Consider the following 144,179-nt stretch of genomic DNA (forward strand, 5'->3'; position numbering starts at 1 on the left):
AACGGGGCCACATGCATGTGCTCACTTCGCTCGCGCTCTTCTGCGCATGCGCAGAAGCATTTTCATGACATCAGGGTCAGTGGGCGGAACCTACCACCGGTTTTACTACCAGTTCTATAGAACCGGCGCGAACTGGGGGCAACCCACCAGTGGGCAGGACCTGCAATGTAATACAGCTTTCATCCCTCCTGCCTCCTTCAATGAATGCGACTGAACAGTTCATTCTATACAGCAGAGAACAAAGAGTCAAGAAAATTAAATGGAGGTTAAACACTGAGAGAAAATTCAAAAGCTGTTCAATAATATTAAATTCTGTTATAGGACGTGCTGAAGCATGGGAACCTGTAAGATTGCTGCTGTTGCATTCTGTACTGTAGATTCGGTTTTTGACAGGTGGTTGGTCTCTAAGACAATTATTTGCATCTAGTGACAAGTGTATCATGAGTGAAATGAAGAAGGATCCTTTGTGCGATCCAGCTCCTGAAGTCTATGGAAGTTAAGGGAACAGCAAAGAAGAAAGTTGGAGGTATCTCTAGATGTATATGCAGAGGCAGTCAGGCTTATTCAATGTTGCAACAGAATGGAGAATTTAATTTACTTGTTCCTGAGATTCTAGTCAGGAAATGAAACCACAGACTTCTCACTGAGAAATAAGACTAATTGTGGTATTTCTCATACAATTTATTCCTTTGTGTTTTAATGTTAGTGAAATAAAAATTATTGTCAGAAGTATTATTGCAAATTTTATAAGCTTACTATAACCAATAAATATAATATTGGATATAAATTACAATAATACGTAAAGATTCTTGAGGGAAAATGTGTTTTCTTTCTATCTTGGTCGAATCTGGGCTCTTTTACATAGGTCGGGAATCTCTGGACTAGATATGCTCAATGTTCTCTTTCAGTGCTCTTTTTCTGTTCTATAACTTGTTGTCCCTTAAAGGGTAATTGTACATTCCTGTCAAGAAAGACAATTATTCTTTGCAGATTTATAATATGTAGTTGGGTTAGTGTTAAACTAAATAGCACAATAAAGATACTGTTCTGTTAGGCTCATTTTTTCAGTACTCTTTTGTTTGCTAGTAAAACATGGACTATTTCTAGCTAATGAAGGAATGTATTTCTCATTTCGCTCTGGCTAAATAAGAACATGACCCTCTTTATTAGATTCCTTTAATTAAAAATAAAATGAAAATGTGCATATGTCAAAGCAAAGTAATATTGCATTTACTCATGTATTAACTTAATTATATCACTAGCTATTGAGATTCACAGAGGTCCCAAATGAAATTCACGGAGGGACGGAAACTGTGATTGATTGCACCAACTGCTTGCAGAGCTCCCCAAAACCCACAAAGCGGGAGAGTTAGAAAGCAATCTTAATCATTAGTTTTGCATATGTTGGCATTTTGAACTGGCCACATATTCCCTAACAGCCATTTCGGAAAAGAGTAATTTTGTGACAGCATTTAAAGCAGGCTTCCAAAATTCCAAGATGGGCAACATATCTATAAGCTTTTGAACAAATATTTTACATAATTCATTTTTTTGCTATTTGCATGTTAATTGTTGTTGTTTTTTTTTGCAAAAAAGTTTTTTTATTTTTTAAACAAAAACAGCATAAAAACATCATCCTTCCAAACAATTACAGACAGTGTTTCGATCGGTTAACATCAAAATTTTCAAAATCTCATTATATGACAAATGTTCTTTCCTCTAACAAAAAACAAGTGTTTAAACGTTTTATCCAAATTTCATTTCATATATAATATTTCATCTCCATGCTTTATTATCTATCTATTGATAAAATAGCTCCCATATCAAATAATATTCTTTATCTTCCTGTTCTCTTATTTCAAATGTCAATCTACTCATTTCAGCACAATCCAACATTTTCTTAATAATTTCTTCATCAGTAATTATCTTCTCTCCTTTCCAATTTTTTGCAAATACAATTCTAGCGCTGTTAAGACCCGGGTACCTTCGAGACCGTCTTCTGCCACCAATAGCCTCCCACCGACCAGTCCGCTCCCACAGAGAGGGTCTCCTCAGGGTGCCATCAGCCAAGTTATGTCGGCTGGCGACACCCAGGGGGAGGGCCTTCTCTGTGGGAGCCCCAGCCCTGTGGAATGAACTGCCTCCGGAAATACGCAAGATCTCCGACCTCCGGGTGTTTCGTTGCGCATTGAAGACTCTGTTGTTCCGCCAGGCCGGGCTATCAACTTAATAATTTTAAATTGGGGTATTTTAAATTTTTGGGGTTTTAAATCGGCCAAATCTATTTAATTATTTTAATTTTTAATTATTGTTGTGTCTTGTGTTTTTAAATTGGCTGTACACCACCCTGAGTCCTTCGGGAGAAGGGCGGTATAGAAATAAAATTATTATTATTATTATTATTATTATTATTATTATTATTATTATTATTATTATTATTATTATTATTATTGTTATTATTCACAATTAAATATTGCAATTCTTTATTAAATGTCTCTGATATGATCCCTAATAAAAATGTCTCTGGTTTACAGTCAATATGTTTCTTTGTCATTTTTTGCAACCACGTGTGTATCTTAGTCCAAAATCTCCTTGCTTCTCCGCATGTCCATCACATATGGTAATAAGTTCCTGGGGTCTGATTACACTTCCAACACTTCTCTGATTTATTCTTGAACATTCTGGCTATCCTCATCAGAGGTAGATGCCACCTGTAAAACATCTTATACAAATTGTCCTTATATGCTGTAGACATTGTCATTTTATATTTATGTGACCACAATTTTTGCCATTTCTCTAAATCAATACCATAACCAAAAATTTTCCCCCATGCTGCGTGTTAATTGTTTTAACTATTTTTTCCGCCATTTTTTTTCTTTTTGTAGTCATCCTTACTTAGTAATTTAATAAGTCTGAATTTATTAGCTTTTTACTCATGGTTCATGATTGATTTATTTTAACACAAATTTACTGATTTTAAAAACAGTAGAAAATTAAAATATAAGCAAAGAAAAAAAATTGAAAAAAGAGGTCAGAGGAAAAAAAATAACAGTACAAGAAGGAGAAAAGAAAAAAGGAGAAAAATAGAAAAAGACTTTTGACTTTCTTTGGTAGAAATATACAGTAGATAAAAAATACATCAAACCCTTACTCTAATATTAATGTTTGTCTACATTATTTCTATAGTCACATATAATTTTATCCATCAAATCCCCAAATCAACTTTTTATTTCTTTTTGGTTTCTCACAAAAAATCAAAAAATGATTTCACCCTTTCCGCCAATTCCACCAGCTTCACCACCCATTCTTGCATTGTAGATATTTAAAAATTCATCCACCTTTGAGCATATAAATTTGATGATGGCAGCAAGCTTTTATATGCTCAAAGGTGGGAGTCTTACAAATACATTGCATTATAATTTTAAAGAGCACTTTTATAAAATTACGTATTGTTGGCACATGGGAACTTCAAATATTTGTTGAAAATGTAATCAAACTGAAGGAACACTTTTTTATTATTATTTTGGGTGGATGTGCGACAAAGATAGAAAATATTGGGTTCAAATATTTTTTATCCAGAGGATTTTAAAGATGAATGTACTATTTAAACCAGGGTTTCTTTTGGGCTTAATGGATAAACAAATGGAAAATTCTTACGGAATTTCCTGCAGCCATCGACCACCAAGTATTTCTGTAATATTTCATTTAGTCTCCTAAAAGTTGTGGATTTTCTCTTAAATATCAAACTGACAGGGGCTGTGGCCACAAAAAGTTTTAAATAAAACCTCTATCACAGTAATCTTATTTGCAAGATTTTTAGAAATTAATATCATATCAATTCTTGAAAAGCATCTAGGTCTTTCTGAAAAGTAAGTATATTTCCTAGAAGTACCATACTTCTGTATCCAAGGGGTCAACGTTTATCACATATATTACCAAGAATGACAGTGGTATCTAAACCACCATTTTCCTCACCAGAAGTTTTATGATTGATCATTCAATTGAATATGCCACCCATCTCGCAATTCAAGGTGATTCTAGAAGATGATACTGATCTTCAATTAAAAAGGAAAAGTGGGATATAAATATTTAAAGTAAAATAATTCTAAATTTTCATTACAAAAGCCTGGCTCAGGAATGAAATCTTGGAAAGCATGAGTGCTATTGCTATGTAATGATTTCTCTTACTTGCCTTTTTATAGTATTTTTCTATTAAAGAGTAGAAAAATAACACAATTAGCCCCTTGATCATGTTCAACCATAGAATAAATTAAGTTCATATAGCTCAAAAATATTCAAAGATACCACAAACACATCTATTTTCTTCCTGACACTGATAATTGTCACAGCTGACCTACATACAAATTGCTAGAAGCTCAGTCTTTCCAGCATAGAAATAGAGAAATTAAAATACTGGATAGTGTTCAGTGGGTTGAATCTGGATAAATGCTTAACTGTAGTCTGAATCAGCTATCAAAATGACTGTTCATATTCAATATGAAATGCAAATTTTAACAAATCAATCATTTTGTTCCAAATTCCTTTTTCTTCCTTAATAAATTTTAAATAAAATGATTGATTTAATCACCTGGTACTATTTTTCAAATAAAAAAATAAATAAAGTGCTGCTCAGAAAATGAAAAACATATTTTGCTTGCAAATTCCAGAGCAGCAATAGCAGAAGCTTAGCAGAGATATTTGAGCCTTATTTCCAGATGGTAGGTACATAGCAGCTAGAAAAAGCTTCATTTCCTTCTCTATTTTTTTTTTTTATATTTAATACCATAATATAAGGGACAATTATTTTGGTTCCCTCACTTAATTTTTTTCAAATGTTAAATATGTAATTATGATATGGAAAACTATAGGTACATAAGCATGATTTGACATAAAAAAATTGTTTTCTAGAAAGAATGCCAGTTGATGGGACCTGGGAAATGTGCCTTTTCTTTAGTGGCTCCTGACCTTTGAAATGATTTCCCTCAAACTTTTTCATACTTGGTCTTCAAAAAGGCTTTAAAATTTTTGCTATTGTTCTAGGGATTGGATGGAGTAGAAATATGGGCCACATTGCTGATTTTGGGGAATTTTTTTTGTTGCACTTTTCAAGTTGGGCAGCCAAATAAAATGGTTATAGAAGAATGATGTGATAGAGTTGGAGAGCTTTAAACATGTGCCCAAATTCTGATTAAATTAGATGAATTTGAAACTTGGAACTTGGGTCCTTTTAGGCTTGCAAATCTTCTTCCAATATTACTCTTTATGTTTTTAGTTTTTACCATTTTAAATTTCTGGCTGTATATGAATGTCCTTGATTTGCTTGGAGCAGAAAAAAAAGGATAGGCAGTGGGATTGGGGGTGGGGGGTGGGGAAGGAGACTTGCTTTAAGCCTTGCAATTTAGCCGATGAAGATTTCTCTTGTTCACCTGCCAAAGCTCTTTATCCCTGAATTTCCAGAACTAAAGTTAATTTTCTTGGATTTTCTCCATTGTCCTTTGGCAAAGCACCGATTGGGATCTAAGAAAATGATAAAGGTATTCATTTGTCCTTCATATTTAGTTGTTTACCTTAGTTATTTACTGTCTTATTTCTGTTGTGCAAAATTTCTTCCAAATTTCACCTACCCAGCACACCAGAACCTATTTGTGTTCCCCTTCTGAAGCTACCATTATATGCCTGATTTTCTACTGAGCGGATGAAGCATTAATCATGGTTTATCCCAATATATTTTAGGGTGGAAGGACACATAAGAAAGTTGTTCGGGAGCATTTTAGAGGCAAAGGCATCCATTCCCAACTATGGTAACACTGAAATGATGAAATGTGCATGAAAAGAAGAGCTCTACTCTTTTATTCTTGTATTATGATATCATATGCAAATACATAAACAATTGAGTTTGCATTGTGATGGATATTTCATCGCTTGACCCCTCCTCCTATGGTGCCTAAGTCTTTGAATGTGTAAGTAGGTACTTTAGAGGCTTGAGGAAATGAATATGGAATGAATAGGAAGAAAAACTGGGGTGTTAACAAGCATAACTTTTCACTCAATTATACCAACTTATGAAAATACAATACAAATCCTGATATATGATATCGAACTACCCGTGTTTCCCCGAAAATAAGATCCTGTCTTATTTTTTTTTGAACCCCGAAATAAGCACTTGGCCTTATTTTTGGGGAGGTCTTATTATTTTGGGGCATGTGGAGCAAGATGGGGCTCTTTTTGCTGTCTTACCTAATTTCCAGCTCTGTCTCCCTAACCCTAACCAGAGGAAATGACAGGCTGCGCATGCATGTTAATATTTTCGGGGAGGGCTTATTTTTGGGAAGGGCTTATTTGCGGGTGAGGGGGCTTATTTTAGTGCATGCACTCAAAAGCCCAATTGGGCTTATTATCCAGAAAGGTCTTATTTTCAGGGAAACAGGGTATGTCATTAGCAAGCATTACTTGACATTGGGATCATACTATTTAATATTTGCTAAACTCAAGTAATTGTAAATTCAATACACACATATATTAAGTTGAATATAATAATCCTATATTACATCCAATATGGTGGTGTTTTATATGGAAATATTAAAACACAGTCTGTTCGGTTATCTTAAATATATCCTATCTTTCACTTAGCAGCTCAAGGCAGCATACATTGTATGAAATGAGTTAGTGTGGGTCAAAAAGAGTTCAGTGATTTGCCTTTAAAGTTTGGCAGCCTGTGATGTAAACACTTTAATCTGTGTATTGAGAGTACTAAATTCTCATGAACTTCGCCCACTTCATTTGGAAATGATAAACCATCTATAAATGAATATACTTAATTCGCAATATATGGTTTGAGTATTGCTGATATATTAATTATTCTTGATCTATGACTTGAAAATTCCATATTGATTAGAAACATGGAACACATTGGAATTAATACACTATAGTAAAAATGTGCTAGTGGTAGTTTTTGATATTGCTGTCTTCATTTTCATATAAGCAGTAAAGTCATCAGAAAAGGGACAGCTAAGGCTCAAATCCCATAGCAAAGTATTTCCATAGTGAAATACTTTCTAACATTACACATTCAAAAACAATGAGCTATACGTGATACTATTAAGACTTATGTAAAGATTAGAAAGAGCACTTATTTTATTCATGGTTGCCTTTTCCAGCATTATCAGACTTCCCATTTTTTCTTTGGTTTAGTCATTGTTTGCTGCAAGCAGGAACAAAGCATGAAGTAAAAAATTATGTAACCAAAATGAAAAAAGTTGAGAATCTTGAGAAACTTCATCTGGAAAGTCTATCTCACCCCTAGAACTGGAGTCTTAAAACAATCTAGTTTATAATTCTTATGTTCCCCAGCCAATATGATGCATCCTGATGGAATGATATGTGTTGCTTAAGATTTCTGTATTGTGCTGGTTGGAGCAGTTACCTGGCCTTGGCTTATTGAAAAAGTTCAACCCCCTGAGAAGACCATTAGAGAACCTGAGGGCAAAATTGGAAAGTGAAAAAATAATGGTGGAAGAACATAGTGTATTAAACTAAAGGTATTAAGCACTGTAGTGCTTTCAGTTTTATCAAAATATTGGTGAGTAGGAATTGGATAGTGGTGTATATTTATTTACCATGGTGTACGGTTCAACTTTATATTCTTATGTAATATGCATGATACAGAATTAAGCAAGCATTTATTTTAGTTACCAGAGGGTTATATTTGGGTATATTTTGTTTTGCCCTATCCTTGGTGGGACACCTGTGTAAAATAGGATGATCTGTCTCATTGTCAATCAAAAACTTTGGCAAACCTTTTAACATTGACATGGTCTCATCATCACCTAGTATAAACAAAAGCTTCTTAATTTTGATGGCCTCATTCTTGACCGCATTAGATAAAGCATTTCAAGCATTTGATAAGATGGACTCCTCTTTGATAAATTCCATTTAGATGAGACCATCAGAAGCAGGTGTGATTAATAGTGGTTCACCGCCTATATAGGAATGCAGTTTCAATGTATACCTAACAAGGAAAGGTGCTGCAACCTTTTTCCTCTTCCACTTTCTCAGAGTCTGTTATACATTCCATCACAGCTTTTGACATTGGCAGGGATGAGATATATCCAGCTACTATTGGCTGCTTTGGGCTGGTGTAAGTTATCTTTCCATTTGATAATCGACTGAAAGTAAGAGCTAAAAGGTGGGTTATGTGATGTCAGGAGACATGACTTTTCAAAGTCATATTCTTCTCTTCCAGATCCCCTTCATGGTATGCTCACTAGTATAGCAGCTGTTGTGGAATGGTAGTAGCACTGGCGTACGTGCTTCCAACCCATGTGTAAACTGCTGATATGGGTCTCAACCAGGGGTGAAATGCTGTCGGTTCGGACTGGATCACTCGATCCGGTAGCAATGGTGGTGGGTGGTTCGGAGAACCGGTAGCAAAAATCCCTGCTCCCCCTGTGCCCAGCTGAGCCGTGCGATCATCAGAGGCTTTTTTTTAAAAAAATTTAAAAGCATTTTTTCTGCAACCTCTTCGGCTGAAAAAATGCTTTTAAAAGTAAAAAAAAACCAGCCTCTGATGATTGCACGGCTCAGCTGGGATCATCAGAGGCTTTTAAAAGCATTTTTTCTACAACTTGTTGGGCCAAAGTTGTAGAAAAAATGCTTTTAAAAGCCTCTGACCATCCCAGCTGAGTTGCCTGATTGTTAGAGGCTTTTAAAAGCATTTTTTTTACAACTTCTTTGGCCAAAGAGGTTGTAGAAATTTTTTTTTAAAGAAAAAAAAGCCTCTGATGATCAGGCAACTCAGCTGGGATCGTCAGAGGCTTTTAAAAGCAATTTTTTTTACAACCTCTTTGGCTGAAATTGTAGAAAAAACACTTTTAAAAGGCTCTGATAATCCCAGCTGGGTTGCCTGATCGTCAGAGGCTTTTAAAAGCATTTTTTTTTTACAACCTCTTCGGCTGAAAAATTTAGAACCGAAAAATGGTTCTAAAAGTAAAAAAAAGAAAAAGTTGGCCATGCCCTCTCAGTCACATTACCCCCACTACCACCAAGTCACGCCCACAGAACCGGTAGTAACAAATTTTACATGTCACCACTGGTCTCAACACACCACAAAGCGATGACTCAGGTAGAAGGAAAATAATTCTCCTGCTCCAGTTAGTGCCACATTCCTGGAGCAGGTTGGCAGGTTGCACAGGGCAATAGGGAGAAAAGAGGTTGATTGAAATGCAGTATATTGGCAGGTCCTATTGGATGCTAGGCTGCTAAAACCAGGAAAGTCCTGCAACTTCTATTAGTGCTGCCTCCCTATGATTTTCCCACACAGCTGCTGACATGTCATCCAGGAGAGATCATATGTATGGTATCTGTATCAGCAGATCAATGGTGTTGGCACTAGCTGAATCTTTTTGCTTTATCCAATGCTACTACTCCTGGTGGCGCAGCATACTAAAGCACTGTTATTAACAGTGTTATTAACACCAGCTGCCTGCAATTACTGCAAGTTTCAAATCTCACCAGGCTCAAGGTTGACTCAGCCTTCCATCCTTTCTAAGGTAGGTAAATTGAGGACCCAGTTTGTGGGGGCAATAAGCTGACTTTGTATAAATATACAAAAGTATGAAGGCTATTGCTTAACACATTGTAAGCCACCCTGAGTCTCTGGAGAAGGGCGGCATATAAATCAAATAAAAAAAAAATACTCCATGCATACAATCTGGCAGTATACTGCACTGGAGTTCTTGAGGGAGAAACATGAGAATATTGGAGGTGGGTAGGGGCTTTCCAATATAGAGGAAAAGAGAGTATGTTCTGCTTTACTGAAGCCTCCTTCAAGTGCTTGATCCATGAAAGAGTGCTACATAGCTATAAGACCAAGAAACTAAGAATGACATGCATTTTAAGAAAGCAACTTTAATACTGGCTGTATCCTGAAAACTGTAATAATTTATTATCGTATTTACACTGAGTTAACTAAGGCAGAGTCTCTTTTAAACTTTTTTTTTCATATCTTTTTTTTTATTATTATTTTTAATTTGATTTATATGCCACCATTCTCCGGAGACTCAGGGCGGCTTACAATGTGCTCAGCAATAGCCTTCATCCTTTTGTATATTTATACAAAGTCAGCTTATTGCCCCCACAACTGGATCCTCAATTTACCTACCTTAGAAAGGATGGAAGGCTGAGTCAACCTTGAGCCTTGGAGAGATTCGAACTTGCAGTAATTGCAGGCAGCTGGTCTTAATAACCAGCTTAATAACAGGGTGCCTTAGACCACTGTACTACCAAGGCTCTTTGGTAGTACAGTATATCTTCAGCAGTTCCCTCTTCCAAGATAAATATTAAAACACCTGGTTCTTCACTCTCCCACAGTATCTCACAGGAATCATTTGACAGAGCTGCACCCTTCATGATTTTATTGCCATGGATCAGGTGCCATAGTTGATCTCTGGGGCAGATAAGGCCTTCGTAGCAAAGCAGACAGGATTTAACCATCCAGCATCCCTGCTCTCATCTTTGGCCAAACCCATATCCTCTCCCAGTCACCTTCTGTTAAGGAGGGGGATTGGTGGACGCTTTCCTCTCTGGCAGGGAAATCCACCAGTAACTTGTTCCAAAGTAAATCTACCCTAACTTGCTTTACAGTAATTTGTTAGGACCATGTTACATACCAGTCTTGTTAATGAGGCAAAGTAAAGACCGGCTATGTTGATGGAGGAAATTCTTGTCAGCATACTTGGTTCTCCTTCATGCAGTGGAAGACAGCATGTTAAACTAACTGACTGTATGCTATGCAACGACGAGAACATATGGAATAGATGTGGCATGTGTATCCCTGCCATTACTATTTCTCAGAAGCTGTAGCACAGAAAAGCAGGGGATGCTTTCTATGTGTGGTGATTAGTATTAATAGAAAAGACAAGGGTGTGCTATTTGTATTAATATAGATTATTTTTTTCCTCAATTCTGTTTCAAATGAATGACCTGAAGAAATCAGGAAAAAGATACACATATAAACTGTTTAGCTAGACTTGAGCTTTAGCTAGAAATCCCCATGTAAACTATATAGCAAGGTAGAGAAGGGGAAAAAAGAAAAAAAAAATCAGTGATACTTTACTTAGCTGTAAATGAGAACAAATTACTCTATGTGAAATATATCTAATTTTTGCCAAGATCGGTCTTCAGATATTTTAATACCACTGGTAATACAAGGTTGGATAAATGAAATGATGAAAGCTTCCTTAAAGTAGGTGATGCTGCTACAATCTTGAAATACTTGTTATGTCCCATCCTCAAAAAGCAATTACTCGACCTAGCTGTTCTAGATAATCACTCTTCTATCTCCAACCTTTCTTTATAGGCAAGATTGTAGACAAGGTTACCCCAGCATTTAAAGAGCATTCTGGATGAAGTAAATTATCTAGATCCCTGGATCCAGTCAGGGTTCAGGCTTGGGAATGGATTGGAAAGCTCCTTACTCTTTTTTGTGGATGATCTGTGGCAGGACTCATGTGGTCCCCCTCAACGCCCAAGAAACTAGAGATTCTTAGCAGCACTCAAAATCATTGACCATGGTGTCCTTTTTGACCATCTGCAAAGATTGGGCATCTTGGTCACTATTCTACAGAAGCTTTCTTGCTTCTGGAGAGATTCTATTCTTCATTGGTGTAGGAAGGGAAGCTGAGGCCTTCATCGTTTGGCCCTTTTCACTATTCTTTTTCTTTATCTATAAATTCACAGGAAGAGATCATCACTCTCTTAGGATAAGTTATTTTTTCTATATTGATGAAAGCCAGTAATATATATCCATCTCAGGTTGACTAGATGATGTGGTGGAAATCTTGATCTAGTACCTGCAAGTTGTGTGAGTCTAGACAGTCTAAACAAACTCAGACTGAATTCCAGCAAAATGGAGTTAATCTTGATATAAAACTGTTAATAATAGAAGTTATATGTTAGTTGGATTCAAAGAGCATCTATAAATTATTCTGGGAAAAACAGGTTCATGATTCTGCTTGGAGGTGGTCCAAAGAAGTAGAAACTGTTTGAAACTGATGATTTCTCCTACCCACCCCAGCAATATTTCTGATGTGCTGTACAGTCAGTTCCATGGGAAACACACTTTGACTTACACCTCTTTGCAAAATTCATGTCTTCACGTCTGTCACGAACTTCTTTTGTGACTCACCCAGGGAAAAACAAAAGTTGGTATGCACAATTTTATTTGAGGAGGATTTTGGGCCATAATGCAAGGGCATTGCAGGAGAATGTGCAGTTGTTGTTTTTTCATCCTGCCACCACCAAGTTTCCTCACCAGAGGTCCAACAGTGGGAGATGACTTCTGCGAAAATATTTCCCTGAAAACATGTTTCTTCACTTTCTGACTTTGCTTTCTGGCCTCTCAAGTTGTGGTGGTGATCTAATAGCATTTTTCTCTCTGCATATTTTGGCAGCGCCCCACCTCCTGGCAGACCAAATTGTCTGAGGAAAGTGAAATGCCTGCATATTGTTAACCCTAGACGGCGAGAAGCGTGCCGATTGCAGAAAGAGACTCCTAAATACCCAGAGTGGCGCTCGGTTGCTGTTTGTCTTCTTTGGGTTTCTCCCGACCGGGAGAAATAAGGCTGGAAAAAAAGATGGAAAACCAGAGAGGAAGAGGAACGACCGGGCTTGCACGTTTCCAATGGCATTACGTGAACAAATAAGAGAATCCGTCTGCCAGAATGGGCTTGTGTAACTTTGCAAATGTGCCAGAAACTTTGAAATCCCTCATCTCCTCCCCCTTTCCGCCCTTCCTCCAATTCTCTCCCACTGCTTCATTCCAGACTTCAGCGAAAGCGAGGACGAGGCGAAGGCTGCTCCTCCTCCCCAATCCCATCTCGCTGCAAAAGAAAGCACTGGGAGGAAAAGAAAGAGAACGAGGTGGGCTCGCTCGCTTTGCGCAAAATAAGTCGGAGGTCTGCAGCTGGGAAAAGAGAAGAGGAAAGCCGCCAACTGCTCCTTTTGACCTAACAGAATAAGAGTGTTGGGAGGGACCTTGGAGCGCGCTCCCCTTCCCTAGTCCTGCAGTGTCGTCGAGTGGAGTTCCCGCTCGCTTGTGAGAGACCCACGCCGTCGCCATGCGCCTCCATTCCCGGACTCCGCTTCTCCTGGGCCTTGCCCAGCTGCAAGCGTGTTTCTATTGGAGTTGCCTGCTGTGGCTGCCGGCGGACGGGATGCCACCGAGGAATCCGCCGCCCCCTCCTCCCGCCGTCTGGAGGCAGCGGATTCAATGGGAGAACAACGGGCAGGTGTACAGCCTCCTCAGCGTCGGCTCCCAGTATCAACCCGCGCGTCGTAGGGTCAGCCAGGAGCCCGCGCAAGGAGGCCACGTTTTGCTCCTCAGGGGCAACGACACTTCTCCTCGCAGGGCGCCGGGAAGCGCCGCAGGCAGAGGCGCCACTGCCACCCGAAAACCGGAGGCGCAGTACTGGTTCCAAGCCGGCTACGAGCAACCGTCCGACAGAAATGGCACGGACGGGGGCCGAGGCGGAGCGCAAGGGAGCCCCGCGGAGCGCGCCCCCGCCAGGACGGGCAATGAGACTGGCTTTACTCTAAGCAATCTCCGGCAGCCGCCCCGCGGAGACGTCATGGTGGGGGACGACCCGTACAACCCGTACAAGTACACGGACGACAACCCTTATTATAACTACCATGATACCTATGAGCAGCCCCGACAGAGAGGCCGCTACCGACCGGGGTACGGCACCGGCTATTTTCAATACGGTAAGGGCGCGCATTTCAAGCAGTCACACCCAGGCGGCGGGACAGGCTTGCTTAAAAGGAACAAGGTGAAGAATTGCACGTCTATTCTAAGGAAGTTTTTAAATATCTGCCCGCAGATACCGAATTAGCCGTTTGAGTCTGTAACGGTGTCCCTCCAAAAAGCGAGCTCCCACCCCCACCCCCAGATCCAACCCAGCCGCGTGGCAAGTCCCTCCCTTCTCGGCAGCCTGCGGGATTTCACCTCGGCCAGCCCCACATCCGCTGATCACCATCTGGTCCCAAGTCTCCCCCTCGCCCGGTAGTCGGTCGGGATCTTGCGCTAAAAAATAAGATGTTGAGAGTTAAAGTAATGCAAAACACCACGATGCTGGGAGCTACGAGGAGAGAGGACCCTCATTCTAATAGAACAGCAACCATTAGGAAGTGGCATTTATAAGGGGGGGGAGTGTTAATGGTTCATTTTCTTAGATGGATTCCAGTCCCTTTTGCATATAAGTTTATTAGAACTTCATCAGCTTGCCCTTGACTTTAGATGTGACTATAACATGGCAAGGAGAAAGCTTTGTAGGTGTGCTGGTCAAGGTTACTTGTATTATTTCAAGTGCTGCTATCCGGAAGGTTCAGCACTGGGACTGAACCAAACTTGAAAAGTAGAAATGTAAGTCTCCTAGATAACACTCAAATTCAAGATAGGCTGTTGTTGGCTTTATTTTGAGGCTCATGTTTGGTTGTAATTTAATATAGCCTACTTAATGGATGTTCACAGCCTTTTTGAGAATATCTATTGTTGTCTTAAGACAACAAGCATAATTTATTGTTCTAGACACAGTTTTGGTATCTGGCAAACTTATTGTTTTCCTCAGCTGGTGGCCTTATGAGGAAAATGCCTTTAAGATACATAAGAAAACTATTTTACAGGATCATGTGGTATAATAGTTCCAATCTGGAAGACACATTGTATTTTAATGTTTCTTTTGATCTTCTGAAAAGTGATTTGTGGTCTTACTAAATGACTGTGTACAGTATAGGGTTCCCATTTGTCACACTATGACTAGAAACTGCAACTTTGTCTGCCTTTTTCAAGAGTAAAATTTGTAGATGTTTTCTGGGCCTGATCTATTTTCTGTATATTTGTGTGTGATTTGATGCACTGCAGGGTTGCCAGATTTAGTGCCAGATCCTTATTACATTCAAGCAGCCACTTATGTCCAAAAGACGTCTATGTACAACCTGAGGTGTGCTGCTGAAGAGAATTGTCTAGCTAGGTAAGTACAGGGATGACTTTGATTTCATATCCTCATAAAATACCTGTTGAATAGAAAGATTATTGAATAAGTTTCAGTCTTTTCCTAAAGATTTTGGGGGAGTACAACTCCCAGTATCTCAATCTTTCCCCATGTTGACTGGGAATTCTAGTAACCCTTACATTTTTGGAGAACACTAGATTGAAGAAGGCCAAACTATAGAATACAGGTTTATAAAAGAATTAACTTTTTGAGGCACATATTGTTTGAACATTATTGTTTTGTGCCCAGGATACATTATCAAAGATTTTGAATTGCACTGGTAACTTAACAAGAGGGAAATAGACATGATTTCAGTAGAATTTAAGCAGTGGAGAAAATTCCTTTACTATTCCAATTCATAAAACATACTGTTTTTATTAATGTCTGCTGAAAGCTTGATGACCAAGCTACATAAGGTTTCCATGCTTTGATTGTTTAGGAATTACTTTCTTACCAGGATCTGTTTTTCATTAACCCAGAGCTTTATTAATTTTTGAAAAGAAAGCCTTTATTGAGCACATTGCTTTGTACACAACAGAATAAAGTAATTTTTAAATTGCTGTTTGATTGTAATGTGCAGTTATTTCTCAGCTATCTCCCTACTCTAATCTATTTTTAACTCACTGCATTTCAGCATCTAGATTAATTGATAATCAGATACCAAATCATAATCAGTGCAGTTCATTTCATAATGAAGCTGTAATCGAATGCGTACATGCGGAAGTAAGTTACATTAAATGCAGTGGGGCTTTCATAAACATGCATTAGGATAAAGCTATGATAATACATGATAGTAGGGGTCAGCAAAGCTCTCAGAAATCCTTCAAACCAAAGCATTTCTTAGGAATGAAGATAAATATATGTGTCCCAGGATAATGTTGCAGGATCCAATCTAAGTCAGTCACCAGGACCGACTTACTCTTCCAAGTTGACAAGGGGCTATTGACTTCCCAGGCTTCAATCGTTTCACTGGCTATTTTTGTCCCTGTTCACCCAATATTCATATTAGCTGGGAAATTAAATGCATGTCCTTGCTCACTGCAGTGTGAGGCTATCAATGAGTTCAGGTCTCGTTGGTAGCCTCACTTCTCAATGAACAATGAACATTCAATTTTGCAGGTATTATGATTATTGGGTGAGCAGGGACAAAAATAACCAGAGAAATGATTGAAGCCTGAGAAACGGGCCCCTTGTCAGTCAATAGAAGTGCTGATCTACCACCAGTCTATCAGGTACATAGGAGCCGAGGGTGCAGTGGCACAAAGAAACAAAAATGATTTAATAGCCAGACATAAACACCCCAATTAAGTAAAAGCTACACATAATCAGGAACCATATAAATACAATGCATAGGATACCGCAGTGCACATATTCTGGAGAGAAAGAAGTACCTTGATGACAGGCTCCAGCAGGAGCCCAAAAACTTGGAAGAATAAGTGTTTGGTCCCAGTGGCCAATGTAGATTGGATCCTGCAAAGCACCTCTCTCTGAAACTTAAAAGTAGCTGGGCCCTATACAAGGTTTGTACTGCTAGTTTGAAAGCTGTATCTAGTTGTTTGCCCATTAATCTGCATGTATACACGACGTCTATAGCAAAGGTAATGTGTCTGTAGACAGCTACAGTTCCTAGGCACACATGTGAAACACCAAGGACAGTTTCCAAAGGAGACATCAAGGTTTGAAAGGTTGTCACTGCTTAAATGCTAAAAAGTTTTAATTTGTGAAGCACTGCTTTGAATCCTTGGCAAATCTTTGGCTTAATAATAAACAGACAGACGAGATATTTGAAATTAAGCCCAATTGAACTGAATGAGACTTGGTTCCAGTAGAGATGTTGCAATCTAATTTATGAACAGAGCTCTGACAACCTACACATATTTGATTTGTTTGACCATAGCAATTGTAAAAAAATGCCCAATAACATTTAGAGCTAAGTTTCAAATGGATTTTTATAACTCAAGCTGATTCAAAGCAATGTTAGTCTAGATTTCATTAATATGCTTGAGGCAGGTACTTTTTCTTGGATATAGTTGTAAATCTATATGGATTTTCTTTTTAATGGAAATGGAATTAAACTGCAGATGAAACTAGGAATATCATACGATTCCAGCTATATTTTTCTGTTCAGTTTTTCTTTTAATCAGAAAAATTGATAAAACAAATGAATTCTGCTGAAATTGATGGGGAAGAAAAAAGTGAAGAATCAAGGGGGCAGTCAACAACAGAAATAATAGGAAGAAACAAATCTAGAAAAATTGGACTGGCTGCCTAGTCTCTTAAAAACCTTCAGTACTGGAGCAATCACAAGTACTGGAGGCAAGTCGTTCCACTGATTAATTGTTCTAACTGTCAGAAAATTTCTCCTTAGTTCTTAATTCCATAAATTCTGAAAGAAACAGGAAACCTGAGTTGCTCAGTGACTTTATTCAAAGGAAGAATATTAATTAGAAAAAAGTGTTCAAAAGAATCTGGCTACCAATAGCGTTTGGCTGTATTTTATGTAGACTTAAATAAAAATGGAAATATTTTATGGTCTTAACTTTATTTTGAAGTTATGAATACTGATATCGAAGAGATTGTTATACTGCTGAGGGCAGTTCCACGTTTCCTGTAAATGAAAGTGATTCAACTAAAAAAATATCCATGTCTCTTATCAAGAAAGAATGAGAAACATCAATTATATTGCACAATATTTTTCTAATGTAGACATTCCATAAAAATTGTTTAGCAGCTTTAGAATCTTAAAAACAGTGGATTTTCACTGGGTTGAATCCTTGTTAGTCATGCTTAAGATGGACCATTGCAATTTATGTTAGTCCTGATTAACTTAACTCCCCGTTGTTTTCACTGATGAAAGCTGCATTAAGCCTGATAAATTCCAAGAGGATGTATTCAATTACACAATATAAATATGACATTTTAAATTAAGACCTACTTGTTAAACAATTTCACTCTTTTCATATGCATATTCTTGCAGCTCAGCTTACAGATCAGATGTTAGAGACTATGATAACCGAGTACTTCTGAGATTTCCACAGAGAGTGAAAAATCAAGGTACATCAGATTTCTTACCAAGCCGACCACGATACTCATGGGAATGGCACAGCTGTCATCAGTGAGTGAAATGTTCAATGTGGCACTTTTAAATTATATTCCTTTGTTATTTACTGTTTTTGTCTGTTCCACTCTTCTTGTTGCTGTTGTGTGGAAAACATTAAGATAACTTGCAGCAAACATGAGCCTGTGTATCACATTTGTTGGGCAGCTTCTTTTGTCTTTTCCTGGGTTGCACTGTGTAAATTCAGGAAATTCCTGAAGAAATTGTCAATAGACTGGAATCTTCTCTGAATAACCATTTTCCTTTGATTTATAGCTCAGTAAAGGAGTATTTTAGATATCAAAATGAATTGCTGAGTTTAATATATAAAATAGTGCCTAATTTGAGTGTAAACACGGTAATACTAGAATACTAAAAATAAGTGCGTGGCACCAATCATCTTAATTTGTTTGTATAAACATTAATACCAATCAAATTTAATTGACAAGAAAGGATAAATTACATTTAAATATTGTAATGGAGGCATTACTGGGTAAAGGTATCTAATGTGGAGTCCTTTTCCTTCTGTGTAAATATTTATTTATTTATTTATTATTTATTTATTATATTTCTATACCGCCTTTCTCCCGTAGGACTCAAGGCGGTGTACAGTCAAGAAAAATATATAGAATTATATAAAAAAAATATAAAATATGAATTATCTACATGTAAAAATACTGCAAAGATAATGGTTAACGTTATTTTTTATTATGAAAACACTAGCAAAAATTGGAATATAACTTTTGATCCTTACCTGTTGGCTGTCTTTATGACTTTAGATCATAAAGGTGAAATTCATTTTGAAGTGTGTGTGATTTCATTTTCTATTCAATATCTCAGGGTTCTCAAACTGTATGCTTTTTAGATACATCAGAACTAGTAAGAATTTGCAGCCAGAGTAAGGAGAAAATATGTGGCCTCGGATTTCTAGGATTTGCAATTCCAAAATGCCTAGGAGATAATCTGGTTAAGGAAGTCTGAGATTTGGGCCACCATACCTGGGCTGCCAAAATCCAGGTGACAATTAGAGGCCAGTAAAATATATATTGCTAACCAGATTTTTGCAGCTTAATGCAATGGCCATAAACAGCAATAATATTGTTAATAGAAAATGGTCGACACACTTCCCCTGATATATAAAATGACAATAGAACTGCAATATGCAAACAAACAAACAAACCTATCTGCATATATGTAGAACTAGAAGACGACCTGAGACCTTAATTTTAATTTATTTTGCATATTTTACTAGATCCATTTAAAAAAAGGAAGCATTTCATAAAGAGAAGGATCTTGAATTTATGAGAGTAACACAAATAATTTTAGTCAGATAATATTGTTAAAACAAGACTAATACTGCATATAGACTAATAGTGAAAGCCTTAGTAGGGCTTTCGGCTAATAGCGCCGAAAGCCCTACTAAGCAGGTATATACAAAAGTATGAAGGCTATTGCTTAACACATTGTAAGCCGCCCTGAGTCTCCGGAGAAGGGCGGCATATAAATCGAACCAATAAATAAATAAAATAAATGAATCTACTTTCCATATTTACTTCCTTACGTAATCTAATAGGAAATTTGAAAATAGCAGTTGCCTATGGTTTAAACAAACAACATATAACAACATTCTTAAAGGCTATATTTTATTATAATCATTGGAATTATAATATGTAGACAGTAGTATCACTGGACTTCAAAGTATTTGCCTAATAGAACTGAATATAACTGCAATATTTAAAATTTGGGAAAATATTATTTTGACTATTGCCTTGTTGACAATTGCCTTGTTTGCCAAATTATTATTAAGATGTTGATTCCTGGTGCAATAAGTTAAAGTAATATTGTTTGTTAATTTATTAACAGACATTACCATAGCATGGATGAATTCAGTCATTATGACTTACTTGAAGCAAGCTCACACAGTAGAGTAGCTGAAGGACACAAAGCAAGTTTTTGTCTTGAAGACACTTCTTGTGACTATGGATACTATAGGCGATTTGCATGTACAGCCCATACACAGGTAATGTATAATTATTAATACTGCTATTCTTTAGATAGAATTTAGATTAATATCAGCTATCAATTTCTATAAACTATGAAACTATGAAACTTTGCATTACAAAGAAGTATATAATGAACAGTTTCACATCTTTAGATTTAAAGTGCTTAATCTACCAGAAAATAGTTAGGAATAGAATGAATGAAAACTGATGTTTAAATTTCTTTAGGAATGGTGAGTAACATCTTTCTAATCTATTGCCAGGTAGAATGAGTTAGTGTAAAATAAAGATAGTCCTCACTTTATGACTAGTTGTTTTATAACTGAAATTATGACAGCCAAGAAATTTGTGCTTGATGGGCTGTAAATCACTCTGGCTGTCATAAATGCTGTTGCCCCCAGGGTCACATGAGTATATGTTGGGTGGGTCAGCATTATGATTGGCCACAACATTCTGCAATCACATGACTGGGATTCGCAACATTGTTTGCTGGTTTCTGACATTATTTGCGGTTTCCGGCAAAAATCTCCTATTAAGATGAATGAATTAATAATTGGCTACCAGCTACATTTGCTTAATGACCACTGTATTTGCTGAACAAAGTCCACAAAAAAGACTGGAAAATTACTTCCAGTCATATGAGTGCCCCAATTTATGACTACAATAATTTACAACCATCATTCTAGGCTTAATTACAGTAATACTGTAAGTCAAGGAGTACCAGTATCCTTAATAGAATAGTACAAAGAATTATATCTATGAAGAGTTGCTCTGGGGATCTTAGTTTAAGTTTTCTTAAAAATGGGCACCAGTTTCTGATAATCTTCCCTCCAAATAAAGAATGAAAATAAAAATCATAGGACTGCATAATTTTGAACCTAATCTTGATTATCCTATTGCCTTTTGGAATACAGCTGTCCTTTAGTAAATAGCAAGAGTTTGTAAATGAATTGTTTTACTCACTTGAAATATGTAATGCAAACCAAGGTAAATGTTTCTTGAAGTTTTCTTTAAGTAAATTTCATTTCCAGAATGCTATTAATTTTCATTGATTAACCATCAGATTAAATTGAGTATAATCATGTTCAAGTTTAGCAATTTGTCTTTCCTTAAACAATTTTCATTTTCAATTTAATATTGACATATATCAGCAACTAGATCCCTTTCAAAGGTTTATTGCATTTTAAAGCTTGGTACAGAGAATTACTTAGCTGAGTGTGTTTCAACCTCGGCAACTTAAGATGGGTGAACTTGAACTCCCAGAATTCCCCAGCCAGCATTAAAGTTGCTGAAATTGAGAAATACTGACTTAGCTAGTAGACAGAGATAGTTGATGATGGGTTGTTCATATTTTGAAAATGATATGAAAGAAGTGCATTGTACTCTGCACAAGAGCAGCTTTCTTTGTTTTTGCGATTTGTTTAAGCAGCTCAATTTTTTGAAACTTCTACATAAGCCTGAAAAAAAACCTGCAGCTGTTAAGAGTTGCTTTAATTTTAATGAGTAGATTTGCTAATATCAACTTCGAGTTTGTAATAGTTTGCTCAATTCTCTTGGTGCATTGGCTTAAAGGAAATATCAACATTATCATCAGTTTAGGCTTGGATCTTTCTGCCCTTAGTATTATGAATTATTTACTTACAGTATATAATACTATCTAGCAGTGTTTCATGAACAGTATTTTTATTAAATATTAATTTAAATAATCAAATAATAATATATAACGTACTACAAATAAGTATTACAGGACCAGTTTGGTGTAGTAATGAAGGCATTAAGGTAGAAACCAGGAGACAATAAATTCTAGTTTTGCCTTAGGCACAAAGCCAGTCACAAACTGACCTTGGGCCAGTCACTTAATCTTAGTCCTAAGAAGTAAGCAATGGCAAACCACTTCCAAAATCTTGCCAAGAAAACTGTAAAGGGCTGAATGGAAGAAACAGCAAAGACCATATTTTTATATAATCTACATCAAACTAGATCTATGTTTGCAAAAATCTAATAATTATGCTTCAATATTACCTAAAATTTAAAAGTAATAGCATTAATAGTGAAGGTAATAGACCATAGATGAAATCTTGATTCAGATTTCTTGTGTTAGGGTCCTGTTCAGGTGAAAATTACTTACATTCTCTCTTTTATTTTGACTTGCTATAAACATATCCTCCTGTTCCTCTATACGTTTTTCAGCAGCATTACTTCAGTTTTCTCATAGCTGATAGAACTGTATTGCATCATAATAAATTGCAACAATGTTCTTGACTATATTTTGATTGACACCACTTACAAGCATATTACGTCTGATGCAACCGGCAATAATTAGTCTCTACAGCATGTATCTCACAATTACAAATAAGTAACCAACTATATCAAGCCTTATAGTATCATATTTTGAAGAATTTAAGGAATTTATCTCCATCTCATTTTAACATGATCATTTTAATAGCTTCATTTTATGAAGCATTTTCCTCAGCAATTACTGAAGACTGCAGTCTGATTCCAAATCTAAAAAACATATTCAGCTGCCAGCATTCTATATACCCATGACCTTCCTTTCCGTAGCCAAGACTGTTCTTGCCAAGTGACACAAAGTCTGTGACTAAACATTATACTTTCCCTAGAAACAGTCAAGATATCACTTAGAATAATTTCATGGTAGAGAAAGGGATGGACCTTGTATATCGGAAATTGTGAAGACTATATATGTAGCTTAAATGGAGCTATCCATTCAGGGTATTCAAGCATGATAGCAGTTAGAGGATAGCAGCATAAGCATCTGTTTTACTAGCTTATTCCAATGGATGTCACTGTTTGCTTTTAGACCAGCCATGTATCTCAAGTATTAGACATAAAATACTTGAAGAAGAAAAATCTGCTGGTATTTGAAGACTGTTGAAGGCTCCAGATATGGCAAAAATAAACCAATAATCTTTACAGAAGAAAAGTGACTATTTCTTTATTCTACAAGTAATATATGCTTATTATACTGTATTTTAAAATGGTTATTCTCTCAATTTTTTAAAAAATCAGCATTACATTTCTAGGGGCTGAGTCCTGGTTGTTACGATACCTACAATGCTGATATAGACTGCCAGTGGATTGATATTACAGATGTTAAACCTGGAAATTACATTTTAAAGGTAATCACATTTCATTAATTAGAAAACCCAAGCTTATTTAGTATTATATGAAACCTGTAAAGTATAGCATGTATTTCTTTTGTAGGTTAGTGTCAACCCTAGTTACTTGGTACCGGAATCAGACTATTCCAACAACATTGTACGTTGTGATATCCGTTACACAGGCCATCATGCATATGCCTCTGGATGTACAATCTCCCCGTAAGTTCTTTCTTGTTTCTCTCTAGTATTTTGCAGTAGTACTAGTAAAATGTAGCATGAAGATAGAAGTGCATTATAATGACAGGAAGTATATGAAGTACTTTTTTTTAATGAAATTGTCAGACACAATGTTCAATTAAAGTTATGTGCTATACTTCTATAAGGGATTTATGTACTCTTTTTCTTTGCCATACTATGGCTACTCTTTTAAGTAGAATTCAACATTAATCTTAATATAAATTTTCACATAATCCGGGAGCCTACTTTTTTTGAGCTAGCTATGGTTCAAATTATCCTTCCTTAACCAATTGCTTCATAAAATACTTTGTAAATGAAATTGTCATCTAGTATCTGGAGGATGCCAGGTTGGGAATAACAACTTTCTAGTCAAAGCCCCCCCCCCCCCAAAGTTCAGGTATGATAGGAAATTACACTCATTTTTAAAAGTAAAACATTTATTGTCCCCAAAAAGGTGGAAGTTGTTTTAGGAAGGAGCTTAAAGGCATGGCGTATTGGGGCTGTACAGCATTGAGAGTTAACTTATACAGGAGACGTATCTGCTTTCAGGGATATGACTTGGATCGAACCTGGAAACAGATAAAGTTGTTTTAAAAGGTTGCTACATTTGCAAGCCATATTTATGGAACCAAATCCCTACAAAGTAGGACTGTGTAGTACTTCAGATTCAGTTCCAAAAAGGTTCTCCAGAGTACATGGGACTTGTCTGCAACTTTTTAAAGCAGCTGGATGTTTTCCATCCAACTGCTGTTGCAGAAATACATGCAATCCTGGGAAAAGGCATGGCTGCTTTAGAGTTGCAGATAGGTGTTGCATTCTGGGCCCCTACATGCTTTGGAGTGCCAGGCAGTGTTATTATGATTTCACATACCTGGAACTGGGCCTATGTCTGCCTGTATTTTATACTTGTTTTGGTTTCATGTGATTCATTCCATTATAAAAATGAAATTGCCAAACTTTCATTTCCTCCCCCCCCCAAATCTGTCTTAATTGAGTCGCCTAGAATGAACCTAGAATAATGCCAGACTCAATTTTGTTTGCCAAAGCATGATACTCAGATTGGATTGTTTGTGAAATGTAGAAATCCTGTTTTGAACCTTTAAAGGGATCGGTACTTCCCTACTGCTACATGAATTTTACAAACAGCTGCTTTTATTTCTAGCTCACATTGACAAATCCCTAACAGTAGCTATCTATTAAAAATATAGACCATAGTCATAATTATGACCCGCTTTGACTTCTCCACTCAAAATCATGTAATTATACATGATCTTACAGAAGAACACCCATGTAGATGTTAGAAAGTTGAGTATTTTCCATTTTCCAACATGTCTATATCTGAAAACTTTGTATTGTTTCTGTGTGAATATTTAAGTAGTTGCCTAAACATGGCATTTGTACATATCAGATTTAGTATTAATCTTCCAGTAACTAAAATTATTTATAATAATGTAACATTTGCCTTAATCTCTCTACAGCCAATTTCCATACTGTTTCCCTTTAATCTTTAATTTGCATTCAATAATTTAGCATTTGGCATCTATCACTATTGCTGCTACATGCTATTTATCAAATAACAAACTGAAAAAAATCACTATCCATTTGAAGTAGTGGTTGGTTTACAGAACCAATGGAGGGACCATCCTTTTTTTGCTGCAGCTTGTTAATGACTTTAAATGTCACCAGTTCTATTAGCAGAATTTGACATTTTTGAAATCTCAGAATTAAAGTTTAAACACTGGAAATTATTTTGAAAGAAACTAAACTTCTTTTAGAGTCAGGTTTTTTTTAAATGGAAAGAGTAAATGTCTTCTCAGACTACTTAGATTAGTTACCAAAGATTTACATGAATGGATATTAAGTATGGGAAAAGCATTCAAAAATGCTTGGTGAAGCACATTAGCACAAACCTAGAAGTGTTTAAATAGCTGCATTCTTTAGGTTTGTTTCACTTTCAAAGGCTGTCCCTGTCTGTGCTGTTGGTCCCAGTAGAATGTACAGGTAGTCCTCGACTTACAGCAGTTCACTTACTGACCATTCAAAGTTACAACAGGTCTGAAAAAAATGACTTATGACAACCATTGCAGCATCCTCACGGTCAAGCAATCAAATGTCAGATGCTTGGCAACTGACTCATAGCCAGATTCACTTAACAACTGTGATACTAACTTAACAACTGCAGTGATTCACTTAACAACTATGGCAAGCAAGGTTGTAAAATGGGGTAAAACTCTAATGTCTTACTTAGCAACAGAAATGTTGGGCTCAATTGTGGTTGTAAGTCGAGGACTACCTCTATATAGATGTACAGATGAGCAAGGATAGCTTTTAAAGCAGCTCTGAAAGGCTCCTAAAAGATGCTACTACATTACTACTCCTTGCTTTTAGGAAGGATGTTTCATTCGTGCCAATGCAGATAGTGAACCATCTGTCTAGTGCTTCTGTCTGCAGTGTTCATAAAAATAATTTAAGCAAAAGACAATTACCTAACAATGGTAGGCAAATTAACTGAAATCCAGTTCAGATTAATAATCCAGTTTGAATTTTTGAGTTGACTCATCAGTTTTAATTGGAATAATGTGTATATAATCAGAATCATTTGAATCCTCAAATTGAATTGTCTTGATTAAAAAGAAAATTGATGACTCAATCAAATCTCATCCAAACTGAATTTCTAAATTGAAATTTACCATATTCTAATATTTAATAAAAATTCCTAATAAAAATATTTATTGCATTTTTAAAATTGTTATTTGTAATTTTCTGTGCAGCATTCTGTTCCTAATAATAAACTTGTTTTTTTTCCTGTAGATATTAGGATGAAAGAAAATTGGTTTACTGATACCCAAGGTTTGGAGATGCATTTATTTTATAAACTGAATAGGATGTAAACACTTTTGAAAAATGAGAAGAAGGACCAGAAAATATATTCAAAGAATTTTAATCTGACTCTGAAGCATTAAGAACTTCTTCAAAATGAAATGCTTGTTTGATTCAGCTATTCAGCTTTTGAAGCCAGTGAGACAATGGTACTCTATAGAAAGAATAATGAATTCTAAAGGAAGTTAACCTACTTATATAAATATCTTTTCCATTGACTACTGGAAATCAGTATAATATTTGAAAGTGCTTCTTAGAAATATAAAGGGTGCTAGCATAAGCAGATATCCAAAGAGCTGCTTTCAATTTCATTGGATGGTTGAGGCACGTCTAATGGGAGTTTAAACATTTATGTTTAAATAACAGTAGGCCCATTGCTACATAGTATCATGAAAATCTTCTAAAATCTTTTTGCAATATTTTTTGTTACCAACAGCCAATGGTACTAGTGTCCAAATCCTCTGGGATTATAGAGTAATTTCATAATTCTTTGATATGCAGTCGTATAATACTGATTGTGAAAAGTATAGGAAGGAACTCTAGTTGTGGAACAAATTGGTAGGGAAGATGAAGCTTCCACAAATACCAAAGCTTTGTTTTTTTGTCTAATAGATACAAAAGTAGGCTTCATTTTAAAGGAAAGATTTATGCTTAAAATCCAATTACATATAAAATGATTCTATTTTTAAAGCATTAGCAGGCAAATAATCTTAACCCAAAAAGTATATCAGTATTTTAATACATTACTTAGAATATTAAAACACCAGATTTGCCTATTTCCAGTGCTTCTTGCAGTCTGCTTTGCATTTTCTCTCCCCCCACCTTCCCTCAACTGGAAAGAGTTTCAATTACAGATGTTGGAAAGATTTTGAATTACAGATGTTTAGAAACCACTTCCCATGAATTGGACTTGGATAAGATTGAAAATGATATATTTTTACCAGGAAAAAAAAAAAAGACTGAGCTCATAAGCTTTATGTTATGCTTTATGTTGTGTTCCATTATAAAATCTACAGTTTCTAGCTACATAAAAAAACAAACAAAAAACCATTCAGGTGAAGTCATAAAATGAGCCTTACCCAGATTTGTCTCTGTACCTCATGAACATATAAGAAAATGTTCTTCTAAAATATTCGTTTAGAAAATCAAAATGAATTATTTTATACATACGCAAAAGCACAGATGTGCTCATATGAACATATACTCAAGCTTGTAAGCACCTGCATCAGTCAGGTATTATACAAACTTGGAAATAAAGTTGTAGTTCAAATTTCTACTTGGGATATTACATAGAGCAAACCAAATTTGAACCACGGTTAATTGTACTAAGGAATAGTAGTTCAACTTACTGATAAAAGAGGTTGAAATTTTTCCTCAGAATGGATATATAAATCCTCGTTCACTGAATCATCTTGACATAGAATTCTTAAATTGCAATATACATGCTATTATATGACATGTAACATTTGGAATATATGAAATAATTTTTTGTGGAAAGATTTTAGAGTTTGAATCCCAAACATTTGGGTGTTTTTTAACTCATTGTCCAGTTTCTGTGACGAGATTCCATTCTAGAGCAAATTTCCCTAAATCTGCTCTGGAACACCTATGACTGCATTGTAAAAAATTAGCAATTTACCGTCATCCAATGAGCACTATAATTTGTTCCATCCATTTAGATTAAGCATTTATTCTATCATTCAAGCAACATGCCCACAAGTCTGGACAAAATCACAGCACTGGATCCTTCCTATCAGTAGTGGGTTTCAAAAATTTTTACTGGTTCTGTGGGTGTGGCATGGCTTGGTGGGCATGGCAGGGGAAAGATACTGTAAAATCTCCATTCCCACCCCACTCCAGGGGAAGGATACTGTAAAATCTCCATTCGGCTCCATGAGCTGAGGTGGCGCAGTGGTTAGAGTGCAGTACTGCAGCTACTTCAGCTGACTGCTAGTTCAGCAGATCAGCGGATCAAATCTCATTGGCTCAAGGTTGACTCAGCCTTCCATCCTTCCGAGGTGGGTAAAATGAGGACCCAGATTGTTGGGGGCAATATGCTATTTAGTGTCTTTGGTGTAAGCCGCCAAGAATCCTCGGAGAGTGGGTGGCATAGAAATATGAATAATAAAAATAAATAAATAATAAATTCCCACCCCAATCCAGGGGAAGGTTACTGCAAAATCCTCATTTCCTCCCAATCAGCTGGGACTTCGGAGACAGAGAATAGATGGGGGCGGGACCAGTCAGAATTTTTAGTACCGTTCTCCGAACTACTCAAAATTTCCACTATCGGTTCTCCAGAACTGCTGAAACCCACCTCTGCTTCCTATCCACTTGTCAAGGCCGCCTCATCTTTTTGATAGATGTTGAACTGCCAGTCCTGATCATATTCTCAACCATACATAAACATATGTTGCACTATTATGTCAACCACTTGAATACCTAAACTCCAGTTTAAAAAAAAAACCCAGACTTTTGTAGCAAGGAACTGTAACTGGTATTGTGACACTAGTAACTACTTAGAGGACACTCCCTCAGGAAAGTTGCTGATCTTCTCTCTAGTAAAGTAAAAGATAGTTGGCCTGACAATTGAGTAACTTTGCCATATAGGATCACAATGTATAAGATGCATTTTTCTTATGATAAAACCATATTTTCATGTATAAACATAGAGTATCTGTTATTTATTATGTGAACAGAAGGTCTGTGTAGAATCCAGAAAAAGGCCTGAATAGAAAAGGATACTATTTTGTGAAGGATGGGATGCTGTGATTTAAGAATTTTTGTTGACCCTAAATCATTTTTCTTATCAACTTGGCCACTCAACTGGAAGAAACGTTGAATGTGGCAAAGGTCACAGGAGTGTTCCACATTGTGAGGTTGACCCATCTATGTGACTCACTAAAAACAAAACCTTTGCTGTGCCAAATACTTCATAATGCACTACATTAAAATATTTTTTTAAATAACAAACTAATAATGGAAATTTCTATACATTCCTATCATTTCAAGCTGGATATAACAGGTTTTATACTCATTTCATTAAAAGTGGTCTATCCTGTGATTTTCAACACATTTTCACACTCTACAAATTACAAAGGTGCTTATGTATTTAACTTGAACTGAAAAAAGTAAATCTTATTTTCCCAAAAACTTTAAAATCTAAACATCTTTCTATGAAGTAATTTATAATTAATCATACACTAACATTGTATTCTTCACAGAACTTCCATATTCTTGTACTGTTTGCAAATTTATGTGAAAATGACATAAATAAAAATGTTTCAAATGCTCAAGGTCTCCTCTAGATTCAACCAAAATGCAGTCTAAATCTTTAATAAGGAATTATTAAATTCTGGGAATTTGGGGTAGAACACAGGACTCCAGAATGCGGAATAGAAAACAAGTCCATGTTCCCCAAAAGAACTCTTCATAATGGTGGTAAAATAGCTACAGCTCAGATACAAGCAAGGAGCTGGACGCTGAATTGTGGGAGTGCTGTTTCAGAGGAGAGTTCAGTGCTGGCCCTCAGGGGACGCTGGTGTGGGTCCACAGAGGATCGGGGAGTGACCACCCATTGCCAGTAGAATGGCTCCCAGGCAGGTGGCTGATACCCGGGAGGGGATCACCCGGCCTCCAGTGAAATGTTTCCGGTGCGGCCAGCCAGGCCGTCGTGTGGCTGAATGTCCGGCTTCTACCCCCTCAGGCCGATCCTCCCCGGTTAAGCTAGATGAAGAAGACGCCACTGAAGACTCCCGAAAAGTCCAGAGTGGTAACCCTGGCAGCGGTACCGTCATCCCCAACCCGGGCAGGAGATGACATACCGGCGGACAAGTACAAAAACCCTATGTCAGCGATGATAATGGGGAACTGATGGTGAGTGAACTCATGGCTTTGGCGGGCGCAGCAGAGGCAGAGGCTGCAGCGGAGCTCAGCTGCAAGGCGCGGAGATGTGGCCAAACAAGGAACAAATGTGGCCAAACAACTGTTCTGGCCCAACAATCAGCTGGGCTGGAGCTTCAGCCCATGACAACCACCAGGGCGAGACCAGCGCAGAGAAGAAGCATGGCTCGTTTATTTAAGGATGCTGAGAGGCAGATGCTCCCAGCGCTGACAGATTTTACGAACTGCTGTTTTGCTGCTGAATGAACTCACTGTGTACCAGAGTCCGGCTGAATAAACCCAGTTTGTATTCAAGCATGTGGCATTTTTCCTACTGGTGTCGGTTCAGACCCCTGAGAGCCACGCGGGATCCTGCTAGATGGGGCTAAAGGAGCCACTGCTGCGAGACAAGGCAGGTATAGGAGCAGGGGTGGCCTGGCTGCGGAGGCCCTAAAATAAGCTGCTGTGGGATGTGTAGGGCAGCTCCACTCTCTCTGCCTTGCAATGATGGCACTGGTGTGCTACGCGGCCTCCTACCCCTCCACAAGCAAGTAGAAGTGGGCCTTTCGTATATGAAAAAAAATAAGACCCCCCCCCCCAAAAAAAGCCCTAGTGCTTATTTTGAGGTCCAAAAGAAAATATGACTCAGTCTTAATTTCGGGGAAATATAGGTAGCTGCAAAAAATGTAAGCAACAACTGCAGCCTACAGTTCCTTAATCAACTCTAGATAAGTAGAGGTAATATTTTTAAATGCAAATACTTTTATATTCTCAAAATATTGAAAGGCCAAATAAAAGCACTTAGCCGTTGTCATGTTCCATTTCAATTTTCATTTGGAATTTTACCACTATCATGATTTTATATCAACTATATCTGTTTAGAAGAATCCTTTTCTGAATATTCCACAAATATTCTGTCAAGTACACTCTAATTTTAAAGTTTATGGTGCTTAATCAGGCCATCACATCCATTCACTCAGCTTGTTCAGGAAATAGTAACTAAACAAAAAGGCTATATTCCATGCCATAAATAAAGCAATGTGGTATTTTAAATTATAGATTTATTATGGTATAATCTTTCAAAGGCACCAGTCTACTTTCATAAGATTCATCAGAGTTGTTCTGCAGACTACAGACATGTTTGTTTCATATCCATGACCACAGAAAGAAGCAGTTGAGTAGGGGCTAAATGGCAAAAACAAACAAAGAAGCCATAAAATCTACCTTGCAATCAAAATCAACCTTGCAGCTGAATTAGCTGTCAGCGTTCCAGAAAAACCCCCATTCCAAGACAAGACACGGAAGCAAGCATTTTCCAAAGTCCTCTTTACTAAAATAGGCAAACTAGCACATCTGGGAAAACCCGAATCTGAAAAGCCTGGGTTTTCCTTCAGTAAGTCAAAGCTCCCAAAACCATCCTCTTTTCCACCCAGTCGGTCATATGCTCCAATCAACGTTCGTTCCATCCCGATCCAGCCTTCTGACCCCTCCTTCTCCAGATGCGGGATCGCCCTGACCTTGACCAACAGGAAGAATGCTATTATGTCTACTAACCCCCTCTCCTACTTTCCCACACATGAGAAGATGGCAGCATTGGCGCTTCCGGCCTAATATGGCTTCCAAAGCTGACATTAGCTTTTAAATGCTATAATTTAGGTTGAATAAATAAAAACCCATTTACTTCTTAGTTTTAACTTAGCTAGTTGGAGCTTCCTTCTTCCTCTCTTGGTTAATAAGTGTCTTGCAGATCATCAGCAATGGATCTTAGAAGATTCAAAATATTCTCCGTGAAGGAACTCTACATATGTCGACAGACCATAATCAATCCACTGATCTTTTTATGCAAGATCTCTATAAGTAAACAAAAAATATGTTTGCTAAAAATATTTTTGACATTTATCACATCATTTATTCCCTTTTACCTTCCCTAGTCTTTAGCCAATCATAAAGATAAAGCAATAAAGAATGAAAAAATGGGGAATGTAGAAAGTAGAAAGTAAGAGGAACGAAACTGATATGTAAAAAGACACACATATGATGTGTTGATGTTTTGGATGTTGTGTTGTTATAAAATCAATAAAAAATATTTTTTAAAAATATTTTTGACAAAAGTGCCAACATCAAAACAGTAACGTCGTGCAGTGAAAAATTATTTTTCCTCAAAGTAATTTTTTTTAGCTTATACTGCTTCACACACATGCTGCAGAATTGTCAATATGTAACACTGCAAAAAAACCAAAAAACAAAAAAAATCAGCGATGCCATCTTTAAAAATCAAATTCTAATCTTCAAATTTAATTTTCTTCCCTTGGAATGCTGTAATTTGAGATATTTGCTCTCGCATTTTTCTTCTTGCTTCCCATGATGGATGAAGGGGTTGCTGTGGAGGGTTCCTCCCAATTGTATGTTTCACTGCCGAACTTTTAGACATCCGTTTCTGTGGGTGATTTTTTTCAAAAACTGTCCAAAAATTAACAAAGAATAAAGTGTAAGTAACTCAATCAGTTATTTACTCAATCAGTTATGCACTCAACTTAGTTGCATAACAATTCCAAAATTTAGAAGGGTTTTATCCTTGGAGAGATTCAATGTCGTTTCCAACAGGCTTTATTGAAGGGAGATTCTGAAAGATTCCCTTTGAATAGAGACTGTCAATGTGGTAGAGAAATAATCGAGACAATGAAACACATTATTTTATACTGTCCTCCATACACAGACACTCATCAAGTATTATCATCTCCATCCTTTACTTAATACCCTGGCTGTTCAGATTTCTTTTATCTTAAGTTGCTATTGTCAGACAAATCAAATTTTATTTCCTTGATTATGGCTAAGTACAGTTATATAGTTTGTACACTATGCCATATTTTTTTTTCCCTGAGTCGTCTTAGATATTTCAGAACTTTTTTGTTTTTACCCTAATTATGATATTCTTGTTTCATTTGTTGTCTATGACCAAACAAAAATGGATTGACTGAAAGTATAAATAACTTTTCACATATTAGAGATTATACTGTATTATATAAACTGATGGTAAACCACATACATTCATATTTATTAAGCAGAAACAACTTTAATATTGTTAAGCACATCCCAGTTTTTAGACTATTAAACATACCAATACTAAAAAATTCAAAACCTATGATGAATAAAAACATTAACTATACTGTATAATTAATGCAAAGCTAGATTTCATTTTCCGTGAGTCCAAACAAATGCCAAGAATATTACTTTAGTATTCTCACTTACTTGCCCCGTTTCTAATATAATGGCCTCTAATATTCCTAGAATAAAAAATACAAAAAATTAACAGTGAAAAAAGACAATAGTTTCAAGCAAAGAACAACACTGCTAGTGAATTAAAAATTTTTTGAATCTAATGTACATACATAAATGCATAAATTATTTACATAAGTGTGCTTACATGGCCAAGCTAAGTCAAATATGACTTAATTTCTATAATGTTTCCTACAATTAATCTAGATCTTAATCTGTTAATGGGTGCTAATAAGATCCACTTTCTCTGAATAACCTTCAGTATAAAAACTGACTCAATAACTTGGAAGGGATAATGTAAGGCAGACAGTAGGGGAAATAAATACCCTGGCCTAGAGAGTAGATGCAGTTTTACTTTGTTATCGGGGAAAAACATAGAACACCAAAATAAAACTCCAGGCAGAGCTATTTTACCTTAAAATATGCAGCACATAAATTACAGGCATGCATTTAATGATATGTTTCTTTGATAGTAGTTCCTTAATGCTATGTTTATTGGGCCTAACTAGAATCTGTCTTCTCCACTATAATGCTCCTTCTGTTTCCTCTCTGGAGACTCGATACACAAACGCAGTCCCACTGAAAATAAAGGAATTTTACTTTAGTCCCAAGGGCATAATTCGTTTTTGCTACATGCTACTTTGAAGAGATTCTCAAGATTGAGGAGGATACTATTCTCTTCTATTTCATTATCAGAAAAAGTTGTTGTTACACTATTGTTTGAACATTTTAAAACACTGTTTTAATAAATAACTGACCAGATTTTCAGTGCAAAAAAAATGTTCCTACCTTTTCAGAATTATAGGTTCTTGAGCGTCGGACAATACGTGATAAAACACAGTTCCTGGCTTCCCTGCTTTGGAACTCTGGTTGCTGTCTTTTGAATCTGGGTCTAATACTCTGTCACGTTGTGGATCCTTTGTTTTTTTTAGTGGCATAGTTTTAATTTTTTGTTCTGTAGGTTGTGAAGTATTAGCTGCTCTCCTTTTTTTCATTCTCTTTACTTTGCCAATGAAGAAATCATCATTATTGTTACTTTCATCAGTGCCGGAAGACTGATTATAGAACCTCTCTTCTGTACTGTCATCAAAACATTCCTCCTTTCTATTGCCCTCACTTTTATCCACATCTTCATCAGAGTCACCTACCGTCTTGTCATTCAAATATATTTTTTCTTGTGAATATTCGGAGTTTCCAATTTGATCCTGATGAATTAATTTGTCATTTTCTGTGTCAGGCATAGCAGAAGTGTATGAGGGACATTTTTTCATATTATCTGCCATTTTCTGTATTCCACTCTCAAAAATATGTTTTTTCCCCCTATCAGTTTGTGCTTTTTTGATTGCCTTTGTTTTATCTTGAGATTCAGCTTGTTTAACTGTTTCACTACTAACAGAATGCTGGATCTCCTCAGGATACTTATTAAACTGCTCTTCCAGTTGTTGTTCCATTGAAGAAATAGCTCTAGCTGGCTTCTGTCTTGCATTTTTAAAGTCTTTCACCGCAGCTAAGAAAAAGAAACCCAGGTTTGATTAAAAAAAAAAAATGCAACAACTTCTATATAAGCACAGCAATGGTAAAGAAGTTATAAAACAACCCTGCTGGCTACAAGTTTAAGTAGTTTACAGCTCTACAAAATCTTTATTTAATGAACTATATGTCTTTTGTATTATTTGTGTTACTTTCACAGTATTACTAGGGATTTTAGAATCCTTGGTTCTTTTCATTAGTTTTTAGTTTCACAAGGAAGAGTAAAAATATTAATTAAAAGTTTGGTAGGTTATCAATCTTCTACTAGAAGATATACATGCAACATTATGCATGACTTATAACAGCTTTATTTCTACACAAAAAACACTGCAACTATTTGGATAATGTGAAATTGGGGCATCAACTAATTTTCTTGATGATTCTGGAGTTCTTCACCCTTTCCTACAGGTGAACAGAATGAAAACATGTTTAAATTGTATGGCAACCATAAATGTTCTTCGGAGGCTAACAACATATAGACATATTGTTGTATGGTTTAAGATATATTAAAGTAAGAGACTGCAAATTTAGAAAACAATCTTGTACACAGACGAGATGGAGTGAATTCTGCTTACCTTCAATATTAGCAATTTTGGTCTTCAGTAATGGATGAGATATCAATCTAGCAATTGCTCTGTCTCTTGCTGTAGAACTGGGCTATATTAGGAAAATGAAAAATTATGTTGAATGAGAACATAGTAACAAAAGAGAAAAGTACACAAAGAGGTATTTGATTCTGCAAGAATGTTCCTTGAAACAAGGGTGTATTGCGAAGCTCAACATTATGTCCATGAACCTTTCAATCCCAAATTAGAGCTGTCACCTTGCTTAAGAACTGCCTATATGCTATTCAAAATGGTAGAATACCACTTCAACCAAAAGCTGATATTTGCTCCCTAAAGTCCCAGTTTCTCCTAGAGATTTTTGTGGTGGAATGTCTAGTTTCAATAGAGGAAAATGATGTGAATTTGCCTCTGTTAAAACACCTTAAATAATTTCCCCCAAAGCATTCAAGCTACATAGTCTCTTAACACATGTAAATTTAAACACCTAAGAACCTACTGCTTGACATTTTATTGACTAAATAAATTGAAGTGAATTCAATAGACCTTGTTTTTATATGCTTTATCTTTTCAACATCTTAGAATTTAGACAGTCTAAATTTCAATTCTCTGAAAGGATGCTGTAGTTTTTCCAAATCGAATTACAGTAATTGATCTTATATGGATTATGCTCCATATTTGATATATGAAACCAATGTTGCATCATTGGAGAACCCAGCTATTATTTAGGATCTCAACCAGAGATAGAAGAAAATTCCACAAAATCTTAATCTGGGAATTAAATTTCCACCATTCCTTCATTGAGCATGAGTTCTAAGTCCAGAATAACCACAAACTGAGCATCAGTTCTATCCAGAAAAGCGCATTTGCATCAGAACTAAACACAAAGTTCTTAGTACTAGAACAATCAGGAGCAGACAGCCTGATCCTCTCCATCCAGATCTGAACAACTCTTATGTATTTGGACTAGACCTCAATGGAATTGTTGGCTGACCCAAATGCAAGATATACAGCTGGGTATTATTAGTATACAGATGACTTCTGACCTCACCTTGGCCGATGACCTCTTCCAGTGTCTTCATGTTAAACATGAGTGACAAAAGCACTGGCAGCCTACATCCCAATCAACACTGAATACAACTAGTTATGAAGGAAGGAGAATTGTTAGAACACCATGCCTCCCACTCTTAATCTCCAGAATCAATTCAGAAAGAAAACATTATCTATGGTGTCAAAAACCACTGATTTTATTTATTTAAAGTATGGCGGTGTTGTATCAGCCAGGTGATGACAATGCCAATGCAGAGTAGTAGTTTGGCTGCCTAAAACTGCTAGCCATATTTGGCTCATACTTGCATGCATTCCAAGGTGCATTATAGGGGGTGAGCTAGCACTGCACCATTTCCTGAAGTATCATCCGAGGCCCTTTCCCTCCACTGAAACCACATCGCAAATAGGCTTCGCAACCAGGAAGATCCAGCACTAGCTGGATTCTAACCATTCACATGAAGCACCAGTTCGTCTCCCCACTGACATGGTACCTATTTATCTACTCACATGCTTTAACATACTCAAAGCTATAACATGCTTTCTAACTGTTAGGAAGGTAGAAGCTGAGAAGAGTGACAGGAGCTCACACCGCCATGCAGTGCTAGGACTCAAACCACTGGAGCAAACACCATCTCCAGCATCATTAAGCCACTGAGCCACCATCTTTATCCTGGCTCTGTCCGGATGTCAACTACAAATGTGAAGTGTTTTGGTTCTATGTCCCTCCCTGAAACTCAACTGAAAAGAATCCTGACATTTACTCAAGAACATTACCACAACAGACAAAAAAGCTCCATGAAATAATTTCTTTGTATTAGTTATTCTTACTGGGGTCACAAAGATTTTGTCCTGCATGGATTTTGTCCATGTCTGGTGTTAAATAAGTATTTTCTAACCCTATGCATGCATCAAAGAATAATAATTGCTCACAATCCAAGCATTGTCTAATAAGCTCTTGGGTCTCAAGATTATTCTTATAGGCTATAGTAACAGAATCTTGAAAGGCTAATTATGTTTTCTCTTCACTCTCCCTCTTATACCCCAGGGAATTAAGGTGCAATCAATTTGATTTTCTTTCTAATGCCTTCATTTTCTTGGCTTAAAATGTATTCTTGTAACTGTCACTGCAGAGTTTCTTTAAGGCCATCAGCCTTGATGTCCATAGTGCCTGAGCAGGATATATAAAATGGGGAAATTTCTCCTACTTGGGCAAGTTGATGTGGACATCCTGCAGGTTATGGCAAGGGAAATATTCATGCAGCTTCATCAAAAGGTGCAGATGAGATGATCATCAACAGAATTGACACGCTTGGGGAATCTGAGCTTATGATCATAATGAAATTTAAGACTATAAATAAACAATATATTCAAGTTAAGCATTCTTCCATTTAAATAGTAATCCAAGACAGGAATATTTATAACTAACTTTTTCTTGAACTAGTTTTGCTAAAAGATATATTCTTTGGCATGAGAGGAGATATTAATTAGGCAAAAAAAATTCTACTGCTCTGAAAATATTTAAGAGCACAGTTCAAATATACAGATTTTCTGAGGATCAGAAGATTTATTCATGTACCTTACTGGAACAGAATTAGTCATAGCAGGCAAATTTTACACTTCCATGTAACATTCTCTCATCACCAATGTTCCCAAAGTAATCACAGCTATTTCTGTTTAAAGTTCACATCTGTTTGCCATGGAAATTTATCAGGAAACTGTGGTTTTATACATCCACAGTCGTTTCCATTTCAGCCAAGATCAAAGAGCTCTTTTAAATCTGTAAAACTTATCTCTAAAATACTAATTTTGTTGTATTTGTGGAAATAAGAATATTTAGATATTATTACTTTGGCATCCAAGGAACTCTGAGTAGCATTGGGAGCTGGCTGGGAGTCAAAGTCCACACATCTTAAAGTTGACAAGTTTGAAAAACACTAAGATAACCAGCAATGATATTGCCCTAAAGGTGTGCAGAATTAAAAGCACAAGCAAAAAACCAAAACAAAACCAAGTCCCCTAGTGAGAGCTCCACCTTCATACTGCAAGCATTTTAGATGCAAAAATACAAGTAAAGAGCAAAACCCACACCTGTGATAGAATTCCATGTTCATACAATATAAAGTGTATGTACAATATTAAAGATTACATCAATTCTGTAAAAGCTGCTAAGCCAGCTCTTAGTCAAAAGACTTGACTATTTATTTATTTATTTATTTATTTATTTATTTATTTATTTATTTATTTATTTATTTATTTATTTATTTATTTAGTGGCTTCAGGACTACACATGCATTTCTTTTAAAGAAAAGAATGTAAAGAGTTTATTTAAGTAATCATGTGTTTAGTTATTAATGCATTAAGAAATGCCAACATTTTTCAAAGCATTTGAAAAATAACAAAATAACATTTTCAAAGTTAAGAGTCTTAATCCATCAAAACAATACAGGTTTGTGAGACTGCATTCCTACATTTCTGAAATCACTTGACAAACAGCTGTAATGCTCACTGAAAAAGTGCATTAAGATTGAATGCACTGTGACACATTGCTCTGTTTTTAAACAAATGTCCTGATATAGTTGAATCTCATAATTTAATATAAATACCTATTTACCTACATACAAGTATTAAAGCAAGATCTTTAATATGACTGAGCCTGAGTCCTAAATAACTGCAACAATCAATCAATCTCTAAATACAAGATTACCTTTTAGGAAAAAGGAAAATTCTTAATTTTACAGCAATCCAATTGTAATCTTGATGGTGGAAAAGTGACCAAAGACAGTCTTGGTAGCTGTTCAATATAAAAAATGTACCTTCCTGCTAATCCGCACAACTAATTTTCGCTTTTTATATTAAATGTATTCCCAAACCACTCACTCTCAAGAGCTAAAAAAAATTATACTTTCCTTTTAATTGTTTATGCTTCAATAATTAAAAGATGAAATATTTACATATGAAGAGAAATCAGAGTATAAATGTATTGACCAAATCTGGATTTATTGATCTAATCACGACCTTACAAATATGTTCAAAAACAATCATGCAACTTCTTCAATTTTATATTAATAACAAAATTTGTTTGTTATTATGAATGTTATTTGTTATTATAAATGACAACTATTCAATATATCCAAGCTCCCATATTGTTCAATGGAATATATACTGTTGCTTTGCTGGAACTAGGGATTATACCATTGGCTGATACATAGTGCTACGGTCATCCTTACCTTTCTCTTAGACTCACTCACTACATTAAACTGGCTTTGTTTTTGTCTGAATAAAGAAATAAAAAGGAGGAATAACAGAAACATGGAATAAGCAGAAATTTGGAAATCTCAGGATCTCTGATCAAAGACTGAGTTGTGTGCTGATGACACAAAACATAATGAAACAACATAATCGTTACCACTCTTGAGAATAGGTGGATTTTTCAAAACAGTTATTCAGAACAATAAAAAACATATAGTCCTCGCTTACTAATTGCCTCATTTGCCAACCATTCAAAATTATGGTAGTGAAAACAAAAACGTTGTGACCAATCCTCACATTTGTGACATCTTGTCATAAGCATCTTGAGGTCAGGTGATCCCCATTTGATACTTCCCAACTAGCTTGGAACAAACAAAGTTAATGAAGAACACAGAAGTACAATCAAAAGTTGCAGTTTTGTTTAACGAGTAAATGGGAAGTGACATAAACCTGTTGCAACCATATGATTTTCTGCTTAATGACCACAGGATTTACCAACAGAGTTACCAATCCCAACTTTGGTTGCTGTACTTGTATTCAAATGTTTCTGTGCTTTTAATTTAAGTTAAAGACAATTAATTAATTTTTTCCCATTTATCAGCATACAACATCTAAAATAAAAGTAAGGCTGGAGAAAAGTTTAAAAAAACATTGATACTGATTTTTGAAGCAAAAGTGTATGATTATTCCCAATTCTATACGGCCTAGTTTTCCCCATGATCATCAAAAGCTAGAAGCATTGACAACCACTTTGTCAACTGTTATATAAAGAACTACTCTTTGAAACACCTAATTATCCCTTTTTTTATATTTTGCAGAGTGCTGAAAAAATGTAAGAGACTTTTAATTATTATTAGAAACCGTGTCACAGATTCTATCATGCCAAAACTTGCATTTGGAACTAGAAAGCCAGAACATTCAAGAACAACAGTACTAAGAAGACTCTGTATTGACATCTACACACACGATATGACATGTTGCCAATGACATATGCAGGGATGGTCAATGACAACAAAAGCAACTTAGATGATCAAAACCTTGCATTGCATGGTTGCGTGCATGAACACACACATAAAATAAAAAGGTGCCAAGATTTTGATCACCTGACAATGCCTACCAACGCCTACCATTTTGACACTGCTATATGCCTCTGGAGATGTTCCATATGATGCATTACACTGGGAAGCTTCATCTATTACTTAAGAGGGATGTAAACATTTCTGCTTGTGTTAATATATCGATGGTAGAAAGAGACTTTCCAAACAAAAATACAACTTTTAAGAAAAGTTGAAAGCATCATACCTTTTTACAGATAATCCCAAAGTCAATTTCTCTCCCAAGTGCTGATTTGGTAACCTGATCAAGTTTTATTTCCTAGAAAATATAACAGAACTGGTTATTTCCTCTGTGTATTTCAGTGAGCAGTTCAGTGCAAGAAACAAGCAACAAGCAACACAGATGTTAGGGTTTTTTCTGTTCAGGGGCAGCAGTCAATAGAGTAATTAGTTAAACATAAGTACGGACACAAAAAAATGAAGTAAAAATAATTACAGCAAAAGAAAAACCCACAAAAAAGCAAAAATATAATTATTTGTTAAAATTATTTATATCCTACATTTCAAACTAACAACCCTCAGAAATTCAAGCAATGCAATTTATTGCAAATAAAATAGATATTACACTCAAAAAATCTGAGGCCCTTTCTTGTGGAATGATAATGGCCAGAGAAGTAAATAGAAACAGGATTCAAGAATAGATCCTGTCTAGTTTAGTGCAACTAGTTAAAGTAAACACATAATTGTGCTTGCTTACAAAGTAAAGCTTACATTCTAGACCAGGTGCTGAAATGCTAACCAGTGCAGCTTTGCTCCATCACCTTTAGCTACTCCTGATGACCTGTAACAGTTACTGGGGTGGTGGATAGCAGAAATGCCAGGTAGGAGTTAGGCATGCTGACACAAAGGCATGAGACCACAGATGCAAGGAACAATAATTTCTAAACAACAGAACCACACACACACAAAATAGACAGTGTCTTCTGCTAGTTCTTTTGACCAGGGGTCCCTAGCCCCCAGGCTGTGGTCTATTTAGAATTGGGCTGCCTGAGAGGAGGGCCAGCGCATACACGCAGCTCTACTCACATAGCTCCCTTGCATGAGCGGCGCGCCAAAGGCTTTTCTCTTGAGTGGAATTGTGCATGTGACCTGCTCCTGATGCTCCAAAAGTGGAACGGTGAGAGCAGAGGCTGAGTGTGACAAGTTCACCCTGCTCAGCTTTGCTAATTCACCGAGGCTGCCTGCGCAGGACACCTGATCCGACACCTGATTTGGAGCATTGGGCAGCCTCAGTGAGTCTGAAGCAGTGGTGGGTTGCACCCGGTTCACACCAGTTCTATAGAACCAGTAGTAAAACCAGCAGAAGGCTCTGCCCACTGACCCTGATGTCATCAAAACACTTCTGCGCATGTACAGAAGAGCGCGTGCATGGCCCCATTGCAAACCAGTAGTAAAGTTAAATGGAACCCAACCCTGGTCTGAAGGCACATGAGACCGTGCCCCGAAAAGCTTTTCTTCTCCACACCAAAAGGTTTTGCAAATGGACAAAAGGCTTTGGGGGAGCAATTTCGCACTGCTTCAGGCCTCAGCTTTTGGTGCGGAGAAGCCTGAAGGAATGTGAAACCATGCTCCAAAGGCTTCTCTTCTCTTGTGTGAGTGGAACTATATGTACACACACATGTCCACTAGTCCACCTCAAACAGCCAGGTTCCCTTCTTAACCCCCAGGCAGGCCGCCAAACTGCAAAGGTTGAGGACCGCTGCTTTTGACTACCTTTCTATAGTATCTCCATTTATAGTTTTACATTCGGCTCTCAATAGTATTTTTTTTATGGGAAAACTAATTCTGTGATAATTATGAATTGTATTCAAAAAGGTTTTACAAAACTGTAATAGTTGCCTTTACAGCTTTGTGAACAACAAATTTTTCCCCAGGCTAACAGTTTTCCATAAAGTATTTAACATATCTTGTGGCACATAACTAGAAGTAGGCATTAAGGTTACTTAGTAAAAAATAATCTCCTAGGTTGTCTTCTGTGTTACAGTGCTCCATCTACAGCTGCTCTTAAATATTCTAGCAGCATGCCATTTGACTTGCAATGTCAGCTTTCTCTTCCATGGAATTTTTGAGGCAGTAGAATTATTAAATCTATATGGAGGACACCCACTATGACAGTGATGGTGAATCTTTTTGCCGTCACGTGCCAAAAGTGGGTGGAGCATGGGAGGGGGGGTCGTGCGTGTGTGTGCCCACACCCATAATTCAATGAGCACTACCCCCCACGCAAATGGGCCATTTCTGGCCACCGGAGGTCCTCTGAGGGAGTGAGGAAGGCCTTTTTCACCCTCCTCATGCTCCTAGAAAGCCTCTGGAGCCTGGGGAGAGCGTAAAATGGGCCTTCCCCACCCCCCCCGGAGGCCCTCCGGAGGCCAGAAACAGTCTGTTTCCCAACTTCCGGTGGGCCTGGATGGCCCAAAAATCAGCTGGCTGGTGGGCACATGCGCGCCAGAGCTGAACTAGGGCAATGCTCGTGTGCCCACCAATATGGTTCCATGTGCCACCTGTGGCACGCATGCCATAGGTTTGCCATCACGGCACTAGGATCATCCATAACATCTTCCTGTCAATCTGACTAAGGTTTCTTTCTGTACTTTTTCTAAAACTGCATTAAATTGTGTTGCTAAATATTAACACAGACTTCTACTAGTAAAGCGGACATCACTTTCAGCTTAATGGTTTTCACAATTAGCAGTGCTTTTTCCCTGCTATATTAAACTTTCTCAGATGCTTTGACCTGCATTTGGCTATGTCCCATTTTGCCAACAGTTGGAAAATATGTAAAAATATGCAAACAGGGTACTTTCCAAGAATTATAGGCAACATATAACAAGTTTGGAGATGTTGTATTTTAAAGACATTTGCAAAAAAAATATTGACTTGATTCTTAAGAGCTTAGGAGACTTTCAAAATGTAGAACTGTAGACAGGATGAGAATAAATGATTGTGTGATGCCAAATTAGATAAGTGCTGAAAGAGCTCTACTGACTATTGGTTTGCTATGGCCAAACTTAATGATTTTGATATTAAAGTTTCTAAACAGCTTGGGTTTAAGCACTTTTGAGACTTGAATGTCTATGAAAATACTTTCTTCCTTACAGATCGGCCTAGCTGCTATTGTTAGTAGAGCTCTCCCCTCCTTTAGTAACAAGGCAGTTTAAAATACCTTCCATAACTGGCATAAACTTTTTAAATCAAAGAGTTATTGTAATAGGAGCATGGTCAGATATAACAAGAAGGTGAATAGGAGAATCTAAAACATATTCTAAGGGCTATATTGTAAAGCTATTACCTATTTGCCTTGGGATCAGAGCAATGTTTGGAACAATATATACCAGTAAAAGGAGTTTTATTTCCAGGAGTGCCAGCTGTCAGAAATCTTTGGATTATATTGTGGCACAGAACAGTTTTGATGATAATACTCATGAATATTTAATTCTTCAGAAAAAAATATAGTTTTATTTTATAGGGGGTAAAATCTTTTATTGACTAGAAAGGGTGGAAGCTGAGATTATGCCTTTAAACCAATTATCATGTAATGATTATTTTAAGGATTTTTCCTGATTTCAAGTTAAATTTGAGCTTTTAGTTCACAACAGGGTAGCACTTTCAACAAGCATTTTGAATGGCTCAATATGAGTCAGACACTTTGACCACTTCAAAGGCCCAGGAAGCTTTCATATTGAAGTGTATCTATGACAAAATAAACTCCATAACATATTTCCATCAAAAGGGCAGGAGTTTTTTTTAAAGTGAATATTTTGGAGTGATTTAAATATGATCTAAATAATTGGAATCTCCAATAATGCTGTATCAATGGCTCCAACTCTTAAAAATATTAAAATGGAATGAACAGATTTGCGATTAAAGTTAATTCATTAACAGTTTTAATATGAGTTTATTGGACTCCCTAAATAATGAATTCAAAAGGAAGGACATCAATGTTTCCTGCTGGAGGTGTAAAAATGTGATATTGACCCATACAATATGGTTCTTTGATCATTTGTCAACTTTTTTGGAATGTTATTTTAATGCATGTAAGCAGACATATGGGAGAGGCATGGTAACCTAGCAGTTAGACATTAGCTTATCAACCAGAAGGTTAGCAATTCAAGACCCAAGCACCATGTGATGGGGTGAGCTCCTGTCCTTGTTTCAGCTTCTGCCAAGCTAGCAGTTTGAAAGTGTGGAAAAGCAACTAGTTAAATAGCTACCACTTTAGTAGGAAGAAAACAGCACTCCCTGTGCCTCGGTGTACAGTTAGTTGGCACATGACTACTGAAGCGGCTTCAGGCAATGCTAACTCCCTTAGCTAGGAAAAGGAGCATCACCCCTAGAGTTGGCCACACCTAGACAGGGGAACCCTTTCTCTGTTTTCTTTTTTTTAATTTATGCAATCACCTTTAAATGTTAAAGATGTCAATGTAGTATTAAATTATGTACCAAATATTTGGAACTTGTTTATCAAGAATTATGACTCTATCATGCAGAAGGAGTGGTTAAAAGAGTAATGTTGAAAAATTAGAACTGGCATTATTCCAGATACTGAAGAATAGCTTTTGGAAATAATTTCTTATCTGGCCTGGAAAAGGCAGCATTTCCCACTAATCAAAGGTAAATAATAATAAAGGATGAGGCAATATATTCTACTTTGGCAAACTTGTTATGATACATTGCAATAATATTTCTCAATATGCTCAATATTAAATATATCTTTCAAGTCGTTCGCATACTACTTAGGTTAAAATGTCACTTCTTTATAAGGTAATGAATTGATAAATAGGGAAAATCAGCTATATCAACACACCATTTTCAGTTTTTGAAACTCTGCTATACTTTTAATTTTAATGCATTGCAATAAAAAACTAGCTTTTTTTAAAAAAACAATACTTACTGCTGTAAGAAATACTTATTAAAATCCAACAGCAATAAGAATCTAGTTGCAGCCGGTGAATCACAGCAGTTTTCCAAATCTTTTCCAAAAGCAGCAAAGACTAGATCTTGAATGGTTTTTTTACTGAATCATGTGCTGCTTGAATACCTGCCATTTTGCCCAGCATGCCATTCTGCAGCCAGTAATACCAGAGACACGATCCATCTCTAGTGCTATATCAGCAGGCTAGAAAATTTAAAAATAAACCAATAACCCACTTGGAAATAGTGTCCAACATTCACTGAATCTCAGAATTCTCTGGCAACTCCATAAAATTACAGCATACAGCTGTAAAATGTTTCCAACCTTGAAAAGTTTTCAAATCATGTCCTGATCTTGAAACATGGTTGAAATGGTCTGAAATGGTTGTTTCAAAATCAAACTACTTTGAGATAAGTTTGTATGCAATGCCTATACTAAATGCAGTTATTATTATCCATCTAAGAAATCTAACTGAGAACAGGAATCATGTTCATCTGACCACATTTTACAACTTTTATTCAGACCTCTTTGCCAGCACAAATTGAAAAAGGAGATGGTTTCATGAATATTCTTTTGTCTCTCTACATCTCCTAATTAACAATCTCTTAATAGGAAGTGGTGTTGGTAGAGCTTTGCAACTTTGTTCAGGTCAATGACTACAGTTAGCCCCCGAGTGGCATGATGGAGGCTCCACTCCAAAAGTAGTATACCAGTGCAAATTTTAACTGGATAATTTAATGTATCTTTAAAGTTCATTAAAAGTTGCACTGATTAAATGAAATTCATAATCACGCAAAAATTGCAGTTTGATTTTGGAAGAGCTCTAAGGGCTGCAAACCTGTTTTTTCAAGTGACTCTGGATGCAACTCCTCCCTGCTTTGAAGATCATGAGATGCATTGTAAGTTATTGTGGCACCAACAGGGTCAGAAATCTATATAAGTTTTCTCATTCTTAAAGTATCAGAAACATCCAGATATAGTGTTAGTGTAATAATAATAGATTTTATTTTATTTTATTATTTTATTTTATTTATTTATTTATTTGCTGCCTATTTTACCATAGGGTAACTCTGAGTGGCTTACAGTTACATCTTAGTTACAACAAAAAATGTTAAAATGAAACCTTAAAATCAAAGACACATGAGAGGGTGGGGGCGGAGTAAGTGGGAAGTGGGATCTGTTATTACACAATCAACCATCTCCATTGTGCTGATCTCTCACTAGGGCCCCAAGCTGACTGGCACAGCCACTTCTTTAGGCTCTTACGAAAAGATAGGAGGGATGGGGCCAACTTCACATCGGGGGCAAGATGTTCCAGAGGGCAGGAGCAACAGCAAAGGTGGCCATCCTTTCCTCAATCCCGCCAGATGGAATATTCAGACTGATGGGACCCGCAGCATACCTCCTCTGCTGGCATGAGTGGTATGGGCCAATCTTATTGGGGTTAGATGGTCCCTCAAGTAACCTGGACCTATGCCATGAAGGGCTTTAAAGGTGATCACCAACACATTGAATTGTACCCAGAAGCATCAGTGCAGCTCGTAGAGCAGTGGTGTCACAGGGGCCATTTTTGGGGCACCCAAAACTACCCACACTTCCACATTCTGCACCAACTGTAGCTTTTGAATATTCTTCAAGGGTAGCCCCACATAGAGTGCATTACAATAGTCCAGTCATGAGATGACTAGGGACTGAAAGACTAAGTGCAGGGGATCCTGATCCAGGAAAGGCTGCAACTGACACACAACACAAAGTTGTGCAAAGGCTCTCCTAGCCGTGACTGCCACCTGTTCCTTGAATAGAAATCATCTATCTAAAAACAGAAGCTTAAGGGTGCGATGGCTCAGCAACTTGGGAGCACAATGGCTCAGCAGTTAAAGATGCTGAACTTGTCAGATGGAAAGCTGACAGCCCAGGTTCAAGATCCAAGTGCTGCGCAATGGGGTGAATTCCATTACTCCAGCTACTGATCACCTAGCAGTTTGAAAGCATGCAAATGTGACTAAATAGGTACCACTTTGGTGGGAAGGTAACAGCGTTCCATGCACCTCCACATATATTCATGCTGGCCATAGACCATGAAAATCTCTTTAGACAACACTGGCTCTTTCAGCTAAGAAACAGAAATGAGTACCGACCCTTACAAGCGGACATGACTGGTCAGGAGAAACCTTTACCTTTCTTTAAAAACAGAAGAGCGTCTCTGCTGTAAGGTTTAAATATCTGACACTACAATAAATGAAAACTAAACTATATATTGAACTTTCAATTTAATCTTAAGAATAAATTCCACCAAACTCAGTGGGAGCTACACCAGGGGTGAAATCTAAATTTTTTTGCTACCCGTTCTGTGGGTGTGGGTTAATTAGTGGGCGGGGCTTGGTGGTAAGGTGACTGGGTGGGCGTGGCCAAGTCAATGTCACTTCTTTGCCCTTTTTTAACCTACCAAACACAACACAACACAACTGGCTCACCCACAATGTAAAAGCAGCTGTTCTAGACTCAAAATGGCCCTGCAACAAGCAGGAACCTCACACAGCCACAAAAAGCCCAAAAAACCAACTTTCACACTTTACACACACAAAATTCCACATACAGCTTTGTGAGATTTTGTGTGTTTGTGTAGTTAGAGTGAAACACTACAGAAACACACTAAATCTCAGAAAGCTGCACAAATATTATTTTATTTTTATTTATTTTTATTTTTATATAAAAGCAGCTAAATTTAAAACTTCCTAAATTTTAAATGGCTAGGTCTAAAAAAAGAACAACTAAAAAAAACCCCAATTAACTATTTTTTTTAAAGCTCCCAAAGGGGAAAAAAACTTACCCAATAGAACAGGGGTCTCCAACCTTGGCAACTATAAGACTTGTGGACTTCAACTTCCAGAATTCCTCAGCCAGCTTTGCTGGGAGTTGAAGTCCACAAATCTAGGCAGGAAGGCAGGTAGGCAGAAAGAGCTGCTCACCGATGAGCTTGATTGCAGGGAGGGCGATTCAGTTGCTTGCTGATGCATGGATTGCGATCGTCATGTGATCAGCAGCTAAGGTAAGAAAGCTGGAGGCGGGGGGGGGGGGGAGAAAAAAACTTTTTTTTCTTTTACATGGCTCTGGCGATCCCAGCTGAGTTGCCTGCTGGGATGTCAGAACTTGGCTGGTCAGAGCCATTTAAAAGGAAAAAAAGGCTCTGATGATTGCGCGGCTCAGCTGGGCATAGGGGGCAGGGGCAGGGATTTTTGCTACCGGTTCTCCGAACTGCCCACCGCCATCGCTACCTACTCGCCCGAGCCGGTCTGAACCGGGAGCATTTCACCCCTGAGCTACACATAGGATCATACTTCATAAATACTGCAAACGTGCATTAAGGATTTTATGTTGAATACTTAGCATTTAAGAAGTCACCAGGAGAAAATGATGTAATGACTTCAGACTAAACTCTAAACTGGAAATTATGATCTGAGCTTTTTAGACAAAATCACTAAAGGAACTATTTCAAATAGAAGAATTATAATTTAATGTCTTCCCTTTAAGATGCAACCATCAATGAACAAGATAGTAATTTTGTGGTAATGTTAAAAACTACTGTTCTTCAAAATGCTCTTTGCTAGCTACTGCAGGAAAGTAATTTGGCTATCAACTTTAGAAAAACTAAATTATGCAAAAGGAAAAAGCTAGGTCATAACATTATCCAGTAGGGCAACCAAAGAAGCCAAAATTATAATGTTTAAATGTTCTATTTCCTAAAATACTCCCATTTTGAAAGTCAGCATTTACTTGGGATGGTATCTTCTCTTTTGCATTTCAAGTGCTGTCCTTATTATCTCCTTCAAAATCGCAGTTAGGATTCATTTATACCCAGTCCTGGGGAAGCTTTTCCCCAATTGCTATTTTTGCATTTTAGCATTCTTCACAGGACTTAATTTCTTTTTCAATTTTTTTCTTTGGGGGGGAGTATAAGGATCATTTTCATCATAAACTCTTTCACCCAAATAGACTTTTTTTCAATCCATCAATGGTGTCATCTCTTCACTTGATTTATCCTAACTAATTCATTAACCAAAAAATAATTTATGACGGAGACCAATCATATATACCCACTGAAGTGAATATAGTAGTGTCTGTATCTGTGTGTGTATGTGTGTGTGTGTACACACACCCCCTCAATAACCTTGGCTGATCTACTTATTGATGGATTTAAATATTGATTCAATAAAGTGAAAATTATAGGGACCTTATAATAGAACAGAATGTAAAAAAAACAAAAATGCAATATTATAGACGTATAATATATACATAAATACATACAAGTGCTCGAAGAAAAAAAAGAAACAAAAAGTTCAACCAGCAGGTCAGCCACTCCTATACTTAGTACTTGAAGAAAAAAATCCTCAGATCTCTAAAGGCAGGCATGAGTTGGAGTATCCTCCTTCAAAAGACAGGAAGATTTGACAAAGTGTATTTACTACCTTTAATTTATTCCTTTAATTTCCACACCTGACAGCCTAAATCTGGTTGACTTAACCTAACCAATGTTCAGGAGACAAAACCTTATAAAAACAAGTACGGAGAGAGAAGTGGTTGCTACAGCTAAATACGTTCAGGGATAAAAGCAGGGGTGAAATTTACTTACCTTTGCTACTGGTTTGCAAATGTGAGTGTGCACGTGCTATGCTCGCGCACACCTCCACGCATGCACAGCCTTCTGTGCATGCGCAGAGAATCAAAAACGGGACATGATGACGTCCAGGCGGGTGTGCAGAGCCTCCCGCCACCAGCGCTACCAGATCGTGCGATCTGGATAGATCTGGCTGAATTTCACCACTGGATAAAAGGAAAAAAAAAATCTGAAACCTGTGTGAGGTAAAGCTAAAATTAGTAGATAACTTTAAAATAAATATAAGCCTTGATAAGGCAAATAAATATGCCTTACCTGGGGCCAGATCCATGTTATAATGCAGAAGAGACTTAAAATGAATATAAAACTGAAACCTTTTTCTTTTGGTATTATTGGGTGAGGAACTGGAAAAAAGATTTGGAGCTTTGTTATTGTATATGTTAAGTGCAGAAATGGAAAGATACGTCAATCCCCACAACAGAAGAATGGATGGAAAAAGTGATGGAACTAGCAGAGATGGCAAAATTGACTATTTTAATTAGTGAAAGAATATATCCAGCTTTATTTCTACCCGGAAACTTTTTCTGGAGTTTTTGATTTGAGACAGAAAAAGATGATATCTTGACTTTGGATTTTGCTGATTAGTTTGCTGTTATAGAAAAGGCAAGTAATTATTAAGTTGGTAAAGTTGAAGCTGTAATTCTATTTTGTACTTTACTGAGCTGAAAAAAGTTGAAGACAAAAAAAATTGGAAGATAATGAATCACGTAACTTGAACGTGATCACTCCTTGCTGATGCACGAGGTATCTCAGGGTGGGGAAGGCCATGGGGGGCCTAGTGCTTCCGATCACAAATATTTGTAGATCACAAATATTTTTTATCAGTGCAAGTCTGTATTTGCATATCACAGAAGATCGTCCATCTTAAATATAAATCATTGTTTCCAAAATTAGAAATTAATTTGCTCAGAGTTATCCACCCTCCCAAATTACTAGAATATTCATTATTTGGGATGGGTTGGTAGTGGAACTGAACTGTTTGCAGGGCTTTTGCTTAGCTTGACAATTCCAATCTAAATACTGTAAATAACCGGAAGAAGGTAAAGTCAAATACTGGTTGGTTGTTGTTGTTGTTGTTGTTGTTGGTGTGTGTGTGTGTGTGTGTGTGTGTGTGTACACACACACAGAGACAGACATATACATACACACATATATATCTCTTATCCAAAGATCTTTATAGATTTCATCATGTAGTTACTAGAGGTTGAACTTGATTAATAGATTTTATTTTAAAAAATAATGAATCTGCAAGTCTGTAGTATTTACTTAATCTATTTCAAATTTTAACTGAAGACAGTGATTATAAATGTCACTTTTTAACTTTTAAGTACCATTAATCTCAATAGTGGAAAATTCCTTAACCTCAGTTAAAAATAATGAGAGAATATTTATTTCCAGGGGGGATGAGTTCATAGAAAAAATAATTAGTTTTCATTTTCTTAATAGTGTTTAAGAGACAAACAAAAAAGTTTTGTTTTTTTAGGAGTATCATACTCTAGTGTTTAATGTTACATTTTATCTTATGAATATAGTGTGAAATACCATAGTTTAAATGATTATCCATGAAGACTAACTGAGAACATTTAACAGCAAATTCTATTAAAACCATTTTCTAGCAAGGTTCATAATGTTCTTTGTTCCTGGTATTTTAATATAAATGCCTCATACAGTTCTGATGAAATAGTCTGAAGAAACTATAAACACTTTTCTGTTCCAATAGCTTCAAGAACTCCTGCAAACAATTAAACCCAATTTTTCTCATCCACTTAGTTCATATTTATACCATGTTGTTTCCTCACAAACGGGCATTTCTAGGTTTTAAATAAGTAATGCTGAATATTTTAGTTAAAAAATCTTACTAATAGTAGTTATTCTTCCTTAATAAAAACATAAAGGGGAAGAGATCTCTCATACTTTGTTGCAATGCATTTTAAAGAGTAAATCTGATATAGTTAAATATAAACTATATCTTTTGGATAGCAAACTGAGGGTAACACAAATATTCAAGAGGCTAGTATTTATCGATGTGCTTTAAATACAGTAGTGACTATTCAATAGTTCTTCATATTCCATGCTACTTGCAACTGACATCATCTTTTGGTGTGTATCCATGCTTTTAAATGACACTAATTTAAACAATATTAAAAACTGGCATGCTGCAAAACATCAGTTGCTCGGAGCCAATCTGAAATGAGCAGCATGGAATAATAGCAACAGACAGATAAATGTAGGTACTTTTTAATTTAAAAAAAATTATTTGGACTCCATTAGAATTCTGGAGAAGCGTCAATAAAATTAATAGCTAGCAGCATTCTAATATTTCAGGAATTGTTACATCCATTTGTAAATGGGTATTCTCTCTATAGTCTCCTTTTAGTGTTTCTACTTCAAATTTCACTTGTGTCCAATGGTCTAAGATGATCAAGGACTTCCTCTTTATAAAGAATTGTATTTGCACATATCAGAAAGTTAGAATTCATCAAAATTTCATCTTGTAGCAATGAATAGAATGCTGGTGGGTGCTCTAACAGTCCAGCTGGCTTTTTTAAGAAGTGGAAACACTCCCAAATGACTGTCAGCTGATCTGCAATTTATCACACTAAACTTTTTTTCAGAACCAATTTGAGCCAAATAAATTTAATATAATTTGCAATTCTTGCTCTGATAGTTTCACACTATCTCATACAAAATAAAATATACATAAAATAAAGGCAGGATTAAAAATTTGACAATATTTTAGGGTAATCATTTTCTTTCAGCACAACCCATCTCACAAGGTTCTTATTGAGAAAATAGTAGGAAGAACAGTTTGCTGCCTTGAGTTATTTATAAAAATAATAAACGCAGGCCATAAATACTTGCCCAATGAGTAACAATAGTAGAGATATATCTTAAAATTCTCCAGATAACAAAGCATTTTACCAGCAGTCTTTGGTTAATGAGTATTCATTCAATGACTGTTTGAAATTACGACATTGCTGAAGTAATAACACACCTGATCCTCAAAGTTATGACTGTTGCAGTGCCCCTGTGGTCATATAATCAAAATCTAGGCACTTGGCAGCATGCCCAAATTTACAATCACTGGGTATGCTTTAACTCTTCCCATCCACCTATCTTCTTCCCATTTTTGACCCTTTGTGTGCCCTACATTCTGCCACCTCTGCTGTCCTCATCGCCTTGCACTCTGCCCTAGACCCGTGCTCTACTGCCCTGATGGCCTGCACCACCACTATCCTTCACTCCTCTGCCCCTGTCATCCTACAGCCTACCTCCCCCCCGCCCTATTCCTTTGCCTCCACCAGCTGACCTCTGCCATCTTCTTCCTCCTGTTGCTGATCATGTATGCCTAGCTTAGCCTTCCACAAGACTGCTGCTAGCTATATGAGGAATGCTGCATGGCACTTTGAGATGCCCACATGTGGATAGCAGATGCTTTGCAAAGAGCTGGGTGAAACTAAATAGTGGGAAGAAAAAGAGACCAAAGGTCAGATGGTGCAACAACAGTGACATGGATGAAAGGTGGATTCCAACGTGACGTGCAGTGATGCGCAGGACAGCAGGAGTGGTGGAACATAGGGTGGCCAAAAGGGCAGAGACAGGGCAAATTAGATGGGGGGGGGGGGGCGGGGGCGGAAACAGGCAAGCACGACAAGGCAAGAGAAGTATGAGGTCCTAACAGTGGCATGACTGGCACATTCCTGGCTAATGACCACAAGTGAGACAACTGAAACTGCTGTTGCTAAACAATATGATGTTACACCTAATGACCACATTGCTTAGCAATAGCAATTCCAGTCCCAATTAGCTTCCTTAAGCAAGGACTATCTGTATTTACATGTAATAGGTTGAATTGGAGAAAAGGCATCTAAAATGTAAAGACTTGAAGCTCCACTCTATTGCTTTTGCAAAGGTGGGATGGCATTATATACAATTATATAAAAAGGAGATTTCAAGCATGGTAAGTATACAAAGTCCTCAATATGTATTGTTTTGAAGGCTGTCCCACACCATTTTAACTAATTCTATAGGCTACAAACTTGAAGAGACTGTTTTAATCTATTATTAATTAATCCGGTTAAAATTTCTCAGTTTGAAATATTTGCAAGGATTAGTATGAAAAACTAAATTAACATTGCTGTTCTAATTATAACACAAAGTTAAGCATTCATTAATAGGGAAAAAGAACATTCCTGCAGTTTAATCATAAGGGTAAACCTCAAAGATTATTCTTATATTTTGATGTATGATACAAATACATTGTATAATTAACAGTTCACTGCTATAAAAATATTTGCTGAGAGCTTGCCAGACTCTTAATGGCCCATCATGTCTGTGTAAGAGAAATAAAAGACTTGCAGAAACTAATGAATGCCTTAGTTTAGGAGGAAAAAAAATGCTATGGTTTCAATCCACTTTGTCAGTTGCTGCTTTGTGCATTAGAGCAGTGACACCACCACACAAAAATTTAAGGAGTTGGCAAGAAACAGACTAAGAACTATGATGTCAGCCACTGTAATGACCATCCATGCTTTTAAGCAGCAGCCGCGCTTAACGAAACTGTTAACCTCAAGAATGGAGTCTGAGATTCATAGTAAAGTTGGAAAAATGTAATTTTGGAACACTTAAAATCAAACGTGACTATCACCTTGACAATTATACCAATAAACAATAAATACAAATTTACAGTAGTGTCTCATCAAATTTACAGTCTGGTCCTTTCTCAGACATAAATAGACAAACCTGGCATATACAAGAGCTAAAGCCACAAACTCACTTAAATGAAAAAGCTTTGAAAACCAAAAGTTTCAAAACTATATGTAGAATTTAAATTGCATGCAATTTGAGCTGTTTACAATAGGCATGGCACTACCTTCATGGCATGAATTTCTTCTAGTAATCTTTGCGCACGTCTCTGGTTTTTCAGCACTGCATCTTTAGTACCCCTGAAAAAGAAAGGCATGTACTTCATACTGTATTAATGTGTGTACCTACATATGTGATCACAAACATTTATCCTCTATGTCCCCCACCTTTCTTAAATCATTTAGGGAAATGCTTTGCTCACAGCATTACCTTTGAAGATCTGAGAAAGCTGCAATCCTTGTCATGTGGAGTAGTGCTCTGAAAAGCCATCTAATTGGTTTCCAAAACTCTATCATTTATCAATTAACATATTTTACAGGCAATAAAGTAAGTTATGTTTAAAACTGTAAGAATGCTTGATGTTATATACTGTGCATAACATTACAGATAGTTCTTGACTTACTAAGACAAATGAATCCAGAATTTGGGTCATTAAAAGTCACTGAGATTGTTAAACCGGTCACCATGTGATATGGCTCGATTTTACATTTTTACATGGTTGTAAATCAAGCCATTGCAGGCATTAAGCAAATCCAGAATATTCAATGGGCATTTTCAACTATTTGAAGGATGCTTCAACCGATCATAAATGTGAGCTGGTTGCCAGGAGCCTGAAATGTAATCACATAACTGCACAGGAGGGCCCAGTAGTCTTAACTAAGTTGAAATGGTCATTAAGCAACTGATCATAAGACAAGGATCATCTGTATATGATTCACTGATTATATCCGATCAAATTGTTCTCTACTGTTAACAGATACATAGATTTTCCTCTATAGTGATCTGTCTCTAACCTTCAGGTCTTCTTGTGGTAACTGAGTAACTTCAAAAAGACCTAGCTTTTTGAAGTAAAATATTTTATACTCGATCATTTGTGTTTTGAGTAAAAACTCTGGGTGATTTGTTGAACAATCCATTTGATTGTATTCTTGGCTGACTATGGCATTCCCAGGAATCTTCTCCAATACCAAACTTCAAAGGCATCAATACTCTATTTGTTTCTTCGCAATCTAATATATGCTTTTATAGAGTGTTACTTCCATAGAATATCACCAAATTCTGATCTCTGTAAGTAAAGACACATTTTGCATCTCAATATTTTTTCCAAGGTCTTCATGGCTACTCTACCAAGTGCTAGTCTGTGGCTTACTTCTTGACTGCTCATTTATGTTACTGATGATTGATCCTAAAACTCAGAAGATATGTATCACTTTAGTAGTTTTAAAGTCAGTTCTAAGGTTGGCTGTTCTACTATTATATTTATGTTTTTATATTTAAGTTTAGTTCCATTTTTCCACTGTTTTCCAACTTTTATCAATAGAACTTGCAGAGATTTTGTATTATTGGCTATCGCAGTAGTGTCATCAGAATAGTGCAGATTATTGGTATTTCTTTCTCTAATTTTAAAATCATGCTCAGTTTTTTCCCAATCTTGCTTTATTTAATTTATATTCAGCATATAGGTTGGATAAATAAGAGGATAATATGCAGCCTGTTCTTATTTCTTTACCAACCTGGAGTCAGTCTGTTTCATTATGTTCTATTCATACTAGGACTTTCTGTCTATAGACAGGTTTCACCTGTGGACAATGAGATGTTCTGGAATTCCCATTTTGCTAAGACCTAACAGACTAACATCAACAACAGCCTAATATCATCAACATAATCAATGCCCTGTCAGGTTTCTTTATTGCTATTCTTTGGCCTTTTCAATTATTCATTATACATTGGTTATAACATCTTGTGTTTCTTGTCTTCTCCAAAGCTGTTTTGAGAACCTAGTATTTCTTTTTCCATTCAGGACTTTAATCTGTGTTGGATTTTCCTCAGTGTTTATTTTACTAGCATGCAAATGACAGTGCTTGTCAGGTCTGCCCAACTCATAGAGGAGAAATGGCCAGATTGATACCTTAAAAAATAATTACGTGTCACAAAGAATAACTGGCATGCCAATCAGCTGTTTCGCAGCAGCAGAAATAGAGCTGGCAATGTCTGTGAGGCCTGGAGGTGCTCTACAGAGTAGAAGTGGTACAAAAGCTAAGGTGATGGTGATGTCGGGCTGTAATGAATTGGTTACTTCAAAGAACACTGATGGGCTGCACAAGGCTGGTTGGTGTGTGGCATGTGTCTCATGGGCCATATGTTCAGGCCTAGCATGTGTGTGTGTGTATTATTCCAAAAGATGTTATCTTATGCAGGCCTAATGTTGATACATACATTTTTACCGTGAAAAGATGTCTATAACAGTACGTTTAATGATTATGTTTGGGTTCTTTTTAAAGTTATGTAATTGTTTACATGTACTTCTTTGCTAAGTTTTAGATGCTTCTATGACTTTAAGGACCAGTCAATAGTTTTATTTACAATGTTATCAAAAATATCTCCAAATTTAATTGCAACTTTTATATTCCTGATCCTAATTTAGAACTCACCTGCTTGAATAGAATGTTATTTTTTCTGGAAACCTATGAATCTTTTTAACCTTGATGAGATCAATTAACTGCTAGAGATGTGCTTCTCAAAAGACAACCATATTCATATGATGTGGTGTTCTACTATAATGCCTCCCTTTGAAGCAGAAATTATTTCATGTATTAAATTTATTGTGGTTCTTGCTCGGCATGTTCTTTTGAATTACATTCCAAGTGTTTGGAAACTATGAGTTCTACTAAAGTAATAGCCTACTATTCCTTAAAGATTTTCACACTGTACAATGTTTAAAATCAGAGATATGAAGTCTTTTTTTAAATAAATTTTAAAAAATACATGGTTTTATGTAATATCACTTATGGCCATTATAATTTTTTTACATGTTATGCTTTCATATAGACCACCCACCCACTCTTTGTTAGAACAAAATCCATAAAACCAATTCCCTCCAAAAGAATAAAACCAAGTAATTCACAGAAAACACTGTATTACATATACAAAAAGTCATGCAGTCCAATTTTAAAACACATCATTAATCTTTGACCACATAAAGTAATGTTGTATCCTTCCGTTATACCACAAGACTGAAGACAGATCAGAGACTGAAAGTGAACAAATTTCACCGATCCAAAATAAAATCCTACGCTGCCTTTTCAAAAATATAGCAATCTTTTCTTTGCTGTTCTCCATATTTGGTAAATCAATAATTCTTCATACAATGAAATTCTTTGGTATGTAGTTCAAAATTACACTCATTTTTTAAAAATAATTCTGCTCTTTGAAATGTTGTATCAATTTATAGATATTTAACCAGTACAGAGCAAATGTGAAATATGTCCATATCATTAGTGCCTCTGTTCATTTCTTACTTCCAGCCAGGGTGGATTTGATTTAAATCATGATCTAAATCATTAGTAAAAAGGCTTGATTTAATAATAATAATAACATTAACATAGTTGGAAGGTACCTTGGAAGTCATCTAGTCCAACCCCCTGCTCACGCAGGAGATCTATACTAGGGATTTGAACCACCAAACTGCCGACTTTTCTGATCGACAAGCTAAGTTTTAAAGAGCAACTGTCATCTCTGTCCCACAGTGGCTCCTCCTCTGACCTGCTGTTGACTCACCGACAGTGCCAATATTGCATAGCCTCATGCTACATAACTAAGGTCCATTGCACGCTGAATAAACTAAATTGTTAATGTAGCTTAAATAGAAAACTATCTTTAGATAGATTTTTACTCCAAATGCATTTTATTAAAATAAATTTGATAAAAATAAAAAACCCCATTTAAAAAAATCTGTTTTAAATTTTAAAAATCTGGTTTTTTAAAAAAAAAAATCATCAATTTTTATCCACCCTGTTTCCAGCATATTGAGACTGACTGATAGCCAATTCTTTTCAACAACAAAAAATCAAAATACCACAATATTTGACAACTGCTACATTTAATCTAAATTTCATTAAAGATAAACCCATCCACATAGGAAGGAGAAAGATATGACTATCAAACTATCACAAAATAGGGTTTCAGGTATTATAATTTAAATTTTAAAAGCATTCAAAATATGAGGACATGTTTGCCTTGAATTAGCCTTCTTCCACCAAATACAGCAGCCTACATGATCAGAAATCAGACACAATTATATTTGGTCCATTTATTCTACACAAAAATCAAAGTAGTATAAAAAAGAGTTAAACTTACTTTTTTGCCTTCAGTTTAGCAATATGCCTAGTTAGTTTCCGAATTGTTAAAACTCTGATTTTCTTCACTTCTTTTCTCATCTTGACAACCTATGAATGAAAAGGGGAGGAAGAGATGTATTCTCATCAATATACTTTATTCTAAAATACTAGTTTATCACTCCCTAACTTACCAAAATTTTCAGGTAATGTTCTCATTGAAGTCAAAAAGTTTCTCCAAAATTGTCAGACAATTAAGGAATACAGGTAGACCTAACTTAACAACGATAATTGGGAGCAAAATTTTCATTACTAAGTGATGCAGTTGTAAAGCAATGCTACATGACTGCATCACTTATTAATGGCAATCCCAGAAGAATTTGGCTTGGAAAAATGGGTCATTTTTTAACATTTTTTTTACACATTACATTTCATAATTTTCTAATGGATGTAATTGTTTCCAAAAGTATTAGAGTTTCAGTAGTTAGATCTTGTCCATCCAACAAATTACTATATATGTATATTACAAAGTTACCTGAATCAGTATTTAATATTTGATAATAGTATTATCAAGTAAGATAATAGGTAAGCATGATAATATAAGTCCAGATATGAAAAACCAAAATCATCCCGCATTAATTGGTAATTATATTTTCTATAAAGATATTCTTGGAATCAAAGGGTACCACAGAAATTTTCTAAACAAAGGATATGTTTTCTGAAAATATTTTCCATGTATATAAATTTGAATTTCCTCAGAATATAAATTAATCTCTTATTTTGAGAGCATTCATCTTTCCCCAAATTTTAATGAGGAGTTTAATGACTCACATCTATCAATATCTGAAGAATTTTTTTTATTAACTGTTACTGAATTATATCATTTGGTACACATATACCTAAATACATACCTAGATACAGTTGCAAGAAAAAGTATGTGAACCCCTTGGGATTATGTGGAGTTTTGCATGAATTGGTCATAAAATGTGCTCTGAACTTCATCTAAGTCACAACAATAGAAAAACACAGTCTGCTTAAAATAATACTACCCAAACATTAGATGTTGCCATGGTTTAACGGAACATAACATGTAAACATTCACAGTGCAGGGAGGAAAAAGTATGTGAACCTTTGGATTTAATAACTGGTTGACCTTCCTTTGGCAGCAATAACCTCAACCAAACGTTTCCTGTAGTTGCAGATCAGACCTGCACAACGATCTGTAGTAATTTTGGACCACTCCTCTTCACAAAACTGTTTCAGTGTAGCAATATTCTTGGGATGTCTGGTGTGAATCGCTCTCTTAAAGTCATGCCACAGCATTTCAATCGGGTTGAGGTCAGGACTCTGACTGGGCCACTCCAGAAGACGTATTCTGTGCTGTTGAAGCCATTTGTTTGTTGAATTACTTGTATGCTTTGGGTCATTGTCCTGTTGCATCACCCATCCTCTGCGGAGCTTCAATTGGCAGACAGATGGTCGTACGTTTTCCTGCAAAATATCTTGATAAACTCTGGAATTCATTTTCCCATCAATGACAACAATCTGTCCAGGCCCTGAGGCAGCAAAGCAGCCCCAAACCATGATGCTCCCTCCGCCATGTTTTACAGTGGGGATGAGGTTTTGAAGTTGGTGTGCTGTGCCTTTTTTTCTCCACACATAGTGTTGTGTGTTCTTCCCAAACAACTCAATTTTGGTTTCATCTGTCCACAGTATATTTTGCCAGTAGTGCTGTGGAACATCCAGATGCTCTTTTGCAAACTTCAAACGTGCTGCAATATTTTTTTTGGACAGCAATGGCTTCCTCCGTGGTGTCCTCCCATATACTCCATTCTTGTTTAATGTTTTCCTTATTGTAGATGTGTCAACAAAAATGTTAACATGTGCCAGAGATTTCTGTAGGTCTTTAGCTGACACTCTAGAATTCATCTTTACCTCACGAAGCATTCTGCGCTGTGCTCTTGCAGTCATTTTTACAGGACGACCACGCCTAGGGAGAGTAGCAACAGTGCTAAACTTTCTCCATTTGTAGACAGTCTGTCTTACCGTGGTCACATGAATATCAAGGCTTTTGGAGATACTTTTGTAACCCTTTCCAGCTTCATGCAAGTCAACAATTCTTGATCGTAGGTCTTCTGAGAGCTCTTTTCTGCGAAGCATGGTTCACATCAGACAGTGCTTCTTGACACCAGTAAACCCAAAACAGGTGTGTGTTTTTAAAGGGCAGGACAGCTGTCAGCAACATATCCAATATCATCACACTGATTGGAGTCAAGGTTGCCTCACTCCTGGCTCCAATTAGCTCTTGGAGAAGTCATTAGGCTAGGGGCTCACATACTTTTCCTTCCTGCACTGTGAATGTTTACATGTTATGTTCAATTAAACCATGGCAACACCTAATGTTTGTGTAGTATTATTTTAAGCAGACTGTGTTTTTCTATTGTTGTGACTTAGATGAAGTTCAGAGCACATTTTATGACCAATTCATGCAAAACTCCACGTAATCCCAAGGGGTTCACATATTTTTTCTTGCAACTGTATGTAATAGATCCAGTACAAATACAAATTGATATTCCTTAAATGAATGGGTAACCCATTTTTTACCTATTGGTATCAATTTTGATTTGGACCAACTAAGAGACTATCCTGCTATTTTGCTAAATCATCCATCTTTTTCATCAAAACTAAGCAGCATTACTTTAACTTCTATCCTTGATAACCAAACTTTTGAAGGAGTCCCCCATATATAATGGATATAAAAAAATTTGAACTATCATTAGCAAGGGAATGCATAGCTGATATCTGTTAAGTATACTTTTAGAAAAGAGAAGGTAAACTTTTTTAATTTGAAGATGTATGAGTCTATTGAGCCAGCCATCTTGAGCAAGCCAGTAAAGGCTCTATGCCAAACATCTGTGAAATGCCACTCCAAAAATAAGCATTCTTAGCCACGCTCACAGAGAAAATTCACAATTATACAATTGCAGCAATTGAAAAAGCACTAAATTGAGAGGACTCCTATATTTCAGGTACCAGCCTGGAAATGCTATATTTTAGGGGCATGAATTGTATTCCTCATGCTGTTCAGTTTTCAAAAATTGAATTAAATATAGAGAAATGGCACCTCAAGTAAAATTTGATTTTAAAGAGGAAATAAAAATTATAAAAATTCTTAAGAAGTTAACTGCCTGGTAGAAAGGTAGCTTACATCTTCAAAACCATAAGCCATAAATAGAAAATTAGTCCAAGGTGACTATTTCACATTAACCAATACTTTCTTAATATAAACAGGAAGCACTCTTTTTAAAGAAATCCTCTTACAGAGTGCACATTTAAATAAATTATCCCTGCAATAGTAAATACTTGCCTTTAAATATTATTCATGATTATGTTTAAGGAAATACGTTCAAACCCACATAACTTCAATAAATAATCATGTAAAAAGGAAAAATATTTTATTTAGAAGCTTACTTGGCTATTTTAGGTATGGATATGAAAAGTGGAGTTTATTTATAAAAAGTATCTATGATAAATTAAATTGGGGTTCTCATTACAAGTTTTTGGCTAGGCTTTAAAAGCCTTCCATCAAGTATTCTGGTCAACAAGGTTCACCTCCTACCAAGTTTTCTATCATATTTTGCCCACTCATCCATGTTTCTCATCATGCATTAAAACAACCTGGTGCTTCAACTTTTTTAAAGCCATACTTAGCCAAATGTCTCCTGACATTGAATTTTGGCATGGAATCAACAGTTAAACAAGTACAGCTCTTATGCTCACAGAATGTCCATGGCATGAATAGCTGTACCAACTGAATTTCTGCCTAGCATGTAGCTTTTTAAAGACTCAAAGTCACCGTGAATAAAATTTCAAAAGCTTACATCTAGAGGAAAGAAGTACATCAACTATATTGCACAGATGTTTTAGCTGATATGAGTGAAAAGCTCACAAACTATAATAAGTAAAAGTAACAACAACCTGGCATATACAAAAACCTACAATTTAAAGAACAACAGCAGATCATTATGCACTAAAACATATATATTTAACTTTCTATCCAATATTTACTCCTTTCTAGAGCACTATGTAGAGGAAGAGTATATTTTTAGTAACTAATTCAACCAAAAGCAAATTCTGACTGTTGTTCACGAGCTTAAAAATGCCAGCCTAGAGGAATCCAAAGGGCTATTTAGTCTCACACTCTCTTCCCGCTTTGATCAAGCAAGTCACTAAAGCAACAGCACCTTCTTGGTCATGTTCTATACCATCTAATATTCACAGACATTCTGTCTCTAATTACAAAGAGAAGAAGAGAACAATCACCAGCATGTTGGATAGATTCAATTACAGTGACAAAGGATGCAAAACTAGAAGATCTCAAGACCAGGTTGGAGACAGACCACACACCTTTGTGATTTGCAAGTTTTACATTGACTTGATGACACATAATCAATCAATTATAGGTGTAGCAGCATAGGAATTGTCACTATGACATAGCCATAAATCACCTTTTACTCTGTCTATTTTTCAAATTCTTTTTCTAATTCAGTCTGGTGATTTCCACGTATTACATATAACCACTATATTTCAAATTCAAATTCCTCTTATAAAATTTTCTTACTCAGCCAAAAATACATTCTATAAAACTTAAAAAATTCAGTTTCTTGAGAATCAAATATACTTTCCAGTTTCCTCTTGCACACACACTAGAACGACAAGTATTTAATAATTATACTCAGAGCAACCCTACTACATTTTTTCAAATATGTAGGAATTAGATTGAGTTGAATGTCCCTAGGACATTCAACTCAATCTAATAACCTGCAAGAAAATTTAAGGCAAAATAAAAAGGACAGTGGAATATTAACAGAATATATTAAAAATATTTAAAAAGTTGTGAAATTATAAAAAATATATAAAAAATTATATTAAAAAAAGCCTCTCTGAATCACATCCAAATTTTATACATTGTAAAGACCTTGTATGGGGTGGCAAATATTGGAAAGAAATATTGCATTAGAATAAAATGTTATGTTTGGCTGCATTAGGGGCTTGTTTTTAAGTTGAACAGAGAAAAGACATCCAATTTAAGCTAACCCACAGCCAAAAATTTAAGATACTATTGGAAAGTTTGACCAAATGGGGGAAAAGATCTTAAAGGTATAAATAGAGTAAGCCACCATGGAATAAAAATATTACAAGTGTTATCAAGTTATGCCATCTTTCCCAGATCAGAATTTTTGTCTTGAATACCCAGCTAAAATTCCCAAAATCTAAGCAAATTTCACAGTAATATCAATCTAATAGCTATATAATAACACTGAATGTTAGTGTGTCTATAAAACAAAGTAACAGCCTTAAGTGTGATCCTAAGCATCCAATATACATTTGGAAGTCAGTATGTCAATCTTATTATAATCCTGAGAATAAATAGGCAGAAAGTTCAAAATCCCTAGCTGCTGATATTTTGCATGTGGCCTTTCAGGTGCTGCTTTAAATTGTCCAAATTACACTTCCAAGATCACTTATCAACATTATGCAACATCATGCACAAAAATTTAACACATGGCAGCACCTACATATTATTAACTACTTGCAGTCAAAAGGGACGTTGGTCTTACCGTGATACGTTCCTTCTCGTAGTGTAAAATGGGAGGTGCCAGTCTGGGTTATTCCTTGCTCTAGCTCTATGTCCTGAGCTGAAAACTTCTGAAGATCCGCCTCCCTGGTGACGTCTCTTCAGTTTTGCCAGCGAAGCCAAAGCGAATGGTACGCAGTCCAGACCAATGTACGCAGTCTGAAAGATAGAAACAACATGCTCCACCAGGGGAGCCGGTCCAGGCAGCCACAAGCAGGGTGGGGCTGGCACCTCCCATTTTACACTACGAGAAGGAACGTATCACGGTAAGACCAACGTCCCTTCTCCATAGTGTAGAAATGGGAGGTGCCAGTCTGGGATATACCAAAGACTGACCAGCCCTAAGGGTGGGAGCTGTCCTGGGCCGACGACCCCGGATCTTCATGAACCCGCTGCAGTACCCTTCTCCCAAAGGCCGCCTCCGCCGAAGCGAAGGAGTCAAGTCTATAGTGACGGATGAAGGGAGTGGGAAAAGTCCAAATGGTCGCCCTACCAATTTCTTCCACTGACGCCTGAGGAGACCAGGCCGCAGTTGTGGCAGCACTGTGGGTGAAGTGGGCCGTTATCCCGTGAGGCACCTGGAAAGCAGGAAGCTCATATGCCGATGAGAAGCACGTCCTAAGCCGGCGCCCCACCGTAGAAGAGGTCACCCTGTGGCCAAGAGTTGACGGCTGAAAGGAGACAAAGAATGCCACCATCCTTCGGAAAGAAGAGGTCCTAAAATGTAAATACGGAGAGCCCTGCTCACCTCCAGAGCATGCCAGGTCTGCTCCAAGGCGTGCCTGGGCCGAGGACAGAAGACTGGCAGGCCCAACTCCTGTGCTCGGGGAACAAGGAGTTGACCTAGGAAGGAAGGCAGGGTCCAGCCGCAGGACCACCCTGTTGGGGTGAAAAATACACAGGTCTTTCCGCACCGATAAGCTGCCAATTCCGGAATCCGTCGGGCCGACGAGACGGCCACAAGGAAGCTACCTTACACGATAGAAGACGGAGGCTAGCCTCCCTCAATGGTTCGAAAGGAGCCCTTGTTAAAGCTAGAAGAACCTTAGCGAGGTCCCAAGTGGTATAACGGTGGAGGCGGTGGTTTTAAAAATAGCCACTCCACGCAGAGAGATCTTCACCCTCGGAAGGTTAGCGAGGGAGCCCCACTTCCCAAATGTCAAACAGTGCCTAGCGCAGCTACCTGTCGCCGTAGAGTGTTAGTGGAAAGTCCCATGTCCTGTAGGAAACTCCAGAACCTCCACCACCGATGCTGAAGTTGGGCTCAACTGTCTGGAGGCACACCACCCTGCAAACCTGTTCCCCGTTGCCTCATAAATTCGCGTGGTGGAGGGCCGCCTGGCCGCCTGCATAGTCCTGATGACCCTGATCGGGAAGTTCTCCCGCCTCAAGAGGCCCTGCTCAACCTCCAAGCGGCTAACTGCAGACTCTGCGGGTTCGGGTGTTGCACCGGACCCTGACTGCGGGAGACTCGGTCCGGGGGAATCCGCCAGGGCCTGGCGACCGATGGGCCAACCAGGTCGGCGAACCAAGGCCGCCCGGGCCAGTGTGGGGCCACTAAGACCATCTCCGCCCCCTCCAAGAACAACTTTCGAATGAAGACTGGGATCAAGGGGAGGGGAGGGAAGGCGAATAGGAGGCCCCTGGGCCACGGGGTCCGCAGAGCATCCACCCCCGCCGCTCCCAGGGCAGGAAAACGGGAGAAGAAGAGAGGAAGTTGTCTGTTCGCTGAAGAGGTGAAGAGATCCACAACCGGGCAACTGAACCGGTCGACTACCTCTGCCAACAGGCCGGGATGGATCCTTCCTCCGAGGGGTCCACAGTGGCCCGGCTCAGCCAGTCAGCCTCGACATTGTCCGTCCCGGCGATGTGGTCCGCTGTCAGGGACAAAAGGTGAGTCTCTGCCCAAAGACAAAGGGTCTCTGCCACTCGCATTAGAGGCCGGGAACGAGTCCCCCCTTGTCTGTTGAAATGGGCTTTTGTCGATGTATTGTCTGTGAGAAGGAGCACAAGCTGCCCCCTCACCTGCGGAAGAAAGGTCTGGAGAGACAGGCGGGCAGCTCGGAGCTCCAACCAATTGATTTGGTGAGACAGTTCCAGGTGTGACCCACGGCCCTGAGCCACCTGGGGTCCGCAATGGCCTCCCCAGCCCATCAGGCTGGCAACCGACATTACTACCACCCTGTGAGTTCCCTGAAGAAAACACCCCTTCTGGATGGCCTCTGACATCCACCAGATCAAGGAACGGAGAACCCGAGTCGGAACTTGAACTCTGACCTTCGACGAGCTTATCCCTGCCTTCTGAAGGGGAAGCAAGAACCACTGTAGAGGGCTTGCATGGTACCTGGCCCAGGGAACAATGCTAAGACAACCTATCATTTTTTCCAACAGGTGGGGAGTCGGTCTATCTGAACCGTCTGGAACCCCTACAGTGAATGAATCAGTGTTCTTATACTGTCCTGTCTGTCTGGGGACATGAAGACCTGCCCCGCTTGCGTGTCTATCAGTGCCCCTAGGAGAACTAACCTTGTAGGAGTTACCAGATGACACTTTGCCAGATTCACCGAGAACCCATGGTCCCTCAGTACCTGTATCGTAGTGTCAAGTCCTGTTCCGCTCGCCACTGGGAGGACGCCTGTAGGAGCAGATCTTCGAGGTAGCATTGAATTCTGATGGGAAGAGACCTGAGATACGCCGCCAAGACAGAGAGAACCTTGGTAAACGTCCGGGGGGCGGATGTCAGCTCGAACGGCAGGGCAAGATATTGGTAGTGACGGCCTCAATAACAAAACCTCAGGTATTGATGATGCTCTGGCCGAAAAGGAAAGAGGAGGTATGCTTCGGTCAAATCTATGGAGGCTAAAAGTCTCCCTCCCTGATTCCTGCTAAGATGGAATGCAGGGAGTGCATTATGAACCTCCGGTAAATGAAAAACTCGTTCAGACCTTCCAGATTTAGAATTGCCCTCCACCCCCCCCCGAGGCCCTTGGGAAGACAATAGCCTGGAATAGAAACCGCGCCCCCTCTGCCCCAGTGGAACCAGCTGAATGGCCCAAATATCCAGCACTGCTGGATAGCTGATTCCATGAGTCCCCGCCTGGACGGGCCTCCAGAAACAGGGCAAGGGAGGAAAAGCCTCGGAGGAGGTGAAAGGAATTCGAGGGAGAGCCCTGCTCTTACCGTCTCCCTCACCCAACTGACTGTTGGTAGGTCATCCCAGCAGCCCGCAAACAGGGTGAGCCTGCCCCCAATAGGAGCCAGAGACAGACAGTCACTTAGATCTTCTGGCTCCTCTGCCGCCAGAGCCCCTAAAGGGCTTGATGGGCGGCTGATGGCGACCACGGGGAAAGGCTGATCTATCTGCCTGGTAACTAGATCTAGAGAAGTGTAAGGTCCGTTGCTGACGGGGAAGCTTAGCCCGGCTCCCCCCTGGCGGAAGGAGGGCCGTCCATATTGAGGGAACGAACGGAAATCCGCTCGCCTGCCCTGGGATGGAGGAATCTTCCTCTTATCCCTCATCTCAAGAGCAGGGGATCTAAGGCTCGGCCAAAAGGGACCCCCTCCCCAAAGGGAGCGGAAGCCAACTTCCACTTGTTCTTCCCGTCCATTCGCCAATGACGTAGCCAGAGCAAACGTCTAGCTGTTACTGACGAAGCCATGGCCCTGGCAGAGAACCTGGCAGCTGTCAAGGTAGCATCTGCCGTATATGCAGCTGCTGCTAAACTTCTAGAAAGGTCTTGATGGGCCCGAACATCATCTTGTGCCAAAGGCCCTGCCGCTGGTGAAGCCATCTGACCGACGCCCTGGTGAGAAAGGATGTAGCAGAAGAAGCTCTCACAGCCCAGGCAACCGCCTGGTGCGCGCAACGAAGTGCCGTCTCCTCCCGCCTATCTTCAGCCTTCAAGGCGTCCTCTGCATCAGGTGGTAAAACAGAAGAAGAGGTGAGAGCCGCCACCGGAGTGTCAACCTAGGGGACCTCCAACAAGTTAAGCATGTCCACATCAACTGTAAACAACTGATTGTCCAAACCTGAGGCCCTAGAAGGTAGAGCAGGGGCCGTCCACTGTCTACGGATCATGTCCAGAAACATTCCCGGAATAGGGATAGTAACTGCCTCCATGGCCTGCTCAGTGAGAAGGTAATCGTCTTGTTCTCCAGTGACCCCCCGAAACAGAGAGAGCTGGATCGGGACCCAGGCGAGCAGTGGCTCTGGCTTTTGACAGAAGGGGCTTCAAAGGGCTGTATTAAATAAACCCTTGAATGCAGGCCTAGGTGGCTGTCCTGATCCCCATCTGATATCTCTCCTTCCTCCAGGTAGTCCTCTGCATAATCAGCTAATTCAGACGGGGAAGGGGAAATCTACCCTTGGTAATCCTCAGGGAGAGGGATATAACCCTGAGACTCTACCTCTGGTCTAAAGACGTACATTTGGGCAAAAACCTGCGATTGAAGCTGCATACCCTCTGCAATGCCTTGACTGATTGCCTGCTCTACCCAGGTCTTCATGGAATTAGAAACATCTGGTTCCCCCCCTTCACCCTGGCGAAGGCCAGCCGCTGTGGGGGCATATGTAGCTTCAGGGTGTCTACTGGGCCCAGAAGGCCCTGGGGTAGGCTGAGGCTCAGGTTATATCTCTGGAGACCACTGTCTAGATGACCCAGCCACAGCAGGATAATGTACAGTCCGAAGAACTGCAGCTTCCACACCCTGGCCAGAAAGGAGATGAGAAGACACCGAAGGTAGAGGTACTGTAGGTGCATTAATGGCAGCAGCCTTTGTGAATCCTCTGTCCAAGGCACGTTGTCTAACCTGGGTAGACTTATCCTCAGCCTTGGAATGCCCTGAGCGAGCCCTGACCTTGGCCCTGATTTAATTAGCTGCTAGCAAAACATGGCATGGAAGCAGCTCTGCCTCTGATAAGAGGGGGGGGGAACAGAAACCCTCAGCAGAAAAAGATGTTTGTCTGTCAGCATCCCCCATTATTCCCAAGTCAGATAGGCGAAGTCTCTCCCAACCAATGCAGGAAAGGGAATTATACTGGCCTGAAGTGCTGACAAAGTGGCTGTTGGTAACTTTCAAAATGGCCACTTTCAACTGCCACAGTTCAAATAAAGCTGTTTGAGGAGGTAAACAACAGCAGCAGGTCAGGCTGCCAAGCAAACCCGCAGATAAACACAGAAAGGGTGCTGGTCAGAGGTCAGGCTTCGTATGCCAAACGAGGGGCCACCAGCGCTGTGGTCAAGAAAGGCCCGGGAATCAAAGCCGCCCGGGCAAATTGGCGCCAGAAAATGCGCGGGAACGAAGGCCGCCGCGACTTAGAATAAGGGCTGAATGCCTTGCCCAACTCCTCAAATATTGATCCGGCACAGAAATCAAGGAAAGGCAGCGCCCAGGCTGGAACCGGCTGGCGCGACTGCAAACGGCTTGGAAAGTACGAAAATAAGCAAAAAAGGCCGCTCCGACTCCCAGCTGATCAGCGGCGATGAAAGGGACGGCGCGGCAAGCCTAAACGGCGCGCGCGTCCCTCCGGCTCCCAACGCAGCCTCCTGACAGTCTCAATGGTGATCGTGAGGGACCGGGGCGAAAGCCAGCCGGCTAGCCCCCTCAGAGCATTTAAAAGCCGGGGGGGGTTGGGGGGAGAGCGACAGCCACCCCCCCCCACTCAAACCAAGGCGGTGAGACTCCCCCTACCTGATCAAGCCTCAATCACAAGTAGCACAAGGAGAGAGAAAACAAAAAAGAGAAAATAATAAAGTCCAGGGAATATAACTAAATATAGCTAAATATAGCTAAAACCAACTCAAAGCTCAGGAGCTTAAGATTGCAACCATGAGCTGTGCTGAGCTGAAAAAAACTGAAGAGACGTCACCAGGGAGGCGGATCTTCAGAAGTTTTCAGCTCAGGACATAGAGCTAGAGCAAGGAATAACCCAGACTGGCACCTCCCATTTCTACACTATGGAGAAAAACAGCACAGGTATAAAGTAACAAGAATTACTATGATACAAATGACACAATTCTGTTGTTCACACAGATTGCTTTAATTTTTTTTCTAGTATTAAAATGTTGGTATACATGTTAAAAACACATCCAATACAATAAAAACAAAGAGATGTGATAATCTGGGGACCAATACACCTAGGATATTAATAATATTCCAAAGAAGGCTTTCCTAACCCTTGGGAAAAAGCCAGGTCTTCTGAGCCTGTTCAAAGAATGACACTATTGTGGCAATACAAAATTCCATGGGGAAGTTACTCCAGGTGGCAGGCATCCTGGCCTGAGAAGTCATGCTGTCTAACTCCTATCAATGGACACCATTTTAAATATGGAACTTGGAACATGCCTACTCTGTCAAATCTTACTGGACAGGAATTGAAACATTAGAAGAAATCTTATTTCATCAAGGGCTTTATGTGTCACAACCAGCACTTTGAATTGTACCCAGAAGTTTACTGATAACCAAAGGCTCTCAAGTAGTGGAATGAATGTTACATGGGATATTGAACTGTGTCAGTACCTGTCCATTTCACTACACTTTGGTCCAGCTCTAAGTGATCTTTTATTATAATTCCATAAAGAGCACATTGCAATAGTCCAAATGTGAGGTGATTAAGGCATGAATAATTCTAAAAAAGGATTCCTAGTCTAGGAAGGGGTGGAATTCATGCACTAGACATATAAGGGGAAAAGAACCAATGGACTCCTCAAGCAGGAGCTGTGAATCTAGGAGGATCCTAAAATTGCACAACAATTCTTTCTGGGGAAATTATATCTCATTCAAAACTAAAGATAGAAATTTCTCAGGGCTGTGGAGTCGGGAGATAAATGTTCCGACTCTGACTCCTCAGTTTTTGTACTTCCGACTCCGACTCCAGGTACCCAAAATTTCCTCCGACTCCGACTCCTCGACTCCGACTCCACAGCACTGAATTTCATAGCCAAAAACATAGAGCCACTCATTCTTCAGAGTTGAATTTAAGCTTGTTCCTCCCTAACCAGGTCTCAATAACTTTCAGGCATGGGACGTTGGTCAGTCTGGGATTGAGATGTGCAACTATTTTTGCTTCATTGGAATCACTTTGTGATAACTGGAACAAAACCAGTGTGGGCACTGCCCTTAATCTTTCACTTGGTAGACCATACAGCATGGGAAAGGGAATCCCAATTTTACAAAATGACCTTGAGAAAGTTTGGGGAAACTTCATATCCTCTTCATTGTCCTCTTGCTCACTATATCACTACTTTTTAATAAACAAGAGTTATTCCAGATCTTGGAATCAGTCTAAGCCTGTGATGGCAAACCTATGCTACGCGTGCCAGATGTGGCACACAGAGCCTTCTCTGTGGGCACACACGCACGCTGTCGCCCCAGCCCAGCTCCAATCACGTTTCTCCATGAGTTTCACTCAACCAATTCCAACTTCTCGTGAAAGAAAAAGATCTCGCTAAGTTGGAATTGATTGAACTTTTTCACTCGCACACTTCACAATGGGGGAGGTGGGGTCCCGTCCTCCTCCTGAAGCCCATTATGATGCAGAACCACAATGCAACTCATGCAGTTCTTTCACCCCGTTGCTGCGGCTTCCTGTTGCCCTGTCACAGCAGAGGGATGAAACAGCTGATGCCCTGTCGCAGCAGTGACGATAGCCAGAGCCTTAGTGTGGGAGCGGAGCATCCCTGCACTTGCCTTTGTGAGGCAATAGCATTCCGCCTTCATCGAGGTACATTTGGTGTTGCCACCAGCAAAGAGGGCTGGGAGAGAATGGCGGGGTGGAACTTGCAGGGTGGGGGCCATACCCCAAGCCTGGCCTTCATCCTCCCTCCCATAGGCAGGGCCAAGAGAAAGAAGGGGCAGCATGGGGAAGTGCTCCTCTCCCTCAGCCGAGCGCTGAGCACAAAAGCCCAATGGGAGGGGTGGCCCAGCAGAAGTGCCCCCTTTGGCGAATTGGTTGGTGGTCCGGCTCTCGCAGCAAGTTCAGTACCTCTAGACACGAGCTGCCATCTTTGAAATGCGCCATGCCTTTGAGGAGGCAGGCAGCGATGGCTGGGGCCGTTGGGGGGCAGCGGAGGCATCAGGCTCTCCCTCTCCTCAGCAAACCGGGGCTGGAGGAGCGCAGAGTGTTGCGGGCTGAGCGCCAGAGAGTCAGAAGGTGTGCTCCCACATCATCCCAACACACGTTTCCAGAGTACGCTCCTCTGTTTTGAAGTGGGATTGAGTGGGAGTAGGGAGCAGGGGGAATGGTAGGGCGGTTCTAGGAGAAGCCCGTCTGGCTTCCCTTTTGGCATGGGGCAGCTGGAAGACCCAATAAAAATCCAATTTCCCCCAATAAATGGGGAAAGTAAAGGCCCGGTGGTCCAAAGTCCAAAAAGGGGGGCGGGATCTGTTCATCGGAGGATTGGAGAGGAAATCAGTTGAAATCTGGGCAGGAAGCTATTCAGAGAGGGATCTGCCTAGGTCTTTTTCCCCCCCCTCCTGGCTTTCTTCCCTAGCCTCGTTTTAAGGGGAGGGGGAAGCAAGGTGGGGCAATAGTAGCTAAAAGGCCACAATGGAGGAGCGGATAGAGAACCCTCTCCATGGTATTGATCAGCTCTTTGCCTCTCCACCTGCTTCAGAACATTTTCTGTGGGGAAGTGAAGGTCCTTGGTTGGAGGCAACAGGCATAAAAATGGGCAGCAGCAACTCCAGACTGCACCATATTCTCAGACTGGTAGCCCTCTGACCCTCTCTCTCTGCTCCCCCAAGTCCAGAAGCGATTCCCCCCCCTGGGTTTCCTGGTTCATGTTTCTGAATCCTGTTTTTTTTCTGGGTGGGGAGAGGAGAAACACTCCACAAAATGTGTGCTTAAATCTCATGCTGGTGGAAAGTCCTGATTATTAAAGACGTGGATGGGGAAAAGATGCCATTCCTTTCTCAAAAGGCCCAGGGAAACTGGAATAAAAATAGGTGTGGGTGTATGTGTATAAATAACAGCCTGGGATAGCTTCAGCCACAAACAACTGCTGCTGTTATTTTTGCTAGGAGCTTCTAAGCTACACAGCATTCTTTAATGAATACTAACAATAACGAACCATAATATACAGAATTAAAGTAAGGAAGGGGAAATCAGAGGAAGGGGAAAGGGAAAGGAAGGAAGGAAAGAAAGAAGGAAGGAAGGAATAAGGATGTGATGGCCCTCCAGAGGCTACTGCACTACACTCCCATCATTCCTGAGTTGTGCTGTTAAAGAAATCCAGTGCCACCAGGGAGAAGTCAAGTTGTGAAACAGTGATTGAAATTCCTCACAAAACCTCATTATTCAGGTAAAATTGCCATGTTGGCACTTTGTGATAAATAAGTGGGTTTTGGGTTGCAGTTTGGGGACTCGGTCCCTAAAAGGTTCGCCATCACTGGTCTAGGCCATAACTTTTCTGTGCCAAAGTAGAGCCAAGATTGAAAGTGAAATGTCCCCCATCCACCTCCTGGAGATCAGCAGTGAAATTTATCTTGACCTGTATTCTTACCTGAAATGGAATTATCCCTACAGCACCAGATTCATCCATCTGGTACACAGTAATACACATTCCACTTTAGTGTAAGTTTAAAATAGGCTTATTTGTAATTTTCAAAACAATTCAAAAATTTGTTCAAAAAATAGAATCCTACTGTCCCCCAAATGCAATCAAATATTTGCATGAGCAGCTTGTCGAACTCTTAAATGAAAATGATTCTAGTCACCAAAGTATTAGGGTTAGGGACTGATGGTAGTATAGGACATATCTTTGAAATATCAAATTGAGGTTACACAACTGAATTGTAAACTATTATTCCAATATACACAATTAGAATCATCCAAATATTTATATAAATAAAGATGCCTTTTGAGTTTATTTTGACATCTAATGGCTACATTCCTCAGCCACAGTATGGAAGATGTTTGCAATTTCCTTCTTTGCCCTCTGCCTGCCTTCCATCCCAATTTTATGTACCTTGTGTTTTTTTTAATCAAGTACCAACCTGGGCTTAATCCTGTTTAAATTTCAAAATCAAATGGCCGTTTCCATACACTGAACTAAATGCTCAGGCACTGGAAGAAAGTTAAGTGAGAAGATTACATGAATCCCAATAATATTGTTTACATTTAGGAGAAGATTTGGGGCTGAAATATAAAAGTTTATTTATTCCAATTAGAAAACCATGAATTAAGTGTATTTTGAATACTAAACTAATTATTAGTCCAGAGCCCAAAATTAAAGCAAATCAGAACAATCTTTTGGTGGCAAAGAGCCAAATGTAAAGGGAGAGGGAGGTTATAGTAGAAGGAATAATTACACAGAAGAGCTCAGGATTGGTTACACTGAATTAGAGGGATATCTGTGGTGACAGATCTGAATAATAATTACAGATCAACTGTGCCAGATGCCTTTTAAATTCATACTTCAGACACCTGTAGATAAATCAGTACAGAATAAGCATCATTTTCATCACAGCTATGCTAAAAACATTTTAAATATAGTCTACAGCAAGTTCCCATGACCTAGCTTGCATAGTTTGATTCTGCACCGGCCAAGTAAGAAGCCACATGTTTTATTTTTGTCAACTTCTAGCTAGCCTACGTGGCCCAGCCACACACATTTTATACAAGCTGTTCAGAATAGAAGAGTTGGAGAGGGATAATATTCTGCGATACATACTCATTTAACAATTTTAACATATAGCAAATATGCCTACTGTGCTTGCATTTTTAACTTTAAATTAATTTGCTTTTGTTGAAAGCTAATATGCCTGAAATGTTGATCACAATTTGACTTTAGTGTTCTGATGCTGATGATGTGGCAATCTGAACTTGAAGGAGAGCTGCTGGAAAGATTCCTAGGACAAAATGCTGTTTGCCTGAATTCCTTCTGAGATTCTGAGCTTGGAAATTTCATAATCTTTTAAAGAAAGATTGCTTACAACACTGACATTATTTGACAGACAATGAAAAAAAAAAATAAGCATGGTTCAGTTCATTACAGAAAATTCTTACTAATGAACTTACAGTCATAATTATGAACTTATTACTTGTATTACCAAAGAATCAAAAAAGGACTGAGACAACAGAATAGTTTCTTTCCAATAGTTCACACTTTTAAGCTATGCATAAGAGCCACTGTATTGTAATGGTTAGGAGTGGAGATCCAAGTTCTAATTCCCACTCCAGAAGAGAAACTATCTGAATGTTTCTGGGCCAATCATTCACTCTCTGCCTAGATTGGGAAATTGAAAAACATCTGTCTATCAGCCTACATTACACTCATTTACCTTCACAATATGAGAACAACTTCATTCTGCAATGAATTGATTTGGGATGACAAGAACATAGCAAAAAGGTATAAATGTTTGTTTCTCTTAAACTTAAAAAAAATAGTTTCTGTGCTGTACTCTCAGTAATCAGAAAACTGCAAGCTACCATGTTCAAGATATTGTTCATGCAAAGATTTCTGATTTTTTTTAAAGAGGGTGCAATCTTATAGTGCCTGAAGGCCTTCCCTTCTCCCAATCTTTGATATTACTTATTTTTTTTTTTGGTTTAACATTTATTGAGTTATAAGATAAAATAAGATACAAAATACAAAAGTAAATAGGAGAACAGTGGGGAGGAAGAGGGGGAAGAGTAGTAAGGAAGGGTAGGAAAAAAAGAAACATTGACTTCTGTCTCTGTTACAGTAAACGTCAAATCACAACTTTGTTTTTTCATAATAATATAAACAAGCAATTTCTATAAAGATCTATCAATCTAATCAGTAAAACCCAAAACCAAAGTTTCATTCTTTTTCACTTGAAGCACAAAGTTCAGAAGCGGTCTCCATATGGAAACAAAAGTACTTATACTCTTTTCTTTAATCAATATAGTCCAGTTTGCCATTTCAGCCAACTCCCAATCTTTGATAATACTAAAGGAAGCATAATAATGATTAGGCAGAAGATCCACTGAATTCCAGGTCTCTTTGACTTTCCATTGCTTCCCAAAGACTGAGTGACTTAGACGGCTGTGTGAGCTGACTCTGGAGTATACGAAGGATCTGTACTGATTCCATTTAGCAAGTCTCCATTCAGAGTTTATTCAGATAAGATGGAGCATGGCAACTAATATTTCGGATTATTCCAAATATTTCAACATACTAGGAATATAGTTTACATTAACTTTATTGATAACAACACCTATTGATTTTCACAGGATTATCTGGCAATCTATTGAAATGTCAAAGTTTGCTAATCCCATTAAAACCAGGGAGGAAGAGAACGAAGGTTGTTTATTTATAAATCTATAAATCCATTTGGCTTTCAAGTTCTTTAATGTATTTAAATTAATAATGTAGACCTGTCCTTGGAAATGGTGAAAGAATGAATGAGCCATTTAAAAAATAAAAAAAAGGGGGGGGGAGACTTTCAGAAAAAATAACTTGGTTGTGAGAAAGAAAAAAAATGTAAGGAAAGAAACTCAAAATAACCTTGAATTTGCTTGGTATAAGATGGGGCAGACAGAAAATCTTCCAAGATTCTGCTGTTCAAGCCCTACAACTATATATACCGAGTTTCCCCAAAAATAGGACATGTCCCGAAATTCGGCCAAGCCTGATTTTTGGGGTGGGCGTAAATATACGCCCTCCCCCCCAAAATAAGCCCTAGTAATGGGGTGGGTGTGGCCAGCATAGAAGGCAGTCCTTCCCTTCCCCAGTCACCTCAGGGCTTCTCGACCCCTTAATCAGACCAGCTGAACCGCTCAGGCCGCCATTCACAGTTGATTCGTGGGTGCTGCTCAGGCTGCTGCCTCCAGCACACGGTACAATTGGGTGCGTGGAGCTGTCTTATCTGCTTTGCAGCTCCGCCATGTGTCTCGTCGTTGTCTTCAGGCAAACACGTAGGGTAAAAAAAAACCTTGCGAGTTCAATCAAACTTCTTGAACTCACGAGAAGTTTGGTTTTACCCTACAACGTGTTTGCTTGCAGACAACGGCAAGACATGTGACAGAGCTGCAAGGCAGGTAAGACGCACCTCTCATGTCTCCCGGGCCCCTGGCAAGGGGGGGGGAGAAGAGATGACAAGAGGAGAGAGCCCCATCACGCTCCACGCATCTTGCTTCTCCCCCACCCCACATGCTATCCCCCTCCACAAAGAGCTGGGTGCTGTGGAAAAGAGAGCTGGGCAAGCGCAGGTTTTGGGCATCTGGGGCTGCCGGGGGTCGCCCGGTGGAGAGGCGGGAGCGGGGCAGGAGTTTGCAGGCGAGGGGGATGGATGGATGGGAGGCGGGCGAGTGCCAAAAACACTGGGGAGATTCCCACCTTTGGTTGCCCCAGTGAACAGCTGACAAGCAGCAGCAGCCATGAGGTGGCCACACTCGCCACCGCCTGCACTCCCAAAATAATAAGACACATACACCTCGATAATAAGGCCTTATTTCGGGGTTCAAAAAATATAAGACAGGGTCTTATTTTGGGGAAAACATGGTATAAAAAATATTCTTGAAATCCCTGCCAGGCTTGTTTCTTGACCTTGCCTACCCTGACATTAATACAAGGAACAGAGTTATTAGGTAAGTAACATTCCAATTTTTCAAAAGTTTCTTCTGCCAGATTTAAAGCCAGGATAAGAGGGCAATGTAACTATAGAGAGCCAACAAATCAGTAGCAATCAGCAAGAACTGAAAAGCAAATGCTGTGATAGCCATAAATTATGGATATCTACAGTTGTTAGGTTTTTGCTTTTAGTTTCTATTTACTTCAATTGTAAAAAGTATAGACAAACCATGTAGACCACAAATGAGCAACTTCCATATTATAAAGCCCTTTTTATAAAATTACTAAAATTGTAGGGTTACAAAACACAGTTAAATGCAGTTAATTTCACTCCTATTGATTAGCAACATTTATTTTGTCTTGTACATACGCTGAAGGCATAAAAACAGGAGCAATAATAAGGAATAAGACATCCTTACAAATAAATTTAACCACAGGGGTACACAGATGCCTAGACTCAAACCATTGAGCTGAATGCCTTCATCCTGTTGGATAAAAGGAAGAATTATGAATATTGGCTAGAGAACCTGTGTACTCAGGATTGTATTTTTTTAAACTTCAAGTCATGTAAGAACCTTCAAACTGTCTCTTTGTAGTTGCAAATAACCTTAGGAGCTACAGCAGAATTCTAAAAATATACACCTCAAAATATTGGACTTTGTTATAATTGTTTGCTCTATCTTTTTCTTCTGTAGATTTTGATGTACTCTTGGCAATAGGAAAATAGACTATGAAAATACAGTGACATCAGATGGATATAATTTAGACGTGTTTTTAAAAATATATTTACTTAACAAGTTAAAGAAATAAGATACTGCTTCTGAATAAAGATCCTGTGATTAGACGGGTAAGGAAGTGGTGGTGTACCAAAGAGAGGAACAAGGAAATTAAATCTTATCGGGACTTGGAAATAACAAGAAGTAAAAACAAATAACATGAGCTATGAAGTTTCAGAATTCAGTTCATACTGAAGCTAGTGAGATAGGAATCAGAACTACTCAAAATGCAATATGCTGTTCTATAACCACTAAGTACGCTCCAATCTTACGGCTGCGGAATGAAAAACAAAGAGTCTGTTAACCTCAGTGAACTGTGAGGAAAAGCCTTGTGATTTAAACCCCAGAAATGGCCTACAGATATCTCTCAAGTTATAACTATCCATTGAGACCATTTGAAATTACAGTGGCATTGAGCAAAGGACTTACCACTCGTCTGCAAAATCGAAGTCATTGCAGTGCCCCCACCCTCGCATGATAAAAATTCTGGTACTTAGCAGCCGGCTCATATTTTTGACTGGAGAGGAACTTTAAATCCATCCCATCCACTTATCTCCCCCCTCCTTCAATCTATGCTCTTTTGGTCTCTGCAGTCTGTGGTCGCTGTTGTTCTAGTTGATCTTTTCCATTTTGTTGCTCCCACTGCTGACCAAGGCCTTTGCAAGGCAGCTGCTGGCTGCACAAAACTTTCTTTCCAAGGTTGCACATGGCGATTTCCTCACGAGACCTGAGGAAGATAGCCTCACATGGCCAACAACTGGCTTATTTTTTATACTTATATTTAATACCAGCAGTGGGATGAACGTCCCTTGGGAGAAATGCTGGACAGCAGGGGCCCAGACTGCAGGTGATGATGATTGACTGGGACTGGGCTAGGAGCTCAGGCTTTCCAGGTTTTTTGCATCACGCTGCTGTGGCTGTGGTCTCATACTATGGCTCCAGGGCTTCTTGAAACACCAGAATCACAAAACATCAAGAAGCCTGAGCCATAGAATGGCAAGCAACCCTAAAGCCTCAGTTTTGGGCCTGCTTTCTATCTAAGAAGGCAAAATGTGGTACAGCCAAAAGAGCAGAAATACAGGGCATAGGTCTGGAGAGGGGGAGTTTGAGGTAATCCTTTACCTTACTGAGGCTGAGGGTTGAGAGGAACCAAGCCGGGAAATGGCTTGGCTAGACTTGAGTTTGGTTCAACAACTGGTGGAATTCAGTGACAGTGGTAACAGAATGCTGGAATTGTCATTGCTTTACAATGCAGTCATGTGACCTCACACTTTATAACTGCATCACTTAGTAACAAATTCCATATATACATATACACAAACACACATATAGAAATATGAATTACATATACATATACATACATACATACATACATACATACATACATATATTTGTCAATAATAAATTGACAAGAAATCTCCATGGAATATGACTTAAACCCTTGGAGGAAAATGAGATATCAGATAATCAAACAATGACTAAACTCTGACACAAAAGTCTACATTTGTAAAAAATACAAAATGTAGCTTTCTAACTATTCAGATGCAATACTCAACACGGAAAATGCTTTATATTCAACATTATTAAATTTATACTAATTTTAAAAAATTGATAAATACTTTGTCCTTCAATCAACTTCTTAAACATGTCTTTTTAATTTTATTTTTTGGCTCTGGAAAAAAATGACAAAATACTTTGTTACTGTTGCCAAATGCACATATTTATGAAATCATCATAAGGTGAGATTTTATGGGGGTTTTGCTATAAGTGCCTAACTTATTCAAGTATGTACCTTACAAAGGCTAGAAACTGATTTACTAAATCAATTTTCAAAGGTTGTCATTCTAAAAAATTTTGCATGTGGCCCAGGGCTTCTGAAGACTTTTGGTATAATTCTCAAAGATCTCTAGAAATTACAACCAAGTAATTTTTAACATGACAGAAAGAAAAAAACTGAAATAGAGTGCTTAAGAGTAATCATTATGGAGTAGATAGAATCTTCACCATGAATGAAATCAAGTCGAGTTTGTCATCGTAGTAATACACCTTTTAGGAAGAGGGTTTCTACATGCAATTCTAAATCAAAACTCAGCCTTTCGTCCACAGAATGTTATATACGTTGATACAGAGTTTAGACCAACTGAACAACACATACCAATTTACAATTCTGATAAAATTATAGAAAACATCCATAAAAGAAACAAAACTGAAGTATTTATTCCGTTCCTAATAATTTCTCTATATTTAAGATATTTAATGATATTCTGTCATTTACAGGAAAGAATGAAGTTACTTTATTTCAAACAAACCTATAAACTTGAAGTTAAATATATACTTCATGTAAACAAAGCTACATATTAAAACAGTCTCCATAATTTTGCTTAGAAAACTGTAAAAAATGATATTAATCCCTTAGAAAGTTAAACTTATTTGTAAGAAATCTTATACAAGTACTAACAGAAGAGGAGAAATCCATTACTTATTTTGTGCTGCCACCTAGCAATGTTTTCAAGAAATATTTGCACATGAATTCATACAGGCAAAGCTTCTTAAAATGTGTCCATTTGTATCCACTTGCTTCAATCTTACATATATAAATTCAAAAGGATATCTTAAGTAAAAAAAATCTTCAGTTATTAATTTTAACTTTAAAACTGAAGCAAGAATACCTGCAGAGTAACACTTTATTTAAAGTTTATAGTGTAATTTTTTTAAAAAATCATTAAATTCAATATTGAAAACATAGCCATACAGAAAATAGAAATTGCAGCCAGATTTGAGTTACCCTATTCTTAATTGCAAATAATTCAAAGCTCATTGTTATTCCTTTTATTTTGTAGCCAAAGAATTTCCCAAACTTCCAAATTTATTCAGGGGAAAATAGAGATAGAATGAGGAATTGTTAAGGCGTGAAAGACCAGATCCACACATGAAGTTTCAATTATTAAGTGATTTATTGCTAAAAGTCTATGGAGTCTTCTCAACTCATGGTGGGCACCTGCTTAGACTTCGATAAGGGTCAACCGCACTCAAGGAGGGTTAGACTTACACTGTATGCACAATTATTAGGCAAGTTGTATTTTGGAGGATTAATTTTATTATTGAACAACTACAATGCTCTCAGTCAATCCAAAATGTTAATAAACCTCAAACGTGAATATTTGAGAAAGTAAAAGTGAGGTTTTAGCTTTCTTAGGAGAATGTGTACACAATTATTAGGCAACTATTAGTCTGCAGAATTATTATGCAACTAAATGAAAAATGAAAATTTGCCCAACTCACTCATTTATTTGCATCTGTTAAAATGAGAACAAACAACTCAAAATGTACAAATAAACATGTCTGACATTTAAAAAAAAAATATCAGTGACCAATATAGCCACCCTTCTTTTCAATAACAGTCTTGCCTTCCATTCATGGAGTCTGTCAGTTTCTTGCTGTTGATGATCAACTTTTTGTGCAGCAGCAACCACAGTTCAAAGAGGTGTACTGTTTTCCTTCACTGTAAATCTCCTGTTTAAGAAGAGCCCACAAGTTCTCAATATGGTGTAGGTCACGTGAGGAAGGGGGCCATGTCATTATTCTTTCATCTTTAAGGCCTTTATTGGCTAGCCACGCACTAGAGTACTTTGATGCATGTGATGGAGCATTGTCCTGCATAAAAATCATGGTTTTTTAAAAGATGCAGACATTTTCCTGTACCACTGCTTGAAGAAACGGTCTTCTAAAAACTGGAAGTAGGTTTGGGAGTTGATTTTGAATCTATCTTCAACCCGAAAAGGTCCAACTAGCTCATCTTTTATAATACCAGCCCATACCAGTACCTCACCTCCACTTTGCTGGCATCTTGAGTCAAAGTGAAGCTCTGTGCCCGTTACTGATCCAGCCACGGGCCCATCCAACTGTCTGTCAAGAGTCACTCTCATCAGTCCATAAAACCTTTGAAAAATCTGTCTTCAGATATTTCTTGGCCCAGTCTTGCCATTTCAATTTATATGTCTTGTTCAGTGGTGGTTGGATTTCAGCCTTCCTTACCTTGGCCTTGTCTCTGAGCACTGAACACCTTGTACTTCTGGGCACTCCAGGTAAATTGCAATTCTAGAATATGACAGCACTGGAGGATAATGGGTTCCTGATAGATTCATGTTTGATTCTTCTCAAATCTTTGGCAATTAATGTGTGTCTTTTTTTCTCAACATGTTTCTTGCTACCCTGTTGACTATTTGCAAGAAAACGTTTGATGGTCCTGTGATCACACCCCAATATCTTAGAAATTTCAAGATTGCTACATCCCTCTGAAAGACTTTTTAAAATTTTTGACTTTTCAAAGTCAGTTAAATGTCTTTTTTGACCTATTTTGTCTGAGAAAAAGCAGCTGCCGAATAATTTTGCACACCTTGATATAGGGTGTTCATCTCCTTAGGACACACCCTCCCTCATTACACAAATACACATCACCTGATATGCTTATGTACACTAAGCATTCAAGTTTATAAAGCTTGGAGGTGGAAAATATGCAAAATAATGATATGGTCAAAATAGCCACTTGTCTAATAATTATGCACAGTGTAGTTCTCTTCCAGCTACACAGGGATTCTAGGCTGAGCCTCCCTTTCACTCAGGCCCCAGATTCTCCCTCCTCCTAGAGGAATCAATTTCTGCTGAATAAAAATGTATCAATACAAAAGTGAATGATCAATACATAATTAGTATATCCAGGTAGTCCGTACATTTAATGTGAATGAATGAAGAACCAACTGGAAAACAAATAAAGGCTTCCTTTGCCTTATGTGAACCAACTTTATGAGAATAATTTTCTTTTTCACCTCTTATATGTGCTAGCCTAGTAATTCTTCACCAAAGGTCTAGAAACTTAACCTTTGGGACCGATGTTCATGAGTCTGCTGTTCTAATCACTATAGAGATGCTATGAAATTCAAAGAATGTCTTGTGTTTAGAACTGCTCTGTTTTAAGTTTGAGATGCTTCTAGCAATAGCAATAGCACTTAAGACTCATATACCACTTCACAGTGCTTTACAGCCCTCTCTTAAGTGGTTTACAGAGTCAGCAAGCTGAGTCAACTTTGAGCCTGGTGAGATTCGAACTGCCAAATTGCAGGCAGGCAGGCAGGCAGGCAGAAGTAGCCTGCAGTAGTGCATTCTAACCATTGCACAACCACAGCTCTCTTCTAGAATGTATTACACTCTTCTAGAATGCATTAAACAGACCATTTCACATATAAAGCATCAGTTTTACAATGAAAGCATAATTTTCTGCAAGATTTTACTAGGCTGAAGGCCACATTTTACCACAAAATTCCTTGGATGATTTGGGAGCAGTCTCTGTAGCTCATGCTATTTTTCAGTATTGTCGCTAGAGAAAGATAAAATAAGGAGAAACTCCTCCTCCCTCCCACCCTGCAAATCATCTTTTTCAGAAAAAAATGTTAAGGTAATGATGATTTAATAGCTGACCAGCTGCTGTAAAGCTGTAAACGGAGATGATTCAATGAGAATGAATCAGATTTAAGAAGCTGTCTGTATAAGAGAGGCCCTGTGAGGGCAGTTTCTCACTCTGTGTGTGTATTTCTCTCAGTGTGTGTGTGTGCTTCCTATTACAGTTGAAGATTGATTGATTGCCTGGCTTTGCTTAGCATATGTATGTGTATATTTATGACTTGTAGATAAACAACTGTTTGAAAGACAAAACCTCTCTGTACTGTATTTTGCTCCTGGGTTGTCTCAAACTAGCAGTCACACTGTGCACACTCTGACAAAAAAAGACAGGCATCAACACAAAATATTAAACAATACAGTAAAAAGCACCTGTTATCTGCAGTCTAATAAAGTAGACTCCAATAAACTCATATGCGAACCAATTCTCTGAAAAGCACAGAAATGTAAAATGTGTATCATTGCCCACATGTGGCCACCTGCACAGTACAGTGATTATTTACTCTACTTTAGTACTGGCTACTCCAGTAATCTCCAGATTTCCCACCCACCCACCCTTCATTATTCTTCTTTAAATGAGCATTCTGGGGCTGATGCTGTTATAGTGCATTCATCAAAACCAAGGCCAGAATCCAGTTCCAGCCACTGAAGGCTAATTATCGCACAGCGACCAGCAGGAGTCAGCATCCTCACTAACCCAAAACTGCTTTTTTTTTTTTTTCAAGAGGCAACTGTGGGCTTTCTGGTTTTTCTTCGAAAATGTTTCGCTTTTCATCCAAGAAGCTTCTTGGATGAGAAGTGAAATGTCTTCGAAGAAAAACCAGAAAGTCCAGTTGCCTCTTGAAAAAAAGCACCTTTGGGGCAACCATGACCTGGATGACTGAGAATCTTCATAGACATCCTCACTGACCCTACCTAAAAACGCTTGGAAGGGCTATGCTTAGGATTTCCCTTTCCATCCACTGCTACCTTTTTTCCAGAGGTCTCCAACCTTGGTCACTTTTAAGCCTGGAGGACTTCAACTCCAATCTTGGCCACTTTTAAGCCTGGAGGACTTCAACTCCAATCTTGGCCACTTTTAAGCCTGGAGGACTTCAACTCCAATCTTGGCCACTTTTAAGCCTGGAGGACTTCAACTCCAATCTTGGCCACTTTTTAAGCCTGGAGGACTTCAACTCCAATCTTGGCCACTTTGGAGTTGAAGTCCTCCAGGCTTAAAAGTGGCCAAGATTGGAGACCCCTGCTGTAAAACCAGCTCTCCTCTCCGACCCTTTCCACCCTTCTGGGACTTCACCACCACGCCAAGCCAGCGTGTCCATTATTCTTAGACGGAAGACCTGCGCCATAGTTGAAGGGCATACAATGGAGAGAAGTCACCCACCGCCTAACGACCCACCGAGAAGCAGACGCCTTTTACCCTCTCCCCTCCCCCCCCCACCACGTTTCGTATCCGAAATTTCCTTTTCTGCCAACTCGAAGGGCCATGCAAATCCCGGACGGAGGCTACCTCCCTGGCAACGATCCCAATCAGACGGGCTCACCTCATTGTTGAGGTTCATAACCTTCGACATGATAACCGCTTCAGGGTCTTCTCCACCAGAAAGAACGCAGCGGACTCCCAGAGGGGCTGCTTCTTTATCTATACTGCATGCTTCCTCCCAGAACCGCAAACGAAACAGCGCGCCTGCGCTGTTTTTCACCCGCTCGGCTTCCGGGCGACGCTCTAGCTTTATCTTTATCTTTATGGTTACATAAGAAAGTCAGGTGCCTGTAGTATGGGGATTAGCCTGGAATGTTGTACAGAGGGCGCGTTTGAAATCCTTTTTATATGAAAAATCGTGATTTAAGGGAGGAATTAGAATCAGACTATGATCAGTTGAACTACGATTTACTTAGGTATCGGAGATAGCAGTATCCTATCCCATGTTAGTGTGTTATGGGAATGCAACTTGTGCTATACTTTACACTGGTTTTACCATTGAACGCAACGTTGCCCACTTACGCTCCAGTCGAACCTCTGCAAGAGGTTGCAATATCTCTGCAAGATATTGAGGAACTATTGTGTTCAGACTACCTTACTAAGACAGGCAAATTGATAAAATTAAGAGGTCTTGGTTTCCCACTCTTGCAGTGCTGCTATGATTACAACGTTTTTAAAAAAATAATCCTAGGAGTCACTAGGATCCATTCACACATTATTCTGATTTCTCTCTTTTAAAATCACATTCACGTATGATGCTATCTTCAGAAACTGGCTTTGGATCTGATCCATAATCATTTATATCACTTTAAATTCTTCGCTTTTACAGCATTTGGTGACCGTATCAGGGGTGAAATCCAGCAGGTTCTGACAGGTTCTGGAGAACCGGTAGCGGAAATTTTGAGTAGTTCAAAGAATCAGTAAATGTCACCTCTGGCTGGCCCCAGAATGGGGAGGGAATGGGGATTTTGCAGTATCCTTCCCCCGGAGTGGGGTGGGAATGGAGATTTTGCAATATCCTTCCCCTGCCATGCCCGCCAAGCCACACCACACGCACCAAGCCACGTCCACAGAACCAGTAGTAAAAAAATTTGGATTTCACCACTGCATCGTATGCTATCCTTTACATTTTAAAGCAATATTTTATGCATCAGTTCTGAAAATGTATGCATGAATGTTTCAATTGTAAAGACTTTGGTATCAACAGAACTATGATACAATGTGGATTGTGTAACCATGGTACATTAGTGAATTTATAATCCCTACAATTTACTTTTTAAAATAATCAGGTTATCTCATGACCATCTGTGTACTAATCAGTAGTGGTCCCTAGGTGGCATGGTTTAGGATAATTAGTCAAATATTTCTGTATTGGGTTGTAGATTAATGATTTACAAACCTTTGGGTGGCACTGTTGTTTAGGAATTGCATTATTTTGAGTTATACATCTTGCTTTTCTCTTTTTAGAATTTATGTTTAACACTTGAATGTGTATCTTTTTTGGGAAACAAGGCTTGAGTGACTTGCCACGTCATAACAATTGTCTATTTAATATAAAATCCTGTGTATTGATAGATGGATGTCTCAGACAGATTCACTGTAGAAAATTATGATAATTACCATCTCTTATTGGTAAATTTCTAGTCTCTGGCATTAAGAAACATACTGTCTAACAAACAAAATGTTGCTGTTAGGTTTACAGTTCTGCATTGGTATATTTACCTTCCATGTTTCACCTATAGTGGTGAATATTCATGTACTAGCTGGACGCCCGTGCTTTGCTACGAAACTATGTGATCGGGCATGATAAATTGACACTTAAAGCCTGAAATGTACAATGTGTAACTCCACAACATCAGAGCATGTTAATATAAGGCAACTGGCAGTTGGAACAGAGGGGGAGGGGAAGTAGAATGTACCAGCCCACAGGCCAGATGAGTCATGCACTGGCCATACCCACGCCCGGTTTAGCAAAGGGGTAGCATCAGAGCATGTTAATATAAGGCAACTGGCAGTTGGGACAGAGTTTTTTTCAGGTGGGGTGGGGGAGTAGAAGTCTAACTCCTTAGCATCAGAGTATGTGAATATAATACTGTATATGAAATAATAATGATCTGATGGTGATTTCGAAAAATCCTTTCTTAGCAAGCACCTAGAAGCCAAGAGGAACATATGTGGCAAATTTCAAGTTTGTAGGCTTTACCGTTCTGGAGATTTCGTGATGAGTGAGTGGTATTTGGCATATATATATATATGCCAAATATATATATATGCCAAATACTGGTATATATATATATATATGCCAAATAAATAAAGATAGATCGATAGATGATAGATAGATAGATAGATAGATAGATAGATAGATAGATAGATAGAGATAGAGATGATATAGATAGAGATATAGATAGATATAGACTAGCTCGACGCTCGTGCTTCGCTACAAAACTACGTGCTTGGCTTGATAAATTGACACTTACAGCCTGAAACTTAATGTAGAATGTGTAACTCTGTAGCATCAGAATGTGTTAATATAATGCAAGTGGCAGTTGGAACAGGGGTTTAGAATGTCCCAGCCCACAGCATCTATCGGTATTCATCTGGCTAGCATCCTGTCAGAGAGGATGTGAGAGAGTTGAGGGGTGTTTGGAAACTCAAACAGTATTTGCTGTGTGAACAAGAAGGAGACAGGAAGGAGGCTGGGTGTGGCTTAGCTCAACTGTTCTGTAGTAAAGCTGCTTGCTGCTGTGAAAGTAAACTGAAACTGAAAGTCCTCTCTGCTTGTGTTTTGCATTTGAAACAGATTTCTTTTGAGGTTGGGAGGGGGAGTAGGATTCCTTAGCATCAGAGCTTGTTAATAATAATAAAGGAAATACTAATGCTTTGATGGTCATTTTGAAAAATCTTTTCTTAGTGAGCACCTAGAAGCCAACAAGAACATAGGTGGCAAATTTCAAGTTTGTAGGCTTTACGATTCTGGAGATTTCGTGACTAATGCATGAGTGATTTTCCCTTTTATATATATAGATATAAGCCACAATTGCAGCATCCCATTTTTTGCTTTTTTAGCAGTGATCATAGTTTCTTTGCAAACATATAGAGCTTAAAAGAGCAGATATTGTGAAAGCAATGTTGATGATATTGTTTTCTTATTTTCTTAACCCTTAGTTAAGGGTATGGCTAGAGTAGGAAAAAAGTTATCTGTGAAATGCATTTTACTGTTTCTATAGTAGTGCAATATTATAGCACATAATGTTAATTAAGATAAGCTCAAGATAAAGATGAAAATATGCACCAATGTACTCTAAGCCTTTCCTTACATATGTTGTTAGTGTAAATTCCTCAAATAATTCAAATCTTTCTGATGTTTGTTGTTATTTTTGTTAATCCTGATCAAAACTTTTTAATCTATTTTGTCATGCATTTTTAAAAAACCAACAAAAGGCATAATTACACTGGATCATTGTCATAACATAATTAGGTTAGCAGATCTGCTGTCACAAAACTCTGTGGAAAATTTCATAAAGAAAATACACTGAGGGTCTGAAATCCAGGGTGATTTATATACTACCTTCAAATGTTAATAGAAGTTCCAGTGATTGTTTTTTATGCTAGATCATATTTAGCCATCCCATTTATCTGGTAAAGAATAACCTTTGTTATTATTTGCAAAATTAAAATCAGATATATGGATTGTGATTAATAAGTTCATAATGTGTCATAAGTGTATAATATTGTAATATATGATCATCTTACTTCCTATTTGTATGCAATTTACATGGATATCCAGCAAAATTCATCGTGTCTTTCTTTCAATAAAGTGGGTACAAGATCATCACCTAACTGCTAACTTCTGAATTAAATTTAAAAGAAAAAGCAACTTATTTATGTTTCCTTGACCAAAGTTTTGAAATATGGCATCATTTTCAGGGCAATGAAGAGAGAAAGTGGCAGACATTCTTTAGGGTATGGCAATAAGTTTCTAGAAACTGAAATAATACACAGGAACTAATGGTTAGGAATAAGCACATATAAGAAGCAAAGGAGATGAGCAAGCAAGCAAACTATTTTTAATAACTCCTAGATGCTATTACATGATAATGGACTTCTTGTCACTTGTTTCTCAGTCTTGGAAATGGAAGACTCTGAAAGTAGTGCTGATATCGTTTGCAAAATGTGCATTATTTCAGTTATCTGGTTTTTATAGGACAGTCCATTGGAAAGCCACAAGAGTCTTGTAGATAGTAATAGCTCCCACATGAGAACCAAAATTCTCAGTCCCCCTGTTTCTGCTGTCTTAACCACTCCACCATTCATCCATATATATATATTTAATCCAGAACTTCGGGATTTGTAGGTTAATGCAAAAATTGGATGGATGTGGTGTGAACAATACAAGAACAACTATGATCACTTATAGATCATATATATAGGCTGATTTATTCATCTCTAATTCTTAGGGAACTTAAACCTGATTTCTTTCTTGTTTGTTCTAGGACATAATTAAAGCTTGAATGTTCTATAGTTGCCATAAGCAACATGGTTTGTTTTAACAAAAGATTGCCAAGTCTTAAAGTCTGCCCAGAAAATGTCAATTATTGAGTTTGTGCTTTTTCATCATATGAGAATAAGAACCTTGCACAGAGTCGTGATGATATTTTTATGGGTGGTTAACTTTTAAGAAGATTAATTTTGCTCTACTTAATGTATATGCTACACATTGTGAAAAGCATCCTGAGTTGATAGGCAACATTATCAATACATAAAACATGCTGAAATTAAAAAGAGAATAATGCAACATAAAAAATAATACGATCAGTGGTTATGAATAGTATCCTTTTACTCTATGAAATGAGAGAATGTATACAGTAATAAAGCCTACCAACAAATATTTGTTCTAGAATGGTTTGGGAATGGGATAGAAACTAAAATATTTTGGCTCTTTAGAACAAGTAATAAATCAAATTTATATAAAAACATTGTTATTCAAAACTACTTTCTCAGGACTACAGATGATGGTTTGAGACAAAATATTGCAAGTAATTCTTGACTTTTGACCATGTATTCAGCATTAGGGTTAGGGTTCCATCAGGTGCAGATAACCAGGAACAGAAGTTGAGTTCAAAGCACTAAGTTTATTATTGCCCTAGAAATTACAAGAATCTGAGCAACTAATGGTACAAGCTAAATTGGTGCTAGATAAGAGTCAACGGAATTCATGGGAGGTTAGACTTGGATCGCTTGTGGCTGCACAATTACTCCAAACTGATGACACATTTAACCCTACCTTCCAGCTCAGCCTGCTCAGTTCCTAGAGGTTCCAAGTTAACATTGGTGCTGATAAAATGGAATTACAACCTGTGTCTGAAATTATAATTGTTTCAACAACCCTGCAGTCATGTGATCAAAATTTGGACACATGTGAGTCCACTCCCAATTACAACCACATTGTTGCTTTAGCTCCCCCAGCATCTATGTCCCTTTGGCCTCATGCCACCCTATTTTGCAGTTTTATTGGCTTGAAATCCAGACTTGGTTTTATTCTTGAAACATCTTAGTTCATTTTAAGTATCAAAAACATTGGAAGCATTAATCAGATTTAATGGATATTCAAGGTACTTACTGTTTTCTTTTGCTCTTGTTAAGCACTAGAAGATGCCCATATGACATCTTTGTTGTGGGGTAATTGTAAGGTATTCTTGGTGAGTCCTGAGAAAAGTTATTATATGCAAAAGACAGATTGCAGTGTGAGGAATTTCAGATTGGAGAACTTTTAGTGAAAGTACACAAACTTTCAGCATCAAACAGTAAAGGACCAGGAAAAGAATCAATATGAACAAATAGAGGAAAATAACAAGAAAAGAAAATTTGGAGTGCCAAAGAAAATGAAAGTAATCACAGGAAAATTCATAACTAAAGCAGGAATATTTAAGCATATCCACAGAAGAGGTTTAACAGAGGAAATAAGGTTTAGGAAAAGTGAAAAGTTTACATTAAAACCTCTTACAAATGAGATTATAGAGGGACAAAAATATTTTCCTGTAGAAGATATGATCTAGAATATTTGCCAATATAAAGTGAGGGCCAGTAGATCAAATGCCCTTGCAAAGAATACAATCATAAGCAGAAGGAAAATGCTAATTGAATCAAAAGGTTTCAGAAGAGGGAAAGAGGAAGAATACTAATAGCTAACATGAAATGGACTATGGAGAAAAGAAGAGTATATAGCAATAAGGTATATTTTTCTTCTATTGACCGTAGCAAAATTCCTGCTTGCGTCTATCATGCCAATAGACCGAATCTATTAAATTTATTGTGTATATCAGAACCCATGATTATTCCTCTGAAGAATCTTTTCAATGAACTAAAACTGAAGAAACAGATGGTTCAATAAATCAAAAGGTATGAATCAAGTCTAATTGTATAGTAAATAAAAGAATTTCAGGACCAGTAGAGATGACAACTGAATTAAAATAAAAAACTAGGATACTGTTGGTTTGAGATAGGAAGACAGCACTGCTTTGTTAGCTGAAAATAAAAAAAATAAAAGTGCTCATCATGAAAATAGTGAAGAATCTCTAGGACCGTGTTGGCGAACTTATGGCACGCGTGCCGGAAGTGGCACGCAGAGCCGTCACCAAGCTCACCTGAAACTGTGCATGCACGCATGCCTCATTTGGTGTTTAGGCCTCTGATGCACATGCGCGCAATCCAGGAAACCCAGCTGGTCTTCAGAGCTCTCCTGCGCATGTGTGTGTGTTTGTGCATGTGCATGAGATTGTGCATGCATGTGCAGACAGCGTTCACACGTGTGCTTTGTGTGTGTGAAAGCTTGCACATGCACATATGGTAAGATTGCACATGCAACATGCGCTAGTGTGCATGCGCAAAAGCTGTGCGCATGCGCAGATGGTGCAGTTGCACATGCAACACATGGGGAGGAGCCGCGCGTTACCACAGATGGCACGTGAGCGCACTCAAAGCACGTTCCTGTTCAGCACTCAATAAGTAAAAAGTTCACCATCACTGCTCTAGGATAACATTAAATAGTAATGCCTGGTGGCGCAGCAGACTAAAGCATTGTTATTAACATCAGCTGCCTGCAATTACTGCAAGTTCAAATCTCACCAGGCTCAAGGTTGACTCAGCCTTCCATCCTTTCTAAGGTAGGTAAAATGAGGACCCAGATTGTGGGGGCAATAAGCTGACTTTGTATAAAATATACAAAAGTATGAAGGCTATTGCTTAACGCATTGTAAGCCACCCTGAATCTCCAGAGAAGGGCGGTATATAAATCAAATTAAAAAAAAAAGGCAATGCTGACCATGTACATTTGCAGTTTACAGAAAAAAAATGAAGGTGATGGATGGTGTTGTTTTGTGAACTAAAAATAAAAGATAAATGTGATTTAAGTGGTAGATTTTTATTGCTTACCAGCAACTTTCTAATCTCAAAAATGTACTAATCGGCAACAGACTATGCAATGTGACAGGTACATGAGCAAAATCCTGTACAAGTTTCTTTGGCAACATTACTTAAAAACCTAATAATATGATATCTCAGATTCAAGAGAACATGAGGGTGGCTTGAGACCCCAAGGTGGTATGTGCCATCATTTATCAGCAGTCTGTCACTGTAATTTATATTAGCCAATCAGTCAATTTGTATGTACAGAAGAAATGGACAAAAATCTGAGATCAGAAATGGCAAAACCCAACAGCTTTTGGGGAAACATCAAAATCCCAAGACGTTCTGTCTTTGATCTGAAAGTGAAAATATTTGAGAAAAGGAATTATGAAGACTGATTAGACTGTGAAAAACATGAGATACTATCCATTAGAAAAGTCAACATCATTTCACACAGATTAAATATAGACCTCAAGCTGCTTATGAAATTACACATGGCTATTCCCTATTCAGTACAAGAATATTTGTGTGTTACACCTCATTGACACTTTATGCAGTACTGTCTCTCAGCTTTTCATTAACCTTTTCCCACTTCCTTTCTATCTCCTCTCTCTCCCAACACTAATCTACTTTCTCAGAATGTGTAATTAATTCATTGGTTTTAGATATGCCACAGAACTTGTAGCTTTTTAAAATTGCAATAAGTCCCCATGGCTACTCACCAGAAACACAAAAAACTGCTTATTTATAGCATTATCAATTTAATTCTATCTTGCACCTCCAAGATAATTTTTAAGACTGATCCTGATCTGTTCTTATCATTCCACTTTTTGTCTATGGAGATTCTCAGTCACCTAGGTCATGGTTGTCCCAAATGTTCTTCTTCAAGAGGCAACTGAACTTCCTTTGTTTTTCCTTGAAAAGTTCTTAAGAAGTTTCTTGGATGAGAGGCAAAATATCTTCAAGAAAAAACAAAGAAAATCCAGTTGCCTCTTGAAAAAGCATCTTTGGGACTACTTTTAACTACTGTGTGTGCATAAATGTTCCTCTGTTAATACAGCATACATTTGTCCTTTCTGTTAGGTTTAGCATCACAATTACTACAGTACAGAAATAAAAGTCTCCAGGCATGTTGCTTATATTTACGATGGAAAATTTGTTTCATTATATAAACAATGCACTGATATAATCAACTGCAGATGTTTTAATACATATTCAATGCCAAGTAAATGCCAATACTTTCAAGTCAAAGAGTATAAAGAATTAGTGCAACTGAAGCAAACTAATACCAAGTAGATACTTCAATGTGAAGAAATGGATTGTGTCCTCAGATGGTTGATAGTGAGATGGACTGCAGCTATGAGGGTTGGCTGTGATAAAAGTGAGATAAAAAAGGATGAAAAGCAATCACAAACTCTGAGCAGCATTGTCAGCAGAATGTGGTGAACTGTTGGGTCAGAAATCAATTCTACATGGTATGGTGACAGGATGAGCAAAGACTACCTTAAAATCCAGCCCATGACTGTTGCCAATGGTGCAGTCATAGCAACAACAGGGAATATTCTGTATGAACCTATGGCCAGACTGTTACAGGTAAAGTTGCTGCAATTCTGTTTATTGAGGCACCAGAAAGGAATGGCAATCTACTTCTTCACATCTGCCAAGAAAATTCATTGAAAAAAACCTCAAGAAAAATTGTTTTATTGAAGAACGAGACCACTATATCAGGAAGTAACTATTTGGCTACTGCCAAATACAGCAAGAGCTTTATCAAATATGTATAGGCATTATGACATAACTGAATTGAAATCTTCAGCAAATTCAGTTGCTGAAATATCCAGAACCAAAATAAACATTTTGAGTTCATTGAAAACACAGTGGAAACATGGAATATCTGCAGGAGGAATGAAGGAAAGCAGGCTATTTTAAAGCAGAAATGATACAGGCAAGAATAAAATTCTAACAGCAAGTGAATAAAAGCTAAAGAAGTAATTGAGAGATTCTATGAAGGATTACAACAAGCAATAAATCAAAAACCAAAGAAGTATATTATAATAATTGTTGGGGACATAAATGAAAACATTGGACATGAGTCTGTACTGGAAATGCAAAATTTGGATTAGGAACTCACAGTGAAACAGGGCAATGATAGATAGACTACAGCATAGGAAATGGACTGTGCACTGCTAATGTTTCACAACAAAACTCAGTTCCATAGCTGGACCCAAATGAAAAACATTGTATTCAAAAGATTACATATTATGTAGGAACAGATGGGAAAGCTCTATGTTGAATTGCAAAATGCTGCCAGGTGCTGACTGCAGATCAGACCTTCACCTACTAATCACAGAAATACACATCAGTCTGAAAAAGACTAGAAAAAATACAAACCCATCCACCTGGAATCCTTTCCAAAAGAATATAATATTGAGGTTGGAAACACATTCATATACCTGGACCAGAGAAGAAAGAAGATAAATGATTGTAAAAGACAAAGATAGAAAGCACATATAGTAACAAGAATCAGAAGGAAATAAAGATCACACTGGGTGTCAAATAACTCCATAGAAATAACTAAGAAAAGAAGGCTGACAAAAGCTAGAAGACATTTAGGAAAAATTAGAAAACAACATATATTGTTCAAAAGAAGAAAGAATAGATTAAATAGATCTCTCTGAACTCAGAGTACAAATAAACAGGACAAAATAAGTAACTATTTTTTTAAAAAAAATCACAGGAATCACAGAAATTTTTCAATCTCATGTGAATATCATAAGGGACAAACATGGAAATAAATTAATGATGAAACATAATGTGAAAAAAGAGGAAAGGAATGCACAGGAAATCTATACAAGAAGATGTGGTCAGATGGCATTTAAGAGAACCAGTAATGTTTAAGGAAGAAGTTAGAGGAATTATAAAACAATTGGCAAACTGGAATCCATATATTACTCTTAAAGGCAACTGGCACGGAAATCACAAATCATCAGCCTACAAACAAACCAACAGCCTAAAATGTGGCAATGAAACAAACAGACTCCAGAAAGAACACGAAAATATAAAACAATATAATATTATGTGGGTGATAGAAAATCAATAAAATATATATTAAAAAGATGCTTTATAGACAGTTCCAAAGCCCTCAGTATGTTGACCATTCAAAATTTTGGAAGTATTTCTTAAGGAGTGAGCATACTGATTCTTCTGATAATAAATATCTACAAAGCAATTGAGCAAATGGCAATGAGAAAAGAATTTGGTAACAGTGAATGGTCACTATCAGGAAAAAAAATCAGTCAGGACTGCATTCTATTACTATATCTTTTCAGTTTAAACACTGGATACATCATACGTCTCATAGGTCTGGAACAAATAAAAGGCTGGTGTCAAAATCAGAAGGAATCTGAGATATGCAGACAATGCTACCTTGGTTGTAGAAACTGAAAACCTAAGAGTGATCATTCTAGGTGATTTCCATCACCCCACCTTTGAATTGTTCCATCTGCTTGTATTCTGGGGACTTTTTTAAGATGACTATAACAATATCAATAATAATTATAATTCAAATTAAACATATTGTCAAAGAAGAAAATCCTTAGCATTAGCTAAGGATTGAAATGATATTCAAGAATAAGCATTGATTCAAGTTACAGTTGAATGCAGTTGAAACTTATTGAATGTACAGGAAACATAAATGTAAATATTGCAATAGTATAATAAAAATGCAAAGAGAATGCAGTCAAGAAAAAGCATTACAATTGCTATGAATGATTGAAGGGAAAATGGAAGGAACAACTGGAACATTAAAAAAAGAAACTGAAGGCTTGATTTTGACTGCTCAAGAACAAGTTATTCAAATTAGTGCAATCAAGGTCAGAATTGAGAGAACATCAAATGATTCAAAAGTACAGATTTTGCAAAGAAGTGAAGAAACAGCTCATATACTCAGCTTGTGCAAGAAGATCACACAAATTGATTATAAACAATGATGTAATATGGTTGCCAAAATGATACACAGGAACATCTGTAAAAATTATTGTGTACCAGTAATGAAAAATTGGCATTCCAACTGTCTTATGCTTTCCAAGAATTGTACTGTTTCTTGGGGGAAAAGGTTTGTCTATCATGAAATTCTGAATGAGCTAAAGAGATACTTTGGGAGAGACTGATAAGTATGTAGGAATAGCATTTCTTCTTTAAATTAGCTGCCTTTCCATTTATATGCTCACTGGCCTCTAAGGGTGTTAACAAGTTAAATGAACGAAAAGCCATCTTTATTGCAAATGGTTCCCTAAATTTACTTTCTTCAGTTCTTTATCATTGAAAACTCTAAGTGATATCCTTCTGGTGTTGGTGCCAAGTTAATCAAAATTTCATTTCTATAATAAAAGCCCACCACTGGAGCAATCAGCTGGGAAGCCAAATGCATAATTTAATACTTAAGGCATATTTCTTTTCAGTCCTCCCATGAATATAACAAAATTCTTATTTAATACCCCAGCAATTTTATTGATTTTATATATTTGTATTTTTTAATATTTGTTGCAATCTCTCTCTACTTCCACTCATATTATTTTGTATGCAGTAATGACAGTTTGGGATTGATTATTCATACCTACATTTCCACCTCTAAAATATTGTTCTGGAGCATGGCATCATTTATTATAGTTTTTATAAGTCTCTCTTTTTAGCATGAGGCTGTTAAACTTCATAATTCTGCAAAAATAATAAAACAAAATAACCAGGATTATACATAATTTATCAATTAAGTGTGGTATTTTGGCCAAGTTTACAAGTGACTTTGGAGAAATTATGCTTTAAACAGGATGCAATCTAACAGGATTACATGCATGGTTCATACCTCATCATTAAAGCCAAAGTTCCAAATAATTTAATGTGGTGATATTGATATGACATTCCTCACTTTTTGAGGGAAGTATGTCTTAAAGAATTATTTATGTGAGCTTAGGCACAAGAAGGTCTCTCAAAGAAGCCTCAGTCTTTAGCTATGTTGCCTCCCGAAACTATGAAAGGTGAAGTCTCTAGCACATCCAGAAAGCACACAATTTTGTGAATGTTGCCTTTCAAATTACAGTAGATAATTGTGTAAAACTAATTATAGTGCCAGGGATTACTTTGGCTAAAGAGCAGGGGAGGGAAGGGGGCAACCATGTGTCATTATTTTCATTGCTTCCCGACTGACGTGATTTAGTGAACAAATATGCTTGCAAGATTCCAGTGTAGTCACTATGCTAAATATATAGCAATGAATTTCAGAAATAGTGTCTGAAAATCTGTGAATTTAGAGCAGCTGTTTTTTTATTGCTGTATTTGCTTGCTCTGTCTTTTCCTGTCACTTAGTCAATTTTCTTCTGATCTAAAGTAGGATCTTGATTCATATGTTATTGTAATAACATTTAACACATGAATGCCAAGATTTGTTTTCTTTTTTTTTTTTCAGAGATAAAAACAAAAGCAGAATTAAATGAACTGAGTATTTGATCAGATAGAAATGTAAATATTGGTACACTAATTTTAAAAGATATCCAGTATCCTTTAAGTATATACTTCAAAGGATAAATTGATAGCCAAAGCCATTCTATTGTATGTACTAAATAGAAAAGTAAGTACAACAACATCAACAACAATATACACCATGGAAGGAAACACCCAAATGACATCAAAATTCTGTGGCCTGCCATTCTCACAATCCATTGGCCAGGCAGGATGAGATTCCAGGAGGTGAACTTTAAAATATCTGGAGAGCATGCTACTTCTGCCTTATTTGTGTTCTGTCTAGGATATTTTTTTAATGACTTTTCCAATCTACCAGTGGAATGCTAGGTAATTAAAGAATTAATTTTTTTCATAAACTGTATAGTTTTAAATATCTGATATGTATTAACAAATGGTTCAAGAATTTAATATAGAGTATATAAGTAGTAGCATTGTACCACCATGACACAAGCCCCATGCCTTTCATATAATGCATGTACAAAAGAGGCAGAGCTTGCATTGTGTGATGTGAAAATCACTTCCATTTTCAAACTATTAATTTAACTTTTAAACTATTCAATATACTTATATTGGGTACACAGCCATATAGCAACTTTTGGCGTCTCAGCATTACATGGGATTCTGATATCGCTCAAGTAGTGTCAGAATTGCAACACCTCCATAGTGAGATCTTTGTGCAGCTGCCCTAAATATCCTGAGATTGCACTATTTATTTAGACAATGATTAAGTCTTTGATCTTAGTCTAACTCCATCAACCCAGGCAGACCATTAAATGTTCTTGGATAAGAATAAATATAGAAAGAGTTCTTGTTCCAGGTAAATTTTGCCCAGGGATAGTGGTTTCTTAAGCTTTGATTTGTATTTGTATCCTTTGGATCTGACTCCTGCTTTCATCTTTATAATTCAAAGAATATAATTCTGTTGTTCTTACTTTTACTCTCAGTTTTTGATTATAATTTCTGGAATACTAGTCTTGCAAATAATTCCTACAAGCTTAGCCTATATGTAAAGTTAACATGTAGTAGAATTGTAGCATTTTTATTTGTGATGACATTATCAAATTCCAGTCATATCCTAATTTAACGATTATTGAGTATTTCAGTTGAATAGTTTTTCCAGTTTCATAAAGTTTCTGGAAAAAAAGAAGCATTTTTAGTTTCAGAATATGGATCCCAAATGTAGTTCAGAGACAGTCAATTCCAAAACATAACTGCTAGATGAGAAAAGACTCTAAAATGTGAGATGTCTATTCTGATGCAAAAGAAAACTGACTTGGATTGTAGGATGAAGATGAGCATACAGGAATATGAATGTAATTAATTTATTAAAATAACTGTGTGCCTCTTCATATAACCTGGAAAATGAGCCTGTCAGCTTGAAATTGCAATACTCCTTAAGTTCAAGTAAGTGTAAGTGGAAAGAAAAAAATTCTGGACTCTTAACTGGAGTATAGGTAGTCCTCGACTTGCAACAGTTCATTTAGTGAACATTCAAAGTTACAACATTACTGAAAAAAGTGACTAATTACCATTTTTCATACTTATGACTGTTGCAGCATCTCCATCATCATGTGATCAAAATTCAGACTGTTGGCAACTGTCTCACATTTATGATACTTGCAGTGTCCTGGGATCATATGATCGCTTTTTGTGACCTTCTGAAAAGCCAAGTCAATGGATAAAGCAGCTACACTTAATAACCATGTTATAAACAACTGCAGTGATTTACTTAACAATGTGGCAAGAAAGATTGTAAAATGAGGCATTTTACGAGGCATTAAGCGAGACAAAGGCCTTGCTTAGCAACATAAATCAATTGTGGTCATAAGTCTAGGAGTACCTATATTGCCTGCCAACAAATTTCTCCAACAGGCCAGCCAAGGCATGAACGAATTGCTTAGCCATCTCACTAATTCTTCAGTTAGTCAAAAGGCAAAAGTGATCTGCCAAGCTTTGCTTTACCAGAGAAGCTATATTAATCATGAACTTTTATTTTGCCTTAATATAATTGTTAAAAAAAATCATTAAGAACCTCAATTTCTTTGACTTTTTTTTCCATCGTTTTTTTCATAGTCTATCCCAGTGGTTCTCAACCTGTGGGTCGGGACCCCTTTGGGGGTCGAACGACCCTTTCACAGGGGTCGCCTAAGACCATCCGAAAACACATATTTTCAATGGTTTTAGGAATAATTTTATGGTTGGGGGTCACCACAACATGAGGAACTGTATTAAAGGGTCACGGCATTAGGAAGGTTGAGACCCACTGGTCTATCCCTTATCCAAGATATTTACACAGATGGGAAAGGCAAGATGATTTCAAATATGGAGAAATGGGGTAAGGAACTAATGAGAAAAATTAACCAAGAGATGAGATGATATAAAATAGCACCCTAAATTTAAAAGGAAAAATGTAGAGGATGTGCAATTGATAGTCCCCAATTGGCAGAAGATATGATCAGAAATTTCCTAGAGAACAGACAGTGGATGATTTCTGACAGAGGACAAAAAGACTATAATTTCTTCAGGAAGCTGTGCGATTGTAGACAAAAGAAACTATACAGATTCATCCTAGACCAGGTCAGTTTTTTGTGGTTTTACCAATGAAAGTCTTTTAAGAAAATTTCTGATCTATAAAAGGTCCCAGATCTTGAACCACCAGTAAAGGTAACAACTTCTGAGATTATTTTGGCTTCATTACATTATTGCAGCCATGTTCTACAGCTAGTTTGAAAAGCCGGGAAAAAAAGATTAAAAGGAATGGAGAAGAGCCTTTAAATAAGACTACCATAAAGGAAACTAAAGAAAAAGTCCCTCCAATTTGCATGTATCTATGTGTGCTTGAGACGGGTTTTTTTTATATATATATACACTGTGACAGACAAAAATATTCAGAAAATCTTATTAGTATTTTTTCTTCCAGTTATGCAGTGTAATATAGAATTCTGTGACCAATTCATAATTCAGGAATTGAGAATGAAATCTCTCTCTCTCTCCTACTGTCTGTCTGTCTGTCCGTCCGTCCATCCATCCATCCATCCATCCAGTGGTGGGATTCAAATAATTTAACAACTGGTTCACCCAGGGTCAGGTTGGCTGTTGTGGGAGGCGTGGCCCATCCTTGTCCTTCATCTCCACTGCACATGCAGGATGACTAACCTGACCCTGGGTGAACCGGTTGTTAAATTACCCCTCCCCTCCACTATCAAAGTGGATCCTGGGCGCTGCGCTACAATGGAGAAACGGAAAATGGAATGGCCGGCATGAAGGAAAGAGGAGGAGCCGGGAGAAGAAAGAGGAAAGCGGCTTTCTCCTTCCCTCATGCCGGCCGCTCCATTGCCCATTTCTCCATTGCAGTGCAGTGCAGCACCCAGGATCCACTTTGATAGAAGGGGGAGATGGTGTAATTTAACAATCGGTTTACCCGAACCGGTACAAACCGGCTGAATCCCACCACTGTATCTATCTATCTGTCTGTCTATCATCTATCTATCTATCTATCTATCTATCTATCTATCTATCTATCTATCTATCTACCTACCTACCTACCTACCTACCTATCTACCTTCATCCAAATTTAGCTGGACAATTTATGCTGCCTGTGGAACTGCGGAAGTTGAAATCCACATGTCTTAAAGTTGCAAAGGATGAAAAACACTGTTATAGAAGAATGGAAAACGACTGAGACATTAAGATAGGTAGAGGCAACTGGTAATCATGGCACCTATGCTTTTGAAGTTTTTGACTTTAGAGGTATTCAGTGACATTGATTTTTTTTCTGAATACAAATAGAGTTTGTTGTTAATAGATGCTCCAGGCATAGTATGTAATATAGCTTTGATGGTGACAATTACTCAAATAGCTGGCTTCTGGGATATGAGGCATTATTTCAGCTTTCTTACATCTCTCTCTGTTTCTCTTTTTTAATTTCAGAAGTCCTGCAATCTTTTTCTGCTTCCCTTATCCTTTGTGACCTCTCAGCAGTCTTGCCAATTGAAAACAAAATGGACATATTATTCTTTTGAAATGCTGAAATTTTTTCTTGTATGGCAGTATTCAGTCTGCATGGTTTTCTTCTCAAATGCCACATTTTAAAAAGACATCTTTAAACATGAGAATTTAGGAGAACCTCAGGGCATCCACTCTGAGTATTAGCAGTAATAGCCTGACTGTAAAGATTATTGTAAAAATTAATCTATAATTTACTTATTAAAAAGATTTACAGCCTACTGCAATCATAAATACACACTTGCAGCTCACAAACCGGAGGAATAACATAATAAATAAGAATAAGACTGCAATACTTAACATTAGAACTATACCTGGTGTCAACACCCAAACACCCTTACACTTTTCTGTTGCTTTTGAACGCATTATGCTTTTGGTTTTCACACACACAGTCACAGACACACACAGAAACATCCTTCTGGAAACAGGGACAATTACATGTTTCTTCCTCATGACCAAAATAGTCAGTAACGCAGACTGAAAAAAGCGTTAACTCGAGTATTTTCAGCATTTTTAATTAATGATTAGTCTGCAGCATGTTCCTTAACTGATGGAAATGGCCTTGTTTGAATTAGGATTAAGGCCTGGATGGTTTGCCTTGTTCGCAATTTTTTCCTTGAAAGGAGTACAATACATTATTTGTACTGAATATGGAAAACAATATTAATGAAGGTTCACAATCAAAAGCTGGTAAGTAGTGAGTCAAAGACCAAATTATTTATTAGTGGACCAGCAAAATATTGTGGATATAATTTATTTGGACTTCAGTAAGGCATTTAATAAAATAGACCACAACTTACTGCTTGCTAAAATAGGAAAAGGTGGGTTAGATAGTGTTACCACCAGATGGATTCATAACTGGCTGACCAACTGCACTCAATATGTAGTCCTTAATGCAATTGCATCTTCATGGAGAGAAATATGCAGTGGAAGAGCCAAAGGCTCTGTCTTAGGCCCTGTACTGTTTAATATACTCATCAATGATTTAGACTAGGGGATAGAAGAGGTTCTTATCAAATTTGCAGATGACACCAAGCTGGCAGGATTGGCCAAGACTCCAGGCTCAAGATACAAAAGGATAAAAAAGGAAATATAAAATTGGAAAAAAAATATACTGTCATGTCTCATGCATACCACATACAACAATTCTGTAATGTGAATATTCTCAAGAAAAACTGCTTAAACTGAAAGAACCGGAATAAGAGAAGTCTTAGTAACAACTTGATGGGAATATGTAATTATCATACTGAAAAATAGTTTCCTTGGCCCTCACTTTAATGTCATTGTAGACAACAATGAATAGCTTATAGCTGTCACATTTGTTGAATACATTAAAAAATAATGTTATAGCTTTAAAGCCTATTAAAGTATTAATACCTAATAAAAGAGAAATAAAACAATCTGCTCCATCTAGTGACAAGAAATTTATTTTATGACTATGCAGCATTTTTGGTAGCAACAGAATGATAATTGAGGAAAAAACCCTTTTCATCTTCTTCTTAAACCTTTTCTGTTAATCATAGTCTCCTTATCTACATTATTGGCTTGTTCTCTCCTCAGAATAAAAAGAAAAAGCTGGCAAATCAGTCATCAGAGAAAAACATTTTTAGAAATGTTAGTTCCTCTTTTAGGACCTGGTACTTCTCCAGTTTATCTTACCCTTCTTCCTTTTCTTTTCTTTCTTTTTTTTGTATAGGTTTTTTTTGTATAAGTTTTTCTTTAACAACTGACATTTTTTGTGGACATTGTAATGACTGGGTTAACATATTTTTCACACAGTGTTCACAGTAATAATACAATTACATATACAAAATTTTTATCTTCCAACTTCTAACCTTAATGTGCTCATTATAATTGTAATATACTGTATTCCTTTATATACTTATTAACTCCTAACATTTTGATATTATAGATGTCACTCAGTGTTCTATCACATTTTCAATATCTCAGCTTTCTATAAACATCATTAAAACCAATTATCGGTAGTCTCCTGGATTCATAGTCCTTATAGGCTATATTTTCCAATATATTTTTTCCATCCTGTTATTCATAATAATAATTTTAAATATACCTAGTCCTAGTCTTCCATTTCCTAATCTTAATATATCTGTGTTTATAATAAATTCTGTTATACTGTATATCTATATATGTGCTACTATTTTCCCAATTGATTTTTAGTATTTGTCATTGCTGTCTTTTCAGTATTTTTCTCTGCTTTTAACTTATTTTTTATCTTTTTGTAGTTTATTTTATATTGTTTCCTCCACCACTCCTTCTAATTTCTCAGCTGTCTTCTGTGTATCATATTCATTTTTTTCCACCATTTGTTGAGTGCCCTCTACTTTCACATCTTTATATTTAAATATTCCCATCAACTTCTTATAGTTTTTTGTCGTTATTCCTAACATTTCTTCATAAAACTTTATTGTCTCCCACTGGGTCATTTTGTAACAAATTAATATCCCTCTAATATCCCAGTATCCCAATTTCTAACCCCCCCCCAAATTCAATTATTAGCAAGATTTGATCAATCCCAAAGTTATTTCTCCAAATCCCCAAAATTGTGGCACCATTAAATGGCAGTAAAAAGATGCAGAAAACAGTAACTCTTTATTTCTAACAAGTGGCCATCTGGAAAATCTAGATAAGGTCCCTAGAACATTTCCGCACAAAATGGCTAAAGCTTTTGGAGATTTTGAAGAGACAACAATGGACAATGTTGTTGATTTATTTTTTAAAGCAACGGGATGTTAGCATTTCTTCTTTGAAACAGAAAGAAATCGAAGTTGCAATGATTGTCTGGCTCCTAGAGACTGCAGAGGAAACTATATACAAATTCTTAGAATACATTTTGTTTAGAAGAAAATGTTGACCTTTACATTGCTCTTAGAAAAGGAATACAATAAAATTTGCAGATAAATGTGTATCACAACTATATTTAAATATATAGCACCTACTTTGCATATTGAATTGATTTAGAATGACCTTAAATAAGTACCTTCCAAATGTGCTGAAACTCTCAGTTTCCCCCAGACACCATAACCAATAGGCTTAACTGGAAGTGATGGAGTATGCAGCTTCATATATCTGGAAGCTTTTTATATACATTGTGAGTGAGATGAATGGTCTCTAAATATGATGTATAAATAAAATAAGATTAATTGTATGTTTGTGTGTGCAGTTGTAATTTATTTGTAACTTCTTAACTGTCATTACAATAATACCATGAAAATTCTTGACTCTAGAATAGGGAAACAAAACCATATAATTAATCTTCTCTCCATTTCTATGAAGTTTTAGAATGAAAAGTAATCTTTGTATATATTCAAGTTCTACTCATATATTAAGCAGCAAGACATTACTTTAAATCATGATAAAAACTCCTTCATCTACAACTGTATAGATCCTCTTTTTGAACAATAAATTCTTATTGTCTATGGCAGGGGTACGTGACCCATGTCCATGGACTGGCACCGGTCTGCAGCATGCCAGCAACCGGTCCATGCAAACAAATGAAGCCCCATCCAGGGGATGCAGACAGCATGCAAAATGACGCCCCCTCCGGTCTGTGGAAAAGCCTTTCTCCAAGGAACCACTCCCTGGTGTCCACTGAGATTCTCAGTCATCCAGGTCATCCAGGTCAGCAGTCACCAACTGGTGGTCTGTGGACCACTAGTGGTCCATGAGAAAATTTTGATGGTCCGCAGAAAAATTATTTGCATTTTTTATATTGCACTAAATCAGGGGTCCACATTTCCGGCCCATGGGCCGGAAATGTGCAATGAACGGTTGTGTTGTTGCAGAGAGTCTCTCCCTTTGGGGTCTTTTTCTGTGGGTTGGAGAGGGGCAGAAATTCCAACTTGGGGTCTGCTTCAGCCTCCTGGTGTGGGGCTTTGGCGAAGGCTGGAGGGAAGTGCTGCTGGTGGTGAAGAGCCACAGGACCTTGTTCCAATGGGACTGCATCATGGCCTGGAACTGCCTGACCATCTCAGCCTGCTGAGCCTCCAGGTGCCGGTACCTGGCCTTACACTCCCGCAGGTCTTCCCTCTGCTTGGAAAGCCTATGCTCATAGTGCTCAGTGAGGTGCTTCTGCTGAGCCTTCTTTTCAGTCAGATCCAATTTGAACTGAGCCAGCTGTTTTGCCAACTCTTTCTCGTGATGGCTGCTTAGCTCCAACAACTGCTTCCTGTTGGGGCCCTAAGAAGCCCTGGTGGGGAGGCGAGGAATGGCTGGGAGGGAGGGAGGGCTGAGTAGAGGCCAGCGAGACACCCCTTGACGTGAGTGACACCCAGTCACATGACCACCTAGCCACGCTCACCCAGCCAGTCATTAGGCAGATCATATTAGTGGTTTGCGAGATTTAAAATTATGAATTTAGTGGTCCCTGAGATCCAAAAGGTTAGTGACCCCTGATCCAGGTCATGGTTTCCTCAAGGTTGCTTTTTCAAGAGGCAACTGGACTTTCTTGTTTTTCTTTGAAGATATTTTGCTTCTCATCCAAGAAGCGAAACATCTTCAAAGAAGAACAAGGAAGTCCAGTTGCCTCTTGAAAAGATATCTTTAGGACATTCTGTTCTGATTGTCAGCCAAAGGAGCGGCACAGAATATTTTCAACCTAGAGAAAGTGCACTTTTCTTCTTGCACCTCAAGGTTATAGTTTTAGTTCAATGTGAGTGTGTCTGCACATGCGCATGAAGGCACACCCACATAAATTTATAACATTATCCTGTAAATTATTTTACAACTACAGTTCGGTTCAACTTCTGTTATTCTCATTGTCTCACAACAAAAGGCAAATGATTGTAATCCCTCCCTAATCCCTTTCAAATATAAATTGAAAGCTAAATCATCTGAAATTTATTTTTCAAATTATATTCAGATTTAGATATGACATGTTATTTAGCTTTATCACATATGGATCACCGCCCATAAGAAAATACTTTCCCATGCCTTTTAGACACAGGATGAGCCCATTTTAAAACGAATCCTCACTGCAGTATCATTTTAATTTGTTGCCATTTCAGCATAACCTTCCTTTGGACTAAAGGAATGTCTTACAAAAGCATAAAGTTAATTAGTTACTATCCCTGTTGTGCTGCATAGCTTTTTATAGCTCATTTTGGGAAGTGGCTGATAAACAATTGTCTGGGTGTTGCCTTCTTCTTCTTCTTCTTTTTTTTTTGAAAAGTTTTTTTTAATTTTTTTTAAACATAAAACATAAAATACACCTTTTTAGAGCAAGGATTTGATCCAGTATAGAGTAAATAAAATTACTCACATTCCCTCAACCAATTTTGTTCCAAATTTTATCCATTTACATCTTAAAAAAAGAAAAGAAAAAAAAATCTTGTTCTAAACATTTATCATTCTACTATGTCGCCCTAAATTCTAAACAATTATTTATTTATTTATTTATTTATTTATTTATTTATTTATTTATTTATTTATTTATTTATTTAATTTGTATACCGCCCTTCTCCCAGAAGGGACTCAGGGTGGTGAACAGCCAAAATTAAAAAAAACATACAAATGCAAAAGTTAAGATAATTAAAAGAATTAAATCATTGGCTACCCAAATTTAAAACCCCAAATCCATAAAATTTAAAATCCCAATTAAAAAACCATTTAGGCTAGGCCGGCTTGATGAAATAAAAACGTCTTCAGGGCTTTACGGAAGGTCCGGAGGTCCGGGATCAATCGTATTCCAGGAGGCAGCTCATTCCACAGGGCGGGTGCCCCCACAGAGAAGGCTCGCCCCCTGGGGGCCGCCAGCCGACATTGCCTGACCGACGGCACCCCGAGGAGGCCCTCTCTGTGAGAGCGTATTGGCCGGTGGGAGGTTATCGGTAGCAGCAGGCGGTCTCGCAAATACCCTGGCCCTAAGCCCTAATTATTTCCAAATAGACATCATTCCAAATCTTTGTCATTTTAACAATCAATATTTCATATATATTCCTCATTTCTAAGACCCATTACACTGAATCTATATTGTACCTCTCTTAGATGGCAGCTAGTACCCATAATCTTAACAAAGAATATTTTCCTCCTCTCTTAATCGTTTCTAAATCAATCGACATTTCCATCTAAAATTTATCACTCCCAAAATACTTTATTTTGCAGTCTAATATTTAACTGGTTCATAATTTAAATAGCTATTTCCCAAGTGTTTTCTGCCACTTCTATCTCTATTTATTTAACTGGTTCACAGTTTGACTTAACTATTCTCCAGTATTATCTCCTCCACTTCCTCCTAGGTTTATTTTTTGGCTGGTTCACATCTTAATCAATTGCTTTCCAGCAATGCTTTCCTCCACTCCTAAGTTTACTTATTTAGGCTGGTTCACTGTGTAATTTTAACTGCATATCAATGTTATCTCCTTCACTCCTCCTAAATCTATTATGAAACTGGTTCGCAACTCAAATAGTTGCTTTCCAGCAGTGCTTTCCTCCACTCCAACCTCTATTTTTAACTGGTTCACAACTGTATTTCAGTTGCTCTCCAGGTATATTTTCCTCCACTCCTAACTTTTTATTTTTTGGCTATTCACAGTTTTGCTTTAACTGTTACCCAGCGTATGCTTTCCTCCACTCCTAACTCTATTGGCTGGTTCACAGCTTTACTTTAGCTGTTTTCCAGCACGTGCTTTCCTCCACTCCTAACTCTTATTTTTATTTTTAACTGGTTCCCAGTTTTGCTTGGTTAACTGGTTCCCAGTATGATGTTTCCTCCACTCCTACCTTATTTGTAAGACTAGATCACAGCTTTACTTTCACTGTTCTCTAGAATCATGCTTCCCTCCACTCCTAACTTCATTTGTTTAGCTGATTTATAGCATTTTGTTTTAATTATTGTCCAGCTTTATGCTCTCCTCCGTTTCTACATCTCTTATTCAATTATTTAGCTTTAAATTAATTCACAATATATTACTCATATTTATTTTTAAATCCATTCTCCTCCGTATCTTTAACTGATTTAAAATAAAAAAGTATATCAACAAATATCTTAGTTCTTATTCTCTCCTAAGCTTTCTTTTGTGCCATGCTTATTTCCAATAAGTATCAACATTTTAAATCACTTTGAAATCAATTTTCTATAATTATTAAATCTGTAAATAATTCTTTTTAATATCCAGCACCTTGAAGAACATTTTCTTCTAAATTATTAGATCTGTAAATAGAACTTAAAAATTCCAAATTTAAAAAGGTATTAAAGCATCCAAAAATCATGTTTTTCAATCATTTATACTCTTTTTTCTAGTCAAATTGTTTGCATATCCATAAACTCAACTTTAATAAAAATAAAAGTGAAAAAAGAGAGAGAATAGTAACAATATTAATAATAGTTAAAATAAAAAAAGGAAAGGAGAAACAAAAATAAAGAAGAAAAAGAGAATAGAAATATAACAAACAAAATTGAAAAGAGAATTAGAAAAATTAGAGAAGGGAAAAGAGACAAAAGAAAAAAAGGAAAAAGAAAAAAAAAGAATAGAGAAAGAGCAAAGAGAAGAAGGAAAGTATCTCCTAAGATTGTTCAGACATCAAATTCCCAGACACCATTACATCCATTTAATTCAAACTATGGTATTTTGTTATCTTGCTACATGATATATTCCATTTTTTTTCTTTCTCCAATCTGTCTGAGTATATTTGTTTTCCATTTTAATGTCCTCAAAGTTATAAGTTCTATAGAATTAATTCTGAATTGGCTATTCCATATATAGTATCATCATGACTTCTTTTGTTGCCACACCCTTTTTCTCTTGTTGCCACGCTTATTAAATCAGTTTTCATTATTCCATTTAGTTTCTTCTTTCTGATCTTCAATAAATCATCCAGTACACAGATTATATGTCCAAAGTCAAGCCTCTTGAATTTTTTCTCAAAGTAATCCACTTTAAGTAACAAGCAACAAAGTTTCTCTTTCAAGTAACAAGCAGTCTGGAATTTACACTTTCACTTCTCAGCTGGCAGCCATTTTTTCCATCTCCGTTTGTCTTTTGTCTTTACTTTTAAAAGCATACTTATTTCCTCTTCTCCTTCCTCTCTCTCAAACATAATCCAGTCTTGTTTAGCCACAAAAAAAGAAAAAGAAAAAGAAAAAAGAAGACCAAGTCTGTTATAAAGTCATTTCCAAAAAGTCTGTAATTAACGCTATCTTTTCTCCACCATTCATTTGAGTCTTTTTGCCCCAATATTTCTCAGCCGCTGTTAAGGCTGGGGCATACTTATTTATAATCCAGCTTTTACAGGCAGTTCCCACCTGGGCAGCATTCCACTCACCCGGCTTTCAAACTCCCTGCTCCACTCTCCGCTTCTCCTCCTGCACATTCTTTGTTCCGATTGTCACGATCTTGAAGCAGCCGCCATGGCTGCCGCATCCACCGCCGCTGGCGCAGAGGGAAATCCTCTGGCCCCGAGGAACCTACCCGTTCCTCTGGGCCATCCGAGGGGTCCCTCTCTATCCCCCTGTCCCTACAGGACAGGGTAGGTCCATCGACCTGCTGGCGGCGGCTTGACAGATGGGGTTTTTCGTGGGGCTCCAAGGAGCCCACTAATTCCCCATCTGAGCCGTCGTGACGACAACCGGAAAGAGTCTGGGTGTTGCCTTTTTGTGTGCTGTCCCTGAACTGTGCCACTCCCTGCATGCATTTATCAACTCACAGAGCACCTCTTGCACATCCCTACAGATCCATCCTGATCTGTCCCACCTTCAGTATCTTCTCTGATCCACACAATACCTCTAATGTGCCCCCATGTGCTCTTCCTAACCTATACTATCCCTCAATGTGTCTTACCTGACTTACATGACACCTGTTCTGCATCACCACACATCGTCCCCAACCTGTGCAGCTTCTGTCTACCATCCCCAATCTATGCAGCACTTCCTCAGCGGCCTTGCATACCCTTCCCAATTTGCACCACGTCCTTAGGCATCATCTCTGATCTGTATGGTACCTCTTACCCAGTGGTGGGATTCAAGTAATTTAACAACCAGTTCTCTTCCCTAATGATTTCTTCCATCAACCACTTTGCCAAACTGCTCAGAAAGTTGACAACCGGTTCTCCCGAAGTGGTGCAAACTGGCTGCTCCCACCACTGCTCTTACCCCCAGCTCTCTTTTGACCCATACCATTCCCCATGCACCCTACCTGACCTGTACAGCAGTGGTAGGTTGTTCCTGGTTCTGTCCAGTTCTTCCAAACTGGTAGTAAAAGCAGCGGGAGGCTCCGCCCATCCACTCGGACATCATAATGGGCGATCTGCAGATGCGCAGAAACTTCTGCATACGCACAGAAGCACACATGCACAGAAGCGCGCATGCACTCCCGATGCAAACCGGTAGTAAAGGTAGGTAAAACTACCCCTGCTGTACAGGACCTTCTCATAGACCCTAGGAGTTCCCAACCTACACAGCAACCCCCACATATCATTCCTGATCTGCAACCTTGTGTAACCCTCCCCACCTGGCAGCAGCCTCTTTCCTACCTGCTGGCCTTAGCTTTGCAAGCTCACATTGGCTTTCCCATTGACTACTCCTTGCAAGCTTTCCACAAGAAAAATAAATGGAAAAGTGCAAGAAATTGAGGGAGGGTGGGAGGAAGGAAGATTTCTGATCCTGCCAACTTCCCCAAAGACAACTCAATGGAGAAGCTGACAGAAAGTCAGAAGTCATTTTTGCTCCCACTGCTTTTCTGTCCACTCATGGCCATTCCGTTTCTCTGTTTAGATAAGGAAATATTTCTGAAATGATGGTCCCATTGGGCATGGATTGTCTAGTTCCAAATTAAATTTTCCCATGACTTGCCACCTTGAGTAAGTTGCATTTTTGAACCAAAGAATAAGTATGAAAACAATTTAGCACCCCTTTGTTTCACTTTTGCTTGTTTTAAGGTTTTCTCATTTTCCCAGGGGAAAAATTTTTGTCTGTGTAACAATAAAATACAGACTTTATTTATTTAATTTACTCAGCTTCCCACTTGATGTATGACACTGGGCAGCTAATAGTCCATTAAATAAAATCAACAATAATGGAAAAAATGATTTAGAACAACACAATGTGTTTGGAGCAATTTAATAACATGACAACCAGGAACACCAAGGCAGGTTCACCCAACAGCTTGGCTCAATGCTTGGGGGAATTCATGTAGGGCCAGAGCTGCATATAAATGATTCTGTCAGCAAAGTTCATGTAGTCAATAATAAAAGACCTGTGGGCTGTCATACTGTAATCAAGAGTGATCAATCACACTGTAATCAACATTATTTTCTATTAGTTCCAGTGATTTAAGGTGGAAGTATATTTGGCATAAATGAATGTTGAAACGTTCAAAGAATGCCACCTTGTATAAGTTTAGGGATTGCTTGTTTTTAAACTAACACTGTTTGCTGCAGTTTTATTTGCTTGTTTTTAAACTAGCACTATTTCCTGCAATTTTATATTACTGAGAACATTGTAATACAAAATTAAACTTAATTTAGGGTTGCTTGAGATATTTCATGAGATTTATCACCAAGGGTGGGTTCTAAAATTTTTTACTACCGGTTCTGTGGGCATGGCTTGTTTTGTGGGCATGGTTTGATGGTCATGTGACAAACAATTCTTTAGGATTTAGCAGAGATACTGGTCTACCAGGCTTTTAACTGCTGGCAGAGCCGTACCGGTCTACCCATTTGTTTTTGGAGTGTTCCAGTCTACTTATTTGTTTTTGGAGCGCACCGGTCTACCCATTTGTTTTTGGAGCGTTCCAGGCTACTTATTTGTTTTTGGAGTGCACTGGTCTACCCGTTTGTTTTTGGAGCACATTGGTCTACCCATTTGTTTTTGGACCATTCCGGTCTACCTATTTGTTTTTGGAGTGCACTGTCTACCACCACACTGCCTTTTACTACTGATCAGCAGTTTTTTGCCGCTCTGCCACCACCAAGAGCATAGGAAACCGCTTTCAGGCAGCTTGGCCTCAATTGCCAATTTACCACCACTGAGCAGTTTACAAAGAGTGGATCATTTCTAGCCGATCAGTTGGGAGGCTTCTTGGCTTCTCAATTTAAAGCTACGGTGTCTTGTTTTTTTTCTCTCTCTCTTCTTTGTCAAGTGAGCCCTGATTTTTTCCTACTAGCCGATCAGCTGGGACTCGGGAGGCAGCGAATAGATTGGGGGAGGGGCCAGGCAGAGGTGGTATTTACTGGTTTTCCGAACTACTCAAAATTTCCACTACCGGTTCACAAGAACCTAGAAGAACCAGTAGCAAACCACCACTGTTTATTACCATGAGTCAGAATAAAGAGGCAACCATCATCCTTCTGAAATGTTATTTCTAATCTTAAATATTGAAGGGAACAATGCAATAATCAGGCAGTTTGCTAAAATACAACTGAACTTAGAGGAAAAAGTCTTTAAAACTTAGAACACTTCCTAAAACCATTTAAAAAAACACGAACATGATTGAGTTAATACATATTAATCTAACAAGTGGCAACTTTAAATCTCAACCAACAAATGTTCTGTTTTGCACATTGGCCAAAAAAAAATAAAAAATCAAAACATAAAATACAAATTAGATGGACATGACCTTGTAGATGACCTTCACTCTGTCAAGGACCTTGGAGTACTCATTTTTAAAGATCTAAGTGCCAGAGCCCACTGTAACAACATTGCCAAAAACGCATTAAGAGTTGTTAACCTAATCTTGCATAGCTTCTTCTCTGGTAATATTGTACTACTAACTAGAGCATACAAAACATTTGCTAGATCAATTCTCGAATACAGCTCATCTGTCTGGAACCCGCACTGCATATCGAACATAAATAAAATTGAGAGAGTCCAGAGATATTTTCGAAAAGAGTCCTCCATTCCTCTACCCACAATAAAATACTTTATACAACCAGACTTCAAATTTTGGGCTTAGACAACTTAGAACTATGCTGACTTCGATCTGACCTAAGTGTAGTACATAAAATTATCTGCCACATTGTCCTACTTGTCAATGGCTACTTCAGCTTTAACCACAACAATACACGAGCAAATAATAGATACAAACTCAAGGTAAACCGCTCCAAACTCAATTGCAGAAAATATGACTTTAGTAACAGAGTGGTCAATGCCTGAAATGCAATACCTGACTCTGTGGTTTCTTCCCCAAACTCCCAAAGCTTTACCCGTAACAGTTAAAGTTAACTTTAACCTTAAACTGTCTACTGTTGACCTCACCCCATTCCTAAGAGATCTGTAAAGGGCGTGCATAAATGCACCAGCTGTCCTAATATTCCTTTTTACTCTTACTCTTTTCATGTATTCAAATTATGCATATACTTTTACCTGTTATTTTATATATGCTTGACAAATAAATAAATAAAAATATAGAAAAATATTTGAGCATGAAGTTAAAAAGAACTTTGTTACTTCAAACAAGATTTTTAAAGAACCCATTTGATATGTTTACAACTTTCTTGATCGCAGCTCATCTAGTCTGCATACAGGGAATATCACAAAGTAGCATTCTAATGTGAGCTTTCTAGAAAAAATACCACTTATTTTCTACAAAAGAAAACTAATTTTTATTTTGAGCTTTGTACATGCCTACTAAACATGGATTTAAGTGGCTTTAACAAATTCATCCAGGATTTTTCTATAACGTGGAAATTTGACTATTGCTAGTAAGATATAATGAATTATATTTCATACCTGTATCTTTGTTTCATTAGCATATTTTATCACACTGCTAATAATAAAAGTTGAGGAATCTAACAGTTGTTTAGCATGCTTGGTAAATGTTTGAATCTCTTAAAATGGCTTGAAAAAATATTAGAAGGAAACAGCCTGTGGTTGGCAACAATTTTGTTCCCAGCTTCCAACTTCTATCAGCAAAAATATATCTGCATGCAGCAAATGCACATTGTAATTGCACATGTCAAATAAACAAAAATGTTCCTTTATGAGCAATTAAGCACTTGGTTGTAGGCCCTCATTTTTCTATAAAGTCTTTGATTAATTTAATTATCTGAGAAACACAACTTTGGTTTGCTCTTAAAGCAGTGTTCTTTGTTTCGATGCTTGCAGGAAAAAAGCTGGAACAAATTAATGATCATACTTAAGAATTCAGAGCACAAATTGAAAACAATTACATTCATTTAAATGTTGGCAATATCAGACATCCCTAGTGGAATATTTAAGAAGGCTTATTAGACTTAAATATTTTTGCCACATGCCGCTTCTAGTCTGCAGATTTTATGCACTTCATATAATTTCATATAAGTTTTAAAGGTTTGCCTCTTCAGATATAAAATATTTTTTCTAGGATTGAGTTTAGTTATTTCACTCCTCACAGATCCATGGAAGGTTGAAGGTGGAAAGTCAATCTCTATTTAGTGTTCATACTTTCCCAGAAAAAAAAAAATCCTCATTTTTGAAAATAAAAAAAATAGCAGTAAGTCCTCTCCCCCCATTTTTCTTTTATATGTGAGAAATGTCCCACATTAAAACATCATACTTCTTTCCACAAATGTTGATTCTCCTGTTCAGTACTTCCTGAATTGACTGTAGAACCATTCTCTTTATTTATTCATTTAATTAACCTATAGATCACCCAATTACATGACAATTCTGGGCAGTGTACAATGAAGACAATCTAAAACAATGCAATATCAAATTATACAATAAAAATGACTAGAAAAAGAAACTCTATTTAAACGATCATACACTGGGGTCTACCACTCACTCTAGCCCAAGGTCTTGAAGAAGAACTAGATTTTGAGGTCTTATTTAAATAAGGTCAGGATATCATTCCAGAAGGCAGGTACTATAATAGAGAAAGCCCACTTCTTTGGTCCTATCAAATTACATGGTTTAATTGATGGAATTTAACTCATGCTGACTCTGGTTGTGTTGTGTAGGGCATGCCACAACTGTGGAAGACCATCAGTCCCTCAGATAACCAGGCTATATGCAGCATGAAACTTAATAACAAGCCCCTGGAATTGAACCCAGAAACCTAGTGCAGCTCACAAAACAGAGGTAACTAGTGCAGCTCACAAAGCAGAGGTTTATGTGGGCATACCATTGCATACCCATTATTGTCTACACTACAGCATTCTGGACCATCTGTAACATCCAAATGATCTTCAAGGGCAGCCCCACATTGAATATATTGCAACAGTCCACACATGAGATAACTAAACCATGGATGACTGTTCTAAGGGCCTCTTGGCCTAAGGATGGCCACAGTTAGCAAACTAAATGAATTTGTCTAAAGGCTTTTCTGGCCACAGTTGTCATCTGCTTCTCATGCACGGGCTGTGAATCCAGGAAGATCTCCAACTTTAGCATGAACTCTAAAGAGCCAACATAGCCAGCATCTGTTTATAAATCTAGCTTATCAATTTACAATCACAATTGGGACCAGAATTCCCATTGCCAGCAAAGCAGTTGTTAAGTGAATCACACCTGATGTTATAATATTTTTTGCAATGATTGTTAAACACATCTCTGGAGTAAGCTGAACCATGAGGCCATTAATCAAATCTAGCATCACTGCTTGACTTGGCTTATTGGAAGTCAGCTGGGAAGGTTGCAGATGGTAATCATGTGACCCCAGGATGCTACAACTGTCATAAGTACATGTTGGTTGCACAGGGCCTGAATTTTGATCACATGACTGTGAGGATGCTATTAGAATCCTAAGGTGTAAAGTCACTTTTTTCTCTCCCATTGTATGTTTGCATGGTTGCTAAATGAAATGGTTGTGAGTTGAGAATTATCTGCAGTTGTATAGTCATATTTTCAGGAAAAAATAGAATCTCTGTGTAACATCCTATATTAATTTCTACTGGTCATGTAATGACACACATTCACTAATTCTTTGTATTTTTTTGTTTCTACTTGCAAATATTTCTACCCATTTCAACATCTTCATCAGTGGTGGGTTCCTCCCGGTTTAGCCCAGTTCGGGCTAGCCGGTAGCGGTGACGATATGACGTCACCGAACCGGTTCTCTTTGTTCGGGAGCTGGGCCCTCCCACCCCACCCATGTTATTCTTACCTTTTATTTGGCCCCACCCCCAATCTATTCGCTGCCTCCCGAGTCCCAGCTGATGCTAGAAGGGAAAAAACTGTTTAAACTCTTGCTGCGGGGCTTCAAAGGGCCGCCCTACAGCTGATCAGTGTTAAAAGGCAGTGTGGTGGTAGACCACTGCGCACGAAAAACAAATGGGTAGACCGGTGTCTCCAAAAACAAATGGGTAGACCAGGATGCTCCAAAAACAAATGGGTAGACCAGGACGCTCCAAGAACAAATGGGTAGACCGGTACAGTTCTGCAAGCAGTTAAAAGCCTGGTAGACCAGTACCTCTGCTAAATCCTAAAGAATTGACCATCAAAATGGCCAAGAATTGACCATGCCCACAAAATAAACCACACCCACAGAACCGGTAGTAAAAATTTTTTAGAACCCACCCCTGATCTTCATTATGTCATCTGAAAAGTCAAATATCACATCAAGAACAAAACTCAGAAGAGTGCATATGTGTGTGTGAGTTGAAAAAACTAAATTATTTCCTACACTTCTCATAGTAATAAACACGATCAAAGTCAGTGAAACACACTGACTTCTTTCAGTTTCAATTTTTTTATTCCATTACAAAAAGAATAGTATATTGTAATAAATCAAACTAATCAAATAGTATTCTCCTTTGAATTTGTCTACGACTGGGAACTGAGCTACAACACTTGATCAGGTGCCAGTAAAACTTTTATTTAAGCTGAAAATGCATTGCATAATACCTTAACAATAATATTTAGTGTGGCCAAAATATCAGACGTACTGCAAGAATTTTAAAATTGGCTCTCATAAATTGGCTGGTCATGAATAAAATAACAGAACTGAGCTTTATTGTATGAGACAGTCTATTTAGAGTCTGGTAAATCCCAGTCATTTAACAATAATAATGACTAAAGGGAAAACATCACAAATGATTATGTTTTACAATTTGGAATAATTACATTTTTCTGCCAAAAAAAATAAAATAAAAAATCTGGGTAAACATGCTTGATTTCCACTGTACAGAATTTATCTTCACTTATATTAAGAATAAGGGAAGAGGCAAAAAAAAAAAAAATAGGCCTTCTCACAACACATTTTTTATTTCTTATCATTTTTTTGGTCCTGAAAACAATAAATCTGCACTTTAGTGCCATTTATATAATAAAATATGTCTATTCATTTATTTTTACACTTGTTACTCGTATGAGTATTTGACTTGATAACATTTTTTTCAAAAAAAACCAGTTAATCAAAAAATAAAGACATAAACTCTCTACTAAAATAATACTAAAATCAAATAATTAAAATTTGCACAATAGATAAAGTACCTTGTATCAAAAATGGAGCAAAAGAATTAAGGAGAATTTCCTAGAGTATAAACCTTCTCTTTCTGGACCTTCTCATGAAATGTTCTTTCAGGTCAGTTCCAAAAAGGACATATCTCAGTCCCGATGTTCAGTTTCCTGTTTTTCAATGTTACCTGTGTAGTTAATTTCATATTCTCTGTCATTTGGCTCGTTGTCAAACATAGGCCAATTTCAATGGTACCAATTACTTCTTTGAAATTCAATGGTAAAGAAACTCTGTTCTTGATAATCAGCATTCTGATGACACACGTTCCAGAAGCCAGGGTAATGCCTTCAGATAATTTAGGTGTCAACTCTTGAGACAACTCTAGGTGAAAGCATAATTTTTCTTTCTTTGTTTCTTAGTTGCCATACTTATGGTGGGGAGTGGGGAATGACTTGTGGAATGTAGTATGTTTTTCTCCAATGTGCCAGACATAACAATGATAAGGCTCCTGAGAACCAAGGCCAGATCAATGTGCCTTAGCAATGGCAGGAGGCTTCCCCCACCCCACCTCCCATGTTGTTTTCTCAAAAAAACAAGCAAGTCACTAATAAAATCCAATGAAACCATATCTATATTTGGAACGTAGACTTATAGATACAAAGATACTTGAAGGTGGAGATGATGTGAAGACAGATTTCCATACTGATGAAGGGACTAGTAGCCATTGTGTAAATAGCCAGGTGGAGGCTAGCTTCCCTTCCTAAAAGAAACAGATTTTCTCCCCATGACTGAAAGTGCAGGAGAAAAAAACAAAAGCAGGTAATTCATTATTTTGAATTGTCTGTATGTAAGATTTACATTTAAAAACAAAATTACTTGTCGGAATTCTTACACTTTTTCCTAGTAAATCTGACTAATCAGAGACCAGAAAGAACTCTTCCTTGGTTGTTAATTTCCAGTTTCCAGTTCTGATTACTGCTAGAGGATGTTAACAGATTCTTTACATATCACCTAGTCTGGAATCAGATTAAAACAGATCCAAATCCAAAAGTGTTTGGATTTATTTTAACATTATTTCAAACACCTTGGATAAGAATGGGAAACATGACACAGGCTCATAACTGTTGAAAAGAGTGGTTGGAATCAGAGGTGGTATTCAGCAGGTTCTGACCAGTTCTGGAGAACCGGTAGCAGAAATTTTGAGTAGTTCGGAGAACCGGTAAATACCACCTCTGACTGGCCCCACCCCCATCTATTCTCTGCCTCCCGAGTCCCAGCTGATTGGGAGGAAATGGGGATTTTGCAGTATCCTTCCCCTGGAGTGGAGAGGGAATGGAGATTTTACAGTATCCTTCCCCTGCCATGCCCACCAAGCCACGCCCACCAAGCCACGGCCACAGAACCTGTAGTAAAAAATTTTGAATCCCACCACTGGTTGGAATCATAGTTTATTTCAAGAGATGGTATGCCACTGTCTTCTTTAAGACAGGCAGTGTCAGCTCTATCAAATAGAGTAATAGACTATATCAGTAAACCAGTTCCAAAGGAATGGAGGATTCCTGATTGTTACCAAGTTGGAAGATTATAGGAACTGATAGAATATCACAGAATATGGAAAGCAACAGATGAAAAATTAGGAAATGTTCTAACCAAGCTATGCCAGAAAAATTGGGGAATGACTCAGTGGCTAACACAATGGAAGAGGTCAATCTATATTTTCTAATGTAGATTTTAATATTAAAAAGCAGAATTAATAGAGTGTGAAAATTATTGTGCAGTATCCTTAATTTAATATGCTATCAAAATAATGCTTAGAACCATCTAATGAAGATTAGAGCCAGGTTTAAATTATTCTACTTTGGGAACATAACAAAGACCTAGCTCTATGGAGAAGGCTCTAACGATGGGAAAGATGGAAAGAAAGAGAAGAGGACAATCAGCAGCAGGTGGATGGATTCAGTTGGAGTCACAATGGATGCACTGTTGAAAGACTTGAAGGACCAGATTATGGAAATATTATCACAAGCAAAAACTACATGGTTGCTAAAAGGTGACACTGGACTGATGGTCTAGAATCAATCAAATCAATCATAGTACTCATTAACATTTACATCTTTACAAGCACTAGCTCAATTTGAATTGTAGTTCAGTTCCCTGTGAGTCCTTGGTGTTGGTTCTTACTGAGAAAATTGGTCTTTTAGTTTTCAATTCCACCTAGGTTTTTTCATAAGCCTTGTTAAGAGGCTTGTTCATCTATTCTATTTATTAACTGAAACTTAAAATATACTTTCCCCAATTTACTTGGACAGATTTAGATTAATATTGCTCCAGTTTCCTGGAAACATGTCCCTTCCTTTAAAAAAAAAAACAGCTTTTAAATCAATTTTATTTTGGCTACAATCCATTTAATGATGCTACTGTAAAATGCACATAATATGTTATTGTCCATAAACTTTGGCTTGATTATAAAACAAATAGTCACTTTATATTATTCTTCTGGGTACACTTTTCTTTGCATATTGCTTGAATGCTGCACTAGCACCAACCTCAATATCATAGTAACTAAACACTTATCTCCATGACAGGTGATCACAGCAAACATTGCACCCAGATTAGCAAAGCATTATATGATTAATATGTCTGTCACAAACCCATATTTCAGCTCTTTATTGTCAAATCACTGTTTATCATATTTCAGCTAGTAGAATATCTTTCAGATGACAGGAAATCAGTTTTACATCCAAGATTTGAATCACTTCAAAGGAGCATCATTCTTATTTTCTTGACATAAGGTTCCTTTGATGAAAGACTTTCATCCTTCTTGAAAGCAGATAAATTTGCAGCACAGTTGTTGATTATACTATTCCTTTCAGTCTAAACTGGGCAAGTGGAGAGGTGGATAATTACATAAGTGAAACACAATATTATGTATCCAACGAGCACCTAAATCCAGGAGCATTTTTGGATGAAGAAATATTTTCTTAGTGTTATACCAGTTGCAAAAGTCTGGTATTTTTCAGGTTTTTAGATATCATGCTTTGAAAAATGCAATTTAGCTCAATTAAAAATATATACAGTGTAAACTTGAGGTCTATAAAGATTATCTTTAAACTTGTTAATACATACAGTAAGTGCCTGTTGTGTCACCCCTAATAGGAAAGCTGTAAATAAATATATTCTTGATTGTCTCAAAAATGCTTTTTCTTCTTTTTTCAAAAAGGCAACTGGACTATGATTTTTCCTTGAGGAAGAAGAAGACGTTTTGTTTCTCATCCAAGAAGCTTCATCAGTTCTGGTTGGATGGTGGAGGGGATGGAGAGATTATATCTGACAAGATGGTGGTGATGGTGGTGGGGGAATTGAAGGATTATATTTCTTTGTAGTTATCTTGATGTTAACACTGTGTCTGAGAGCCATTGAGGCCACTTGGGACCTCTGTGATTTCTGTAACTTATCTGCAATAAACTTTCAAGTGGCCTCAAAGGCTCTTAGAGAGAGTGCTAATGACCAGATGACTGCAAAGAAATATAATCGTTCCATTTCCCATCTACACCATTCTGTCAGAACTAATCCTTCTATCTCCCCTCATCTAGCCACAACTGATAAAGCTTTTTGGATGAGAAGCAAAACATCTTTTTCCTCAAAGAAAAAAAACATAGTCCAGTTCTCTTTTTGAAAAAGAAAAAGAAAAGCACCTTTGAGACAACCACAATCTGGATGACTGAGAATCCCCATAGACTTTCTCTTTGATATTTCAGTAATCTTCATAATGACTTTATTCTCTGCTACATGTAATGTGTGAGCCGAATACATGACAAGCATTATACTGTTTGTTTATGCAAGAAATTAATAGACAATGTAACAGGAATGATAAATGACCTTGTCTAAATGATGTGCTATGAATTAAATGAGGAAAACTGTAAAAAGTTTATGAAGAGTTCCAAAGTAAAACACACAAGTATTTTGTAGTGGTTGGTTATAATATGTACTATAACTCAACGTTCCGTTCTGCTTCAAGATACTACTGAAATTATGTGGGTAGCTTGTCCCAGAGATGCCAGTCCTGTAGCAAAAGTAATGTAGACACTACCATTGACATACAAACACATTTTCTATTTCACACTTGAGAAGCACTGCAGTTCAGATTAGCTTTCCTAAATCAATTATTGCAGTTGTTCTAGAAGATTCATAGTTTCAGGAATATTCTTTTTTCATATATCTCCACCAAACATACCAGTAAGGATACATTTCATCCAATTCTTACATGTTTTAAACAAGTTTATAAACACTTGTGACAAAGAATATATATGTAATACTTAATTTGTTTTAAGGTCAATGAGTTTAGTCCCAGTTCAAGTTATAGAATGATGCAATAATGTTAAAGATCTGAATAATATTCTAGTCTATAATAACATCCATATATGGAAGGAAGGCAACCAAATCGCCCACTCCCATACAGTTGATATGAACAAAGCCTGACACATCATTCAATCAGAATAGATCTAGAAGGGACCTTGGAGATCTTCTAGTCCAAAGCCCTCCTCAAGCAATAGACCCTATGCCATTTGTGACAAGTAGCTATCCAGTCTCTTTTTAAAAACCTCCAGTGATGAAGCACCCACAGCTTCTGAAGGCAAGCTTTCCACTGGTTAAATGTTCTCACTGTTAGGAAATTTCTCTTAATTCCAGGTTGCTTCTCCCCTTGATTATTTATTTTTATTTTATTTTATTTAAATTTGTATACCGCCCTTCTCCTGGTGGACTCAGGGTGGTGCACTTTCAAGTAAAAAACATCCAATACAAAATTTAAAAATTTAAAAGAATTATACCCTCTGGCCAAAAATTAAGAACCTTACAACTAAAACCCATTAAACAATTAAAAATCTAATATCTCAAAAACGGGGAGGGGGGGGGTTTCACGCCAGTCCTGCTTGATGGAAGAGAAAAGTTTTTAGGGCGCGGCGAAAAGCCCGGAGATCTGATATCCTCCGTATCTCCGGGGGCAAATCATTCCAGAGGGCAGGTGCTGCCACAGAGAAGGCCCTCCCCCTGGGGGTCGCCAGCCGACACTGCCTAGCTGATGGCACCCTGAGCAGTCCCTCTCTGTGGGAGCGTACTGGCCGGTGGGGGGCTATTGGCGGCAGAAGGCGGTCCTGCAAATACCCAGGTCCGATGCCATGGAGCGCTTTAAAGGTGATAACCAGTACCTTGAAGCGTACCCGGAAGTCCACCGGGAGCCAATGCAGCTCACGCAGGAGAGGTGTCACATGGGAGCACCCTCTCGCTCTCATAATCCCCCGCGCAGCCGCATTCTGCACCAGCTGGAGCCTCCAGCTGGATTAGTTTCCATCCATTGTTTCTTCTTGCTTTCTGGTGCTTTAGAAAATAACTTGACCCCTCTTCTTTGTGGTAGCCCCTCAAATACTGGAATACTGCTATCATGTCACTCTTAGTACTTCCTTTCTCTAAAGTAGCTATACCCAGTTCCTGCAACTATTCTTTATAAATCAGATAATTAGTTTGCCAAACTTCAAGCCAGGGGTGTGCCATTCAATGGTTCCATTCCAGGGGATCAAATCTGTCCCTTCTAATATATACACATTTAGATGTGAAGGAGGACCAGTTCCATATCCCACTTGAGTAGACATAGACATGCATATTAATTGAGCAGAAATACACAAGCATCCTTTAGTTAAAACTGTAAAGAACAGACAGTGATAGGAAAACTGGAAAGTAGTCAGGGATGAGTTTTCTCTCACCAGGTCCTAATGGTCACTGTCTTCTTAATCAGGCCATGCTTACCTAGACCTTATTTCCCTTCCAGGGAGAGCTTAAAAATGAAAAACAAAACAAGTTGGAATGAGGAAGAAAAGAAATGAGAACCAAAATCGAGAATTATTCTATGGTGCCCTTATGTGTTTTTTCTTCCCCAACATGCTTACAGCCAGGGCCGGATTTAGATGAAAAGAGGCCCTAGGCTATTCCACTTATGAGGCCCTTTCACCTATAGTGAAAGTGTAATTTTAATTTTGCTAACAATTTGAATGTAGGCCCCTCTTGATCTTGAGGCCCCCTATTGATCTTGAGGCCCTAGGCTGAAGCCTAGTTAGCCTATAGGAAAATCCGGCCCTGCTTACAGCTCTATTTAGACTACAGACCATAGTTGCAATGATGATTAGAATAAATGCAAAATGCACAGGATTTGTAATTTCATGTGCTGCCTGCTGAGTAATGCATTATGTATTTCATGTTATTAAGTCAGTAAATACAGTTTAGCTTTAATAAGTACATATTTCACACTTCATTCCCTTTACCCTGAAATTGCATTTCCTCCCTTTCTAATCACCCCCTCCAAATTAAAAGACCAGTTTTACTTAGTCTGGAATTCTGACCTTTAATAATATTTTTTTAAAAAAATGGGTTGATTTTCAGGAAGTTGATTTTTACTTTCAGATGTGCAAGAAGTGTAGGAAGGATGGGCTCCAGCACAAAACTGAAAGCTTGGAAGACTAAACATCTGGTCTCAGTGACTGACCTAGATTGGATCCTGTAACATTATCCTGGGACACATACTGTATATTTGCTCTTCATTCGTAAATTGATTTTCAGTTGAGGAAACCTATATTTCTCTTGTGGCCCAAACTATAGAGATGATGATGATGATGATGATATTGATGATGATGATGATGATGATGACATCTATCATTTCTGATTATTTTCTTTATCTCCCTTTCATCTCCCAGAGAGAAACCAAATCCCCATTTATTTTTAGGAACATCTGTTTAATGAGTGCACTAGACAAGAGAAAAGATGCTTGGATAATAATAGGAATTTAGTCTATAGACAAAGGCCACATTCAGCACCATGTTAATTGAATCAACATAATTAATGTGCAAGGTTATTTGTTATATGTAGGGAAGAAAAATGTCTTACATATCCTTCAGCTCTTTAGAGGAACAAAGTTGAATTACTAATAATTGAAAGATGGGTTTGGAAAAAAAAACCCCGAATGAATGAAAAACTTATTTTTTTCCAAATGTATGCTTTAGTTTGTATTTTTGTCAAATCTGTGTTACGGTATTCAATTATCGTACTTTTTTCCATTTGCTCCATTTGCTCATTACCTAAGCTACATAAGACGTCCCTTTTATTGGCTGTTATAATTAAAAAAAAGACATGCATAAGAACAATTAAAAATGTAAGGTTTGGGGAAAAGGACAAGAATTGAAAATTAAATTGCTCAAAAATATATTCTACATTGTTAAGTACAATTTATTTATTTATTAGACTTTTCTATTCTGTCTTTATTACTTTATAAATATCCCAAGGCACCAAAAGTACATAATACTCCTTCTTCCTCCTATTTCCCCACAACAAAAACCCTGTGACACCCAACTGGATTTCATATCTAATGAAATCTAGAAATCTAGAACTCAGTTGCCTGGTTTCTATGCCAACAACTTAACCATTACACCAAACTGGCTCTCATAATGGTTCTATTTTTCCATACTGAATTTCTCACTGCCCCCAATGAGGGGGGTATGAAGGGTTTTCCATTTGAGATGATCTTTGTGGTTTATTCATAGGTTTGCAAAGTAACAGCTTCCATGATCTTTATAGTGAATTTGCAGTAGAAGCCCACCATGAAAATTATATCAGGAAAATGTGTTTCTCCTTGCCCTTTTTTTCCATCTAGACTGATATACAAAAACATGTTACTGTGTCTGAGGCAGTATTTGTTTCTTTGTTTATAATTTATAATTAGTATATATTATATAATATATAATATAGTTTATAATTATGTTGCCTACTCCAGTAGCTCTAAGCAACACACACACACATATTCAGAGTGAATATTTAAGAACTTTGTTAAACTTCTAAAAAGCCTTAATAAAAGGTGAGCTGCCTTCTAAATTGTAAAACGAGGAAAGGGGAGGGCTGCCTTAACTCCAATGGCAATTTATTCTGAAGGATGGCCCACCATAGAAAAATTGGCTATTGATGTTCAACATGTGGGGATAATATGAACATCTGCAATACAGTGCTAAGCACTGAGCAAGAATTATTGACATATTTTCTGAGAAGTTACATCTAGATAGTTAATCATTATAAAAGCTATTTTGAGCAGAAAATACTGTATTGTCATCTCTTTTGTATTTATGTACATTTAAAATTGCTAGCTCTTGAAAATTTATGTTTGGCAGTTTTGGAAAAAGGATGTATTATCACCAATTTCTCTTTCAAATGAATTAGGGATTCCATTGTCATATTTCAGCAAGCTATTTAATGTCAAATTAATTGCAAGAAATGTCTTGTAGGCATTTTGTATGTGCTAGTATAAATATGCTAATATGTGTGAATTACATTAAATGAATTTACATTTTGATTCTGTCTCTATAGTCAACATACTAACTTTATCATTAAATTAATGTCACATTTGTATTAATTACAGATACCAGTAGCAAGTGCTTACCTTACTTCTTTTAATTCTAAACAAATGTTACTTTTCTGAGTCAAAGAATCTTTAATGAAATTGGTTACCCATGAAGCATGTTCACTTGATATTTGTGACATCAACACAAATCCTATATGTTGTACCAATAAAGTAGAATATTTGTAGTTCAGGGTTAAAAATGAAGGCTCCTTGGTGTTCTCTGAGCTTGATTGTTTTCTTGCAGATATTTCATTACCCAAACTAGGTAACATTATCAGTGCTAGCTAGCACTGATGATGTTACCTAGTTTGGGTAATGAAATGTCAGAGAACACCAAGAACCCTTCAATCCTATATATTTTACTCAGAAATATGTTTCACTGATTCTACCAGCTGATCATTAGGGCTGGGCATTGCTTCAGATTCACCAGCCAAAAGGTGAATTTAGAACACACGTACTGTATGTTTAACTCTTGAAAGCAACTGCAGTTTTCCTGGGATGGTAGGCTTGCTACTATGTGATGTTGCCATGAGATGCTGGGAAATGCTGCAGCTATTTTACAATGCACAACACAATGTACAACATAACCGTCAATAATGTGCAATATTGTACTATAAAGACTGTGATTCTAAACATACTTCCCTAGGAATAAAGTCCATTAAACTCACTAAAGCTTCTTTCAAAATAAGTGACTTCCTAAGCGAAACAAAACAAGAAACTTATAAATGAGGCAAAAGCTAAATCCTGATCACGGGTAGCAGTGTGTAATAGAGACAGGCAAATCTTCAAATTTTGGCAAAAAAAGAGGCGGAGCTTGCATTCTAACATTCTATCCACCATCATAATAACTTTGTCACTTTTTGCTGCCTCCAAACATTGCCTTCAATTCCAAACAGCTCCAAATATAGCTGGTGTTCATGGAAAATGGGAAGTATATCTGCAAAAATATCTGAGGTGCTATTTTTTTTTTTAAAAAAGTCCTGTTCTATATAACTTTGTATTTAGCTGAGTTTCAGGAATGTAGGTCACTTTTCATCTTTTACTATGTAAAGTACTACCCATTATTTAGGAATAAGCAAGAAAGTGTTATAATTTATCTAAAAAGTTCATGGTATTTTGTTTTGATCTGCTTTCAATATGGAATATCAGCATAATGTATCCTTTGTGACTTGGGTCCTCCCTTAATAAAGGTACCCTGGCAATTTTTCTTCTCTGTTTAACAGTTCCCTGAGAGTTGTTATCTTTTTATGTTGTGCCAAATTAATTCCCAGGTAATTTTATTTCTCTCTAGAGAAAGAAATCTATTGCATACATCCTGTTTCCTGACATATTCATCTCTCCGAATAAATTTCTAATATGTTCATTGCTTTTATCTTTTTTTTTAATTGACTAAACTTTTCCATTCTTTTATTGTCCTACTTCTGATAGCAATTCTGGCTGACTCCCAAGAAGAGCTGGTATGGATTATGTCAATATCATTATAAAGCACAGGTTTATGTGCTATTTTTATTCCATGCTGTGTTGGCATATTCTGTAAGGCAATATAACTCTTCCAGTCAGGTAGCTTATGTCTCATAGGACAGTTAGTTTGGGAAAGCAATATGATCTAATGATGTTATTTTTCTTAAAAAAAATGCTAAACCCCTGTAAATATAATTATTGCTATATAATAATTAACCAATATGAGATTATGAAGAAGAGATCTACTAAGTCATACAAAAATCTTTTTTTTTCCGTTCCCGTTGCGAACCAGTAGTAAAGATAAGTGGAACCCACCCCATATGTATGTATGTATTTAGTTGGTGAGTTACTGGTAGTTAGTTAGTTAGTCAGTCAGCCATTTAGTTAGTTATGAAATTGATATGTCATCCATTTCCCTGATAAAATGACCCTGGATGACTTACAAATCATAAAAAGTTAAATAGAAAAGAAGGTAAAATTTTAAATATGCAAAAATCAGAAACCAAGGAATGCACAATGCAGGGATCTGGTCTTCTTACCACAACAACCACTCCACTGGGGGCCCCAAGCGAACTGACAAAACTTAGTTTTTAATATCCTTCTGGAAAGCCAAAAGAGTGGGAACAGTTCTCTGCTCTGGTAGTAGAGTTTTCTACAGGGCTGGAGCTGTACTTTTAACTGAAACATTGGGAATTTCTGCATTTTAAAAATCATATCTCATTTATACAGATGGATTTAAAAGATTTCCTGCAAAATGGAACGGACACAGAATGTATGATTGAAATTGAGTACATTGTTATCTTTATGTATATAAATCAATATTAGAATCATATGTATAAACGGTAAATTGAAGTAAGGGAGAAAAATGGATATGTAAGAAATGTTTACTGAGGCAAAAATGTTGAAAAGAAGAAAATTGTAAATTTTTCTTTTTTTGTTTAATAAAAATTATTTTTTAAAAAAAGATTTCCTGCATATGTGTCAGTACCACTGCATGTACCTCTGAGTTGGGGGTAAAGTCAACAGTACTTTGGCTAAACTTTAGATTAGTTTAGTCACCCCAACTTGTAGAAAATACTGTAAGCAAACTTGGTGTAAAACTGAGCTTTGGTTGTGTTTATAGCACACTAATTCAAATATAGCCCAATATTATTTTTCCTGAGAATGTTTAAGGGCATGCCAAAGGCTGGTAATCTTCCTCGTATTAGTAAAAGGCATCACTGTGAAAACTTCAGTTGATCAAAGCCCAGCAGGAGATGACTATGCATATGAAAGACCAGGACCTAGAACATAAAAGGAGTCAATGTTAAAGTGTATGAATAAAATAAAAATATATACATCATATATCTGTCCACCAGAACAAAAAATCAGATCAAAAGGATTTGATCAAAGGGAAAAGCAAGGCAAAGCAATGAACAAGAACGGTAAAAGAACAGTGCAGCTTTATGCCCGGTAGGGAATGTGTAGACAGTATGTTTGCTCTTCAGCAGGTTATTGCAAAATGTTTTAATATAAGAAAAAAGTTTATTGTACATTTGTCGACTTAGAGGAAACGTATGATAACATAAATAGGACTGAATTATGCATTGTTTGCATGAGTATAGAATTGAGAGTTGGTTGCTGAGTGTGATAATAGCAGTATGCGCTGGATATTACTTGGATTTTATGTGGCCTGCAGTTTTTAAAACAATATGAAATATTCATTTGTGCAAAAGTAACTAATAAAATATTGAGAATTTGTCTCTCATATCTTTAGTCCTATTTAATTCTATGGTGCTTGCTCAGTAATTTGTTTTTCTTTTTTGCCTCTTTCTTCTCTTATCTTTCTACCCCTTTCTTAAAAATGTATAATAAAATATAATAATTTTTTTTTTAAAGTATGTGATGGAATTCAAACATGTAGGAAATAAATCAGTGGTGAAATTTAAAATTTGTTAATACCGGTTCTGTGGGTGTGGCTTGGGGGGTAATGTGCCTGGGTGGGCATGGCCAACTTTTTTTTTTTATTTTTAAAACCATTTTTTCTACAACCTCTTCGGCTGAAGAGGTTATTAAAAAAATGCTTTTAAAAGCCTCTGATGATCCCAGTGGAGTTGCCTGATCGGCAGAGGCGTTTTTTCTTTTAAAAGCCTCTGACGATCCCAGATGAGTTGCCTGATCAGCAGAGGCTTTTAAAAGAAAAAAAGCCTCTGCCGATCAGGCAACTCAGCTGGGATCGTCAGAGGCTTTTAAAAGCATTTTTTTCTACAACCTCTTCGGCTGAACAGGTTGTAGAAAAAATGCTTTTAAAAGCCTCTGACAATCCCAACTGAGCTGCACGATCATCAGAGGTTTTTTTTCTTTTACTTTTAAAAGCATTTTTTCAGCCGAAGAGGTTTTAGAAAAAATGCTTTAAAAAAAAAAAAACCTCTGATGATCAGGCGGCTCAGTTGGGCATGGGTGGGGGGAAGGGATTTTTGCTACCGGTTCTCCGAACCACCTGCCTCCATCGCTACCGGATCGGGTGATCCGGTCCGAACCAGGAGCATTTCACCCCTGGAATAAATGTAATGCTTAGAATTTGGTTCAACATTAAGCAGTGAGCAAGACGTTTGGCTGTTTAATGCATGTATGAGTAAGTGCACATGGTGACTGTAGAGTGCATAGGTTGTTGAAGTGAGTATCCTTTGATATGTGGACATTGTCATGATATTATATTTGTAACAAATTATAGATAGAATATGCATAGCATCAAAGAATATGGATTTGAAACTTCATGCATAAAATACCAGGGGAAAATGGCCTAAACAATTGCAAGTTATACATCGTACACTACCCAGACCCCCTCCCTAAGGGAGACGGGTGGCTAAGAAATAGAAAATATAAATAAAATACACAAGTGATGAAAACTTAGAGCAAGCAGATGAGTATATGTACATTGGCAGAAGGTTTTCTAAAGATGAGACAATGGATGGAGATATGTTAAAAACAGTTCATGTTGGAAGAAGGTTGTAGGTAGTATGTAATCTGATGAGAGGAATAAATGTTTTGCTAAGGAAACAAAAAAATTATAAAATAATGTGTAACAATGGCTCACACAATAAGTGAAGAAAACATCAAAACAACATTTAATTGACTTGATTATGTTGTAAAGAATATGAAGGGAGGAATATAGTGGTTCAGGTGAGTGGAAATCACCCATACAGCCTTACGCTCCTTCTTTTATTTATTGCTGGAGAATGGGAAATTAATTGCAAATCTTCTCTGGAACAATATACAGGCCTTAGCTGCAAACCAAACTGCAAGTTGCAAGCTGCAGGGCATATGATTAAATGCAGTACTTTTCTAAAATGCCATTTCCTTGTCTGAAAGTAAAATAGTGTGTGGACAGGCTCTTAAATCCATACATGCAAATAGCCTCTTGACATTTCAGTATTTTCTTTTGTCTTTCTTCATGGCTATAAGCCTAGTTGGGAGAATAAATCTTCAGATTTCTCTGTGTATAATATTAAAAGGCATCTGCATGAGGAAAAGAAAGATTTTAGAGCAGGCAAACTAGAAATTAACTTTTATTTTTTTTACTATAAGACCTAAAATATAACACCATTCTAGCACCAATTTTGGATTATTAATATTTTGCCTCAATATCATTGAAAGTCATAATACAATGATTATGAGTGGGTAGTGGGATTCAAGTCCTGTCACTACCGGTTTGCTCGTGGGTGTGCACGCACACTGCTTCTGCACATGCGCAGAGATGTCCGAGCAGGTGGGCGGAGCCTCCCGCCGCCACTGTTACCAGTTTACTTGATCCAGGGCGAACTGGTAGCAACCCACCACTGTGACAATTGCAATAAGATTTTATTTAAATGTAATATAGATGGATATTATAATAACGAAAACTTATACTATAACCAATAAAAAACATAGGACAATAGTAGAAAGAAATTAATTTATTTATAAAAATTTATCTGCAGTCTTATACACATACCTCTGGGATTAAATTTTGCTAAATTTATTAATGTGTTATTGGATAAAAAAGAATGACAGTTTAAAACTGAAAAAAAGATCTGATAGGTAAACTAGTTTCCAATTAGACTTGAATGTCATTATGCATTTGCTAACTTTCCAGTAAAGATGGTTCAGCAATATATTAAGCAAAACAATGCAAAAAATCCAAATATTTCAATAATAATAACCACCGATCAATTTTATCTAGGTTCTGAAACTAAGCAGGGTTTGACCTGGTTAGGTCTTAGAAGAGACACAACTAGGAAATCCAAGGTCCTTTATCTATACTAGGAAGTCTAAACACTTCTTCAAAAAAAGTCAGCAAGCAACCACTTCCAATTGCTGACAAGAAAAATACAAAGGATCTGTCCATGGAAATTAAAAGAATTGAGTTCAACTTGATTGAGACATTAAGCATTTTATTGTTTTTAATTAATAGTAAGATGGTGTATGAATAGGACTTATTTTTTTTAAAAAAAAAACTCTGCAAAACCAAACAACCAATTATACCTTCCCGCCTCTTCTGTTGTTCATATTAAATATGACAATCAGGACACAATTTATTTGAAGATAGCATTTCTCCCCCTTGCAGTTCTTTTCTCCTAGAAAGCTTCTGGAGGTTCCTCTGAGGCAGATCAGAGGCCTGTCGTTCTCATTTTGTGGGATGACAGTCTGTTGCCACTTTTTCGAGTTTTTAGTCATTCAGTGAAAGCAAAGACACAACTGTCAATCTGCGAGAAGTCTTTGCTAACAGCAGTGTACATACAGAACCTTCATTTATTTGCAGAAAAATCTGTGTAAATTAATTTTTGATCTGGAACAATGGTTGCTACTCACAGCAAAACAAGATTTTTGGTTCCAAGGTAGCACAAGCGATATTTCCTGTGAAGTATGATATAAAAATTTCCTGTTGTTCTGCACTATGTTAGTACCTAATGTAGCTTTCTTTAAGAGTAACAGAGAGTATTTATAATTATAGTGAGTATTCTCAACAGAATACAGGTTCTACTATAATTGGCATGCATACAGATCCATAATTATCTTAATCCAGCGCTCTTCGATTCAGAAAACAAATCTAATGGGTTTGTAATACTCTGCTGCATTACAGTTTTAGCAGTATCCTGTTTAATAAATGCCCTAGCAGTGATTAAATAAATATTACGAGTACTTATTATTACCATTTCAGAATGACCATAATACAGTTATCAGATCTTGGCACTAATGTTCTTCTCAAATTCTAACCATATTTACTATCAAAGTAATTTGGTGGAAGATAACTGTGCTTCTCCAAGGGAAGGAGGAGTCTTCTAACAATTTTTCTACCCTTTTGTGGGATCAATAACATTAAAAATTATTAATGGAAGAAATGTCCTTATGAAGTTTTCTTTTCAGGTTTAACTGAAACACTGAAAGCACAGGGGAGGAGTACAGACCACAGGAAAGAAGACTGGAAAATGAAAAGATTTATCAAACTCTTTGCCCACCTTATAATTAATTCAGCCCACAAATACCACACCTAGGAGGATTTCTGAAATAATCTGAAAGCAAATCCTCTTTCATGATTAGGAACAGACGTGAACAAGATAATTAATTTATTAACCTGGTGCTAAAGAGAAGTGTAGTGGAGAAGTATTTTGAAGCAAAGGACTATAATAAGTAATTTGGATTTGGCTATGAAGTAGGTGCCTGATCTTGCCACCTTGTAAAGCTTTTACAAATATATTTATTTTACCTTGACATAGCAGAATAGCATAACATTAAATGAATTTCTGTAGCTTTATAGATAAGGCTAAGGCTGTCCTTATCTTTTCAGAGAGGTCAGAAGCCAATGGAAAGACAGCATGTTTCAACAGATTTATCTGACAAGTTTTGTCCTCCACCCATTTCGTTTCATGTTCAAAATCCTTGATATTGTGTTAAAAACCTTAACACATTTTCTGCTTTCTTTATTTAAAAAGTATAAAATTGGCTGGCTAAAAGTCTTATGACAGTGCTTCCTTTGGACTTCACATTTTGCTTATAGAGATGGTTATAAATACAGACACATATAAGGACCCTCTTTAGACCTATTATATAAAGTTAGACCTATTATATAAAGTTTAGGAACTGCACTGGGGAAGGACAATTCTTTCAAGAAAGCTTCGCAGTCCTTTTTCCTGACGATAAGACAACATATTTCAAAAGATAAAATTAGGGTATTTTCAATAGCGTAGCACTATATGCTTTTCTCTTTGTCTGGGAACTGAATAGAGCTATGATGCCGAATAGCAAACAACTGTTTTCATGTAAAAGGAATTCCTTTCTCTTCTACACATATTATGAACAATTGTATTATCAGTTAATATCCTTTTCCAATGCCAGAAATTGTAAGAGTTTGTATGGCTGAAGCTAAATTCAAGTAAGTAGGAGTTGCTTTTTCTGCATCAGGATTTCCCATTGTCACCAACGTGACACTCATGAGAGCAAGTTCATGATTTGGCAGCCTTTACATGGCTCTGCTTAACTGTAGTAGATGGTAGTAGTAGACTGGGGCCTACACCCAGCTTTGGCAGATATGCCAAATGTAGCCTTACCTGGGGCAGTAGGATTTATCTAGTGACTCATATCCTCAACACCACACAGTTGAACTGTAAAGCATAGAGATACCATTAAAGACAACTCAGAAACTGCAGTAGCTCATGCATTCCCTGGCAATTGTCATTGATGACATGAAATTCCAGTGCTGCAGGCCCTGTATTGATTATTGATTTATTTCTGGTTACAATTTATGATAATACTTTTGTCCTATAAAGACCTTTATGCCTGATCACTGAAAGACCTATAGGACTTCCTTCTCCAATCAGTATCAACCAAATCTATTAGCATATCTAAGAAAAAAAAACTATATAGTGACACATTGGAAGAAATTAGATGAAAGAAGCCTCAACCAACACTACAGAAGAAATAAATGCTAGGGAGCAATTAAAAGTAGCATTTTAAGGAAATTGTGGCTGTTGGTGAATAGGAAAAGGCAAGGATGGAGTCTTACACTATATAACAATACAAGTTAAAGGACAGTGTATTATTAATATAAAAATAAGCACAGGCAAGGGATGGCCTGGAGATCTGGAAAATGTAGCTGGTTTTTATGGTTTTTGCAGTCATTATAACAAATTATCTTGCAGTAGAAAGACAGTAACTAAGATCATGAAAAAGCAGAAGGTCTGTATGAAATGGGATGGAAGATACATTTCACGTTTGATCTGAACTAAACAGAAATTATTGGCCAGTAAGCTTCTACTAACTACGGTAATGATTTTTTTCTTATGTATCACAATAAGTCACAAATTAGTTTTATTAGAAACAATAGGATTTGGAAAGGTGATTGTGATGTTTCAAAGTAACCAGCTTGCAAATTTGAGAAGTATTTATTGGAGTTTGAACAGTTCATAACAGAGCATTCATTATCTTTTCTTGACATTTTACAAAGGGATAGAAGACAGAGATAAAAACCGTAACCTTGGCCCACTAAAGACTTTTTATCCTACTTTGTTACAAATCTGTCATTCAATAAAACTTTCTGGAATAATCTATAATGACTTTGTTATATTGCATCATTATGGCTTGATACTGTTAAGTGTTATTTTTAAGTACCCATTCTATGTTTATTGTAGGTTTAACCTTATCCTGTTTGAGTTAAGATTAAAATTCTTTGACAACGGTATACTTCTGACTCCTTTTTTTGTTTTAATATTTCATAATCTGTATTATGTATGCATTTTTCTTACCATTGTTAGAAATATAATTTGGGGGTTCCGCAAGCTAGGGTTGGGCAAGAATAAATCTCTGTTCCAAATGAAATCCAGACATATTGTGAGAGAAGGAGATTCATTTATTCCCCAAAGCAAAGAGGTTTGTTTTGGGGGGGTAGGCTCAGTGGTGGGATTCAAGTAATTTAACAGTAATTAGGTTTTCTGCCCTAATGAATTCTGCCAACAACCAGTTCACCAAACTGTTCAGAAAGTTAACAACCGGTTCTCCCGAAGTGATGTGAACTGGCTGAATCCCACCACTGGGTAGGCTACATAGAAAATGAGATCCAGAGACTTGGTTTTATAAGGGGACTGGACTAGATGCATGAACACCCATCAAATCCCTGCAATTTTCTTGGCAAGGTTTTTCAAAGGAGTTTGCTGTTGCCTCTTTCCTAGGGATGAGAGAAAGTGACTGTCCTGATCTATTGTGCCCAAAATGAGACTAGAAACTAGTCTTCCAGTTTCTAGATGATGCCTTAACCACTACAGGATAAACTGAAACAAAATAGGAACAGTATTATGCTAGTAAAAAGAAAGAATTGAAAACTATAATCTTCCAAGAATGCAGGCTTAGTTTTACACACATACAGTACTAGCTAAATCCCCAGCATTAGGAAAGCTGCATGTGACAATCTGGTTTCAAATGTAAGTTTAAGGTAAAATGCAAGGTGCTTTGGTTTAATGCCTACATGGTGGTAGTAGATTGGGATAAAATCTATTACTGAAATATTGGATTGTTACAGCCAGTCAAAAGGTTAAAAAACAGTATATTTAGGGAGCAACTTGGTTGGGGAGGAAGGTGCTTAATAAACTTTTAGCAGCTTTGAAACGTTCAAAACTCTTAATTCTGGAAAGTTTCCCACAAATTATATCTTTTTTGCTAAAATTATTCATCACTTTATGATCACTTGTTATTTGGATTGATTAATGCTTTCTGATTAGGTAGCTTCATTTCTTTCTGCCACAAGCAGATCTTCTTAAAGTTGAAAGAGTTACTAGGGGCATGAATGATAAAGATGGCTATTTTGGACACTGATCTGTCATATGAATAGCCTTAGAACCTTTAACTGTATATTCAGCATGTGGAATTGCTTCTAATATTATCATTTTGGATTGACAGGCAGTTTGCTAAGGGATGTTGTTCACAGAAATGATTGCCTTAACACTTTTCAAAACAAAGGCTAACTCCCCAGTTATTTATTTATGCACAGCACAAATGGGCCAAGCATTTTAACAAGAAGAAAAGATCTAAAGTTTGTGCCTAAAGGAACTAATAAACTCTGCAAGGTACAAAGCATCTCCCCACCTGTATTTTATTGGTCAAGAAGCTGCTAATTTGTTTTATGTCTTGTTCCTTCTTTTGTTTATGCTAAGTGCCTATAATGTATTCCCAACTGTGGCAATTAGTTTTGTGAACTCCTCTTTGACAAACTAAAGTGGTGCTATCAAACTGTCTTAACATCTGTGGCAATCAGAAATACATTTTGCCTACAAGGATATTTATATACTAAAAAAACAATTCATAATTATGTAGCTTTTTGCATAACCTGAATATTAAGTCAACAGCATAGTAACCCTTGAACTCACAGGTAATTTACTTTAGGTGTATGTGTGTGTGTATATATATACATATATCTATACTAACCTTTTATTTCAATGAGTAATGATGTGGCTGTTGGCTTAATTAAAAGTCTAAACCATAAAAGTCTATAGACTCTATATCATACAGTATTGCACTGTAATTTTTTAATTAATATGAAAACTATTCCATTCAAGAGAACAGAATAGAATAGATTCATATCAGGAAAAGATTTTTGGAAAGACATGTTGAGTCTGCAACTAATTAGCATTTTTATGAAATTTCAAAGATTTTGAGCTTTTTCAATACAGACCTCACAGGAAGAATTCCTACAAGGTGGTACAGCTGTATTTCAGATTTGCGGTACTGAAAGCCTCTCTTTGAGTACTGAATCCACAGCTGGCTATCCTATTTAAAAATCTTCAGTCAAACTGGAACAATCATGGGACTAGAAACAGAATATTATGAGTATCCAAATTCAATAGAAAGGCTGAAAAGGGAAGAGTGAGGATAGGCTCATTCTTAGGGCTCTTAGGATAGGGCTCCTGAAGTAGGATAGGGCTTAGGATAGGGCTCCTGAAGTAACTGAAACCATGTCATCTAAAAAAAATGCCAGAAATATTTTCAACCATACAGATACAAATTTCAGAACCAGATTTATATACTAGGAGGGCAGATTCCAGCTGAAAGAAAAAAAGTCTAATAGCAAGAGTAATTCAATGGATGAACCAATTCTCCAGGGTAGTGATAGGCTACCTATTATTGAATGTATTCATAAAGAGACTGAATGGCTCTCTGTCAAGATTGTTTTAATGTAAATATTGGCATGAAGTAAGGGTTGGGGTTGTCAACCAACTCTAGGAATCTATGACTATGAATAACTTGATCTGTATAACTTGATTTAATACTAAGCTATGATTTTTATACATACACTTCATAATTTCTCCCTTTGTATTAGAAAAGAAAGGTTTTCCTGTCCAGCCATGCACAACTCTAGGGTACAGTGTTCATCTCTGATTTTTGATTAAGGGAGCTACTTCCTGAAAACACTTCCATGATCATATGGCCAGCATGACTATATATCAAAGATGTACTGAATGCTATTACCTTCCCATTGAAGTGATACCTATTTATCGTCTCACGTTTTCATGCTTTCGAATTGCTGGGTGGACAGAAACTGGGGCAAGGAATGGGAGCTCACCCCGTTGCGTGGTACTCGGGTCTCGAACCCAAACTATCATCTTTCCAGCTGACAAAGCTCAGCATCTTTAACGTCTAAGCCATCACGCCTCCACCTTTATATTTGTCATAAATTTTTCACCATTACTTATTCCAATTCTCTCAGATTCTATTCAAATCCAATTCAGATTCATCATTTTAGATTTACAGGAGATGAAAACACATTAGTTAAATTTCAGTTTATGATATGTGGCCGGTATATCCTGAAGTTTACAAATCCATGGCCCTTCTGAGTCTTGGCTTCATTTTAGAAACCCCATTCCATTTAAATTACATAGTGGAAAATCATTCTCACTCTTTTGTCACCAGCTAGCCAAAATTTATCCAACTCTAAAATGACTGACTTTGCTCAATTTCCAAGTCTATTTTCTTTCTTCTATTCCTTCCTCATTTGAATTTATTGCCACCACAATTATTTTGCTTTAGTCAAGGGAAACTTTAAAATGCTTAGGCAAGTCACATCTTTCTAAATGCTGGTTTGAACAAATAGTGAAGAAAACATGTCTTTCAAGAATTCAAACTGCTTTTATATAATATGAATCTCAGCTATTACCTCTTAGTAAAAGTTGGTTCATGTTTTAAAATAGTTGAAAGGCAGAAATCTAGCCTGATTATGTAGTATAAGGAATATATATATATTTTGAACAAAGGCACAGTGAAGATGCACTTTGAATATTTTTCATTCATGAATTTTAATAAGCAAAAAGCTCAGTAAGACTACTAGAAGATACACTGTACATGAATGCTGAAATGAATGTAATATATAGTTCAGTAATAAAATTCTATTTTATTAAAGATGTTCATCCTGAAAGCCACCTGCTCTCAATAATATTTTGAAACTGCAGCTTATTTATTTATTTATTTATTTATTTATTTATTTATTTATTTATTTATTTATTTATTTTCTTAGATTTCTATGCCGCCCTTCTCCCGTAGGACTCGGGGCGGCTAACAGAATAAGAAGCATATAACAATAAATAGAACTAAAAACATCCAAATGTAAAAACCCTAACAACTAAATCTCATAACAGATCAGGGAATTTGCTGAAAAAGCCATGTCTTCAGTTCAGCGCGGAAAGCACAGAGGTCGGGAGCCGTCCGAAGCCCGGTGGGTAATTCATTCCAGAAAGTCGGTGCGGCCACCGAGAACGCCGTCATCCTGGGGGCCACCAACCGACATTGTCTAGCCGATGGCACCTGGAAGAGGGCAGTCCTATGTGACCGCACTGGGCGGTGGGAGGCAGGTAGGAGGTGGTCCTGCAAGTACCCTGGGCCCATGCCATGTAGGGCTTTATAGGTCAAGACAGCACCTTGAAACGGATTCAAAGGGCCACCGGTAACCAGTGCAGCTCGCGCAGGAGAGGTGTTACACAGGAGTAACGGGAGGCTCTCGTAACAACCTGCGCAGCTGCATTCTGGACCAGTTGAAGCCTCTGGGTGCACCGGGTGTTTATATACATACACACATACACACATATTCATATGCAGACATACACATGTAAAGTCATCCAGCCTGATTTTGTGCCTAAAGCAGGACTAAAACTTCTGATCACCTGACTGCAGGTGATTAAAAAATAAATTTCCATTGACCAATTAACTATTAAGCATTTTTTTCCCATTTATACTAGTTGTTTCTGAGCTCATGTCAAAATACTGCTTTACAGTTAGACTATATCATAAATCCCATTAGAAAAGAAATATTTAGTTCTGTTTTGTAGATTTTTTAAATTAAGATCCAGACAAATATCTGTTTTTATTCATAACATTGCATAACATAGAAAACGTGCGTTCATTATTAGCTCCAGTTGCATATTGTTTTAACTGTAACTTTCCAGAGAATTGTTTTTTTTAAATTCATGATTCTCTTGGAGGCATTTTATGTAAAATAATAATAACAATAGTACTCTGATAAGGTTGAGAGCTATGTTAGTGGCAGTATATTCTATCAGAATGTTCACCCAAGCCAAACAGGACTTAGCAGAGGAGCCAGACTTTGTATTTCCATAACCCATTTAATATGGTAAGAAAACAGAAAAAATCCTTTACTGGATTGGTCATTATTCCTGGGCATCTGTTGACAAGTGGGCAAAGGAACTCAGGAGCTATTGCTGGGCAACCAGGGCCTAACCCTCAGTAGTGGGATTCAAATTTTTTTACTACTGGTTCTGTGGGCGTGGCTTGGTGGGCATGGCTTGGTGGGTGGCAGGGGAAGGATACCATAAAATCTCCATTCCCACCCCACTCCAAGGGATGGTTACTGCAAAATCCCCGTTTACTCCTGATCAGCTGGGATTCAGGAGGCAGAGAACAGATGGGGGTGGAGCCAGTCAGAGGTGGTATTTACTGGTTCTCCGAACTATTCAAAATTTCTGCTACCGGTTCTCCAGAACTGGTCAGAACCTGCTAAATACCACTTTTGCTAGCCCTACTGCAAAAACAACAACCATAGATGAGAGAAAAGTATACTGTATTGAAAATTATGGCCTATCTTGGCCCTACTGGTTCCAAATTGGAACCTATAGCATGGGCCTACTGAAGTGAATGTTTGAACATTGGAAAAGAATTTATTGAGATTCCATTAAAAATGATTAGCAGATAAAAGGAGATTCATTGCCAGAAAGAAATTACTCAATGATTAGCGGAACTGGAAGAAATTCATAAAAATTGTGAAAATGTAAGTCCCCCCAAACAATAGTAGAATAGGATCAGAAACTCAGATAATATAAATTGGAAATCTAAAGGAAACAACTGACATGAACTACACACACTAAGTTAGAAGAATTAATAACAACAGAACCAGTACAGGCCCACAGTGAACTAGTTATGAAATGATTCTCTGCCAAGGAAAATTAAAAAACAAAATAGTAGTACAAGCAGAATTATCAGTAGAAAGACAAAGCCTGTCAGACTTGAAAGTAGTGCCCAGAAAGACTTGGCACCTATAAGGAAGGATGTGAGTAAGATGCTTGCAAGGATTAAAATAATATCTGTTGAACAGACCAATCAACTGCCTACAGTGATGGTTACAGAAGAACTGGGTATCAAAATGAGAGAACCAAAAGCAAAATCATATTCAATACCAAAGTGAATAAATCAAACAGGAGGCCAAGATAAAGAAATTAGGATCAGAAAGTAATTGAAAGAATATAAAAAAACTAAGCATTGAAGAATGTAAGGTTTAAGACAAGCATAATAAAAATATTATAATAATGTAATAAAAACAGGAACAGAATGCTGGCAAAGGAAAGCATTACCTGGTCAATTTCTGGAAAAGATTGAGGGGACAGGGGATAAAGATAAAACCTGGCAATGGCTTACAACTAGAACATTAAAACAAATGAAGGCTTAATTTTGGCTTCTCGAGAACTAATGGAACTAATGGAACTGGAACTAATGCAATCAAGGCCGGAACTAAAAAATTGTCAAATGATTCAAAGTGCAAATTATGTAACAAAGCAGGAGAAACAGTAGATCATATATTTCAGTGGTGTGCTTCACTTACCTTTGCTACCGGTTTGCTCACGCGCTCACACTCACTTCACTTGCTTGTGTGTCACTTCTGAGTATTTGATGACATTTGGGCAGGTGGGCAGAGCCTTCCGCCACCGTTGCTACTGGTTTGTCCGAACTGGGCCAAACCAGTAGCAACCCGCCACAGATACTGTATATTTATTTCATACAAGAAGATTGCACAAACTGATTATTTTATAAACAACAATATAACACAGTAACAAAAATATTTAATTCATAAACATCTGTAAACATTATTTTTTGCCAGTAATAAAAAATTGCTGAGAACATAAAGTTGAGAAAGTAATTGAAAATGAGCAGGTAAAACATTGTGGGATTTTTCAGATACAAACTGGTAAAGTCTTGGCTCATAACATATAAGATTTAACTGAAGTTGAAAAAAAAAAAAAAGAAAG

The 144,179-nt window shown here is 37.5% G+C and overlaps 2 protein-coding genes across 4 annotated transcripts; one reads left to right on the plus strand and one right to left on the minus strand.

Annotated features, from left to right (window-relative positions):
- Nucleotides 1-13,115: 13,115 nt before the first annotated feature.
- LOX (lysyl oxidase) lies at nt 13,116-23,489 on the plus strand. The gene is made up of 6 exons (XM_070935707.1): nt 13,116-13,761; nt 14,918-15,026; nt 18,025-18,162; nt 20,008-20,164; nt 23,189-23,284; nt 23,370-23,489. The coding sequence occupies exons 1-6, from the start codon at nt 13,116-13,118 to the stop codon at nt 23,487-23,489; spliced, it is 1,266 nt and encodes a 421-aa protein (XP_070791808.1).
- A 7,807-nt stretch (nt 23,490-31,296) lies between these two features.
- On the minus strand, nt 31,297-86,685 carry SRFBP1 (serum response factor binding protein 1). Of its 3 annotated transcripts, none has more exons than XM_070935708.1 (8): nt 86,564-86,685; nt 59,639-59,727; nt 55,509-55,581; nt 41,236-41,307; nt 35,647-35,728; nt 34,331-35,048; nt 33,515-33,549; nt 31,297-32,725 (listed from the first exon to the last, which is right to left on the minus strand). In XM_070935708.1, the coding sequence occupies exons 1-8, from the start codon at nt 86,591-86,593 to the stop codon at nt 32,547-32,549; spliced, it is 1,278 nt and encodes a 425-aa protein (XP_070791809.1). In that variant the 5' UTR covers nt 86,594-86,685; the 3' UTR covers nt 31,297-32,546. The 3 variants fall into 3 exon arrangements, with proteins under 3 accessions (XP_070791809.1, XP_070791810.1, XP_070791811.1); XM_070935709.1 differs by lacking the exon at nt 86,564-86,685 and adding an exon at nt 65,238-65,352; XM_070935710.1 differs by lacking the exon at nt 41,236-41,307.
- Nucleotides 86,686-144,179: the final 57,494 nt, after the last annotated feature.

Source organism: Pituophis catenifer, unplaced genomic scaffold (assembly GCF_029215685.1).
Source record: "Pituophis catenifer annectens isolate HBS135680 unplaced genomic scaffold, rPitCat1.0.hap2 SCAF_2, whole genome shotgun sequence".
Classification (NCBI taxonomy): Eukaryota; Metazoa; Chordata; class Lepidosauria; order Squamata; family Colubridae; genus Pituophis; species Pituophis catenifer.

What these genes read in the sequence shown, in the direction of transcription:
- LOX (XM_070935707.1), top strand. Translation starts at nt 13,116, where the DNA reads ATGCGCCTCCATTCCCGGACTCCGCTTCTCCTGGGCCTTGCCCAGCTG. An exon ending in GAAGAGAATTGTCTAGCTAG is followed by an intron (nt 15,027 to 18,024) that starts GTAAGTACAGGG and finishes ATATTCTTGCAG; the next exon opens with CTCAGCTTACAGATCAGATG. An exon ending in CATGTACAGCCCATACACAG is followed by an intron (nt 20,165 to 23,188) that starts GTAATGTATAAT and finishes TTACATTTCTAG; the next exon opens with GGGCTGAGTCCTGGTTGTTA.
- SRFBP1 (XM_070935708.1), bottom strand. Translation starts at nt 86,593, where the DNA reads ATGTCGAAGGTTATGAACCTCAACAATGAG. An exon ending in GCTAAACTGAAGGCAAAAAA is followed by an intron (nt 55,582 to 59,638) that starts GTAAGTTTAACT and finishes TTTCTTTTTCAG; the next exon opens with GGGTACTAAAGATGCAGTGC. An exon ending in GAACCTATAATTCTGAAAAG is followed by an intron (nt 33,550 to 34,330) that starts GTAGGAACATTT and finishes TTTTTATTCTAG; the next exon opens with GAATATTAGAGGCCATTATA.